The sequence below is a fragment of the Hemibagrus wyckioides genome, linkage group LG13, assembly GCF_019097595.1.
Source record: "Hemibagrus wyckioides isolate EC202008001 linkage group LG13, SWU_Hwy_1.0, whole genome shotgun sequence".
NCBI lineage: Eukaryota > Metazoa > Chordata > Actinopteri > Siluriformes > Bagridae > Hemibagrus > Hemibagrus wyckioides.
The window spans coordinates 13,008,525-13,144,568 of NC_080722.1; the positions used below are offsets into that span (position 1 = coordinate 13,008,525).

General features: G+C 40.1%; 1 protein-coding gene and 1 long non-coding RNA gene across 8 annotated transcripts; one reads left to right on the plus strand and one right to left on the minus strand.

Annotated features, from left to right (window-relative positions):
* The first annotated feature begins 24,045 nt into the window (after positions 1 to 24,045).
* bahcc1b (BAH domain and coiled-coil containing 1b) lies at positions 24,046 to 106,285 on the plus strand. Of its 7 annotated transcripts, none has more exons than XM_058406006.1 (29): positions 24,046 to 24,481; positions 32,910 to 33,228; positions 64,172 to 64,348; positions 72,539 to 72,661; positions 72,812 to 74,839; positions 75,362 to 75,476; positions 75,611 to 75,810; positions 75,910 to 76,068; positions 77,967 to 78,163; positions 79,891 to 80,239; positions 81,645 to 82,481; positions 86,007 to 86,164; positions 86,613 to 86,749; positions 87,060 to 87,167; positions 93,551 to 93,671; positions 93,895 to 94,078; positions 94,429 to 94,638; positions 95,476 to 95,637; positions 95,726 to 95,958; positions 96,439 to 96,513; positions 97,573 to 97,714; positions 98,275 to 98,392; positions 98,546 to 98,621; positions 100,657 to 100,795; positions 100,874 to 100,990; positions 101,126 to 101,272; positions 102,076 to 103,286; positions 103,398 to 103,634; positions 103,739 to 106,285. In XM_058406006.1, the coding sequence occupies exons 2-29, from the start codon at positions 33,057 to 33,059 to the stop codon at positions 103,946 to 103,948; spliced, it is 8,142 nt and encodes a 2,713-aa protein (XP_058261989.1). In that variant the 5' UTR covers positions 24,046 to 24,481; positions 32,910 to 33,056; the 3' UTR covers positions 103,949 to 106,285. The 7 variants fall into 7 exon arrangements, with proteins under 7 accessions (XP_058261989.1, XP_058261990.1, XP_058261988.1 ...); XM_058406007.1 differs by lacking the exon at positions 24,046 to 24,481 and adding an exon at positions 24,505 to 24,723; XM_058406005.1 differs by lacking the exon at positions 24,046 to 24,481 and adding an exon at positions 30,347 to 30,738.
* A 19,957-nt stretch (positions 106,286 to 126,242) lies between these two features.
* On the minus strand, positions 126,243 to 128,594 carry LOC131364121 (uncharacterized). Its single transcript, XR_009206428.1, has 3 exons — positions 128,394 to 128,594; positions 127,301 to 127,492; positions 126,243 to 126,520 (listed from the first exon to the last, which is right to left on the minus strand). It is a non-coding gene; the product is annotated as an uncharacterized LOC131364121 (long non-coding RNA).
* Between the last annotated feature and the right edge of the window lie 7,450 nt (positions 128,595 to 136,044).

Genomic DNA, 136,044 nt, shown 5'->3' on the forward strand with positions numbered 1-136,044 from the left:
GCCCAGCTGGAGCAGTGAGGTTGTGTCCGGTGTACACCAACCGGGCATTAACATAGTCTCTAAGGACAGGATTTGAGACTTGAGTTTTACAGAGTAGGTTTAAATGGAAGACAGGAAAAGTCTGGCTATTGTATACCTCTGGCCTCTGAACCAACCTGACTATTCAGCTTATTGGCTGGAGGGTCTTGTCAGTCCACACATAATCCCTGAAAATTGGAATTAGGTCCCAGCAGAACAGGAGAAAAGGGGGCAGGACTGTGGACCAGTGGGGCAGATTTCTGTGTCGGTTTGAGGGGTACTCTATCCAGGATGAAATTAGACACAGGCATCCGATTGAACTGCTGACCTCAGGGGAAGCCCCTGGTCAGTGTGGGGTCACGCAAGCACAAAGCCGAGTGCTGAACTGTGAGAGGTCAAGCATGCGTGCAACTGAATGGAAGTCTTTGTGGACTCAGGCATGCACAAAATTTCCCATGAGCCACCAAACCTCACAGACTCCCTCAGGAGCTGAAGGAAGGGGGATGAAACCTGCTGCTACCCTCAAGTGTGTGCGAGTATGTGAGCGTGCATCTGCGACCTCAGTAAGGACACACACAAACTGCCTCAGTAATCACATTTAATTACACATCAACCAGGCCTGTGAATGGGGTTTTTAATGCAGGACTTCTCCACACACAAAAAGACTGACATGCCCAGCTAAACATTGCCTACCTTTGTTCTCCTGAAATCTATTAAAGCATTCTGTCGTAACCATCAGCGTGCTAAAAGGCTTCAGATAACGCCTATTATGTTGATAATCATGAATAAAGGGAAGACAAGAGTGGTATGCCATTCAACCAAAGGTCACCACTATTTATTATGGAAGCCTGAGAGGATGTTAGGGTCAAATCAGAATCACTATTCAGAGGTTTCTAATCAGTTTCATAGTAGAAGCACTGGCCCAGCAAACATTTTGCTGGTTTATTATTATACACTATGCTGTTTACTCTTTTGTCTCATGGTTGTACTTGACAACTTATAACTGAACCTTTTGATTTAATGTTTACGCCTTAGGTTATCTATCTATCTATCTATCTATCTATCTATCTATCTATCTATCTATCTATCTATCTATCTATCTATCTATCTATCTATCTATCTATCTATTAGTTTATTGTTTATTTAAGAAAATCGGTTAAATAAGTTATTCATGAACAGTACTACTGTAAGTGATAGAGCTATCACTGAGTAAGGGTCAGACAGTTGATGCGGATTTTGCCTTCTCAAAGTCACACTTGGGCATGGCTCATATTTTTGGAATGTGTGACTAGACAGTAAATCTGCCAGGGTGACATTTACACCATTTGGTACAACTCAATCTCATGCGTCATTCATACTGTAAGAAAACCATTGACACACAAGAAGATAATTTTATATAAAAGGCATTTATTTTTGAAGCCCTTGACGTTTTAATATTGCTTGCCCTTGCCCTGAAAGGTGGGACGTAATTAAAAAATGAGCTGTGTATTCTTTCCAGATTATATATTCTAGCCATTTATCAGTTGTTTATCCGTGAGTGCACGTATGTGAGAAGCTCTATACTTGAAAGTTGCGGAGAAAGCAGAACTGTCTCGTTTCATTAAAGGGTTCTCGATGCAGACATGGCAGGCGTCTTCTCCCGACAGTCAGTTATTTTACAGGCCTCCCGCCTCTCTCCCTCCTTCCTTCCTTCTTTCATTTTGTGCTTTTACATACATCCAACCCTCCCCCACATCCTCCAACTATTGGGACTGTGGGGGCATCTCAATTAGGTCTTCATACTGAATTAGGCTTAAGTAACTCCACTCAAACCCCCATGAAGTAGAAAAACTGCCATAAATCTCTAGAGAGAAAAAAAAACTCATAAAAATGGAGGGGTGACAAGAGCTGTGCTGATGGGTTGATCTATATAGCCTCTGCTCCTCAACTTGCTACAGCTAGACCCTCCAGCCCACCATATATCAGCCACCAGGGATGCAGAGGCTCGTCAAAGGCTCAGCCTGTTACCTGCAGACAGCACAGACAGAGCCTCTGTGTTTGGTTCTACTGAGTCACTCCTATTAAAATACCTCCATACCTCCATGAAGCTTGGTGGTGTGAATGCCAACACCAGACTGATTTTTGATATACAGCTTTGGTAGTGACTTTTTGCATGACTGCATGGTAGTGAGAGAAGACTAGTGTGTCTAGGAGGTATTAGATTACTCGGAAATAAGAGGTCTTTCAAGACTTTAGGGCACAATCGTTTTTAGAAGCTAAATGTTATGATAAAATCCTTTGGATTTCAGCACAGTTTAACTAATAGTCTGTTAAACTAATACTGTATAACTCACCACTGCACATCACTAGAGTTGTTTCTCTAGTAAGTTCATCCTTTGAGGCCTGACTCTTTCAACTGCCTGTCTGGTCTTTATGGTTCCAGGAGAGAGGGGAAAGTAGTCAGAAATCTCTAGTTCACCTCGTGTCTGTATTTCAACTGAATTTCCATTGGCTGGTGTATATAGCTGTGTTATTTCCCTGTTCTGATACTGACCTGATTTTAGCCCCTAACTGTCCCCCCTTCTGTCTAAAAAGAATAGATAGAGCTCCAGAATACTTTTCCTCCTGTTCTTCTTTATCACCCAATCCCTTTTTACACAAGCCTTATAATATTTATAGCTGAATGGTCCCCACATTATGAGTTCTTTCTTCTTGGAAGGTTTCTAAGAACAGTGACATCTATTCATTGTTTTTGCCTGGATTTTAATTTTTTGAATAAAGAAGCACAGTATGGTGATTTCATATTTTATTGTTAAACTAGGCAAAATATGCATACATTACACATGAATACTGTTAGAATAATTATCAAAATATTATTAGAATTATTATACCATATAACATATCATATATCAATTTTCAAATCATTTAATATATATACAGTATATATATATGTGTGTGTGTGATTGCTTGTGTGACTATAATAGTGCGTATATATATATATATATATATATATATATTTTATAACTATTTTAATGAAAAACGAATCATCGAAAATTGATGTAAACTTTCAGCACGCAGCAGGTCGTAAACGCAACATTAGCTGCTGCTTGGGGCTCAATATATCTAACAAATTAAAAAAATGAAAAGAATAAATTATTGGAAAATTCTTGATTGTGTTTTGTTTTTGCTGAAGTAGCATGCAATTTAATATGTAGCCAGCCAGTGTTTTAAAAATATATATGCATTTGGTCTTTGGTTAATCTTTGATAGGGTTTTTTTTGTGTGTAATTAGTAGTTGTACACTAATTTTCATAGTAGCAAAACAATGAACTAGATAACATTATAATGTTATATTAATGGTAACATCATACTAAAAATTTAGAATCATTTCATTTCGCTCCAGAATATTCTGCTGCTGTTGTTTCATATCAACAATGAAAGTTGTATCAATAAAATAAAAATTAGTGAATTTTTTAGATTATTGTAGGATGATGTTGTCAGTTAATTAGTCTAAGTCCATGTTAATGACTTCTTGCAATTGCTACTGCAATCCTGACAGTGAATATAAAATGATGCATTAAATGCACTTGCTAAAATGTCTTAATGCTGAATGTGTGAATCTCCACATGCCAAGTGCTGTGAAGTATGCAAAAGCCACGGAGAAGTGATAAGTAGATAATAGATATGTAGATACTCTGTGCAAGTGTTTGTCATTTGATTTGTAATTATTATTGAGAGCATGAAAGAAAGCTGCTAGAAGTGTATTACATTTATTTGTTTTTATTTTTCTCCTCCATCTCAAGCTCACCTGATGGAGCTGTTGGGGTAAAAACTTTCATGGTGCAAGTCTTGCTTAAAGACCCCAGAAGGCTAGAGTAGTACCTTGGCTCATTTCAGAGGAACTATAATGAAAAAGTCACCCCCTCAAGTTGATTGGAAAGCCAGAATGTTTTGTCTCATCCAGTTTTCCCATGTAATATGCAATCACCTCTGTATTTGGGAGTTGAGTGCAACTTACTGGCACATAATGAAAAAAATTTATAATATATAAATGTGTATTGCAGTTTGTTGTCAATCTCTCCCAAAGTACAAATAGAATATGTTATATTTTCAGATATTGCTTTGTTGTATGGTAAACTAACTGAATTACTTACAAACAAGATATACTACTCTTAAAACCTTTATTAAAACTAGCCTTGCTGTATTCAGGACACTTTGTACTGTTCTTCTTTTTTTTCATCTGCAAACTGAACACTCTCCTACTTTACTTTCTAGATCCATTTTCTCTCTTTCGTAATATAAACCTTGGTCCACACTCTCTTTCCTTTTCTGCATAGTTTACATATCTTTCACTATAATCTTTGCCTGCACTCCATTCCCATTCACGTCAGACCAGCAGTAGAAGTGAGAAGGAATCAAAGACACATCAGGGATTTTATATTGGCCCAAATGGCCACACAGTGGTGACAGGTTAGAATCAACATCCATCCATTTTCTCTCCCAGTGCACACACACACACGCCACACACTCCCGCCTGGAATCTCAAACCCCCTCCTCATGCTCTCTCATTCTCTCACTCTCACTTTTTATTGCGCTGTTTCCTCCTCCTCTCTCGTTCTGTTGGTCCGAAATATGAGCAGAGTGCTGTAGGACAGCTGGCAGTTAGAGTTTCGGGGTTAGCCAAAGAAAAACACATTACGCTGTTCTAAACAGGAAATGTCTTTTTAAATAGCAATAAGTAAAATTCATACAAGATAACTGATTCTTAGTACCAAGCTACTTTTATATTTCCTGCTAGAAATCGATGTATATGTCCAAAAATTATACACATTTGTGGTCTTCAGTTTTTGTAATTTTTTTTTTGAGCCTAGAAATGTATTGAATGTGTCTGTATAAGTTCTGAGGTTAGTACAACCAGGTAATCAGAGTGTATTTGATTTTCACTTTGTGCTTGTGTCTTGTACGAGTGAGTGCCCTGCACATAGACATCAAGCATACACATGAAAGACTACTCTGTCCTCCCTACAGTATCTCCCCTTTGTTCTTACACTGGCCTGATCAAGGGCAGGCATTGTGGACTCCTTCAGTCTGGCCTGAACACACTTTCAAGGCAATGTTTCTCCATTACGTCTTCTCCTACACTTTCTTCTCCTCTTTCAAAAATTCACTTCTGTAATGCTTTTCTTTTCTGTGCAGGATAAGTGAAGAGAGCGAGCCGCTCTGTGTGATGTGTGTGGTTGTTGTGGGAGATGGCCTCGTAGAGTGAGCTGGGTCAGGGTAAAGAGCTTTGTGAAGGAGTGAGGCAGAGGTGGCCAGTGTGGTTACAGAATTAAACTGTCGTCCCTTTGTCATTATGTTTTCCTCCCTGCTCTGTTTTTGAAGTGTCCTGAAACAAAGCGGCTGCTCTGTGTTTCCTGTAATTGTAGTTATTTGCTTTGCTTTGTTCGGCTTGTGCCAAAGCCACATTTTTTCAGTATGGGTTTGAGCTGAAAACCATACAAAGGAGAAAGACGCCTACGGTGTGTATAAATATTTGGGTGATGGGTTAATAGTGGGTGGCCCTCTCTGTCTGTGGTGGGGTGAGAATGCTGCCAGGGGTACAGGGTTGTGCCCAGGGTCCCCTGAACCACTGACATTTACCTCCAACATTTTTATTAGCTCCAAGGAAAAAACAGTCTGAGATTCATTTTAATAAAGTGAACAAACAATACTCAAACTTTTTAGTTAGTTAATTTGGCTATAGAAAATAAAACATGTAATGTATTTATGTAAAAGAAACTTTGCGAGTGATAAGACATTCTTGTAATGAAATATAGAATTACTTTCACTGCATAGCTGTATGTTTTCACCACACGTAGGTAACCCCTCAACTCTAACCAAAACACACACACACACACACACACAGTTCTTGTATTCTTTTACCTCAAGGTAGCTAATATGCTTATATGCGGACACGATTTGAGCGTGTGAAAACATGCATAAATACCAATCCTCATATTTAAGTGTCATCATTAAAATGAACAGAACTTACACCAATATAAAAGGCAAATTTTCAATCTTTCAGATTTGTATTGAATTATATATTGCTAGTCAGATTCTGCAAGTACAACCCTGTTTTTTGCTGTAGACCCACAGTCTGAAAATGAAACAATTTTTTAATTATGATTTTGCAAAATTTAAAACAAACAGTAAACAAGAACAAAAAAGAACAACAGACAAACCTTCATATCAACAATCTGTGCAGTGTAGAAAATAAAGACTAAGAAAAGGGATTATGGCACACAAGGCCGCTGTTTCCTACAGTAAAACAATATTTTAAAAATCATTTCAGAATGCATGTTGTAGGATTTTGTTTCAGCTCCACAATTTAAAGTAACAAACATACAGTTCTTTCTGTTCTATGAACCTGAGCAGCACAGGAGCTCCCCAAAACTGCAAATCAGAATGATGTTACATGATGAAAGAACCTGCAGGCCTTTAATAAGCCACAGCATGTTCGGTGCATCTCTGCATCTCACCGCTTCAAGTTGAAGACTCTTTTACTCACTGTACCCCTGCTGTCCATAATCTACCCACTGTATCATTTAAAAAGAATGCAATTACATCCTTGAAATACAAAATATTCCTACCACATTGTTTTTAGTTTAGGAGCACGCAATATATGCATCTGATTTGAAGAACATGAATATCCAGTGAATCTGTGAGGTTATTTATCTTGTTCAAGATAAGATTGGCTGACAGAAGAGTCTTGAGATGTCAGAGATAGGGTGTAAATGCCCACTGGGCAGATGGACATGCAGCCCTTGAACATGTGGGTGTAGTTTTGTGCGACCTGACCAGCATCACCCTAGCAGCTCCACTCTAATCATGGCCTTCATGTCCTCGAGCTACACAGTGTGGTCCGCAGACATTCTGGCTACAACCGAGAAACCGCTCTTGGCCATATAAACTTCTTTTGTTTTACTGAACCGCACTAGTGACCTCCGTCTGGCCCTATGCTCACCCTGACCTCTGAGCTTCCAGCGCTGGACCAGAACAACTTAACATTCTACAGGTCTCTCTCCTCCCTAAACAGCCAAAAGCAGAGCCAAGCTTTTTGCCTGCGCCTCTCGTAGAGTTAAGGCAATCATTTCATTTCCAAGCAATAAATCTGAAGTGCTTTCGTTCTCCCTGCTCCTGGCTGGTGTGTACATGTGTGTGTGTTTGTGTGTGTACATGACTGTGAGTGTTTGTTGGTTCACCGCGTGCCGCCTGCTGCGTGCGCAAGCCACAGGTTGCGCATTTGGTTTTAATTGTGGCCATTTCAGCCCCCTGTGCAAATGGAAAGCACATGGGCACTCCTCCACCTGCCTCCAGTCAGCTACTGACAGAAAGCTTTACTGACCAAAGGAGGAAAAGTAGAACAGGACAGATACTGAATTGCATGTGCAGGTAGAGGAAGTCCCTCTGGGTGTTAGAAACCATATTAGTTTATTTCTACAATGCACAATATAACCTGTAAGGGATTAAATGGAATTTTAAAACTAGTGTTGTTTAGTGTCAGATGTTGGAAATGGAGTGTAATGCAGCTCTGTGTCTCACAGGCAGAGGGAGCAGTGAATTCTGGAGCCTCCTGTGGTTGTACGGGCCCCTCGTCAGTGAACAGTTTGGACATGTGTGTGTCTGTATGGCTTGATAAGAAACACATGCAATCTCGTCAAAGCGACTCCTCTTGTATGTTTCCCTTTGCCGAGGCGAGAACATAAACAAGCTGATTCAGATTAAAGAACACTTTGTCAAAATATTTAAACCCACACAAGCCAGGCTGAACTGAAATATCCACGGGAATATGATGACTGCTGCCCCATGAGATACCTGCCTAAATGCTCGACAAGAAAGGCACTTTGATGATGAATCTGTTTCAGTGTCTGCAGCAATTATGTGAAGAAGAAATGAGTAAGATTGCAGAAAGCTTTCTATCAGTCAAATCTTTCAGTTCAGGGAAGTCTGAGACTTGTCATTATCAGAAGATTGTTTAAATATGTGTAATATCATTGTTGCAGGGAGAAAACTTGGAAAACAGGTTGGCCCTAATTATCGCAAAGTGTTTTCAGTCCTCAGTAATACAAAGGTCTCTAGAGGTTATATAGTTGGCTTGTAAAATTAAATAAATAAATAAATAAATAAATACAAGTTGGAATGACAAGAACAACTGTATGAAGGCTTAAAGTCGTAAAACCAAACGAATGTGTGTGAACTGAGAGAATGTAAACAGAATTGTTTCTGATATTATGTGGGCTATTTGCAAATCCTCTTGTCTGATCACAGAAGACATTTTAGAATTAGTTTCTTTGCTAAATGTAGTATTTGTAATGAACTGGTCTTGAGGAAATGTGTTGTTATTGTCTGGATGAAGAAAAAATACTACATACAAAAGATCTTGTAAAACTGAATGCACAGAAGCATGGGCATATATTCAGCAACCAATGAAACAAATGTTCCCAGTTTTTAATTTGCCGTCTCCCGAGACCAACCTCTGGACAGATACTTATTGACAATTGGGGACTTGGGACAACGTTCCTTTATCATTAATAAATATATAGAAAGTGATGCCTTTTAATGTTCTTTGGGTTAATGACTTACAGATAACTTTCTAATTTTCCATGGTAGGGCCAGAACAATCTTTAATTGGATAGAAACTGTAGCAGCTGTTCGAAATCAGCTCCAAGTACTCATGATTGCCTTTATGAAGTGGTGCTTCCCTTCATACTACACAAACCAGCTGCCGTATAAAGATCATCTTCCATTTCATTTGGAGTCACTCAGCTCTGCTCGGAGCATCCCCTCACCTCCCCCCTCTCTTATTTATACCCTTCTGTTCCATTTAAGAAACCTCAACCCTTTCGAGGTCACTGCCAGCCAACCAAATGAGTTTTGAATGTTCATGTTATTTATGATTAGGTATCAATTCACAGTACAAATCCTTTGCAGATGTTTGCATCTTCCCTATATGTATGTATGCATGTGTGTCTGTGCATGTGCACCTGGTGTGTGTCTTGTGAGTGTGTCTTGTATGAATTATATATGCAGCAGGTGTTACTGTTTACTGCTAAGCTCTGCCTTTAAGTCATATAGAGACACCCCCCTTTAGACATGTACATTCAACATGTAAAGAGGGATCTAAAACCTCATACAGTTAAAAAAAAAAGTTGAATATGCCCAGTAAATAACTAGAAGATCTATTGATGCTGTAACTAAATGAAGTCCTTAGGTTTTGCATCTCAACTCAACTGCCTGCTTGCAAATGAGTTTTTTAAACAATGTGTTCAGCTAAGCTTTCAGGTTTTAGGTTTGTCAGAATGATATGAAGTCGGTCTATTTATAGTGCCCATACCATAAGTATGCCTACCAAAAGAGAAAACAAAAAGGCTGACCATGAGTGTGAATATTTTTACTGAGTATTGTTGACAAGATTCTGCAAGGTCTGGAAGCAAAAGCCCCATTATCAATTTAGTCTGGCCCGTAGCTTATTTAAGTAGTATGGAATCCAAAGCCTCCTAACCCAACAACAACCCATGTGTGTTCCTCCCTTATAGGGTCATTTGATTTCCTTTCCTTAGGTCGTTTTTAGGGTCTATATACATATACCCTGTTCATTCACACTACATCTATCATTTTAATAGTTTATTCTATCTCCTTGGTATGGGATGACCGATTTATCTTGTTGATTGTTGACCACCAGCACATTTTCTTTACTGTTTGGGAAAGTGCAGACACATATTCAGATTTGCTAACCTAGGGATGATGTTCAATAAGACTGCAATGTGCTATCAGACCAGCAGATGGAGTCTTCAAAGCTTTAGTATGTCTCATCTAACAGTACAACCTTCACACGTCTAACTTCCATACATAAACTTATGCTGGATTTTTCTTGTTTTTTTTCTCTTTGTTGTTCCAGTGACATATGACCTGTTTTTATTTCAGTTTCTCTAGACAGGAAATATTCCTTTCCATTTTTTAATTCTCGTTTTTTCAATTGAAAGGTTCAGTTACACTGCCATTTTTTTCTAACCTGATTGTGAGCAACCAGTCAGTAAATAGACCATGATCAACTACAACAGCTAAACAGACACCGCTCATGAACACATGTCCTCACATGCATATGTAACTCTGGCTGCTGTGTACGCTGAACTGCAGCGCACACTCATACACACCACCCAGTGTGTACAGGAGGTGGAGAGGGTACGGAATGAGAATGAGACGAGGCTAAACGCTGAGGGATTCAAAGGACAAGAGAGGCAGCATGCATGACCTTGCTCAGCCCCTCCCCTTCTGCTCCAACATCTGGTTTGTCCATCGTTAGTCCTGGATGTGCTCCCTCTGGCACACACCACCTTCCACATACACTTATTCAACACAGGATACTGAACACACACAAACACATACATAACTTTCCACCTAATGCCTCTTAAACATTCTGCCATGCCATCATGTAGTCCCTTTCTCTTATGGGTAAAGTAAATCAGTGATGCTAAAATTATGCATCAGCATTAAGCAGTAGAAACAACAGATAACCTTACCTGCACCCTTCCCCCTCTTAGTCGCTGTCTCCCTCCAAGAAGGACCCCAGTCCTCTCCAAAGCCCTGCCTTCCACTTGGCTGACACACCTGCCCCCCTTGATCTTTTACAGCACTTCAGAAGCAGGAGTTTTTCAACCCTTTATTTGGGATGTGTGTGACAGAGCTTAGAAGAACCTTCCATGGAAATACATTCTGCCTCCTAGTGAGCCCCCACCCTGTGAGCCTGCATCTCATAACACTAAGAAAAAATGAGGGTTTAAGGCTCATTACAATACATTTAACTGTGCTATTGTAGCTGCTAGGGGAAATTGTACTGCTTCACTCTTGTAGTCTAAACTTTAGTTATTGAGAGTACATTGATGATGGTTTTCAGTTTTGTTCTAGGATGGTGAGTTATATTGTAACTGCATATGATGTAATGCTCACGTGTGACTTTAAACAGAAATCTGTGCTATAAACACTGATGAAGGACAATGAAAGCATATAATCTAATCAGTCAGTCCAGGAAAATTCTATTAAATTATGGTTTGTGTTATCTCATAATCATCACAATATAGAATGAATCAGGACATTTTGGGTATGTTGCATGTCTACTATATTTATGAATCCAGATCTTGATCATATTTTTCATTATCTCAAAGCATATCACCAAAACCTTTCCTTCATGTTTTTGGAAAAACAAGTTCCAGGACTGCCTATCTGATTTTAAAAATTTTGAAGCCTTCTTAAGCTTTTTATCCACTTAGGTATTATGAATAATATTATTAAATTTCTTGCCATTTACTGTGGGAAAGGCATATAGTTACAGACAATTTATATTAAATTACAGGAAATAAAGAAAAAAAAACCGATATAAACAACTGGCTCATACATATAATTTATTTATTTATCCATTTATGGAAAGTGCTTCAGTGACCCAAAATACACCCCAAAGCTGTGAAGGAGAATTTTGGAGAGCGAAAAGGCAGGGCTATCTATAAGAGAATTGCCTGCTCAAGCATCTGACCTTAACCCTATTGAGCTGCTCTAAGAGGAGTCCGATCGAAAGGTAGAAGAGACAAAGATCTGTGGCATCCAGTGCCATAAACTTCTGGGATGTTCAAGAGATAGAATAGGTCATATCTTGTAAATGCTCAGTAAAACTGACTTCATTAGTAAAAAGTTAAATATTCTCACACTTCTGATAGTCTGTAAACCTAAATAGAAATGACATATTTAAAGAACCCACCTAAGGAATGTTGTATGGTGATGTTGTCCATTATCTGCACATTGGCTTCTCCACTACAACAAAACCTGTGACCCACAGGACATATATGTACACATTTGAGACAGCCTTGTGGTGTAAAAAGATTTTGAATGGCTTTAGGATTAAAACAGTGGCCATGAAATCACTTCAGATGATAACAGCATCTCCACTTGCTCTAAATGCCATATTGCTTAAGTCAAAGTGGAATGAAGTCAGGTTTGCTGTATTCTTGACTTCCCTCTTTTTTATTCATTGCATGCATATAGAGTCAATACACTGTGATACAACCCCAGGAATCATAATTACATTAGTTGGAAAAGATGTTGGGGGTAAGTGTGTGTAAAGGAGGGGGTTCATCCTATTTTGTAGAAATGCTGAAACTCCAGGAGGTCCGACAGCCAATTAAATAAGCACCAATCCAGCTCCTCCCTACCCCCACAGATCCTGCGCTCTCAAACTCTTCGTCCCACCCCTATTCAATACTCATTCCTCACTGAGAGTGTGAAAGAGCAGGAGAGAGGGAGGGAGAGCTTTTCCATGAAATCTCCTGTGTCTCTGTCTGCTAGTCATAGCCATGGGCCACTGGAGGTAGAGCAACCAGACCAAAGAGCAGAGGAAGGGGGTTGAGACTTCAGATATGCCCAGTAGCCTACATGTCAGTGGGGTATTGTCTGCTGAGAGTCCACAGAGCCCAGTTTAGCCCAGAGCCCCTCAAATCACAGGCCTGGCCATCTACCTCACCAGCTGTTAAGGAGGAGCTGATGATGGAATTTTTTTTATCACAAAAATATCAGCATGACAGGATTATTGCAATGACTTGCTAAAATATTGTAAATATTTTGTGATACATTTCTATTTTACATCTTTGTAATGTTAAAACAATTATTTTTCACCTTGCAAATGTCTTTCTACATAATCAGCCATGATCAAGAATTAATGAAGCTCCCAGGCAATCTTAATCCATGAAATCCATTACATGTGATAGTATATGTAGTGGCATGTAAATAATCACCTACAACAACAAGAAGAAAAAGCATTTTAAGAAGAGAGAAAACAATTTATTAAATGTGGATAGCTGTAATTTGTTATCATATGTAATATAACTGTAATAAGGTGTAGTTTATGAAAAGGGGAAGGGCATGTCACATTTATATATGCTCATATTTTGCAAAAATTGCTTTATTACTGTCAAAATATTTGTTGCTGGATTAAATGTAAGGGTCTGAAGTGGGAAACCAGCCCAGCATAAATTAGATATACAGATAGATCCTCCATACGGGGCCTCTGCAGTCTGAATGGCAGAGGAATGTCACAAAAGAGAAAAATAGACGCAGGGTTGCAGCAAAGACAATCACTGCATGAAATATCATTGCCTTGATTCATCACTGGTCGTCAATCAATATTGCCTTCAAATGAACCCTGAAGCAACATAGTTTGTATGTTAAAAAAAAGAAAAGAAAAGAAAAATAGATGTAAATTCTATCCTAAGTGTGTGTTAGATGAGTCCACTGCTGTTAGTGTGCAGATGTTGAACATGCCAATCTTGTCACTCATATTTGTTTTCCTCCAATATAGTTATTTAAAATTCTATACTATACGAACCTTGGTGGATTATAAAAATACTTATTCTGGACTATGATCCATAGATAAAACTTTTATATTTCGAACATAAAATACACATATATAAAATCTCTTTTGGGGTGTGTTCCCACCAGAGGCCCAGTGTTCCCGGGATAGGTTCCAGAGCCAGCATAAAGCTTGTACTGAGAATGAATAAATGTAGAAATATATAATTTATTTTTATGCTCACCATCAATTTTTGCCCTATTAATAAGGAAGCCCACATCGTACCTTAATTCTTAAGTGTAATATTTTCCAATTATATATATATATATATATATATATATATATATATATATATATATATATATATATATATATATGTATATTATATATATATATATATATATATGTGTGTGTGTGTGTGTGTGTGTGTGTGTGTGTGTGTGTGTGATTTAACCGTAATATGGACGCTTCTATTTGCCTGTGTGCGCGAGCACACACACACACAAACACGCGCGCGCAAAAGAGACGTATAGATTACCTCGAAAAAGCTCACACTACCGTACTAAATAAGTATGTCCAAACAATATACCACTACTTTTGACATATTATATTAGTATTGCAGTATGTGGTTTTGAAGCTTGCCGCTTAACTTTTGTCCAGACTGTCAATTATATAAGATTAGCACTTTCTATGAGTAAAATGTCACATGAGCACTTTGGCCGTAGGCTAAAGCTTTGAACAGCTAAATGAAGCTGACCACAAAACGTATCCATGTCCCCCCCTAGAAAAGGTAGACCGACTGCTAAACTGAACTCTGTCGAACTGGAACAGTGTTTTGTTTTTCGGTTCATCTAAATGAGCAACACTTCGGGAAAGACGGCGTCCAACAACCACAATGTTTGTCTTTAGCCTGGAAGGAATTTTTACAAATCTTGCGCAAAATAGAATCACAGCTCAGAAGGACATGGGAATGGTCTTTAAAACGGCGAGCTCTGTATGTTTCTTAAATCATTTCCAAATTTAAGGTGGTGAAATGGTTAAAAAAAAAAAACAAACACCGTAGCTGTTCACCTGAGCAATGCCATGCTGTTTGCCCTCATGTAAGAAGCATGAAAATAAAAAAAAATGTGTTTTTAAATGCAAAACGTTTTAAATACACCATTTCGCCTCATGTACCAACGTGCAATTGCCTCACACGTCTACACAGGCCACTGTTTAGAGTTTCGACAATGTCCATGTTTTCAAGTTTATTTTTGGTTTTTGGAGCTTCTCATTTCACCAGGTTATATGGGAAAAGCTTAAATGGTTTGCGCAAGACTCTAAAAATACAACACATTCTGTTTATACAAAAAATGTAGTTGTATTTAGCCACAATAACTATCACTTTGTAGCCTACTTAGGCTTGAAAAGTGGTGCCTAAATAAAGGCTCTGCGCCTATGACGGTCATATAGCTAAAAACGTCCCACATCTTTACGTTGCGTCTCCACGCGTTTCGTGTTTGGGCATGATGGAGCTTACAGCAGAGCAGGCCCTGTGCTGTGTGTTATATAGCTGCAGCAGGGGGGTGAGACACGCTTCACTCTACACGCAGCCTTCCCTGTAGAAACGGCTTAAATCATTGACGTTTAATCTTCTGTAATTATAAGAGCTTTTTATCAATTATGATAGTGTTGGACGGTTTGGACCACATTGGCTTCAGCTCTACCCACTGGCCAAGCAGTAGGCAGGAAATTGCCCTGAATTCATGACATTTTCTATGAAAGATTACTAGATCAGTTTCTATGAATTATTAGATACTGATTAAGTAGCAATGTAAAAAGCATGTACAGTAGCTAAAGGTGTGATCATTTCCGTTCTAGTTAGTTGTCATCTACATTTTCATCAATATAATGATTATGTAGACACATGAATAAAAATAAATATATACATTATAATGTATATAAACCTCATAGAATGCATATGAATGAATATCAGGTTGTAATATTTAGACAATTTAATTTTTAAAAAATGTAAACAAACACCGAATAAAAGATATTCTCTGTGTTCCCAGGTTGCATCCTAAACTAAATTTTATCCCCAGACTGAAATTTTTACGAATGGACAGCGTTCAGAACCTTTTTTTGCAGTTCATTGCGTGCCTGGAAAACAGGAACAACAGGTTGTCTCCAAATTATGTGTGAAAGTCGTGAGAAATGTCAGTAAAGTGAGGGAAAGGCTCACTTATTATAATCACTTACTAATGCAAGAAGAAGTAGAAGAAGAAAAAAAACCCACCATAAACGGTTTTTTTTAAAAAAATAAAAAGTTTAATAAAATCTTAACACAATTTGTTTCCTTATGAATACATATACGCCTTGCAAATAAATGGTTTATGCCAACCATTACAGAATTGAGTCCACATTAGGTAACATGTAATCCACATGCGTCCTTGCCCATCACTATAGTCCAACTCCTCTCAGGCTACTCTTTCAGCAGCCACGTGTATGAACTCGCCGTTTTCTCAAGATGCACTCCAAGAGTTTGGTTAAGGAAACGTTTAATTTGACAACCATGAAAGATTCTAGAAGATCAAACCGAGCTGGACTTTTATATTAAAGATGACGTGGCCTAATAATATTATTAATACGACTACTGTTGATTTACTTTGCGTTTAGTCTTTTCCTTCAGGATTATTGGTTGTGTTGTTATCGGCATGCTCATGGTCATACTGCAAAGCTCCCCCTCCTGCACTAGTCATCTTGAATTAAGTTCACACACACGATGCTGCACTGCGGCCCCGACTGTTCTGCTTAACTACACTCACAAAACTCAGTATTGTGTGTGTGTATGTGTGTGTGTGTGTGTGTGTGTGTGTGTGCCCTTTTTTTTTTCAAGAATCTGTGCAGAATGTAAAAAAACATTAACAATAATGATAACAACATTAATAACAACAATGCCCGTTATTATAATTAATATAATTATATGTATATTGTTTGTAATTGCATGTGCATTCATTATTGTTGCATTACAGAATGTGTAGCTAACTATTTTCAGATGTACATTTAGAAAACTGTCTCTACGATCCCTTACATGTTCTACAACAGTGCTTCCTATATAACATAAATAACCCATTTAGAAGAATCCTTAATAATTCAGTGAACACATAAAGAATGCAATTTTTTTTCTAAGAATGTAAACACTATAAAAGCAGTTTACATTAAATGTAACCTAGTTTATCACAAATTTTGATCTGTAATGCTGTCCTAATGGCTTACTCATACGTCGGCCTACGTTACAGAAGTCATAATGACACTGAAATTAAACAATTACACATTACTGCCTTATAAAAAAAAATCAGTTTCAACCAGACGACAGAAATCCTATTCAAAATACAGCATTATAACGTTTATGAAGACAAAGTTAGGTTTAAGTGTAATTGCTATTAATTATATATAAAAGCATTTTTAAATACATTCTAAATATTTTTTTTGTTTTAATATTATTAGATCCGTGTTAAGTTTAAAATCTTGATAAAGCCTACTGCGTTTGTACAAGCTGCTTATCTATTTATTTATTTATTTTTTAGTACTGAAAATTGTTCCTTTTGCGTCTCAAATTTAAAAAAAAGAGCAGAAGTAAGAAATAGCTCAATGAAAATCGCTTGGTTTCTTTTCTCACTGAAATGCTGCACAAGGCATCTGTAAAGCTGAATTCCTACTACAACAAACACCAATCTATCAACAAAATTACATAAATAATCACCAAACCAAAAAAAAAAAATTTCATAAAATTTGTATTTTTATTCGTATTGAAGCATGTTTGTTTAACAAACATGTCCTGTGTTGTATTCATTGAATACAGCTACATGAATGCAATAAACGCACTTCAAATCCATGTTCAGTAGGAACACATGAATTTCTGCAAATAATTTTTTCAAAACTATTACATTTCGGAATTATAGAAAATTAATTGTAAGTTTGCATTGCGATATGTCACCAATCTACTCTAAAACGTGCACGAGTCTTTAAAAATAGCATTCTATATAGATCTATTCTATACTACTATAAAGATCTGAAATTCTTTGTCGCGATTAAATAGAAAAAATCTGGTAACATTTTACATTTTATTTAAATTCCTTATAAAATGAGTTTGTGCATACTACTGAAGTCGCCTGTGTGGTTAAATACGGATTCTTGAACTAAGCGTTCTCTTCACACACACACACACACACACCTCCCGGGGCCTTAATTCGTGCTCTCTTAAATAGTGCACCGAATTAAAATCTAACACTGCGCGTGACCACACCATAAATGCAGCAGACAAATCAGGGATCTACAAATCCTATGTGATAGAATATATGGCTTCTTCTGAAATATGTAATTAATATAGCATATTGAACAAACATGCTGCTTATTCATTAAAAAAAACCCAAATGGCAATGTGTTCAGAATAGCCTGAATTGTTTGATAAATTAACTTGAATTTCATCGAAAAAACAGTGTTCCTCTAAGTGTGTCTACTAAATTTATTTTAGGCTACAACTACTGACATTATTAGGTAATTCAGGGTGATTATGATGATAATTATTATTATTATAAACAACACTATTATTATTTATTATAATAATAATAATAATAATAATAATAATAATAATAATAATAATAATAATAATAATAATAATAATACTCATGTTGTATATCAGTAAGCTTTAATTGCTGAATACATTTAAGTTTAGTTGTATCCCACCTCTTAGTAAAGCAACCTCCAACATATTCCCAGAGCAGAAAAAGTCCCAGATGAAAACACTGATTTTTAAAAAAAAATGACCGGGTCTCGTGAGTTTCGCTGTCCTCCTTTGAGAAAACGATTATTTGAAAGTCGCGCCAAATCTCCCGCGGCTGTAGTTGGCTCCTCCACAGGAGCAAGGCGTTTGGGGGAGAAAATAAAAAGAGAGAGAGAGAGAGAGAGAGACACACACAACGTGCTTTGATTTATCAGTCGCCGAAATATGCATTGGAGCCTCTTACAGAACAAGTCCAAACCGCATGTAGCAGCAAAGTGATAGACCGACATTCATTCTCGTGTTCTCGATAACAGTCTAATAAGCCATTTACTTGCCTTTCCGATCTGAAAAAAAAAACACTAGTGCTTTAGCGCCGGTAATCAACCCTCCCCCTTCTTTTGGGGGAATTAGTTTCCCCTGCAGCAGAAGCTTCCTCTTGATATATTTCCACCACGACGCACTAGAGTCCACGTTGCCTCTTCCTTCACTCGATGCCAGTCCACGCTCGTCCATTTGCTGAGGAGTTTAGTGAGGACCGTAGCGCTCCGCTGAGTCGCCATTCTCCTCCGGATTAAAGGCGAGTTAGCTTTTAGCGCGAGCTCTGCGCTCTGAACGGAACCGTGCAGGGAACCCCCTCCTCCCCCTCCCTCTTCATCTCCCCCTCCTCCTCCTCCTTCTCCTCCTCCTCCACCCCTCCGCGCTCCCGACCCCGCCGTGCTGCAGAGGGGGGAGGGGGAAACCCGTCGGACCGGCAGGAGGGAGCCCCGGGCCGACTGAACAAAAATCGGTACGAGGAATTACAACCGGTAATTGCGCAGATTTAAGGGGGAACCTGCATATTTACAAAACGCAGTCTATGTGGCTTTTGTAGCTGCATCACCAAAACACCGCTGGCGTATAATGGGATTCTTCTACTTTTTCTTTTTTCCTCTTCCTGCTTCTTCTTTCTAAAATGCTATGTCAGTACTTTCAAGTGTTTTTTTTTAATGTCATGTTTTTCTTAATGTCAAATGTTTTCTATTTGATCAGGATACCAGTGCAACACATCACGCAATGTGACAGTACATAGGACAATAGCCTTTACGCAAAGGATAGTGCACATTAAGTAGACCAAAAATCTGATAAACAAACAAATAAACAAAAAAAAAACCAGATCAAAACTGCTGGTTGTAAACTGCAGATAAATAAATAAATAATAAAGTGTAGCAGCAAGACCAGTAGTAAACATTCTGCTATATTATTTTTAATTAAATGTGAACAATCATAAATAAATAAAATCGCAGCGCTTTTATAGATTGTGAATTTTTAGATTTTATACTTGTCACATCTTTAACCTATATCCCAATGAGTGAAATTTCTGAATAGAAATGACTCTGGGGGTCTCTGGCAGGTTCAGCTCACACCTATGTAAACGCACCCAGGAGGACAACAGCTTTATTTGCAAGAGAACTAGTTTACCCCTCCTGCTCACCCTCAACCCAATGATGGATGGTCGATGTCCCTTTGTCTCGATGCAAATAGGCTTTAACTCGGAATTGAAGGCTAACTCCGCAGAGGGGTGATTACTCGACGCCCGAGTTTAGCTGCTTTTCTTCAAACCCGTCTGTCACCAACTACGACCAATGATAATGTGAGACGCATTTGGCGCAACCACACTATGTGTAAATTACTTTCACACTCCAGAGACGTAGAAACTAATCACCAGTGAGTCCACTGAATACTGCTTACCAGTTTACAACTTTTTATAACCTTTTATAACTCTAGTAAAATGATAAAAGTATATATTTAATCTTTCTTTCTTCAAACTTTTGGAATTTATAAACGTCGACATTTTATTTGGAATGATAGTAATTATACGGTGATCAAAAAAAATTAATGCCATTTTAAAATGGTTGTGTTGAATTGTGTTAATTGTCAGTTGATAACTGTGTTAATTCTACTCCTCTTGCACTGACATTTAAACTAATATGCGTTTTGATTTTTTTTTTACAAGGAAGTGTCAGAAATCCTGCAACACCTTATAAGAACCTCCTTGTGAATAAAAAAAAAATGTCAAGGATTTGGACCTAAGCAAATTATGGGAAAGTAGCTTTTGTAAATTAAGTCAACAATATTTTACTCATGATTTTACTCCTTACTCTGCTGTTCTGCTTTGTGAGGACTGATATTGCCCATTTGGTGACCTTTTGACCTGTAGATTTAGTGAATAAATGTTTGGAAGGGAACTGAGGGATAGAATGAAGAATGAAATCATCAATTTGGGCTTGCCACCGTTATGTGAATTTCTGGTGAGAAATGAGAATGGAGGAAGAGAAAAATGTGTCTGCATGTGTTTGTTCCTGTGTGTGTGTGTGTGTGTGTGTGTGTGTGTGTGTGTGTGTGTGCATGCTTGTGTACTGATGTCCTCGGGCCTCTTGCAATACTCCTACATTATGACCATGGGTACTAAAATTTTATCTCCAGTTCACATTGTCAGGTTATGGAGTAGCTTGGTGTGTGTGTGTGTGTGTGTGTATGTGAGATAGCTCTATTACCTTTTGCCTAGCCAGTGTTTGCTCTTGTAACCAGTAAAACTCAATGTCTGGGCACCTTATAAGCCTTGCCTATGAAATATCACTCATGGACTTCCTGTTCAGTGTTAAAACAGCCATCAGGATTTGGAATTAATCTAAAGGAGAGGCCACCTGTTGCAGAGAGCAGTAAGGCACAATGAAAGCCATAATTTCACCCCCACCAGGATGTATTTAATGACTTATCATGTAATGTAACCAATGCTGTCACATAAAGCATTCTTTATAAAGAATAGTAATTTTATGGTTAAGTATTGGAATTTTGCTAAATAAAAATTCTGCAATATTATGTAAAATAATACAAAATAGTTTGGATATTATCTTAAATACATTTTGGAAAGATCTATAGATCTAGATATATATATATATGCCCACTTGCTAATGGATAACTTTGAGCAAAAAAATGTGATACAGGGCAAGGCCCAGAAAGAGACAAGTCACTGTTGTCTGGCCAGATCCACCACTTGACTGAGATGCTCCCTGAGCCTTCAGCTGAGTTCTGATGCCCTGATAAACTTTCCTTTTTTTCTTCTCCCAAACAATAGCAGCTACTGCTCACATAAGCTGCCTGCCCTACCATGTGATGGCACTGCAGATGTAAGGAGGGCAGTTTTTTGCAGTTGGGGCAAAAAGCAAGTGCGTCAGAATCGGGCGGGTGGTCACAATACAGACCTTGTCTCTTGCTCCCAGCTGCTGTATTTAACAGCTGCAATAAAAAGGCTTTATTTGAAAAGTCTGGAAAAAATTGTAGCGAATGCCACTGAGCTTTTCAGAGATGTCTCTGTTTGCTTTCTTCTCTGCATTTAGCATCTAATGCTTCATGCATATGTATGTAAGCTCTGTTCCTTAGAATGAAGAACAGATGTAATTCAGACTTGTTCATTTCCGCTGACCCTTTGCTCCCTTTGATATGTCATAGCTTTTGAATTATGGTGACTAGGGACATTTCCCTCCTTGATCCAAAGACACCTAAAATACAGGGAGAAGCATTTATTATGATTATATCCTCCTGTGATTTTGCCTCTTAGTTTCAGTCCTGACATACAAAAGCAGTTGTGAAAGCAATGAACATGTTTACATCTATAGAATATTGCAGCACCACTACAGTCTTTTATATCGCCTTTGTGGCATAAGGCTCTTTGTTTGTTTGTTTAAATGAAAGATTTAGTTCTTCCACAAGAAATTGCAGGCCACCATATTTTATTCTCTTGGTGCACCTAACATGACAGGTTTTTGCATTTCTCAGCACTTTGGAACACGGAGAGGAGTGTAGCTTTCCCAGAGGTACTCTGTATGCATAGGCCTGTCTCAATCCAGAGCTCATTCCTATGACCAGGGCAGGTCTATAGTGTAGGTTTGTACCTTCTAATGTATAACTATTGCTTTTCTGGCCACCAGGTCACCTTTTAGAAGTTTTCAATTTATTTGAGTGAACATGGCTCCAGATTGAAAGCAGTGGTTCAAATCTTTCAATTTAATGTTACAAATCTTATCTAAATATCACAGTCCAAGCTTTGCTATAATGTTACCACCATGACCTGGATCATACATATACTGTATCATTTATTGTATTGGTTTGAAGGCTTGGGGTCTGTTAACTGATATGTATGTTTAATGTTTTTAAATTGCTTGTCAAACAACTGAAAATATTAATTGTTTGATAATCTACATGTTCTGTATGTCCAATTCTTGGACTTGTTTGTGAATAGTTTCAACATAGACTTTACAACTACATACATCATATACATAGGCTTGAACAGTGTGAAACCAAAGAAATGTTTGAATGGATGTATAGTTAGCCTTTTTGAGGAAAAGCGTTTTAACTTTCATTTCAGGTCTACATTCAGACACTGAGAGAGAGCACAATAAAATACTGTTAACAAATACAAAATATGGCCAAATGACTGTGGGTAAATGAGTAAATACTGTTAACAAATTAAGGAATTTCCCCCTGGGATTAATAAAGTTCTTTGAATCTTGAACAAATGCAAAACATGGCAAAGTATGGACAATTTTTTCTATTCATTTAGTTCTATTTTCTATTCTATGCATTTATTTCACCATTGCTGCTTTTAACCATACTCAGTTAAGACAATGGTCTTAATTATACTAGGGTACATGTATAACCTCTCACATTTACATGCTGTTTGGGAAACAAACATGGAATCATCAAAAACACACAATCATTAAGAATATTTGTTCCTTAATGATTGCTGTATCTTGTGGCATTACAAGCTCAACTGTGATGCCATTTATGAAGACATTTTGAAGATCGTTTTAGGTCATTGGCAATAATGAGACTGCATAAGTGCCAAAGTCTAATGCAGAAGAAGTAACACCAGGTAATACACTGTTCAACACTAATGATTTTTGAATTGTATTTGGGAGCCAAAATTGAGTAATTGAGTATATTACTATGATTATTGTACTTAATATTTTTTTTCAGCACATCACTAATTTTTGTATCTGCATGTCATTTGTATCACATGTCTCCAATTTTTTTTTAACTGTGCATGTTAGACAGCCAACTTTGCTAGTCCCTGTGTTCTGTGCACAGCTAAAAACTCACCTAAAAAAAAAAGAAAAAGACTGAGCACTTCTAATGCTCATAGGTTAAAGTCTAACACATTACACTTGAATCGCTCAGAAAAATATCTGTCATTTGCGGACTACTGTACAACGAAAAGGTCTAAATAAACCAGTAAGTAAAGTTAAACCTTGCAACGAGTGGGGGCTCATCCTGTCTTTTGAGTGAACAGGAAAGGGTTAAACTGTGACGTCATTGCCCGTGAGACGGTGACATTAAAGGAAAGGGCGGGGCTAACACTAGCTCCCGGGGTTTATGGGGGAAATGCGCCTCGCTTTCACAGCAAAAAGCTTATTTGGATTTTTAAAAAAATATATACGGTTTGTTTTCTAACCTGCCTCTAGAGATGGATATTTATTTTATTAAAAGAAGTCACTTTGTAATGGATGCATTTTTTTTTGCTCCAAGGTAAATCTGTAACTCGATAAGTAAAATCCAGTCGAAGCGAACGTGTGTTTGTGTTGTTTTTGCAAATGATTCTAACAATTATACCTGTTATTTTTGTTTCTGAGGACGTTTAAAGCAAACAAACAGCAACATCGCGTTCATTTCTGCTTTATTTTTCAAGCTTTTCAGGTGACCGATCCAAGCAACTCACATTATTTGCGTGTTTGAGTAGAATTTTTGCACGTGATTTTTTTTTTTTGGGTGGTGGTGGTGGTGGGGGGGATCTAAGTCAGTCTGATCAGTTTGAGTAAGGTGGGGGCTTTAAAAGGAGTCCACCAATATGGAGGAGCAGAAGTGAATAAATGCGTCCAAGATCTTCCCGGAGAGATTGTGAGGGGGTCGGCTTTTTTCCCCCCTCAGTAGTACCTTTTGAGGTCCTGTTCCAACATTGCGATCTTACAGAGAAAAAAAATAACAGTACAAGGTGTGACAGGGAGTTGGTTGTACGGCATGCATTAAAAAAATCAAAGAAATGTCGGAAATATGTTGAGTTGAGTTAATCTCTTAATCAATTTTCAGTTTCAGTCACTGAGCTGCTTTGTGGGAGAGGAGGACGCGTCATGCAGCAATAAATTTGTGATTATAGAGGCTTGCAGGAGCAGCAGGCTTTATTCGGCCGGATTTGCTCCGTGCACTAAACTGATCTTCATTATAACGGGAGCTCCAGACAACTCAGACCATCTTTTTAACTGGCAATTACAAGAGAGTGACCACGCAAAGGTTGTTTTTTTTTCTCGACTCGAATGGTAATTATAAAGCCAAGAACATAAACAACTTCTTTCCTAAACACTTAGGATTTTCGTCTTTGAAGGTGGTACACTAAACACGATACACCAAAGCGGGGAAACTTCAGAAGTCTTTTCATTATCAAAGGCCTGAATGTACGGAACTGGCTTGTTTTCTTCTCCTTTTTTTGCCCCACTCTGCGTAAATCAATAGCCAGTCCCCGTTCAGAATAGATTTGTTGTCCGGACTGGCGTTTTTATAGGTAGGTGTTTTCTACTCCTCAGATTTTGATTTATCGCCCTCGCCTAGGATTAGCCTGTGAAATAGGTATTTCAGAGAAGAAGAGTGCTATGTGCTTACGCGTTTATGCTATTTATACGATTGTGATATACACTATTTCTTAGCCTATTTCTTGGAGTACTTCAATATAAAAAAAAGTAATCGTTTCAGTAAAAACTTATTTAGATAAATATGTGAGTTAGATATGTGTAAATTACATTTGTTTGTTTTTTTAGCGTGTTTATTCATACGTTTGTCTTGGAAAGCATACAATGCGTATGTTTTGGATTATGTTGAAGGATGATCTTTTTCCTTTGAAATCGATTTTGGTAGCATGTATGAATGCATTTTACGCAGGATACTGTGTGCTTTTCCCACATGCCATTCTTTAAACTTAAAGGCTTGTCCCATCCGTGCCTACAAGTGACCAATACATTTTAATGTAAACAGTAATGTGGGTAAACCTGAGAGACATGCCGGCCTTATTCTGCAATTTTGGGGAAGTTTGCTTAACTTTTGCATACGTGTGGGTGTGAAATATTTCGATTTTGCAATCTTAATTAATGAATTTGATGAAGAAATGAACACCTCGTGGTCTGGAGCTCATGAAGAAGCGTGCACATAAACTTTGATTGGCTAATGCTATTTATTTTTTATATATATATTTTTTACAATGTAGGCTATTTTAAGCTTTTTGGAAGTTTTCAGGACGTTTCATGAGGTTTTTTCTTGGTTCCCAAGGTGCGTTATAGCTGTGGCTCGAAACACGTTTTAAGGTGGGATGAAAAATAACACCTAACAAAGTCGTTCACATTTCAAATAGAAACCCGTCGTTAATCTGTCACAAACCAATGCCAATGTGTTTTCATATTAGGCCTCCAAAGCCTCAAGTAGCTGATTGACAACGGCATGCAAAACCGTTGAATGCACTGCTATTCAGCTTGTAGGAATTTCTTTTATTAAAAATTGATGTATTTCAAGGCTTTACCACACAGAATGCAAGACGCCATAACGCATGGCAACATGTTCATGGTTGCTTTTGATATTTTATATACATTTTAGCGTCGTTACACGTTATTGCACATTTTAAAAGACGGATGGAAAAGAAAGCAGGAAAGGCCTCTGTGTGATTTTTATTATGGTTATAATTTTTTCTTTTTTTATAAAATTTTTTTAGTTTTTGTAGATTTTGCGTTCATCTACAAAAAGTGATGCAGTATTATTTCATATATCATTCGAATCCATGGGATCACAAAACAGACCTAATCAAAGAAGCCACTGTCCAGAAAGTCAAAACAGTGCAAAATGCAAAAGAGAGTACTAATCCGCTAGAAACAACGTAGTTAGATCGTAAATGCATCAATTATACATCGTTTTCTTAGTGGAATTTACGCGAATGTTTAAAACCCTTGGACCATTCTTGAATCTTAAACTGAGCAGGCGATGGTAATGAATGCTTATTTTAAACCATGTGGCCTGGAGCCTAATAAATCGCTTTGTGGAAGGAAAAAAACAAGGACCTCAGGACAGAATCGTGTCTCGGCTTTAAACCGAATTCTCCCCTTATCAATCAATCCATATTTTTCAGCAAATATTTTATGACAAAAAAATCTGCGTTTCAGATATAATACATTTATATATGGGTCTTGATATGTTTGTCTCCTCAGCACTCTCGATCCTGTTTGACTTGGTTTGTCTTTCATGCCAGGTTTTCTGGATGATTCCTTTATCACGCGACAGTAATGAAAAGAAGATAATGAAGAAGGTCTTCTTTAATCAAACCAACAGACTCAAATGTCCAGTGTATTCTGTTACACTTCTTTACCCCCGTTTAGTTTGACTTTTAGCTTTTTCAATAAAACAGGTCGTAATGAGGGAGGTTTGTGTCATTTATGGGAGTGAGCCCATACTTGCCTTAATTGGACACAGATGGGTTTTCCTATTGATAACCTCGCAGTGGTACCGGACTAAACACGGCGGAAACGTCATTCCCTCGAAATTATAGACGGCGATTGGACTGATTGGACTTAGTGCCCTCCCTTGTGGGCACGTATGTTTATTCAGTTAAGTCAAGTGGTGTAATATGGCAGCGCCACACATCCTAGGATTCTACTTTGTATTTAGAAAATTTAACACTTTAATGCATGCACAGTGACTGCACCATCGTGTGCACTGCATGCAGACTGCGATCTCCAGACTAGACAACTATGACAAGACTGTAGTAGTGCGCAAAATAGTGCGCAGTCAGTGCGATCCTAGTGAAACACCGCTAAATAAAAGTACATCAAATGTGTTATATGTATCCGTTTTGGCCTAAGCCACGTTTGTGAGAGTAGGTGGCGGCTGAAATAAATGTGTACACCATGACAGTGCTGTCACTGGTGGGGTGAAAGGGGCGACGATTATTAGGGCCCGCTGCACAGCTTTGCTTTATTTTATTTATTTTATTTAGGGGTTTGGGGGTGGGGCAACGCCCCTAACCGCGCACTGTCTCATCGCTGGAAAATGTTGTGATAATCACCTAATATGCCAAGTTTCTTCTACCCTGACCACACGATCACGAATGTGGACTTACATATAGCACTGGACTGGAGTGCTTTGCACGGATGAATAGCGTGGGGTTAAAAGTGGTAAGAGCAATAAAAATAACCCGGTGAGTAGGTTGCCTGTGCTAAGTTAGGGAGGGGTCACGAGGTTATAAAATTGCCTAACTTTGTCTTATTTAAGCACATTTTCCCCTTTCTTGTACGCATGATACAGGGTTAAAAGTGTTATAAAGTTAGTAATTCATTTTTGTACCATTTTGCTGAGGTTTTAAATGATTAGATGTGCAACGCTATATACATGTCTGTATGTATTGTAGCTTAAATTAAATTGTAATGAAAATGTCAATAATAATAATAATAATAATAATAATAATAATAGTACTACTACTACTACTACTACTACTACTACTAATATTAATAGGTGGTGTATACTTATTTCTAAGTTCACTGGTGTTAGATCAGAAAAAAATTTATCGAAATAAAAATACATATTATAGGCTACTTTAATTCAATTAAATTTTAATTTAACTTATACTTTAATTCATCGAACCTAAGGCTTAAATCAAACTTTCTAATGGACATGTATACGCATGCAAGCAGCATCAGATCAGGTACGACACTGGAGCGTCCTGCTTGAAATATTCTTGCCAAAGGCGGAGCGGGATGAACGGCCTGCTTCAAACCGGTTTAAAACTGCGGCCTAAAACAATAACGGGGTCTTGCTGCAGCAGTCTTGGCCCGCGCTGGTGACAAACGGCCCGTTCCGGTAGTTTGAATGTGGCCGGGAGATGGAGGGAAAGTGTCAATCAGAGACGCTCCACCGATCGTGGACAATGCTCTTCGTGGGACTGGTCTGTTTCAAGAGCAATCAGTCACTCCGCATTAATTATCCCCGCGTCCCACAGCAGGGTAGCTCGCGCTGGCACTATGAGCGTTCTCTCTCTCTCTCTCTCTCTCTCTCTCTCTCTCTCTCTCTCTCTCTCTCTCTCTCTGTGTGTGTGTGTGTTGCATGGTATCGCAGGCTAGCGCTATGCTATAGCACACCACTAAACACGAACCCCACACCCACCTTTCGGGTTACGCAAAGAAACCAATAAAGTGTGGTAAGAGGGCCTTCCGTGTCACTAAATTTAATAAATGTAGATGTATGTTTAAAGAGGTGCATCTTCATAAGTTATAGAACAGATTTTCATTGTTCCATTGATATTACATTTTTAAAAGACATTTTAATAGTCAGGGTTTTTCCTCAAACATTTATGTCACGATCATAAATTCAAGTGATCTTGTCACTGGTATGAACTCTTCCACGTTTGTATATGATGCAGAAGTTCGTCTAGATTTAGTTACATATCCACTTTGTGCTTCGTTTAATCACCTTGGGGGATTTCAGTATACATTTGTTGCCACGTAGTTGTAACGTTTAACACTGGACACGGTTTACAGTCATTAGTTAACTGTAAGTACACCTTCATTGCCATGGTTCCACAAGTTTGATGGGTTACAGTTTGCGCCAAGGCCTATAGCCTGCTCAGATCTACCGTACAAAATCACACTGCTGTTGTAGCGAAAGGTGGAAACAGCAAAGAGCTGCTCATGTGCTCCATACAATCTGCATTTACTAAATCAGTGATCAGCGTTTACTATGATGCAGTCACTACTAATATAAATGTATGCTCATGGTGACGGTAATTTACCTGTTTTGGATTTTAAGTATTTTTCTTATTTTTCAGGTGACTCGGTGATTATTAACATTTGTTTATTGCGGTCATTAATATATGTATATATTAATATATGTTCAACTTTATTCACTTTATAATTTTTACTTAATTGCATACACCTTAAATTTTAATTTAAACTGAATAGATTGTAAGTTTGCATGGACTCTTGTTAGTAACGGTGTTAGTAGGCCTACAACTGAAACTGGCAATAATAATAATAATAATAATAATAATAATAATAATAATAATATTGGCTACATCTTTTATTTTTAGACCTAGTCCTGCTAAAATTCGTGCTTACACCAAAAACCCTTGTCCTTAAACTAGCGAAATTTTCAATGTTACGTAGTCTCCAACTTACAGTGCAAGAAAACGCCCGGGTTTTTTTCTTTTCAAATAGACAATACGTTACAGTAAGATGTATTCAACAAACAATGAGGAGAAAGTCCACAGAAAACAGCTCCAACTTATTTGTTTTGAGGTCAGCTCTCTCGCTTCCACTGCTTTAGTGAACGCGTTTATTTCCGATATTATCCTTTTGGTTCAGTCATTTCCACGTAGCCTACTCGTTTTATTATGTTGTGCTGTATTAAGCTATATTAATCCGCACATCTAGACACTATATTTAATATAACGTGTAATTTCCCCCTTTTTAACGTATTCCGTTTGATTAAGTCACTCTTGACTCTCCTTTAGCTTTGGGGCCAGCTAGGTTCGCCTAGGGGAGGCCTTGAAACCGCCCCTTCTTATCTCCTTTCATCATGCAGCTTTGGGCCGCCTTGAAACCGCAAGGCCAGTAATTGCTTTTTTCAGGCAGCCCAGTGCGGACTGGCCAGCAGCCAATCAGAGCCTTGTTTACACTCTATGATTGACACCGTTCTGGCAACATGCCAGCCAATCAAACACGTTTCAGGTTGAAGCCCGAAAATTTTAACCCTTTTTATGCTTAAAACCAACAGATTTTGGTATGTACAAAGAACCTATAGACAGCTGTCATATTTTCTGTTAGGTCATTCAAATGTTTTTTTCCATGCAGGTTTGCCTGACTTATGTTACTGATCAGAATTTTTTTTTAAAACCAAACCAACTATATTGTCATCAAATTAAAAATATATCCTTGGTATAATAAAGTATGGATATTTTTGGGGTTCCCGTTTTTTTTTAAGAAGTTTAAAAAATCTTACTATTTTATAGGATTGTTAAAAATCAATTACAAAAATGCTTCTCTTTAAATTTCTTGCCTAAATAATGTGCACTTTCTTTTTTTTTAGAGCTACTCGTAGACATGCATGTGGTTACGACTGCGCTCAACTTACTGGAAAGGTTGAATGTAGCGCGCACCGTTTTGTTTCGTTGCCTGATAGCTAAAACCCCATTGGCTCAGAGCAGCAGCCAATCAGAGCCCATGTTTATCCCGCGGCGCTCTGCACGAGCTTATGGACTTGTCGATATTAAACCAATGGGTGAGACTGTCCCCCCTGGCTCCTCCCCCTGTCTCCTTGAGTGGCATGAGCGGATTCAGGAAAGAGCCTGAGCCTGCATGTACGCGAGATCGCTTCAGTAGAAGCTCTATAGTGCGGTGTATCTCCGAACTCTAACTGCACACACTGCAGTCACCAGGCTAGGATGTAACCATTTCCACATGTCGTTTTTTATTCTGCATCTGCTGTCTTTTGCCTATTTTTTTACACTATGTTTTTAACCATTTATTGTTATGCAAGGAATAACTTACCAGTAAGTAATTCGTTTATATTGTATACAGTCTATGTGTGTAATAATAAACATTTGTTTTCCAGAGCTGCTCTTACCATATTTTTTTTCTCGCAGAACATCTGGTGTTATGCAGAATTACTCAGGCTGTAATACTGACGCGCTGATGGGTGATTGAGAAATGTGTACAAGCTATTAATTTACTGCTTTAAATAGGTGCCTGTTACTAACATCAATAATAATAATAATAATAATAATAATAATAATAATAATAGTAACAGCAACAACGGGCATGTATGGATTCTTATTAACGCCTGATGCCTGCCAATTGTGTTTGCACACTCCAACGATTGAGCATGATTTATAATATCAAAGGGAACTCCGCTCCTAAATAATAAATTACTGCAAACTGACTGAATTTTAAACTGAACTGAAAGGCGATCATTTTCAGTGCTTTTCCAGCATTCCAGTCAACGTGTTTAATGTATATATCCTTATCCTTTTAAACGCATATAACCTACTGTATTCTGCCAAGTGCACAATTACCTTACAGTTGTTTTTGTACCTTATGGATGCTGCAGAAACATAGTATGCAAACTTAAATGTTCTGTCTAATCTTCCTTTCGCTAATATCTATTTTCATATTAAAGCAATACCACCAACTCAGTTATTGCCAGTGTGTAGATCAAGAGCGCGTCGTTTCAGAGGGTGCTTGTGTCTTACTGTACAACTACATTGTTTTCAATCAGATTTCACAGAGGTCTAAAAAAGGGGCAAAAGCCCAATAAACCAATGCCCCACAAAGCCATACCGGGCCATTGCTGTAGAGTTGAAGTATAACGAAATGTTAAGCCGTCATTGCAGTGACGCCAGAAATATGAATTAGTGTGCATTGTCATAGCGAAAGACTGAAGTGCGCTGCTTCACATTGAGCGTTAGAGAATTTCACTGGCAGTGCAACCTTAAAATGCTGCCTTCTAGTTTAGGCTCGCTTTATGGGAATCGCTTTAACAGGCTTTCATTAAGATATCTTGCTCGTGTACATTTTTTTGTCTTTGTCTGTGTATAAAACTGGAAACTGCTGAATTTATCATTGATGTGGATGTGTGATATATTTCCAGTCACTCGCTGTCGATGTTCAGTTTATAGGACAACTGCAAAATTGGCCCTGCGATCGCCACATGATAAACTACGAGACATGTGCATCATTTGCCTACGTTTTGAATACTTGCATGCATTTTTCATTTTAATTTAGAATGATGACGAGTGATATGCGATCAATCACATAGTCTCAGTTGCTTTTATCCGGGGTGTTGTTATAAAAGGAATTCACCACCCTATTCATTATACCAGAATGCTTTGTGTGTTTTTTTTTATGAAATGTATTCACATTCTTAAGGACACACACACACACACCATGAAAATTGATAGATATATTATTTGTTGGAGAGATGCTAGCCAACGGTGGAAATTAAACTCACTTGTATTTCTTATTCTTGATTGGATTTACGATAATACAGAACCTATTGTTGATGTGCTATCGCAGAACGTCATTTACATGTTAATACACGAGATTTGAGTGAAGTCGGGGATTTGGGGCCAAAGGTGATGATGGTGAGGCCTAATCTTTTGGCCCACACTCCCAGAAATAGTGGACAGGGCGAGAAGAGTTAATTTCACACAACCACGGGCAGAAATGTAACCTAAACTACAGCATTAACAATTACAAGGTTTCACTAATTGCGTGTCATTTAGATTTGTTGAAAACTGAAACAAAACAGGATAAAATCTTAGTCATTTGAGGACAATTGATTATATTTATAATCGTATATTCTTACTGGCGAAATATTGTAAAACTTATAACAACAACAACAACAACAATAATAATAATAATAGTACGGCATGTAGCCAGTATATTATACTGAACAATTCCGCGCTACCTTTGTGTTGTATAAACTTTTCTGGGTAAATTTGGGGGTGTGCTGCTTTTCTACCTCCTTCAGCTCTGCTAAGAAAGAAATAAAAAAAAAATTCTATGTTCACGCTTGTATCTACATTCACAGCTAGTCTATATTATTTGTTGTCTTGCAGTTGTCTTACACTGAACAATAACACGCCGTGTGGGTTTTTATTTAAACCCGTGCCGCATTTCTATTGCAATTCGGACTGAGAATTGCGTTTGTTTTGTGTTGCAGAAAATATGACTGGGATGACATAGGCTACTTTTTGGGCGTCAGATCCAACACGGTGCTGAATGCAAGGCCTAAACGAAACTCCTAACGGGATTATAGCGTCGGTTCGGCTTGCCCCCTTTGGATTTCGGATTTATCGGCTGTTTTGGAATGGAAGGCCGGGAGTTCGGCCCTCCTCCGCCGCTGCTCACAGAGCGAGGCCCGCTGGCTCACCGCGCCACCTCTCGGATCACTGCAGCCGGCCACGCAGCCGTGCAGCACCCCGCTGCCTTCCAACCCGGGAAATACTATCCCTCACACATCCCCATACCTCCACAATCAGGTACGTGTTTTCGCTGCCTTTCTTCCTGACCTGTTGAGCGTTTGTACACACTCTTGGTCTTATTGTACGTTGAATGTTTCGGCGTGCAGTCGGCACAGTCTCCGCACCTGTGAGCAGTAGGCTATAGGCTGCACATACGTGTTATTTATTGGAAAGGGAAATTACTTGGACAGTATATGCTTAGACTACAGTCCTTTTGGAAATTAGCTTACTGTGCACTGCTAAGAACTTTATGTACCAGTTCTAGACGGTATTGTAACATTTTATTGAACTAATTACTGTCTGACTTTAGCTGTATATATGTGTGTGTGTGTGTGTTTGTATGTGTGTGTGTGTATCTGGTAGACCAAGTCGCAGAGCTTAAACCTTTAGAAAGTTAGACGTCATTGTAATATTGTACTCCAGTATCTCATTTCAAAAATGCTTTATATTTTTGGACGGCAATCAAATAAAACATCTCTCTGTGTTCTCTATAGAATATAAAAAGAGTAAGAGTTTAGTATTAAGAGGAATTGTACTTTCTTTGTTTAGAGGAATGTTACTTTTTTTGTATCACACCCACGTCACCTAATAATGGCGTGTGTGTGTTGTATTTTACAGTGTCCAGGATTAGGGTCAGTCCGCGCTTGTATGCGTGTGTGTGATTTGGTAATAGAGGGTACTGTAATGCTAGAAAATCCGGTTTCTATATTGAGCGCTGATGTGACGGGGTGCGAATGGCTTGACAGTGCATGCATTAGATTTAACAAGTGGCTGTGGCGTATGACTCCGACTTCTTTGAGCACACGGCTGCATTGCATCTCGTTTTGCATACTGATGGGATAAGAAATGTGTCGCATGTGTTCACATATAAATTATGGCCACGAGTTAATTCACATCAATTATTTATCTAGTGTAATGTACAGACTTGTGCTGCACAAATACATTAGTTTTTGTTCGAAATGAGGAACGCCTTTGTGTTTGGGACTGACTACAAGCTTGCATTGGAAAACCATGTCACTGCTCCTCAAGATTTTATGCAGTGAAGCATTTTCAGATAGGCGTGATGTTTATGCCGCTACTCTCTTTAGCAAATATGCGGCACACTAAACGTATAATTAATCACAGAATCACGTTTGTGGTTTTCTTAATTTAATCCTTTTGAATTTGTTTTTAGTGACAATGAGTGGCCTTGTGGTTGAAGGCAATGCTAAACTCATAGAGGGTTTCTTCTTCGCGTAATATTTAGGAACTATTTGTTCTTCAGAGATGCGTGGTGAATGTATTTTGTCCTACGTTGTTTCTTTAATTCAACATATAAAGTAGTGTGAAAAACTTTGCAGTTACTAGTTACTGTATTGTTAACACTTTAGACTAATTTGTGAAAATTATTATTATTATTATTTTTTATTTTTTTTTTTTTAATTCTACTTTAATGTTCTAACACCAGTCATACAGCACAGGCGCACAACTCCGGGCCCGAGCTTCCAGTTCAGTTGTTGTTAGTTTTAAGACACCTGATCATTTAGTAAAATGTTTAGTAGGTGTGCGAGAGTATGAAATGTTCCTCTCTCTCAGGAATACAAAATGGACTATGAAAACATGCACGTCGTAATGGAAAGTACCTTTAACCAGTAGAAGTTTTATCTTTTTACTTCTAATGAGAGACGCACTTCTCATCGGACGTTTGTGTTGTTGGGTTTTTATATTGCATTCCTTGCGCATGTTTTTCGCCTGTATTTATTGTGCCGAACTAATTGCGTCTTGGTCACTCTAATGTGAATGTAAATACTCGACTCTAGTGATTATGCAAACATGGCTATAATTGGTTTAAGATGTTACGGAAGTGACCGTTGCAGCTACATTTCGGGTGATCCAAGAGCTTGCCTAACAATACACTATGGCAGACCTACACATATACCTTTGCACTGTGTATGTATGCACGCGCACTGAACAGGGGAAAAAGTGAGCTTTGTAAATTCATGACATGTTTTCCACTGCACCATTATCCGTCAATATTAGCCTAACGCACCTCCTTATTTTTTAATGTCTAGGCTATAACTTTAGATGTTGACCACCCAGAGGCATAAAACCAGACTTAAATCGACCAGGCCGATTTTGTTCCACAGTTCTGTTTTTTTACATGTCGGTCATTGGCACGTCCATAAGTCAGGAAGTATTCGAATAAACCTGTTATTTCCAATACAAATAATATTAATAACCATGTAATTTGACCTCTCTTAGGTATTACCCATTTTAGGAATTTTGGTTTGGAATGCGCTTCTGGGAGTTGGTTCAATATAATTTCTTTGGGAATGACAGTCTTTCGAAAATGAACACCTGAATTTGATGGATTTCACAGTGGATATCAACCCAAAAGTCTGAATTTTTACGCGTCAGGAGTAACTAAACGCGTGCGTACACACTGCAGCGCCGATTTACAGCCGACAAACCTAGGCTTTATGGTCTTTAACGGGGTTATAAGTCTACATAAAAAAAACACACTACACATAACACACACTTCTTACGCACTATATCGCAGTATGCCTGCACATAAGTGTACTATTACGTACAGTAAGTAATCAGGCGGTTTTGGACAGAAGCTCTTGTGCGCTAGGCTTTTCCTAACCTCTTCTCTCAGGCTCCTCACACACTATTTCTGTTTGCCCCGCGCAAATAACTCCGTATAATTAACTCATCCAGAGTCGTAAAATAAAAAGAACCGAACAAACTCCACGAAAGTAGGCCATCTCATTTATAAGCACTCTCGAGCAAATGTTTGTTTTACTTGTGCGTTTTTAAGTCGAGTTTTGGGCTCTGTTTTGGTTCGTTGTATGCGTTTATACTCCTGAATTTTTCGAATCCATTTTTAACACCAGTGCCACTCACTGACTTTGTTGCATCGCTACAACAGCTTGGATAACGTGCTGAACAAAAATGTTGCTGGGTAATACGTACAGGGGGATCCTGTGCTAATATTTTCTCCTTTTTCTCCCATACCCATATTTCCTCTGCTCCATTTCCTCAGCAGATGTGCGGAAAGTCTGTTCAAAGACTGACGCTAGCTCGTGTTGTACAGGTGCATTTTCTCTCACTCCCTCTCGCTTGTGTGTGTGTGTGTGTGTGTGTGCTTGTTGGGCAGACTACAACTCAGACCTCATCTCAAAGACCAGCTCTTACTTTTAAATAAATAAAACTAATAAACATATAATAATAATAAAAAAAATCGCACTGTTGACTAGATATTATAAAATATCTCTTTTTTATTACTTCAATCTTCTTCTTAAAAAAATGTTTTTGTTTACAACACCTTGACTATTATTCAGTAGACCATATTTTAAGGTCTGTGTTGTTTCCTCACATGCAATTCAGTAGGAAAAAAACTTTATTTAGAAAAAAAAACAAAAACCTAAACATTCATTCCCTATTCAGTTACTAGTGTGTATTATGTGTTATTAAAAAGAAAAGGGAAAAAACGCACATGTGGCATTATTTATCTTTACTCCCTTGCTGATTAAAGAAAAACCAAGACCATGAACTCCTGCTTTGCCAGCCATAGAGATGCATTCACCTACATTCAAGGATTGAAGATTGATGCTGTGTAATAATTAAAAATAAGCAGAACATGCTAAAAGTCACGGTCTTGCTTCGCCTTTCACTCTGTCATTTGCACTCTTTCTTTGCATTCTTCTCTCTTTTACGCGCATGCACACACACCTCCCTAGAGAGCAGAGACATGGTTGGTGGGAGGAATGCTTAAAAGACCCCGCATATTTCAGGAAATCAATGAGAAGAGCTTTCTGGGATGCTCTTTGAGGACCAGTGTGTGTGTATGTGTGTGTGTGTTTGTGTGTGAACCATAGTTCGGGAGTACTTTGGGCTGCACATAGATGCAACAAACACAGCAGTGAACTTCAAGGTTCACTCTAAATTAAGAAGCACCATCTCTCTCTCTCTCTCTCTCTCTCTCTCTCTCTCTCTCTCTCTCTCTTTACCTCACACATATCCACATGCACCCACAGCCCCGAATGTTTATTTTATTGAAGGGGGATATACTGTGACTGACATTTATGTTTGCATAGAAGAAGAGTTCTACACTGTCGAGCCCTGCTTGGCTTATTCTCCATTTCTCCATGCTCTTCCCACTGGGCCTGGATCGTATCTGAATGATCCTGCAGGTCGTCTGCTGTGTTACTGCACTCGTCCTTATGCACTCGTCCTCCTCCTCCGCTGTCCAGCAGCGCTACTCAGCCGTGCTATGTGTGATGGAGAGTGGCCTGCAGCCCTCAGGCTTTCACAAGGCTTGTAGTTTAAATTAGTGCTCTGCTCAGGCATGAGTCGGCTTAGAGCGCTCTCTCTCTCTCTCTCTCTCTCTCTCTCTCTTTTGATCTTTGATTTGTTCTTTATCTGTTGTGTAGTCTGTTGTGTCTCTCCTTTATTCAACTAAGGGGAGAGCAGCTCTAAAGAAATGTAGCTACTGTGCAAAAGTGAAACAAAATATTGTTTGTGAAAAGTCATCCCATGAGAGAGTGATTTCCTCAAGTCAATATTCATACACCCATACCGAAAGGTTCAGTATCGCTCAATACATCTTGCGTGTATGATGAATCGAAAATTTACAACAATATTTCAGAGACTAAACCAGAAATGTGTTGCAAATTTTTTTTTATTTGCTTAAAACAACAATAATAAATAATGATTGATGAAGGGAAAGAGAAAGAAACAAGAGAGGGATAGATAGAAAAAAAGAAGCAGGAAGACTGAATGTTTCCACCTGGTTGGTAATCTGGCCCAATTACCTCTGCCTGGTAGCACAGAGCCTGGTGTGTTACTTCACCACTCACAGTCGCTGCCAGCTGAGCACTGTGTGTGTGTATGTGTGTGTGTGTGCGTACACATCAAGCTGTTCCCACTCTTCTTGCAATCATATATATTTATAAGGGAACTCTTGTTTCTTTTGCCTCAAAAGCCTCTTAATTTGACAAAAAAATTGTTATATGCAATTATTCATAGTTTGTTACATTGTTATTAATAATTGTTACATTACATCATTCCAAACTTTTCTTGTGCTTATAACAATATCTGCTTTAATCTGTGTCTTGTACATGTACATTATAGATAGATAGATAGATAGATAGATAGATAGATAGATAGATAGATAGAATACAAAAATAAACAATTTTTCACCACAGACACATTTTAGTATTTTCACTTCTGATTAATTATTAATGAAATTTTCCCACAGATTTTAGTACATTATTATTTTATTAGATTATACTATTGTTTTTTATGGTTGTTGTTTAAGCTCCACAGCCCAACATATTACAGAACAGAAGAGTAACTAATACACACACACACACACACACACACAAAATTGCAAATCTGAAAGTGAAAATTGTCACCCTCTCACCTTGTGTTATATATGTGATACAAGCCCACTTACTGTGAACAAATGTGTGACACACACTTAATGCTGTGTTCGAGGTGAAGTGCAACTTGTAGTTCCCTGCCTACAACTGGTAAAATCCAACGAAACCTAAATTTCATCGTCATATCAACATGGCCGCGTGCACTGTGAACAGTGTGAATGTACTTTTAAAATGAGTATAAAGCAGTATAGGCTTTAGATCAGTTAATATACAGACAAAGAACTTGGTCTAATCTATAACATCGACCAGACTAATCACTGGTTTAAAACGTAATCATCATCATTAGTGTTATTACAAACATTAGCTGCCAGCTCGTTGTTAAACTACTTGTTATTGTCTGCAGTTGTTGCTATACTGCAATTTCAGTAAAGAATTTTGCATCAATGTTTGAAGATCACTTCTGTTATAAACAGTACCAGAAGTAGCTCAGGCCTGTAACAGTAAATGTGCGGGCATTTTTATTAGCTTCATGTGCAAAAACACCCACCATTGTGGAGATGTTTTTTTCCCCACTACAGATGTCGAACATGCAAAGGTGGAAAATGATGTTATTACAACTTGCAAAATACCACTTACAAAGTACCGTGAATGCAGTGTAGCTCTTAAACCCAGGTTTCAGTACAACAATGAGGTAGTGCATGGGGTGTTCAGAGCTCATTTATACACCTCACACACACAGACACACACACACACACACATTCCACACTCAGTACACCACCCCGTTTGCCTATCAGCTCACATTTTTACATGAAAACAGTTTTTCTCATTCATCACTGATTCCATCAATTCGCTGCCTCACCATTTGTCTTCTCCTTTTTTACGTTTTATCTTCCTGGTCATTTCTGTGATTTTTTTATGGTCAATAATTCTTCTGAGAGACTCGTATAAATGCAACACAGTTTACTGAATTGAAAAGAAAAAAAAAAAGATTTTAAAAATAAATCACCAGTTCAGAAGAGTTTTTCTGTTCTGCAGGACTGAGTAAAAGGCTGATTGATGTGTGATTTGCAGTCCTTTAATATTCTTGTTCAGGCAGGACATCCTCTTTCTGTGTGTGTGTGTGTGTGTGTGTGTGTGTGTGCACGCATTTCATTTTGACACCTCACTGATGAACTTAGCTACCATAGTCCAGTTTAAACATGACCATCTCTCTCTCTCTCTCTCTCTCTCTCTCTCTCTCTCTTGCTCTCTATTATTAATTCCAAACGCTGCTAGGCCTGTGGCCAGCTCTCTAAATCAGAAACAATTTTGGGATTTGGCTAAGAAAATAAAAGCCTTCGGAGCTGGCTTTGATGTCTGATTACAAGAGAGAAATGACATTTTAAACAGTCTGCGAAACAAAACGCTAAAAGAGTTTTTGTACTAGTGGGAAGAAAGAGAGCATGCTTGATTAGGAAGCTTGGGATGAGAGAGCTGTAGTAATGGGTTGTGTGCACCTTTCTCCATGCAAGAGAGTGAGAGGGGATTGGTGTGAGTGATACTGAGTTTCCCTTTTATGTCCTGCTTAAGAGTGCCGTGTGTGTGATTGTGTGTGTGTTTGCTGATTAGCTTGTTCGATTTTGCTAAGATTACAAGGGTAATACTTACAGTTGTTTGTGTTTTTGCTTTGTGATGACATCACGCTCAGGTGCAGACATGATGTCAGACAATGAGGCTTCCTGCCCTGTTATCCAAAACCTAACCTGTCCTACAAGATGCAACATGCACACCTAGTATCTCTTTCTCTATCTCTTTCTCTCTCTCTCTCTCTCTCTCTCTCTCTCTCTCTTGCTCACTTATTTTTAATCACATCACCATTCTGTGAATAGAGGAAGTGAAGAAAATCTAGACCTACGAGACATCATTTACAGTGTTTTCAACTTGCAAACTAATGAGTGTAAAACACATAAAGGTAGTTGTACATGTATATGAGGGTGTATAAGGAGCAGCACAGCTTCACAAGAAGGCAAGCATGTGGCATGCCACACAGGGAGACGAAAGCGCTAAACGAATGCAGAACCTTCATTAAATATACATAAGGCATGCTTCTTGAGTGTGTGTCAGTTTCGACACCCGTAAAGAAAAAAAAAGTGCAAAACAAAGATTAGCATCAGGAATTCAGTATTAATCAGTCTCATGGGACAGCCTTTCTGCCTCACCCTCTCTTACTGCCACTTGCTTTAATTTGAGAGGGACAACTGTTACTCCACTGCCGCACATCCAAATATTCTCATGTTCTGTGATTAAAACAAAACTGTTGTCAATGTTTTTCTCCTTTTGTCTCTCACCTACACTTTGATTGCTCTTTGTGTTTTCCCTCCACTTGCTTTCATTTCTCTTATTGTCTTCCTCTGACGTATTATTATTTTCTTTTAACCTTTTATTTTCTTAATCAGGAATATATTTGTAATGTCATACTGGAGTCATTTCTCTTATCTGATTGAATCTCAGTCAGGCTTGGTAGAAGAAACGATCCTGTCACATTGACGATCATGCTCTTCTTAAGTCCAACTAATAATAGCATGCAATCTATTTTATTAAACAAACAAAAAAAAGAAACATTTGCCAAACAACTGCAGTCAACTTAACCATTGTAAATGAGATTTTAAGTTAAAGGATTTTTTTATCACAGTGCAGAGGAAATGTGTCATTATATTTATTCCATGATAATCACACCGATATTTGGTTTAGGAAAGGTTGGTATATTATGGGGTAGTGTTCTTTTGTTTTTTTTTTTGCTCTGGCCACTATTTTGCCCACTCAACCTTGACCCATTCAGTGACTTTTAAATCAGTGCTTTGAAGTAGGGATCGTTGATGTGGCCCAGGTGCACTTATGAGGTTCTCAGTAATGATTGCAGTCAACACAATTAAGCTACAAACTTGTTCACTGAGCATCAGCATGGCAACATAATGACTGTGAGTTAGAGTGAACAGGAATGCAGAACTCCAGACATACAGCGCTTGTGTGTGTGTGTGTGTGTGTGTGTGTGTGTGTGTGTGTGTGTTGAGGGGTTCTGTCTGTCTTTCTGCCTGTCTGTTTGACTGTGTTGCATTTGTATGGCAAAAAGTATTATATACTGTATTGCAGAAAGGCAGTCCATATGTGGATGGCTGTAATATTTTGGATTATGCCATTTTCCCTCTTGCAGAACACATAGCAGTTACATCTGTCACAATTGTGATTATTTTAAATCACAGTAAACCATAAAAATGACAAACTAATTCAACTAGTCCCATTGTAATTTTCAATACAAAAAAACATTTTTTTTCTCATTTCTCCATCTTATTATGACACATACTCACTAGCAACTCGCTGTATATTGAAAAGACAACATTTCAGCAATCATAGCACAAAGCATAATCGTTGTACATTTTTCTAGGCCTATTTATGTTTTCAAAATGGAAATATCTTTTGCTGGTTAATTGTCTCAATTTGTACTTGTTAAGGTAAGTCAGTTTCATCTTCAATTTTAGTCTTGTTTCTGCTTCATTTTAAAACTTTAGAGTGGTGAAAGACCAGGGGGTGGGGCTGTTTATATCGCCGGGCATGGCTTTCATGCTTTCAATCACTGTTGAATTTAGTTACTGCACATTCAGCTCTAAATTTTGCATGAAGAAATAACTCATTTTCTTGTCTTTTAATGCACTATGTTTAGTACTGTTTAAAATAGGAAAAAATGTGACAGCACACCAACTTTATGGAAATACTATCATATGACTTCTCATAAGCAATGATTTTAAAGTATTGCGGTTATTGTTCCAACCCTAACCTCAGTATACTAAATTGAAGGACTTCAATGAGTCAGTGTGTGCAGGTTAGCGGAGTGGAGTCTTATTCCCTGCTGTAATCCCTCTCTGGGCCATGGGACTCCAGACTGAGAGCCATAGTGGTTTGTGCAGGATTAAACCAGGCCTCAGTGCTCAGCCTACCCAGAACACAGCTCAGAGAGAAAAGGGAAGGAGTGAAAGATTAAAAAAAATAAATAAATAAAATAAAAAAGTAAAGGAAGAGAAGAGCTTATATTGACGTAATGAGACGGGGAGTAGCCAAGGTAGAAAAGTGAGCGAAAATGAGCCAGAGGGGAAGAAGATCACAGATCCATTTAGAGCATAAGAATAATACATTTATCACTGTACTACAATCAAATGTGGTTTATTCCTGTGTAGGTGTAACCAGGCGTTATTGGAGAATGTGTGTGTGTGGAGAGTGCCAACAGCCTAGTTGAGCTTGTGCTTCTCATGCCAGGTACCCTGCTCATAAAATCAAGAAACTGAGGGAGTATAAGGCAAATCGCTGGTTTATAGCATTCCATAATATGCATCAAACATATAAAGCATTGCATTATACTGTATGTTTGGTTCATTATGCAAAATGAACCATGATATATTTAAGAGCAGACTGTTATAGCTTGCAGAGCAGTTGAGGTGGGTGTGCTGTGCATGCAGTATTTAGAAACTGTGTGTGCACGCATGCATGTGTGTGTTCATTCTCTGGGCCATGGTTTATGCACCGGCGAGAGTGCTGATGTCATGTACACACTGTCGAGATTAAAGTGCTGTACGCTCCGTCTGGGGTGTAAACAGTGACTGCACATTAAATACAGCAGAGTGAAAGAGAGAGAAGATGGGTTGAGAGGGAGACGGTGTGGGGGGGGGGACTAAGAAAGAGAGAGATGGAGGAAAGAAAGCAAGCCCTCTGATTAATGAGGAGGAATGCTGAATAGTGACACCAAGCACCCAGCTTCTTAATAGGGCCAAATAAAGCCAATGACATCAGCACTCACTCCCTGCATGTTCATTACTGAACACACTCTCTTCCACTCGATTGCTTTTCTCTCTCTCATACAGGCCACATGCAGTCTTTATATCATCTCTACATACAGCAACAAAGCTAATCGTTATGCTAATTATGAACAATATGTGATGTACATGGTTGTGTGTTTGTTATAGGCTGCATATTTCAGCTGCCTGTGTGTGTGTCAGTGTGACTGCTGTGTTGGTCTCCGCTGGTGCGTGTCATGCAACACTGGCTTCAGTCACCGGTTGTTATCAAAGGCCTCGCTGGTGTTGTTTTGTCCTGCTAGCTTTATTGCCAAGGCTTCAGTGTGGCTGCGTTGGCTCTGCCTGCCCTCTATCACGCCTGCCAGATAGGGCTTCCTCTGTGCTGAGCTTTGTTTGGGGGTCAGTAGCCTGACACACAGCTGTGGTGGACACAACACAGGGCCAGTCATGGTCTCACAGACCATCCCATCATCTCCCTTTCCCATAAACACTCACATACACAGACACACAGAGTGGCAGGGACATGGAGCCTGTCCGAGCTGATGAAAAAAGGTCGAGTGTGAGGCTTGAATGGAAGCTTTAGTCATCTCTCAGCCCCAGTGCCAGGAGCTCTGCTCTTCCCTAATGGAGCTTTAATGAAAGATGCAGGCGATATGTGACAGGGAGAGGGAGTCACTCTTCTCTTCTCTTCTCTTCTCTTCTCTTCTCTTCTCTTCTCTTCTCTTCTCTTCTCTTTGAGATTTAGGCAGTTTAATCTCTTCTATATTATTGAGATTTGGTGATTTTAATCTCTCTCCTCTTCTTTTCTCTTTCGCTTCTTTGAAAAGATAAGAGATAGCACAATGTTGTGTATGTTTCACTTTGGTCTGGAATCACTTTGTACTGCTTCTCTCTTCTTATTTTCTCCCTCTGCTGAAAAATATCTGGAAGATATTTTTACTAGAAATGGAGAGCTAGCATTCATGGTCATGGCACTATTTAATTTCCTCTTATGGTGTAATTTTACATTTTGCTCAATACCCTTCTATTCAATGTACTTAAACCCTAGCCAAATCTAACATAAATTTCAAGCTGTCATCACGTACCCATCTAAGTTGTCAAAAATAATGTTTATATTTTGCATTTAAAGTGTGGGTGTGTGTATGTGTGCACGATCAGGGCAGAGGTCATTAGCTCTTAAGAGGGGTTGGAGGAGGTGGCTGCAGGTGGTTGATTCAGTTTGCCCTTCTCTTCTTTCACACTAGCTATCTTGCAAGGGTTCAGTTCTAGCTTATTCTTACTTTTAATGAATCTTTCTTAGCCCTCAACAATACAGATGGAATGGTGTTTATTCAAAGGGAAAAAGAAATGGCCTCATTATTTAGCCACTCCCCAGCTGAGACAGGAACACAACTTGCCTCTTTTAGTATAGGTGTGTGAAATGTTTGCTAAGGGTCGGAATGGCAAACTACCAACCCAAACGTTTCCATTGAATACAAGTCATTCATAATCCTCATTTGTCTGAAATTTCACCTTATCAGAAATCTGAGAACAGCTTAGCCTTTTCACCTGCAATTATTATGAACTGGATCACTGCTTAGGAATCTGATTCGAGACCAGGCATCATGGACCTCTGCCTCTGAGTCTCTGGCTTTGATCATGCTTAAAGTTTTCTTCTTGTTTATTTCATTATATTTGACAGCATGAGGCAGGAAAATTAAGCACATCTATCTTGGGGTTCTCTTTTCATCTCCTCATGTGGTGTCCTCTCCTGTCTTATTTGTGGAAGGCACACATGAACAAATCTCTAAACAATGTGGTGGTATGAAATGTCGATATTCAGAAGGCCTTAAAATGGATGTCTGGCATTTGCATGCATTGACTGAATGTGTGTTTGTCCAATATATCAACAAGGCTGATGACTTTATTAGGAACATTGATTTGGAAGGCATATGGATAGAGGGGGAGGACTTGAACCAGGGAATGAAGGAGGAAAGTGAAGGAAATGGAATGGAAATCAAGTCTTGCTGAGCTTCATTCAGGACCTGTGCACTTTGGAACTTTGGCATGATCTTATTTTAACTCACTGACAGTTCTGAGGAAGGGCTATCAAATGGCTTATCCAATAAGATTGAGGCATAGCAGATACCTCATAGCGAACATGGCATTAATGAGAACTGTGAAATAAAACATTACAGCATCAGTGAATGTCATCTCTTTTATCATTGTGAATTATTTGCTATTTGTTATCCCCATTATGGTTTTGTGTTTTCACTAAAACATGTAAGTTCACCAGTATTACAGTTCATACTGGTCTTTGTGTAGTTTTGCTGATTGGTCTTTTTTATGTTCATTTATAATGAATACTGCTGATGTAGCTTGTGAGAACAATATAGACTGCTGTATTATTATTGGAAGGTTGTGTTGTTTATTACTTTGCTAACTTCTGTTATTAAGTAACTGTTGTTCACACACACTGGCCATTAAGCATACCTATCACCTTCATCAGTTATATGTCCATTGTTAGCATTTCCTTGCAACATACACTGCTAAGCTGAGCCTGTTATTTAGTCCGTTAATATGGTTGAATATGGTGAGTGTGGTTGATTGGTTGTGGTTGATTTTGTTTGATTTTTTTGAAAATCCTAGTCACAGTGTTTCAGGGAGGGTTTGAGAGCATGCACATTCTAACAATGCATTTAATTAGGAAAGGCAGGCTGTGTCAGGTCCAGTAGAAATGCTTGCTTGCACAGGGGTCCAACGTGATACACTTTCACAACTGGACAATAGTCTGTTCTTTAGAAATCCATAATAGTAAATATAGCCAAGAGTGGAAATATGTGGGATCTGAGCATCTTTCACAAATAGCTCTCCTAGTGGGCAGTTCTTGCCACATAACTTCTGCAACTGGGTGATAGTCCGTTATTTAGAAATGGATGCTATTAATAAGTATTAAAGTGACCTGGATTAGTGAAAAAGCTCTTGGACATTTAAAAGCAGAAAGCTAAATAATGGGGGTGTGTGAATGTGTCACATATTACAACCATAAACACATATTCATAAACCCTAACCCCTGCTATATATTTTTGTGTCACTTATGAGATTTTCCCACCAAAACTCAGAGACTTCCCTCCATCCCCCAAAAGAGCAATAATAACGGTCCCTCCAGAAATTGCCATACAGTATATGCTTCTTATTTTATACTCTGTGTGAGTGTGTGTGAGTGCATGTGTGTGTCTGTGGGTCTGTGTGCTGGTTTGTGTGTGTGTGTGTTTGTGTGTGTGTGTGTGTTTGTGTGTGAGAGAGAGGGAGACAGAGATAGACAGATAGAGTCCAGCAGATGTGGGTTTGGATCACACATCTGCTCCATACCCCTTACAAGTCTCCCGTTCTGTCTCTTCTCTCGGTCTACTCTATGAATTTGAGAAGTCTTTTCTTCGCTTCTATTTTGTCCGACACTGGTTTGGGGTTTTCTTCAGGCTTTACGCTCTCTTACACAGGCCAAATTTAGAGGCTTGGGCAAGACATTAAGTCAATCCAGACCCCTCTGCATCTGCACCATGGTTATTTTCCCTCCACAGGAAACCGGCTGTGTGGCTATAGCTAGGAGTGTGTGTGTGTGTGTGTGTGACTGAGTGCGTTCTCAAGCCCTCAGCACGCTCCGTGTCCCACCCATGTCTGGTAGAGTGCGGGCTGGTAGCTAAGTGAGGGCAATCAGAGGACAGGAAGCTACTTTAAGCTCTCGGCTACTCCTCCACTCCACTATTTCTAGAAATTTCTATTTCTCACTCTTTCCCTTATCCCCCTCTCCACTTCCCACTCTTTTCCTTACACTTCCATCTCTCATGCATTGTACTATCACTGTATCCAGATCAATAGGGTGTAGTGAAATGATCTTTCGTAGACAGGTTTGATTTGATAGAGATAGGGCAAAAGACATAAGTTTGAATACTGTGTAAAGTATAAGAATGATCTAATAATAAGAAGAAGAATTTGCAGGTCTTTACATGCTCTCTCTCTCTCTCTCTCTCTCTCTCTCTCTCTGATTCCATTGGGGAAGGTTTCCTTTTGGTCACTGAAGTTAAGGTTTGTATTGAGTTTTGGTGTAGGTATAGTATTAATTATCTGCATGAATTATTATGTAAATGGAAGGTCCTATCCAGGATAGTATGACAAACATCCATGTTTGTGTGTCCGTGTTTGTGTGTATTTGGGGGAATGAAATTTGGGCAGCGACAAAGTCATTTGTCTCTGTGATTACTCATTAATGATTAGGTCCCATCCCTTCTCTCCTTGTTTTGTTTAGTTTGTGTGTGTGTGTGTGTGAGAAGGAGTGTATTTACTTCCCCCTTGTTCATTGTGGTTAATTGCCCTCTCCTCCTCCCCCTTCTCTTGGCTTAATGAGGTGCCTGACCCCTGCACCCTCCTCCCCCATCTTAGTTGCTGCTTAATCACATGCACGCACACACACACATACACACACACACACACAACCCACACTGAACACGGCTCTTTCAGACAGTAGGGCTACCTGGCTTTCCCATGCCCTCAGGGATAGCTCGCTATCTTCCAACCTTCCATGCACTGCCCCTCTTACAGCAATCTGTTCTGAGTTTTGTGGTAAAGCAACACACTGCAATGTGACCTGCTGATCATTACTGCTCTGCTACAGCCTTATTAAAACTGTTTAAAGCTGACTCACACTCTACATGCTCAGACTGGCTGCTGTGAACCAGCAGCAGGAATGTGCCAGGCTGGCTGTGTGTGTGTGTGTGTGTGTGTACAGTAAGACTTACCTGTACACACTCCATGATTTGTTAACTAATTAAAAAGATAATAAGAGGAACATATGAGACATATATGACTGCCAGTAACAGAGAAGCACACGGCTGCAGTGCTGTTTAAAGCATAAACAAAAGTTTAATTACACTGAGCTTTAATGGGTTGGTTGTCTTGCAATACCTTTCCCATGACAGTTATTGTACATATGTATCAAATGATGATTTATCAGACCGCAGTGGGTCTTTTTTCACTGCACAAAGTATCCGAAAGCTTATCACCAGGAAATCCAGTACGAAGGTTTCAACTGTTTGGTTTTTGGTACATGTAGCAAAGAACCAGTAGCAGTGGTATAGCAGCACTATGTGTTGCTTAATGTGTGACCCCATATACACTGATATTAAACGCCTAATTCAAGTAGTTTATTTTTCAACCATTACAGACCTGATTTCTCATACTGGGTCCAAATTCACAGAGCATTTTAGTGCACTGTCACTATTACAATGATATTATGCAATGCATTTTTAGTAGTCATCGATACTGGTTGTGTTGCTTTTGTGTATAAATGTTGAAAACATTTCATCCACTTCAGGCAGTCGCTTTTACTGTCGTCATTGTGACTGTTATAGTCATCTCGCAGGTTAGTAGGGTAATTACTAGTACCCCAAGTGCTGTATGTTCCCGCCTTGGCCAGTTCTAGTCCAAAAAACGTGTTGTTTAAAATCTGTGCTCTGAGATTTAAAAAAATTTATTCCCCAAATGTGAGCACCACTATGAGAAAATTGACCTAAAAGTCATTTTAAAAATTATTTAATACAAAAACACTGTGACTTCTGATGACAAATGATTGACATGTTGTTTGTGTGTGTGTGTGTGTGTGTCTGTTGTGCTGATGGTAGATGTGGTGTTTGTGATTACCTTGGTGCGTTAACATCCATTTTACTGAATCTAATCAAACCTGCGCATGGCCCCCTGCAGCTGCCTCTGATTGGCTCCTCTCTGTTGCTTTGCCATCACAGGAAGTACAAAAAACTTTGACTTATCAGCCAGGGAACAGTGTCCTGTCTATGGATACTAGAAAAAAACTTGTGTGTCAGTGGCATTTGTTTTTTTCATTACTAAGTGACCCGTACTGTAACTATGTACCAGTGCTGTATTTGGTGACCAAGAGCACTGTTGGCTGTGTTTATAGTTTAAACAAGTGTTGTGTGAAAAATTACAATACTGTCAATGTACCTATTTTAATAAAAAGCATTAGGGTCTGTGATGTGAAATGGTCATAGGTACAGTTCAGAGAAAGAGTGTTATTAATTATTATAAAAATCAGTCAAATTAGACCTGTATAAGATCTCTGTACATTTTTGAAGACTTTAGATACACATTGCCACTTACATCCTGCACACAACTGTGTGTCTCAGCCTCTCTCTCTCTCTCTCTCTCTCTCTCTCCCTCTCTCTGTCTCTCTCTCTCTGTCTGCTCCCCTGGGGGTGGTGAGCTCCAGAGGCTGTCTTGGCTCAGCTGTCTCTCTAACCTGTCTCTGACAGACAGGAAGATTAATGAATGAAGAACTGCATGAGTTCTGTTTGACTAAGAGAGAAGGGGTGTGCACTTAGTGCAAAGTCTATTTGAACCTCCAATCTGGTGCAAGAGCCCCCTGATTGATGGCCCACACACCCCTCCTTCTTGCCCGTGATGGAATCAGACTAGTTGTGGATGCACCAGCCTCTCACTTATTGCTCAATAAATATTTTATTTATTATATTTTCTTTTTTGTGTGCGTGTGTCTGCAGAATGAGGTTATCCAATTGAAGAGCTGTAAACCAGATTTAGACTGTATATTGTCTCCTCTGTGAAGGTTCAGCAGTCATGGCTAGGTAGAGCTGTCTGCATGAGCTAAGACCATGAAGAGAGATGAATTGATTGTTAGTGAATGAGTCTCTGTGGAGAATCAGATCTCTGAATCATGAATCTCCTGAGGAGTCGGTGATGTCGTTGCTCTTTCTGCAATGACTATGGCATTTTTCTCTTTCAGGCCAGCTGTGCTGTGTGACTATGACATGTTTGTCTTTGCATGAGCGTGTGTGTGTGTGCGTGTGTTTTATTTGAGCACAGGAGCATGAGACTTGTTTATGGAGGCCCCCAGTATGACAGCTGTCTGCTTTGAAGCTCCACACGGCTCACAGGAGTGATTGATTTTATGAGCCTCCATCCCTGTGCCCGGCTAGCAGTGGCCCACCGGGATGTCCCACCTGATGTGTGTGTGTGTGTGTGTGTATGTGCGCACGCATGTATGTGTGTTCCTAAACCTAAAATAATGTCTAGCTTTTAAAGAACCTCCATATTTCATAGTAAATTGCCCATGTCTGCTGATTTATGCTACCGAGGAGAAAATTTCTAATTTGCGACTTTTTATCTGTCTCTTTCCTTTTAGATTCAGTCTATTTTTTACATCCAACTATTCTTTCTGTTCTCCCTCGCTGCTGTTTTTCTTTAATGTAATTCAGTGTGCGCGACTCTCCTGGGGAATGTACTCCCTCCTGCCTGTTCTCTGGCTCTTGCTCTCTCTTTCTTTCTCTCTTTTTCATTCACTCTGTTTTTCATCTGTTTCTCTCCTGCTCATTCTTACACTCTTCCATCTGTCTTTCTTCCATGCTTGCTTTTTTCCCTATGCTCATTCTCTTTAGCACACAGTCTGTGAGTGAAAGATAAAAAAAACGGGATTGGGAAAAGGCAATGAAAAAACTATAAGAAACCATATAAATGTTGCTGGACCAAAAAACTCTCTTTAGAGGCTTGTGTTTCTCTAAATACTCTCATGTCCACATCAGCTACTGCAATTCTTAAGAAATTGGAGCTTTTCCTCATATTTCTTTTCCATTTTTTTCTTGCTGTATTGCGTAGTCAGTTTTAATTTAGCTTAAAGGCTGTGCCAGAGAGTTAAGAGTGAAGACTTTAACCTACTGATGCGAGTGGAGACAAAGGTTTGGTGTGAGTGAGTGTGTGTGTGTTTAATAAAACATTTATTAAATGTTTTATTAGTAAGCCCTAAAATTAGTTTCTTTAAAAGACAAACTTTAAACATGTGTTCAGTCACCCCTTCCATTTTCATACCTTAACATAACACTGCTTTAAGATTGACCAATCTAATGACATTTTTACATGACTCAAGACAAAATCAACTATACAGGATTATATTACCAACTAAACTAACATAATGTAAATACTGAAGTCATTTGTTTGTCTGCTGGTCACTGCTCTGTGTTATGTCGAGTTGCTCTTCCTGATTACACTCAACTTACATCCACTCGGTCTGATGCACTGCATAATCACTTTCTTATAAGTCTTCGAAAAGCTCTCAACAAATTCGCCGGAACAATGTTTTCCTGTAATTTTCTTGCAATACATGTCAAAACCCATAGATATCAGTAGGGGGCGACACGTTGTGTGTCCCTTCAGTAGGTGGTCGGATGGCAGGAGTATGTGAAAGGGTTCAGACATGTGGTCAAAGTGTTTATTGTAAACAGATTGTAGAGCAAATACTGGCAAACATACTCACTGGCAGCCACACAGTGTCCACTGTTGACATAACTGCACTCTTATCAGAGAAAACTAATGGAGTGCAGCTCACGGTCAGCACTGAGTAAACACTGAACACACAGGAAGCCTCTGTCTGTGTGTGTATGTGAGCAAGCATGTGTGTATATATGTGTGTGAGAGAGGGAGACAGAGACAGTTACTGTGACGCACACTAATGAGGAAAATCAGACCTTTTTCTCAAATAGTGAGGCTGCCTTTATAGCTTGTTCCATCATTAACTATGTTGTGTAAGTGTAAGTGTATGTATGCATGTGTGTGTGTGTGTGTGTGTGTGTGTGTGTGCATGCATGTGTGTGTTTGGCATCAAGGGTGGCCGTGCTTAGTCAACCGCAGAGCTCAAACAGGCAGATGTACTATCAGAGATCACACACGAGCACCAGTGTGCAGGGCCTGGGTCCATAATCAGCTCAGTGCAAAACACACAGGATCTGTGCCGGTATGATAGTCTTCCTCCTCATCAGCACCACAGTCTTCCAACACTTTTTCACACACACACACACACCACACACACATGCATACTTTACTCTTGACTACTAAGCCAACACTCACCATGATTATGGTTTTGCATGTATGAATATTCTTTTAATCCACAAACCCAATCAAGTGGCCAAAAAAAATATTCCAAATGATCTCCCTGTGCTATAGTTCTTTAAATTTCACTTCCCATATTGTCAAAACAAACTAAACAACAATGTATGTTTAGTCATCAAGGTAGAAAAAATATAAATGTATCACATACTGTTCATTTTTGTTGTTTTTCCTCTGATCTTTCATCAAAATGCCCGGACATTCGGTTGTATTTTTGCGCTTAAAAAGATGCTAACCAATAATAAGTCATGTCTGTATGCAAACAAAGGTGCCAATGCTTAATCTTACTGAAAACAGAGACCTGTTTCAGCACAAACTTTGTCAAATGATGAATGAGTCTCAAATTGCGTTCTGCTGAGTGTGTAGTGCACTATGTATGCCCCACAAAGCCATTGTTATAGTGATCCCCTATATAGTGAGCATGTGTAGTGAAGAAGTAGCTAGCAATGGGATGTGGTAGCCTAGTGGTTAAGCTGTTGGACTACTGATTGGAAGGTTGTGAGTGCAAATCCCAGGTCCACCAAGCTGCCACTGCTGGGTGCCTGAGTAAGGCCCTTTACTCTCAATTACTTAGTTGTATAAAAAATGAGATAAATTGTAAGTCGCTCTGGATAAAGGTATCTGCTAAATGCCAGAAATGTAAATGTAGCAAGAAGTTAGATGGCATTTAACCCAATCTGAAGAAGGTTCTGATATTAATTTAATGGATCAGTGTAAATTGAGTAATCTAATATGGAATAATAAAAACAAATCTGAACAATTGAACTGAACATTGTAAAATTGTAATAAGCTGTAATAGGCAGAGTAATAGAGATGAAGCTGTTTTAACTTGCTGTGATGATTGTGTTTGACTAATCAAAGTTCTGTACCATTTCTCACTCCACCCATATGTGCCTGTTCGGTATTCTTGGTAACTTGGCAAGAATAGTAAAAAGAAAAGTGTAAGATTCAGCACAGGGACTTGTACAGGTTTCGTGGACAGTCGTAGTGTCTGGTAGAATAGCTTATACTATAATATTTCTCTAAATGAAGCTACAAAAATAGTCCACTTTGGTGATTTCAAACCTTTAATACCTTTTATTCTTGGCACGGTCTATTCAAATGTTAATACTGCATATTATTAATGGATTTGGTCAGCCAAAAAAAAAAAAAAAACTTATACAGATGGTGAATGAAAACTGAGAGAAATCAGAACAAAGTAAGCAAGATTCACACCTTGTTTAAGTACCCCTGTCACTTGTGTTGTTGCTTAATGTCAAAACATCTCAAAGAGCGACTGCTCTCTGACTCTTACACACACACACACACACACACACACTTCCCTTATGCTCCGTGGTCTGTGGTGCAGCATGATGCCAGGTCTCTGGGTGTTTGCAGCTTGTGTATTTGGAGGCTGGTGAAAGGTAGAACTAGAGAAAGGTGATGATCTGAACACAGAGGCCTTCAGCTCTCCTGTCAACCTCACATCCTCACACAAAGATGCACACATATGGCTCAGGGACATAAGGAAAACCTGCAAAAGACACAACAGACCAATTTTTATTGTGGTCTTCAAAGGCATTTCATATGTTGTAAAAGAGATTTTCTTACTTTTGTATTTGCTGAAATTCAACAGCAGTTCCTCTCTATTCCTGTTAGCTTGTTTTATTACAGCGGATTTATTTTTTCTTGCAAAAATGATTGTCTGTGTGTGTGTGAATGAGTGAGAGAGAGAGTAGTGGTGTAGGAAAAGAAAAGCATTTGTAGTGTCACTATAAATTGGTGTATGTGACGATAGAACACAGAAAGATATTGATTCCAGATCAGCTCAGGATTGAGAGTGCACAGTACCACTCCCCTTCATAACTAAACACTTACGGGTTGCCTTGGAGGGGTGTGTGCGTGTGTGTGTGTGTGTGTGTACCAAATCCATTGCAATCTACTCAAAATCAAATGCAATCTATTCAAGCAGCTCCAGAGCGACTCGAGACAACCTGTACAGTGTTGTGATTTTTACACCCCTTGCTTTATATAGATCGTCTTCCCCATTTTTTCTCAATAATGATTCTCTCCCATCTCTAGACTACTCTCCTGCATGAACTCTGACCTCATCAAGCACTAACTTTAGAGCCAGGCAGTTGAGTGCAGCTTGGTTTACATCCCACAGCCGCTGACGTCATGAGATCAGGTGACGTGTGTGTCTGTGTGCGCTCCCCTGTGAAGATGACCTTTGCTTGGCCAGTACAGATTGCAGGAAGTGCACCTTAATTTTCCTTCCCCTCCCTGTCGCAGCTGTGAAGGCTAGTCGGTACTATTTCACCAGATGTGCAGCAGATATCGGAACTGCATGCCATGGATGAGTGCAGTTGTGAGATAGGAGACATAACTCAAGGTTAGAGCAGACTTTGTCAGATATGCTTCAGTTAATGCTTTACCAGCAGTCACCCCCTTCCCATGTCTAGTAGTCTAGTAAGTCACATTGAAAAAGGACCACTTTGAGGTTGAAGGGGGAGTAAAAAAAAAAAAAAGATGACGAGAAGAAGATTGGGTTACAGACTGATTTCAAATCAAGGATTAACCTTTTAGACTGCATGATTATAATTGCTCCACATAAACATTTATACATACCAATCATCCCTTCTGAACCCTGTCATCTTTGTTTCATCATCCTGCCTCTAGGTTAACTTTATTACCCTTCCTTCACCTCTTTTCATACCCCTAACCAAGGCCTTTTTCCTTTCCTCCCTCTTAGTAAATTCCAGAAGTAGTGCAGGGCAGAGAGACCTGGCTAGGCCACTTCTCGGTCTTATCTCCAGAGCTCTGCATTCAATCTGGGTGTTTTCTCTCTCTGGGAGATTCCACCCAAGGTTTAAGCGCTGAGCTGAAACAGGCCTGAGCTGGACCGCGGCTGGCTCTGAGCTCTGATCTGTTTTGCATCTCTTTACACAGAGACAGCAGAATGATTGTCTACATGCTTGGGAGCGTTGTGTTGCCTTGATAAACCACAAAACAGATGTAGTTTTGTTTGATTGAAGTTGTTTTAAATGTGCTTTGAAGATGGAGGTTTGGTGTTACTACTAGACTTATCTGCCACTGCTATAACCAAAACTTGTCACACACACAAATTTAAAGTGACATTTGATGATTTTTGGACATAGACTTTGGAGCTGTTTAGCATTAAAATGAGACAGCAAAAAGGACTGGTGTTGTTTCATCCCACCATGTCACCTAAAGAAGGCCAACATATTATTCTGCACATCTGAGCCTGAGCTTTTAATTACGTAGGAGTGTAGGTAAGTTTACGCTTCTGGACTTTTTTCACCTTATGCTGACCTTGCTATGGACCAAGCCACGTCTACTCTGAGCACATCTGAGTCAGGGGTAGGAGGACATTCTGAGTAAGCTAACATTGCTGTGTGGGTTCTTTGGTACCTTTGGGGCTGCAGACTGGCCACTGGGGTGATGACATGGCTCAGGGTCAAGCTGAGGAGGCCTGGGAAACACATCTGCTTAAAGGCCTTATGGGATATGGCTCATGGATCACAGCTTTGAAATGTTGTGTATCCATTCTACAAATCACTCTGTAAATTGTCATATTTTTGTATTGGTTTCTTGTGATTTTGTTTTTTTATTTTAAGCAAACAAGCCCACAGTTGGTGACTCATTTCCAGATGATTATTGAAGGTTTTGAACAAATGTAACAGATTTCATTGAAACATTGTGTGGCATTGCTTTTGTTAGAACCTGGCAGTTGGCTTTCCAGTGGCTAGAGTGACATTATTGCTGAGCAAAAGGAACTGGTAGCAGTATAACTGGAAAGGAAGAACAGAAAGAGCAATCAGCAAAGCCAAGGATGAACATATTTCTTAAGCTGTAGTTTGCCAACATGCTGTTATGTCCAAGACGGTTATCTCTGTGCCCTTTACCACTTGACTCATCTTTTTTTCTCTCTCTTAGCCTATCTTTCCCAGTCTTCCTCAGTGCCCAGACAGTCCATGTCCTTGGTCTTGAAACATGGCGTTCTTTCAGGAGAATTTTGTCTTGTGTGCCAGATGTGTTTGTGAGACAGGGAGAGGGAGTGTGAAAGACAGCAAGACCAGGCTGACCTCTTTCTGTGTGAATCTGTGCAGCTGCTGCCTCTATGTGTGTCTGTGTGTTTATAACTGTCTGTAGGGCTCCAGGGATGCACACAGCTATATGTTAACTCTCTCTCACACACACACATGCTTTTCTGAGAAAATATTGTAGCAACAGTCGTAATCCAAAACTGACTTTCCGTTAGCAACATGAACTGTTAACTTTTAATATGGGAGGAAGCCTACAGCTACAATATGCACATGTCTGTTTTTTGTAAGGCACACATTTTGTGTTTGTATGGGAAGACAAGCTGGAAGAACAAACCACACGTAGCCAACACCCACATACAAACTCATATTAGTAAGACCAGTGGTCGACTCATCTATAACAGGAATGGGTCTCTCACTGCTTGTGTTTTCCACTCACACTGGACACTCTGTGAATTTCCGTCCATGAAATAGTGCTGTTTTCTTTACCAGGGCCTGGCCTTTCTCAGTGGGGCGGCTCTAAACCACGGTATGTGCTCCCCTTTACAATGGGTAAAATTCTCCAGCACTGCTTATTCACTCAGGATGATATAAAACATAATCTGTCAAAGAGAAGCAATGTGAGTCTAACGGTGCATTATGAGCACAGTGAATGGGGAACGGTGGTAGACTGAGCCATACTGAAAGCATACAGCATGTGTCATTCAGGTGTGTGTTAGAGCTATTGTACATGCTAAATGGGTTTCTCACCGTTTGCTACGCGTGGAACGGACAGACGGGCCAAATCTCCCACGCGGAGCGCTCTCTCAAGGCCTCGGGTAAATCCTCCCCACTGAGAGTGAAAGAGTTGGAGAGAGGGACTGTAAAAAAGGAGTGGCAGAGGGGAAGGGAGAGAGAGGAAAAAAATGAAAACAAAAATAACGTTTATGGTTCAGTCTGCCTCTGAAATAATTTTCCATATCAGTGCAACTGCATGAGCCCAGTGGGAGCAGGAATATGATTTTCTCTGTCCAGTGCCAACGGAAAATGGAATGGGAATCAAAACAAGAAGCTTGGAGCGGAGTTGCAGGATGTTGGAGCAAGAGACAGAGAGAGAGACAGCAAGATGCTTGTTTGGGGTTTTCCATCAGCATTCCTGCATTGGGACGATCTTAACAGTGTTTGCTGATCTTTTCTGGTCAAGTCACACAAACCCCATTCGGTCACACTGTTCGATGTATATTTGGTGCAAACAGGGTCCATTGAGACTTGTTATGCCTTGGCCTTTTTTCTCTGGCTTCAGCCCTAAGGGAAGAGAGACCGCAAGAGTGAGGAAACAGACAGAAAGATATGACTCCATGTTCCTTCCTGATGCCTGGTTTTGGATGGGGTCCCAATTAAGGTTATTACTATGAGCACAGCAGAATCTCATCATTCAGCTACTCATCACCAATAAAGGTGTCTCCACTCTTTACATTGCTGACATGCAGTAAAGTACAGCAGAGCAGAAAAACAGGTGCGAAAGCATGTAAAGATTTGGAATCTCATGACAATGAGCCAATTAACATGAAAACAAATGCTTGTGGCAGACAATTGAATCATTCCCTGTTTGGAACAAATGACAGCTTTGCTTGTTGCATGTAATTAGCCTAGCTGCACTGGGCTGACAGCATCCATATGTCTGCGAGTATGTGCGAGAGTGGTTGTGAGTTTAGCAAGAGCACTGGAGTGTACTAGCCACAACTGCAGCATTTTTAACAGGAGAGGAGGTGTAGCAGGTGAAAGGGAGGATGGGTGATTTAATAAGGTGGAGAGTCAAAAAGAAAGAGACAACATTTTGGCTGTTAGGTGAACATGCAGAGCTGCACTGAAAAGATGCTGAAAAGGCTGGGTTTGATGGCAATTGTCACCAGTTTGGTTTTCCACGATGTCTTTTGAAGGGTGCTAAATGCAAAACCGTGCGAAGCTGCCAACCACAAAGCTGACTCATGAACTGTGATGAAATGTGAGTAAATGGCGATACTAATGCACACGTGTGTTAAGGGGGTTAAGATTAGTTAAGGCACTTTTTAGTGCTAGGTCATGGATTGATCATTTCCTTGCTTGTGCATTGTTACAAGACAAACTTGCTTCCTGAGTATGGAGGTAGTTAGTGTGTATGAGATCACTGTCCTGTCCATGACCCCAGTCAGTAATGGCCCAGACAACAGGTTTTGTGATCCCGTAAAAGTGTGTATTGTGTCAGTGGTCAGTCTGGCTTGGTCTTTTCTCCCCCACTTGAACCGACTATGTTTGCACTCAGGATGACATGATTTGAAACTGAATAGACTTTTTCACTCAGGTGGGGGGTTGATTCACACATTTAAGAAAGGAAACTTAAAGTAGGCAATGTCAGTGGGGGAGCTGTGTGTGTGTGTGTGTGTGGTTCGTAGCTTTCTCTAAATGTTGTCTAAATGTGGAAAAACATCTTATCAATGATGGAAAATCTTCTAAAATGTTGCTGCTATGAATTATGACTTGGTCTCTTGGGAGCTTTCTCTCACATTCTGTTTCAAGTCCAGATTTGTTCGGGAAATATTTACCGAATGAAGCCCCCACCCCCTTCAATGAAAAGTGTTACATACAATAAATAAACATAAACACATCATATGTTTATCTAATGTTAATTCTTGACCTTCTACCACAGCCTGTAGTTTTCTATTTGCTTGGTAATGTCAAATTTTCTGGAAAATCGCTAATACGTTCTGGAAGCTATTGAAAATTAAATACAATATGTTTTCTAATTTGGTTATTTCTAAAGTGTGCAAAGCTACAAGTTGCTATTTCAAAGTGAATTTCTTCTGCCTGCAATTTTATGTGTTGACAGAGTAAAATGATTAATGAGTATTGCCACTTTTGCTTTGGATTACCCTAAATAGCCTTCCATGTTGGTTTAGTGTCATATGCGAATATAAACTAGTGAGGAAAAAAACAAGAAGGAAAAAAGTGCAGCTGCAAAAATATCATTTATGCTGTCTTTTTCACCAGGACATGGAGTAGAGACGCTAAACAAACAGCAAATGAGAGAAGTCAATGTTGTGTTTCCTTAAACCAATCTCCTTTTCCCCAGAAATGCTATTTATTACGGCTGTGGTGAAGAAAAAAAAATTAACCTTTTCTGTTTCTGCTTTTGGATTTGTACATGCTTTCCCTATGTAATCTGTACAACTCACATGCAGCCAAGAGTATCCCTTGAGTTATGAATATTGTGCCCTTCTTCTGCTTCGGCTTTATTGCATGATGAACCCCAGCAGTCGGATTCCTGCGTGTATACATGTTTAAGACTAGCCTGACATACTCAAGGAAACTTCCATCTTTCTTTTAAACTGCTTATGCACCCTTAGTCTTACACATTGTCCTTTCCCTAAGCAGTGGCTTAGTCTAGTAGCAATTGCATTGTCTCTTAGTGCTCAGTCTAGCAGAAATAAACATCCTCTCAGAGCGAACGGGAGAAAGATCGAGAGCAAGAGCTGTTTTAATGTACACACACGGAGTCATTTCAGCCCAAAGCTGCTCCACATGCTGATGGATGGCACTTAATTTCAGCCTCGGTTAGGCTGGCCTTAAACTCGTTGCAGTGGACACAAAACAGAGCACACTGCAAAGCCAACACTCTCTCTCTCTCTCTCCTCTCCTAACTATACGCAGGTCTCCTTCCACAGGAACATGGGATTGTCCTTTGATAGCACTGGACTTACAGCAAGCCACTGTAATTGTGTAGTGTGTGTGTGTGTGTGTGTGTGTGCGTGCGTGCATGTGTGTGTGGCATAAGCGCTTGGGGGTTCCCCACTCTGAGAATCCTCCTTTTAATTCCTTAATTGGATTAATGTCGATTTGAGAGAGGGGACGGCAACGATTAGTATGCACATGACCCGATTTCCTGAAGCAGTGGACATGTGAGATTGTCTCCTCTCTGTTGCACTTGGTGCATAAATAAACACTCTTCTGACATACAGCACAGCCTCGGCCTTCCCCGGTGCGCCCAAGCTGTGGCACGCGCTAAACTCCACACGCTAAACCTGTGGCATGATAGCTCCTCTCCTGTTCTGCTGTGAGGCTGAAGGAGCTCTTCGCCACGTCCAGATCTATCTACTCCATCTCTACTATATCGTTTGGCCTTGCCGCTTGCTTGTGTTGGCAGCTTCTACTCCATTTCTGGAGAGAGCCTCTAGACCTCCTGCTATCTCTATGTCCCACCCTCCTTTTTCCAGCTCTATCCTGCTGTTCCAGTATCAACAGTGTTTAATTTCTGCAGGTTGGTTTATTAGAGGTGGAGGAGGAGGGTGTGGGAGAGACACGGGGGGAAGGGCCTAGGTAATAATTTCAAGGAACTGCAGATGACGCTCACCGCCGGCACACCGGAGACAGGAAAATAAGAGAGAAAAAGTCAATAAAGCAAAGCAAACAAGAGGAAACGTTTCATTAAAAGGGACTTGGCGGAAGGCATAGAGAGAGGGGGGTATGTGCTACTGGAGAGCTGTGCTGGGGAGTTTGGCAGTTATGGAGGTGTTCACTGGCTGCCAGATGACAGAAAAAGACAGACAGAGGCTGAAAGCAAACCTAGGACTCGGACTTCTGTCTTGCTCTCTTTGGGTTTTCAGTATTGTAACTAGATATTGAGGTATTTACAGTGCTTCTTTCATATCTCAATCTCCCCATGTAGAGCCTGTGATACAGGTTTCTTTAAAGTTTCTGAAAGTACTGGCTATTTGTGACTCTTCTCATGCCAGGCTCAACAGTTTTAAGCTCAAATTGGTAACAGACACCTCTCATCTTTCATGACAGCGATGCCGTCTGGTCTGCTCTGAAGGGAGGACTTGTTCTGACAGCAACACTCCACCCATGTTGTAGTGTTGAGACAGTTGTATTGCTAAGGCATGCAGTAGTCTTAAAGGATGCAGGCCTCTCATTTTGGCCAGTTGTGGGCTGTAGTGGAGCCTGTGGTGGAGCTGCTGGGCTTCTGAGGCGTGGAGTTAAGAGTAGTGGCCCCTTTAGGGACATGGTTCCACTTTTTTTTTCATGATGCCCACTTGTGTGGTTTTTCTTGTATTCCCTTCAGTTTGGTTTAAATCACAGGCTGATCCCAGATCAGTGCTATGAGCCATCTTCTGGCCACACTGTAGTGGCTTGCCACTGGCATGGTGAGGAGGGAGTGGGTGTAAGGAGACGAGAGAGTCTGCTTTAGCCCTGGCTCGAACAGCCAGCCTCTCCTCAAGCCTACAATTATGCTGTTTTTCTTTTCTCTTCCTCTGTTTTTTTCTCTCCTCCAGCTGCCATGTTTCCAGCTGGAGGCTTTGGCGGTGGCCTTGCACACTGTTTATTTTGTGAGAGCACTCATTTGGTAATTTCACACCTCTAAACATCTCCTTTAACCTCCTCCTTCTCACCCTGCTTTAATGAACTTTTATCAGTTTAGGAAATGAAAACTCCCTTAGTCTCACTTCAGCACAATAACAAAGTCATTTTTCGATGGCAGAAGGAGCACAACACTTCAGACAGAGTGCTAAAACTTCCAGCCTTGAATTTATTTCCCTGACGAATACGCAAAATACTCCAAATCCTGTAAATTTAATTTATACAATCAAAGGCTGATTAAATTATTGTACACTACACCAAGTGTAAATAATTTATAACACCTTATTGCTAAATTAGATTAGATTTGGAGCTTAATAAAGCACAAATATTGGCACAGCATCTGGAGCATTTGCATAAATGTTAATTTGACTTATTTAAACATTAACAATTGTGTTCTATTTCCATGTTACTTAGAAAGGGGGAAAAAAACCATTATAAATTTAAAGTCATTTTTGTATGTTTGTTCACACCCCATTTCTCTTCCAGCTTATTATGCTTGTCTTTCATTCTTCCCCCATTCTTCCATTTCCCCTAGAGAGTATCCATTTGATCAGCCTGTCTTTTTTTGTTTGCGCAGCATATGAATGTGTTCGGAATATGAATTTGTGTGTGTGTGTGTGTGTGGAATATAAATGTACATGTGAGTATGCATGTGTGTATATGCAGTGTACAGTATATGAACTTTGTGTGAACCGTATAAATGTGTCTGATCCTGATTGTAGGCTGTTTCACTGGTGATAAATGACTATAATTGTATGTGTATATTCATGTGCTTTGCCCCAGCATCTGACTCTTTATATGCTAAATGCAGTCTGATGGGATGAGTGTATTATGTGCTGCACTCAGGATGTGAGTGTAGTTTACTTGAGTGTACAGTACGTTATTTTGAAGTGTGTGTGTGTTCAAGCAGTTTGTACCATACATATGGGGGAGTAAGCACTAAGCAGTGTTAATAATTGATGTGAATTGGACTGGGTGATAACACCACCGCATTTGGCCATTGGACTGCTAATCTGCCCCTCTCTACGGGGCTGCCACCCCCTGGGACCCTAATGCTTAAAGGAGGAGAGCACTCCAGGCCTTCGTTTTCATTCCTTCATTATCATTCTCTTTCTGCCTTCTTCTTCCTGAATTTCTTCTGTTCTTACAGTTTATTCTTCTTTCTTCCTTTGTTTTTTGGTCTTTTCTCCCCTTCCTTCCTCTTTTTCTTTGCTTGTAGAACTCATCTGCTTTTTATGTTTGGTCTTTTCCTGCTTATCAGTATCCTGTACCTCATAGTTGATGCAATCTATCTGAACTCCATGCTCTGTATATGATGATTTTATTTGTTTTTCTTGAAAAATTATTTTATTATTCGTGCTGGTAGCATGAAGGTGTGTGTATGTGAGAGAAGGGGGATGTCCTCACTCACCGCTGAGCTGTTACAGCAGAATGATCACAGCAGCTTAATCATGGGGACCACGACTTAGAGCAGACTGTGAATTGAGACTCTTGTATACTAGTGCTCTAATTCTCTATTCCATTCACTCTCCCTGCTTCTGTCTTTCTTCTCTTTCTCGTCGCCTCACCCACTCTCTTCCCTGCTTCGGTTTCTCACTTCCTTTTGCTTGTTTCTTGCTCTCTCTCTCTTTTTTTTTCTCCCTGGCATGTGCTCTTCTCCTTTACTCCTTGATCTCTCATCTCCCACTTCCTCTTTCTCACTCTGTTTCTATGGCTTTTTTCCTTTTACATTGAGAGACTGATAATCAGGTACATGGGAATGAAAATTTATCTTTAGTTAACTCAAATTCAAGATTCTAATTTGAAAGAAATGGTTTATTTTGCAATTTGAAAAAATTGTTATTTTTTATTTATAAAGCTAAGCACAAATAAACCATATTGAGTTTATATACTTATAGACTGTATTATTTTAGTATTTTATTTTAGTTTTATTTTATGATGCTTTAAATGCACCTTCATTTTTCTCAGTGCAAAAGTTAGCACTCCGATATATACTTCTGATAATTGTTGTACAAATTTGACAGCTTTACCTCTTGTAATGAGTCACTGAGAAATAAACAATTACATATAGAGTAAGTACTGTGTGATAAGTGCTACTGTGCTGACAACTAACTATTTGAAAAAGGGAGGAAGGTGTAGAGAGATGTTGGCCAGTTGTTTCCTAGGAATTAAAAACATAGTAAACAATTTATAATTCTATAAAGATTATTATCAAAGACTCTTGGTATTCTGCCTTAAGTGTTTTTCCATTCTGGTTACTGAAAGTTTACATCTGACACACCCATGAATTGCAATGAATTCTGGTAAGTTGCATGAATCAGGTGATATAAAATCTGTCCTGGCCAGTTTCAGCATCCTGTGTCATAGCACAACAGTCTCATCCTGCTTGTTTCGGCTTGTCTCTGTCCTGCAGGCACTGGGCTGATGGCGAACTCCTCTGCTTCATTCATGGGCACTTTCCTGGCCAGCAGTCTGGGCTCACCCCCATCTCACCATTCCGGACCCCCTTCCTCTCCCTCTTCTCCTCCTTATCGCAGTGGACCTCACTCCAGTGGCCACTCCCAGATCTGGTTCCCACACCCACATGAAGGTAAGTTTCCTCTGTCTCTTTCTTTCTGACTCATCTTTCCTTGTGCAGATGTAGCCAGAGGCTTCTTTTGTTGTTAGGTTTGTTTGCTATGGTGTAGTAGTGTGACAGCTGTGAGAATGCAATGTTTACACGCTCATCACACATGCACTTCCTTGTACTCTTATCAGAGTCTTGTGTAAACTGTGTATCTCAAACCTGAAACCAGTCTCACAGCATTTGACATGATCGCTGGTTAAGTCAGGATCAGAAACCGAAATACATATAACAGAAATCCTTACTGCTCCTCTGTGGTCTTTTACCCTGTGAACATGAGGAATGAGTTAACAGTGTTTTCTGTATTATGAGGGCTGCAATAGAACACGATGCTATTTGTCTTGCTTTATTTTTGTTCATGCTGTTCTCTAAGTCCATGTCCATTTTATTTCTGATGCAGGGTTTCTGAAGTCTGTTAATACATTAAAGATATCTGCAGACACTTCATAATAGCGGCACCTATTTATTTTAGGAGTATAAAGACAATTTTGTGGCAAATAGGCAATTATTTACAAATTGTTGCCAAAAGCTTTTTATTCCTAAACTTTTCAGCCACAGAACCAAGCTACTCACATTGTCTTAAACTGTAGATTATTATATTAACAGCACTTGCTAAGAAAGGAAACCAGTTTGCAAACCAGATCAATGATGCTTATAGTTTTTATTAAGATATTTTGCTTATATCAGCAATAAAACTTAAGGCTCTCCATCACTCTTATGTAAAACATGAATCACTAAATAAAATTACTGACCCCCAGGCTACATAACATGGACCCTGCTTTGCTGTTTGGTTTGCGTACGCTTTGAGAAGAGCAGTTCTGAATTTATGAGTCTGGCTTAATATGAAGAGTCTTTATGTGCTTATTGCATGCTAATGCTGTGTAATGTCATATCTTTGTGTGAGTATTTACAGCAGATGTTTGAGTGTAGTAGTAGTAGTAGTAGTGTGTGTGTGCGCGTGTGTGTGTGCTTACACTGTTTTTTGCTGTCTGATCACAATCTAGCACCCATGAACTGTTTCTATACATAGAATACGGCAACAAGGATGTGCACACGTGTGTGTGTGTGTGTGTGTGTGTGTGTCTGTGTGTGTGGTATGGTGCAGGTTAAGTGTTCTGTATCTCTGGAGCTCTTGGCAGCTGGCAGGGTGGAACAGTAATTGTTGTTGGCAGGCTGCACAGTGGGGCTTTTCTGCTGGCACCCAGAGCTACAGAGCTACTGTAACTCATTGACTGAACAAATCTTTGTGTGTGTGTATGTGTATGTGTGTGAGTGTGTGTGTGTGTGAGAGAGAGAGAGAGAGAGAGAGAGAGTGTGAATGTGAAGCAGGATAAAGTTTTAAACAGGTAAAGGTGTGCAATGTTATAGTTGGATGTAAGCAAGAGAAAAGAAATGATGGAGTGAGATGGTAAGAGATAATGCAGCCTCTTTGTGCGCTGGTTCAGTACAGTGCTCTCCTGGAGCTACAAACTAATCAATAATAACTCCACAATAACAATAATAACAACAATAATGATAATTGTAATAATAACGATAATAGAATGTGTCTGTAATGATGTAGATGCCCCTATTATGTTGATAGAGGTCATTACTGGAATCAGGCTTTAATTGCATTTAGACCCTTGGAGCAGTTGATTGGATGGCTCCATTTCCCCCGGTAACACTCCATGTCTGGTCTCTCCTGGTCTGCTGCATATTTACTCCCCCCACCCCACCCCACCCCAACCAGCAATTTGCATAAAGAGCATGTCATCAAAATGAGCCACACAATTACCCAGCTCTGCTCCCCCTCAGAGACAACTGCATTTTTACTGACAATGCAAAGACCTACCTGACCTGCAAGGACATGCTGTGTATGTGTGTGTGTGGAGGTAGGGGGGAAACAGGAGAAAGACAGGTTAAGAGCAGGAAGGCAAATAGAGAGAGACTGATTTTAATTCTGATTTGAATTTTATTTGATGCACAGGAACCCCTGTGGAGACCAGGACAGATGGAGCTGCTTTAGAGTGTTATTGTTTAAATATGTGTCTGTCTGTGTGAGTGTGTCTGGGTAGTGTACATGGATCTGATGGTTTTATGTTGTTCGGGGCTTCTGTATGGTCGTGCACATTCTGTATGGCATTAGTCGTATGTGATTATGATACTATAATATTGATACGGAGATAAATGGCTTCACAACACGGCTTTGTGTGATATCTCCAGCTTCGGTGGTATACCATTGACACTAATAAGATAATTGAAACCACGCATTGCTGGCTCTCAAGCCTAAATATTGTAATTCGTGTTAAATACTGATATGCTTTTGTCATTTGATTGTTTGTTTGTCTGCATGTATCGACTTGTATATGTCCTCAGCATTACCTTACAACTTCAGCATAATCTGAATGCTAACAGGTCTTGGTGGGTTTTAAGGGATTTCCCCAGTCTAGGCCCAGGGTGTCATGACCCTTACGGTTAAACCCACCTCCAACGGCCTACTTCCTACCTAGACAACCAGCAGTGACACACTTGGTTATGTGTGTGTATTTGTTTCAGGGCGTCTGTGTGTGCTTGCGGTTTTAGATGAATAACGTTGGGTGAGCAGCTGGCTTCCGGCGGTGTGTGTGTGTGTGTGTGTTTGTGTGCATGTGCACATATGTGCGTGTGTGTGTATGTATGTTTGTGGGTACATATGTGCGTCTGCATGCTCATGGACAGTTTCCTTTCTCTTCTGGCCCCTAAGCTCTGCTTTTGGCTGGGAACCGTTTGCGGTGGGGCAGGTGGTCTCGCCAAACGCTTTATCTCTCCTGGTCAGGTGTATGTGAGCATCATCTCATAAAAACAGACAAACTGTGAGTGTCTGAATATTAGCGTCACCAAACTGATATCGCTGATTCCAGTAACCATCAGACTGTTATACCACTGTGAAGGTGAGGAGCAACTAGTACATAGCTGCTTTTACTGTGAGTTATAATGGAGTCAGTTAGTGTTATAAAAGTACAGATGATTCTCGGGTAATATAGCTTATTTTAATGTATTGGCTTTCAATTTTGATATAATATCTTCATATTGCATAGCCCTGTATATGAATTTATACTAGTTTTGTTATAGTGTAAATGATGCATCAGAGAGGAAAAGCATGTTCATACAATTCCTCTTTACCTCATTTTCTTGTTTATGTTGCTCCTTTTTCAGTCATTTTTTTAAAAATATATTTTTTTGACATTGTTTGTTGTGGGAGCTAGAATGTGTGTGTCTGAGTTAATAGTGAACAGGACACCTGTTTTCCCATCTGGGTAAAATCTCTGACAAGAGGGCATTCTCTTTTTTGCACAAACACACACACAGACACACACACACACACACACAGAGAGAGAGAGAGAGAGAGAATACAGTATAAAGACTACTTTTTCTTTATGAGGATTAACCATGTCATAACTGTATTATTATTGTTGTGAGCACATTTGTGCTTATTGTGGTTTCATACAGCAAAATATGTCGGTCCATTATTAATTTTGCATGATTAATGTTGCATTTGAGTAAAATTAAATTAATGGTAGCTGTGTGCATCTGAATTACAGACTTACATGATGTGTGTGAGATGCTAAGAGTGAGTGTAAGAGAGCTGAGAAAGAATGTGGAAAGTCAGAGAGAGAGAGAGAGAGTGAGAGTGAGTGAGAGAGCGCTGGCTCAGAGCTGCAGAGGGGGATCAACTTTGATGTCCCAGCTGGTGGAGGAAGCAACACTTGGCACAGAGCACAGTGTGTGTGTGTGTGTGTTTGGAGAGAGCGTGAGTGAGAGAAGGAGAGTTTGTGTATTCCATAATAGATGTGAATATAATAGTGAGCTAATCGCTCACCCTAGCACATGCAGGCTCACTCAAACGCATGTTCACCTATTTGTACAAACACACACGCACTGTCCAAATGATTGTTTTTAGGGATTGAAGCCTGGAAGCCCCAATTGGCATGATGCCAGCTGGCCTAAATCCAGCATCTGGCCCACAGCCAACAACGGTCTGCTACCCTGTTCTCTCTCTCTCTCTCTCTCTCTCTCTCTCTCTCTCTCTTTTCCTCTCTCTCAAACCATTTCTCATTCTCTCGCTGTCTTTTATCTCTACTTCTCTCACTAAGGGACATTTCTCACCTTTGCTTACTCTCTCTCTCTCTCTCTCTCTCTCTCTCTCTCTCTGTCTCTCTCTCTCCCTCTCTCTGTCTCTCTGTTTTCATATTTGCCCTTTACCCCTGCTTAATCTTCTTTTCATTATTTTTCTTCGTTTCCGTGTTTCCACTACATAATTCCCTTATTATACCACTGTACATTTCTGCATTGCTGTGTTTCTTTCCTCCATTTCTTGATTAGCCTCTGCTTCCCAGCTGTAGTCATCTCCTACCCTGTTAGCCAACCTGCCTCTTCATCCTCATTATATCTTCTTTCTGCTATACTCTTATGGCTGCCTGCCTCAGTCTTTTACTTCTCCTCAGTAAGAAGGTGAGATGGGCAGGTTGTGGTGTGTCTGCCACTCCCCCTCCCATCCAGCCTCACTCTTATCTTTTCTCTACGAGTGTGTTACATCCTACTGCGTAACTTGTCCTTGTTTTATATTGGTGTAGTATACAGTATATTGCAGCATATTGTGCTCAGTGTGTAAAGTTATATTATGCTGAAATAATGATATGGTGTAATACAGGCATGTAACTCATGTGTTTGCAGTTATGTGTTATAGTGTGGCTATTTTTTTGAAGATGAAGGCTAACACATGACTCCTTAAAGACACATAAAACCAGACAGTTAAATTGTATTAAACTGCAGTTATGTGGAAAGGGCTAACTGCCCTCTTTCACATCCATGAGCTCAGAGACAGCCACAGTTGATTTGTATTGCTTTGATTGACCGGTGAGTGTAATGTCATCCCTTATCCCTAGAGAGTACGACTAGTTTTGCTTTCTTGGGCTCCTGGCCATGAAAAGACATCTGTTAATTACCTCTTACACAGTGTAAAAGTATTGTGAGCAAAATACCAAGAAATCTATGTCACTACATAACCAGTGTGCTGTGGTATATGGCACTTGGCCATCCAAATGAGTAAAAGAAATCATGGTTCATTAGACCAGGTCACCTTTTACCATTGCCCATTGGAGTGATTTTGGACACTGGACAGGGGTCAGCAAGGGCACTCTGTCCAGTCTGTGGTTACACCGCCCCATATGCAGCAAGCTGTGATGCACTGTGTTTTCTGACACCTTTCTATCATAGCCAGAGATTTATGCTACAAGAGCACTATGTTATATGCTATATAAGTTGGTGTATTTTTCTGTTAACAATATAACCATAGCTGATGAAACAATACCATGGAATTAAAAAACTCTGATTGGGCTTAAAGTTTATTCTCATATATATGTTTTGTGTACAGAACCAGGTTTAGTAGGTATCTCTAGTTTGGGAAGTATACACAAACATGGAGGCACCAGCCATTCAGGACTATACATGTTTAAGGCACCTCAGGTTAAGAAGCTCTGTATTAGATAATGATATTAAATTAAACTGCAAACACAACCTGAAATTGATAAAAATAGATTTTGTTCTAGCTTTAACTTATTATCCATGTATACAATCTGATACCTTCTCTTCCTTGAACTATACACTAATGTTCAATGCATAAATGATGTGCGAATGTGTATGTGAGTCCGTATGTGTGTAGTATGACCAGTAGAGCAGTATGTAATACTGAAGCACTCAGCACTCCCATGAGAGCACCATCAGAACGAGTAGGAGACAGTTAAACAGTGGATGGAGAGAGGAAAAGAGCAGTTATTTGTTCATTTCTTTCATAGTAAAGATGAAATGTCCACTATAAAACAAGTAGATGGGTTTATATGTCTCTTGGTGGTGATGTGGATAGTTCTGTCTCTTTTGTCCATGTCGTTCCTCTTGCTCATCACACCAAGCAGTCAGTCCTTTTGAAACCTATGCTTCAGTTGGCACTTAAGTCAGTAAGATGATGTAAGGTCAGCTTATTGTAGATATTTCACTCCTATTCAAATAACTGAACAGATAACTGCAGATTTTCCTTCTTTTTAACTAATTCTTTGGCTTGCTTTTTCTTCCTCTGTCTTCTGTGTGTGTGTGAGTGTGAAAGAGAGAGGGAAAGACAGACAGACAGAGCGTGTGTGTGTGTGTGTGTGTGTGGTCTCTGAGGGCTTCGTATGGAGTGGGCTCTTACTCCTCTCTGCTCTGTAATAGACTGTAGCGGTCTGGTGGAGGCTCACTGGGTTTTATTGCACATCATTAGAGGCTGATTGCTTTTGGACTGCCATGGAGCTCACATCTAATTGTTAGCATTTAAATTAATTGGTGGAAAGAAGAAATGATGAGGGTTTCCGCTCCTCCTTTTAAAATGTCTTAAACGGAAGGCATTACGGTATACTGGAATGTATGTACTCTTTGAACTTGATGCTTCATCTCCTTTGTAGACACACAAACTCTGCCTCTTTAAACACACACACAAACACACCTATGCAGACACGCACCTGTTTACAATTGACTGTGCTGCTGTCATCCTACTCTGGATGGTGGAAATTGAAATTCAGTGGCAGTAGGAAACAGGTGCAGCCAGAAGGCCTCATATTAACCATCTGGACTCCCCTGTGATGTCACTGTCAGCAAAACGCTCCTTGGCTGTCAATTAGTAGGAGAGGCAGAGAGGCAGAGGGGAATCTCTCTCACTCTCTATTTTGAACACACACACATACACATGCACAGACTTTTACCTCTTAGACACTATCTCACTCCAGCTCCCTCTCCTACATGACCGGCCTCTTGTTCTACAGCATGTTTTACACCCTCTCGTTTTCTCTTCATGCTTATTCCCCCCAATCTACACCCTGTCCCCCTACCCTCGCATACACACACGCACACTTTCCACCATGGGAACTGATTATGTTCCTGTGTGATTGTCTGAACCCTCCGTACATTTCTTGGGTTATGAAGATGAGCTGAGTTTAGACTTCTTATATGTAACTGTGTGTATGCATGTGGACAGAAAATTGATGTTTTTGAGGACAATGCCTGTGTGGAATGCTGAGGAGTTTACTTTAAAAACTATTCTATATTTAAATGTGAGGAGAAGTGTTCAAAATTTCTAAAATGTATTTGCATGCATTAATGTTAATATTAAAGAATTTCATTATAAACATGGAAAGCTATAAACGATGTGTAATATATAATAAGAAATGTAAATAGATGAGCAACCTGGTCACATTCCAGTTTAGTGCCTGTAGTGATCTGTATGTTTGGGCCAGTCCTTGTGTAGCTCTTTGTTGCTTGGCGTTGATCTGTGCTCAGGGTCTGCAAGTCAGCTGTCTGCTTAGTTTCAACGTGAACATTCCCTTTGTCCTGTGCTGTGGCCTCCACTATCCCAGAATACAGATCCCTGACCTTGGAGGTGCAGAGTAAAGCAAAATACTGTTTACCTTACTCTGAATCCATGGGAAGTGCACAGAACAGCTGCTTGAAGGACAAGGGTTTTTTTCCCTCTATGACTATTTGTGTATAAGAGTGTGTGGCTTGTTTAATATGCACTGAGTAAGTACAAAGAAATAAACCATAACAAGGCCAAAAAATGTGAGAAAGCAAACAACTGACAATTTAACTGTTAAAGGGTTGCACAAGTTCTGTATACAAAACATAGAAGATCAGCAGAGTAGATTTGCATTTAGAATGTTCTCACACCAAAAGCACGATCATCTGTTAAGATAAAATAACAGCAACACTACATCATTAATAATTGTTATTTTCTTAACACGACCTGTCAAACTGCTTAGCTGCTGTCCTTGATCCCTTCACACAGCAGCTGTAGCTAAAAGAGGAAATAGAAGCTGAAATCAAAACACTGTGCATATAAATTTCAAAAGAAATGTCTCATTTACAATAAGAGATGATCAGCAGCTCATGTATACTTTATGGCTTACTTATGAATGCCAAGTGAAACCCAGAATCTGCATGTTCCCATCAGGGCTGTTTGAAAGGTTCTGTCCTGCTCTAGGGCTTCATGGACCTTCATTCTGCTGCAGCAACAGCACAGCAAAAGGCCAAGTGTGTCACTCTTAGGTTTAGTTTGTCTCTCCTGACAATTCTCTCTCTCACTTTCTCTCTATTTCTCGGTTTCTCTCTTGGTAGCCCCAGGGTATTCCCGCTTTTCTGGAAGTCTGGCCCCCACCTTTCTACCCATGAGCCCCTTAGATCACCATGGAAACAGTAGTGTTCTCTACGGACAGCACCGATTCTACAACACTTCAAAAGGTGTGTGAATCTCATTCCATCTGTCTTACTACAATTAACACTAATACAAACATATGGTCAGTTCATAATTTAAAATCTTAAAAGCATGAACCCAAGATTTTTATGGTGCCTCTCATACTCTCATTCTCTCACTGTCTTTTCCTTCTTCAGATTTCTATATCAGAAGCCTCTCATCACAGCCCCACCTTCTCTCCGCCAATCACAACTTACCCGCACTGACTCGGACTGCGCCTAGCCACCCTCTGGGCTCTTGTAGCCGGGAACGGGACCCTGTGGGAGGTGGGCCCACCCAGAAAAGCTCTAAAGAGTCAGATATAGGAGAGCGGATTATAACGGTTGCAGGAAAAGACAAGGAGAAAAACAAACAGGAGGTGAAAGACCGTCAGCACCATGACCCACCTTCACCAGCTCCTCACCATCACCAACACCTCCATCCCCACCAACATTCTCAGCTCCACCCTTTAGGGCCAGAGGAAAACCCCAGACACAAAGACGACCCAAAACACCTGAGTGCCTGCCTGCTTTCCACCAAGACCCATAATGGCCCTCATACAGGGACAGCAGTCAGGGGCTCCTCCCTGCCCAGTTGTGTAGGGCCAGGGGCCTTGAGTTTAGGAACTGGTCCAAAAGGAGGTGGAGGTAATATCTGCTGCAAAGAGGTGAGTGGTGAGATGCGAATCAGTGAGCCTTCATCAGAATGCCTGCGCCATAGTGCAATGCTAGGCCATGCCCATCCAGTACCATATGCTATGCCTCCTCCCCTTGGCCTGGGCTCAGCTGTTGGAGGATCCTGGCCGCACCCAATTCACCCCCACCATCACCACCCCCATCATCCACATCCAGACCTATACTGTCCCCCTACCCCACTAACCATATCCTCTGCTCAGGATAAAAGTCTAGCTCCTGGAGCAGGCAGGGATCGCAAAGTCATAGGGCCTACATTTGTGCCCTCTGTGGGACCGCTGGGTGATAAGAGCAGTGGGCCATTTCAGCTTGGTAACCCACCATGTCAGGGTCTAAAAGGGATTGTTGATGAAGTTGGAGGAGAGGGAATAGGGAAGGCCAAAGCTTCAGAAAAGAGTAGTAATGGAGGCAGAATAGCTCCTCCTCCTGCACCTCCCCTCCCAACTCCTGGTACCTGTCATAAAAAGTCTTCACATCAGCAGGATGTCTACAGTAAAGCAGACAAGGGTCAAGACTGGTCTCTAGGCTCCCATTCACATTTACCACAGCAGGCACAGCATGGTCATGATCACCAGCCGCATTCCAATCTCCCAAACCACTCCTATAGCTCAGAGGCTGCTGAGGATTCCTCAGAGACAGATGCTTATCAACCCTCCTTGCCCCAGGGAGCCAAAGATGGCTGCCAGGCTAAAAGCAGCTCTTATGCCAGCACTCCACCTTTCCGGGACTGTTCGCACTTAGGTTCACCACATAGAATTCCATCTGAAAGCAAGCCCAATAATGAAAGTGGGTGTGTACTCCAGCGGGACAGCCAGAGGATTGCTAGGGTACACCATCACCAGCAAAACAGCAAGACTGGAATTCAAGGTCAGGATCCAGATCTGGGTCCAAGCAGCATTTTTCGAGACAGAAGAAAACAAGATGTGGATATTGCAGCACAAGTGTACACTGGGCATCAGGCAGGTTCTTCTTGGGAAGTGCGAGGGCAGCAGTCTCAACCAGACAATGAGCGACGCAAAGCATATGACCATTTTGGTACAGGAGACCAGGATCCGCATCCTCCTTTCCCTGCCCACCAGCAGCCCTCTGTAGGCCCCCATGGGCCAGAGAACAGTGCCATGAAAAACCTGATGAAGTACAGCAACCAGCAGCCTCACCTGCTCTCTCAGAAGAGCCCATTTGGGGGCCTGGGTAGCCTGAAGCAGGGAACAGTGAATGGAGAAAAGAACGACAGAAGTGAGAGAAATCGAGGGGGTGCAAGCTGTGCCCATCAGGAGGGCAAGCAAACTCTGCCTTCAAGGAGGGCCTCGTCCTCAGGGGAGAGCGAGCGCTCAGAGAGGGCAGGCCGTGATTCTGGTGAGGGGGAGGGGGAAGTGAGACAGCCCCCTGTGGGTATTGCTGTGGCAGTCGCCAGGCAGAGAGAGCCTCTGTGCCGCCCACCAGACAGGCCTGCCACCCACAGCCGCCACGGCAGAGTGCTGCCCAGCATGAAGGGTAAGCCACCAGCAGGAGGCTCAGAGTGTGTGTGTGTATGTGAATCTGTGTGCTATGCGTATGCGTGTCCATTTGAGATAACAAGACAGGCATCATTTTCCAGTTTATCAGTGATAGCTGCGAACGTTTGGAAACCACACATGTGAATAGCTGAATGTGTGATTACAGGAACGGTCTCCAATTAGTCATTTTTGGTTGTTAAATCACGTAATCAGCTATGTGCAAATTGGTCCTGACATTTCTGAAGTTTAACATGCCAGATTGGGTGTTTTAGTCATTTTAGTGCCAGTTTGAGTTTGGTTGACAAATTGTTTACTGTGCTCAGGTCAACCACACTTTATGGAAGTGTTGTCTTTCAGTGGTACTTACTTAAATACAGTTTTTGACAAGTCAATATTCCAAATATTTTGTTGCACTGTGCAAGATTGGTGTTTTACATTAGGTTTGACAGAATACCTGCTCAGTGTGTGATGACAGTGCTGGGTTGCCAGTTTGTTTTGCTGAATCATCTTTCCATGGCAGGTATTGGGCGCACTGTATATCCAGTAGAAAGGGAGTTGGAGGAGGAAAGGAAGAGTATATCTGAGGAGCAGCTGTCTCTCCCTCCGCTGGACAGAGAAAGAGATCTACTGCTCAGGTATGCTTATTCTGTTTTTTTTTTTCTTAATTAATAATTACCACAATAATTTTCCATCTCTGAAAAAAATTACGATACATTAATGCATAAGTTATTTCTCAAGTTTTTTGTTCTTATATACTTGCTGTATTCAGAGAAAACAAGGACCTAGTTGAGTTTGCCAGGATCCACCCTTCTAGCAGTTGCCATGGAGACCTGACCTCTCACCTCATCATGCCAGGCGGGAGCCAATTAGGAGCAGATCCATCTGTACATACTCACCCAGCTCATCACTGGATGCCTCGGACAGGAAGTCCCTCCCTTTGGATTGGACACTCGTATGGTATGCAATATGGTAGATTCTCTTTTCTTTCCAATATAATTCGGATATAGCTATATTAGTGTTAGTATAATAGTAGTAATGATATTTGAACTTGTTCTGGTTTGACTTCAGGTCTGAGTCATGCTGCTCTGCACCAGAACCTGCCCCCAGGCTTCTCTGCAGCCATGCCTAGCCCCCTTCAGCCTGTCCTGCCCCTTCCGCAGGACCCCTCTCCCGCCCTGGTAGTTCTACCCACTGAGCCAGCTGCCCACCCTGCCGCCCATCATCTAGGTATGCTGGCAACATCCCGACTAGTTTCATCTAATGCAGCAGTGCATTAGGATGTTTGTGGATGCTTCCTGTGGTCTTTAATTCAATAGCTATCCATACTCTTTGCGTTTAATTTGCCTTGTCAGATTGACAAGCTTTTTCAATTCATATTCTGTTATCACCGTAAAAATGATTGACAAAGCCATGCATCTTATTATCAGGTTAGAGAGAATGACAACATGTATAATTCTAAAACTTTATATGCATGTTCAATATGGAATTATGAAAATTCCTTTTTTAAAGCAGGAACTGTATAAAAATTTTAATGCAATTCATCCTAAATGGTGTGTGAGTGTATGTTTATGGGCGTGTCGTGCAAATAATGCAGTGTAAATACACGTAGAATTTACTGAACAATGTGAGGCATTGTGAAAGTACTTGCACGTCAGAATTCTGATTCATACTATGCGTAGTAAGACATGAACCCACTGTTCTTTTGTAAAAAATTATTTCACTGAATGCACATGTGGGAATTAGAGAAAGTATAAGAAAGTTTTTACAGTAAGCTTGTCTAGGCCCACGTTGTTTGCTGTGCACTTTTGAGAGCTATGTAATTGTTAAGCCCACTGCTCTGTTTTCCTTATGTTGTTTTTTTTTTTATCTTAATGTGATTTTCTCTTTACTCTCTCTATCAGTACACTTTACTGGGTAGAGCAAGCTCATGGCAGCTTCATTTAACGTTGGCCCACACCTGCTCACAGAGCTGTTTGCAGCACTTTCATTTGACCATGGCCGTTATGTGCTGTGTGCCTATGTGCTGTGCTGTAGTGATCTGCTCAGTGCTGTGTGTGCTCCTACCTCCCTTCTCAGTCTGTGAAATTTAATTAGCTCTCTGCTCTTCGGCGCAGCACTTTCCTTCAGCGCTCGGCAGGAGCTGCTTCCGAGAGTGGAAATGCACCCACTGGACCTTTCCCCAGGGAAACATTACCCCTGTCCCAGTAATCTTGCCCAACAAAGAGCCCCACCATACATTGGGGAAGGAGGGAATGGGTGGAAAGGGTAGAGGAGGGGGAAAGAACGAATAGCATCTGAAAAGCAGTTGAAGAATCATATTGTGTTGAAATATTTGTGGGCTCAATTTCAAGCTTCAGACAAAGTACACAGCTGTTGTACATCCCTCCCTATGCTGTTTTACTTCTCTCTCTCCCACCCTTAAAGGCATGTCTTATAATACACACAATAATTTGATAAATTCTGTCCTCGGATAACCTCTTGCTTCAAGCCAAATGCAGATGCATGCAATCGGAAGAACATAGATTTAGATCCATGTATTTGATAGATTGCTAGCCTAGGTGGCCTGAGTTTCAACAGTTTGTGTGCAATCTTAAAAAATGCACTGTTCATCATTTCACCATAAAGAGGTTTTGAGACCATATAAGCTCAAGTGGATGAGTGTGCCATTTGGAACTTGGTTGTCATCTTCATCTCTAGCAGCCAGTCAGGATGGCCTCATGCAAAGAGCCACATTCAGGTGACAGTTTGAGCAAGCACGGCTAAACTGTTTTGGCCTAGATTACTGTGGTAGTAGGGAACAGGCAAGTGTGGAAAGCTCACTGGTGGCCATCTTATTGAGTTAATCTGAAGAGGTAAGCCATGATTAACAGCAAAGATAAGTGAGTGGCAACATGAAGTGTTTAATCTGCCTTTGTTCTTCATAAGGTAATAAAGAGGCTTTGGGCTGTTTTCCATAGTTGGTAATAGAGTGTAAAAGAAAGCAAGCCAGTAAGATAATAAGGAAAGTGAGTAAACTGAGGGAACCTGTTCTTTCTTCCAATAAGTTTGTGCAGGGTAATGAATGCAAAAAGGTTTTTGCAGACTCACTTATCTTTCTTGCTGTCTGCCTCTGCCCCTCTCTGTAGATGTAATGGAGCATCAGGGATTATGGCCCCCAGTGTATGGGTCTCGAGGGCCTGCTTCTCATATACAGCATTCCTCAGTCTACTCCCGTCAGTTTCTACGGCAACAAGAGCTCTATATGCTGCAGCAGCATCAGCACCAGCAACACCACCGAGCAGCACAGGCAATGGAGTTGGCACACAGGCAGACCCATTCTCAGGTAACATATATATATATATATATATATATATATATATATATATATATATAAGAATGCACAAAAATGCCTTTTAGCAGCAACTCTGTAAAAGTGCATTTAGAATTGTTCTAAGAAATGGAATGTTGCAAAATAGATGGCAATTTTGTATGTACCAATATGGCTGCAGAACTCCTGAATACAGAATGGCAAAGGTTATCATACAAGATTTCAGGCTGTATTTTATTGTTTAGCAGCAAAATATGTGGAGATGAGCTAGCATACTGCAGTGATTTTATATAGGTCACATTTGCTAGTTATATAGTATACAACAGAAGTGACTTCACCCTGTGCAATATCACTTAAATGTTAAATTATTCAAAATGTGATCACCTCTCAATAATTGCATTATTCCTAATTTGGAATCAAAACCAAATACTTTAGAAAGGCTATATATTGAAAATGTAGGCCTCAAAAGTAGAAGCACAGTGCAACAAAAGTGAATACACCAGTGAACAATGATGCACAAGTCAGAAAACCTGTGATCATTAAAAAAAAAAGAGTACACCTGTGATTTTCTAATTAGTCTAATGTCATGAACAGTTATAATGACTTGGAACCATCAGAACTTTCTTAGTTTTGGACCCATGTCAGCATAATGGCTCCACATGGCAAAGAATTTCCAGAGGAACTGGTAAATTTGATTGTGTGATTTGACAAAGATGGAAAAGGACACAGGAAGATCCATGACAAACTAAAAATCAGCCAAACACAGTTGCAGCAGTAATCAGAGGGTATAGAACTAGTCATAGTCCCACTAATCAGAGCCACAGTGGCCATCCTTATACGACACAGACCATTCTACACACAATCTAGCTCTTAAATACAGATGGGCAAGTGCTTCATACTTGACAGAGGGGTTATCAGTGAAAATCAGACTTTCTGTGACTGCTCACACAGTGCAAAAGCCATTATATAATGTCAGCCTCTGTGGATGGCATCCAAGAAACTAAAACTGCAATATTAAACTTTGCTAAAAAAGAAGCCTGATGAATATTCAGAGCACATTCTTTGGTCAGGTAAGACCAAGTTAAATTTGTCCAGCATGTTTGGTGGCCAGGCCAGGACTACCACAGTGAATGCTTAGTCCTGACAATGAGTTTTGGGGAGATGACATTTATAAATAGCACCATGAATGCCTGTGGATATACCAAAATACTGGCAGGGAAGATGAATCCCTGTCTCCAGAAGATAAATAGTCTAGCATGATAATGCCCAAAAGAATCACACAAAGTTTCTAAGGAAGTAAAAAGGGACAAATACAACCTGGACAAGTATTTCATCTGACTAGAACACCTTTGGGGTATTTTAAAGAGAAATGTAAAGCAACACAACCTCTCCAGCAAAGAGCAACTAAAATAATTGCCTCTGAAGAATGGCAGAACAGCAACAGGAATTGTGCAACATAGTATACTACATGCTGAGAAGGACTGAGACTGTCATCAACTTGGACATAGGAAGTATTAAAAAAATTAAAGGTTTGAATCTTATTAATGAAAGGTATACTGACTTTTGTTGCAGGAGGTCCTACTGTGGGGCTTGTATTTTTAATATAGTAGGTCTAGGTACTTTAGTAATATTGCACATGGATGTACTAACTTCTGTTGAATACTGTAACTGTAAATAAAAAGCATAAGCTTCCATCTCTGCTGTTGGACCCCCTATGATCTTTCTGTTTTTCACATCCACAGAGGAAACCTGAGGATCCCCCTATTGACCTGGATGAAGGTTCTCCTGAGGCTCGCACCCTGAAATCAGCAAAACCCTTCTCCTACCTCTCCTCCAGTAAAAGTTGCTCTTCCTCCTCTCCAGGGGGGTGTGCTTCTCGTCTCTCACCCTGCTGTCACTCACCAGCCCCACGGCCCCATCCTAAGAGCACTCCGTGCACCCCCTGCCCCGAGCCAAGCCCAGCTGTAGCAGCACCCCGCTCTCCTGCCCTCAGCCCCCATGCTACCCCTCATCTACCCAAAGAAGCTGAGTCCCAAGACAAGAGAGGAGAGGGCCAGCCACCGCAGGACTACCCACACTCTCTGGAGCCTGGTGAGTGAAGTAACCATGATTACAGGGCCTGGTATACTTGCATTCTGTTCTGTTGTGTTCTTTACTGGCTTTATCTTCTTTCTCAAAAATTCATTGCTTGTATATGCATGCAATATCTAGCTACTTCTTTTTGTTAAGAAGTCAGTTTATGCAGGTTCAAAGGGTGAAGCATTTTTCATCCAACATTTATACTTCTAAAGGGAAATAAGAGCATGCAGATGAGAAAAAAAGGAACATTGCATTACCATTCTCAAGGTTAAGGTCTTACCATCATGCCTGGCTCCATGGCTCCAGGCCGAAAAATAGAGCGTATAAGAGATATGGAGGGGAGACTTTGGTCTGCCTCTCAAGGACAGTCAGTCTGGGGAGAAACATACAAAGCTGAAGATAAAAAAGATGGAGCCTTTGAAGAACCACATAGCTTTTTGATTACTGATGACTGACAATCAGTTTGTATTACAAAAGTAGGAGTGTTTCCTTTGCCCTTTTTCATCCATTTTGGAGTGTCATCTATTTGTTTATATATGCACGTTTAACTTATTAAGCTATATGAGAAAGAATAGATTTGAGAATATTGTAAAAGACAGTGCAAAGGAAGGGAGGCTAGGATGATAGTAGACAGGGGCTCTCTTATCCTTCAGGGGTCCTTGAGGCCTGGCTGGCGGAAGGATACAAATTCATCTGTCTACTTTGTCAGGAAGGGCGGATGGATACCATCAATAACCCAGTGCTGGGGTGACAGGGCTAGCTCTGCAATCACATCCAGACACCATGCTGTCATCAATATACCCTGCTATGCTGCAGCTCCCTTTCTCTCTCTCTCTCTCTCTCCCTCTCTCTCTCTCAGACACACACACACAAACTCACACCTACGCACACAAAAGTGTGCACTGCATAAACATACATATACGCACTGCTACTCACACAATCATTTTCACTCTCACCCCAAATGAGATGAATACACATGCTCACTCAGAGACTAAATTATATGCAAACACTCTTGTGTGCAATCTCTCACACACAAACAGTGCACACACTGCATCCATAACACCCTTGAACATAATTCAGTATTCATGGAAATTTTGATCATGCCTGCCCACCATAGTCTTTATGGTACAGGCTCCATTATGTGTGTGAGTGGTAATAGATAAATGTAACACTGTCTCTGAATGGTGCACCCTGTCAATGGAGAAGGAATGTACATCATATCCATCACCTACACACCATGCTTTAGAAGCCGAGCAATGTATTTTAACTGGTAAGGTCACACTGTAACAAATGAATGGTAAAGCTATGTGTCAGGAGGAGCTGTTCCTGTGAGTTATAATTGAAATGTTTTATATGCAAACTGAGCCGGGGATATTTTGACCAGCTAATTTTTTTCCTGTATGTGCTTTCCCCCCAGATCTTCCACCAGGCTATACTTATCCTGCCATTGCAATTGGTTACAAGGCTGGTCCATCTCCACAAGAAGTCCAGTTAGCTGAACATGCTGACCTGGAGGCAGAGCAAGCGGAACCTGCTGAGCCAGCACCACAGCCCCTCCCACTTTCCACAATGGGGGAGAAGCGTGTGTGCCAGGAAGCAGAATCCCCTACTTCAGCTGCCCAGGTGGGACCCCAAAGGGAGGGTGTCCAAGAGGTGAATAGGGTGCTGGCAGAAAAGGAAGAGTTGGATGAAGAACAGAAGAGTGTTACCTGCCCTCCTACATCTCCCTCTCCACCTGTATGTCAACACCCCTCTAAATCCCCCTGCCTGGGTGCTTCACCAGTAGAGGAAATCTCACAAATAGAACCATCTAATACCATCACCTCTGATCAGCCCAGTTTTTTGGAGGTCCAGGACCAAGCAGAGGAGGTCAAAACTCAGGAAGAAGATATTGTGAATCCTGTCTGGGATTCACCTGCTGCTTCTCAGGAGATTCATTCTGTGGAGCCAACTGAGGATGTCCAAAACTGTACTTCACCCAGTACATCTGTAGATGTGGAGGTCACTCAGGCTTCATCACCCTCCTCTCCCTGCTCTGAGCTTTCTGCTCTTGGTAACCAGTATCCTGGATCCTGCATCTGGAGTCTGGAGCTCCTGATTGCAGCAGCCCTCTGTGCCACAAGAGATGCCCAGATGGCTGCCCCAGTGGCAGTGCCTGCTTGTATAGCACCCCCTCAAAATGGCATGGCGCTTCTGAGTGAGCTTGCTGAGCTGGAGAGACGGCAGCAAGAAAAGAACAGCATGAAGAGTGCAGGTACTCAAACTAACATGCATATTTCCAATACAGTCTGCAGTCACATGCACATCAGATGACTGTTAATCCAAATCTAAAATTGATTTTGGAAGCCAGGTAGTGCAGCAACAGAGTGGCTGTGGTATTTTTTTCTTTTTCTTTTATCAGAGCAGCAAAAGCTGCCTCACACACACGCTCACCTCACTTGTACACACAATTTAATTTCTCATCAGTGCTTTGCATGCGCAGTCTTGTAGCGCTGTGATATAGGCAGCAGGGGAGGGCTACGGCTGTGTCTTTCATTTTGTTTTGCTTCTCCTCACAAGACGAGGTGTGCAAAAGGGCTTTTCAGCCCAGCCAGATTTCTGTCCTTTCTGTGAAGGAAAGATAACAAGCCCGCCCCCACCCATACCTCCAAGACGGGCACACACACAAACATGTACACAATGACCATTCCCAACTGACCATCCAGTTTGCTTCCTGATACACAAACAATACATTCACCCATACACACATGTTTAAATTTATACACATACTTTACATATACACTCACAATACTTCAAACCCTTTCTTGCCTTTTGCTGACCAAAGATCAAGTCCTCACTAGCCTTCTGGGGTTCTGTACTTCCTATGGGAGAGACAGAGTGAAGGCTTGGGGGAGGCTTTTCTTAAAAGGGATTGAGCCCATCTTAAAAGCCAGCCATAATGATATGTACCCCCCGGGCTCTGTGGATTGGACCATGTCCATTGAGTCATCCTGAGGGAGAGAGTGCTCCCCTGCCACTGCCCTTTAACCTGTTTGATCACATTTATAAAGCTCATTTTAGATGGAAAAAAGGCCCAGCTTTTCCACAGCTGCCTGTGTCTTCCCCCTGTGAAGAGTTGATGAAATGGTAAAAGCAGCTGATCTTTTCCCTCTTAGGATTGCACTGCTTTTGTTGCCTAATTAGCCTCCATTGTTGTGAGAGCTGCTTTAAAGCCTTGTTGCTTTTCCATGGAGCATTTTGCACTTCCCTGCCAAAGGATGTTTTTATTTACACTAACATTCTCTAGAAGCTAAGAAATCCCAAATGGCTTCACTACATCATAAAAACACTTTCTGCATTCATTGCATTTATTACTCAGCTGTGTGTGTGTGTGTGTGTGTGTGTGTGTATTTGGACTGTCTATTAAAAGTGACATCATTAGCTTTGTACTTTTTTGTACCAGCAAACTACTATACAAAGTCTAAATGATAATATCTGTAATGAATGATGTCACTGAGTTATTATAAAACAGGGTAATGTTTACTCATCAGTTTTAAAATAGTTTCCTTTTTTTTGCCTTGCTAGCAATTACATCCATTTCATATAGCGACATGGTGCAATATCTGTCCTGAAGTAATTTCAATAATAAATGCATTAAAAAACTGTAATAAACAGCATTTCAACAATAATAAATATGTATTATGGATTTTAGTATCCTATAATGTAGTGATCTCTAACTGTGTCTATTAAGAACAGGGACTTGATTTAATTAAATTGTTCTAATGTGTAACTGTTACTTCATCAGCTTGTACAGTATGCCTGCCTGTGAATATGTTCATGACTCTCGTACACAAATCCTGCATTACAAAACTTATCTCAGCATTTCTATTTCATACATCTCTTCTATAGCTTAGTAATTTGTGCTGTTACAATAATCTCAACCTTGTAGCTAGTTTTCCAAAACAATTTCAAAACAATCTAAATTTTTTTATTTTATTTATTATTTTTTTTAACTTAAGGGAAATTGGTGAATGGTCATCTTCCCCGATGTATTCTCATATTATGTTCAAATGAATAACGACTGGGTTTTGTGAAAGTACCAATCAAACTAAAATGATGTCTGAGGGTGTTGATCTAGTTGGACTGTACTCTCTGGGATCTTGAGTCTTTCCTTTTCCTCCACTCTGTTCCTTCAGCCAGCGAGATTGCAGGAGCTGTAGCTGGCATGGTGGTTTCAGCTTGTCTCATTAGAGCTGACTGTAGATTGATTTCAGCTTGAAAACCACTGTGCTATAACTGCCATAGTGATGTCAATCACATGGGATACTAAAGACCCCTGGGAAACCAAAGACCTCCACTGGATAGAGCAGTTCTGCTCTCTTCCCTTTTTTGTTTGCCTTTTTTTTATTTAGTTTCCTTTTCCCACTTTTCCTTTTCTCTTTTCCTTCCCTATTTTACATTTTCTTTTTATTTTTATAATTCCTATAATCTGTGTATTTTTAAAAATTAATTTTCACTTCTCTTCTCTGCTGTTCTTCCCTTTTAATTTTTTCTTTCTGACTCACTTCCTTTCATGTCAAAGCCGAAACGGTTTATCGTCACTCTAAAGAAGTTCTCCACTAGTTTTGCCAGTTTTACCTGATTCCTTCTCACCTTCTCCTCATTTTCTTTCCTTCTGTCCCCTATTTCTCCCATGCTTGTCTCCTGTACCCGCACACTCCACCCTGCCAGTGCACTATGTGTGTATTTCCCCGGGTTTTCCCCTCTGTAGAGGAAATTGGATTCTTTCCATGTCAGTAATGAGGGCATGTTTGAGAATAAATAGATGGCTCAATAAACACTTTACCTCTTATTGCCTGCCTCCCACCACCCTCTGGGCTTGCCTTCCTCTTCTCTCCCCCTTCCTGTTCCTCCTTTGCCTCTCTCTCACACTTTCTTCCTTCATTGCCCTTTCTCCTGCTCTCAAGCCTCCTCTCTCTCACTCCGCTAGAGTGTATAGACCATGATTCAGTTTTATTTTGTGTCGATATGGCATCTGTCTCTCTCTTGCTCACTCTCTCTTGCACACACACACAGGCACACGCAAAATGCACACAGAGTCTCCTCGGTGTCCCTAGGCCAGCTTGGGCTGTCATGAATATTCAAGGCTCATTTGCTGTGAGCGTGTGGCCTGCCCTAATGACTGAGATAAATGCAGAGAAATCCCCCCTTTATCTCTCTCTCTCTCTCTCTCTCTCTCTCTCTCTCTCTTGCTCTCTCTCTCTCACTTTTGTCTTTGTGTAACATGGCTCCTGGCATCTAGGCCTCATGTACAGAGATAAGCTCTCGGTTAATAGCTATCATCATCGCTCATTCAGAGACTGAAAGACACAAGGTGCTGGCAGAATACAACTTCGTACTTAGAGGCTGTTTGCTCTTTATTTTGCCCTCTGCTTTACGTATACTATGTCTCGCCCTCTCTTTTCACACTCATGTCATCACTTTTGTCTCTTTAACTCTGTTTGCATGAGACATAGTACCACCTCATCAGATCACTTGTCTAAGGGTATGTGTATGAGAATGACAGAAGATAAATGAAGCTTTGTTTTTCATTACTGTAGACAGGTTTAACTCAAGTGGACAGCGGATAATGAATGCAGATATTTCCATGTAGCTGGAGCCAGTGTCTTTCTGCACAGATCCTTCTGCCAATCTGTGAAAATAAACTTATCACACACTGATCCTCAGTATTTGTCTCATCATGTGAAGGCAGAATTGTGCAACACTTTGTTTAAAATATGATAATTGGTTATCCCTGCAGGAGAGGAGAGACTGCTCATTGACCTAGAGAGTCTGGCGACCCTTGCAGCTGCACGTGCACTAGAAGGGACTCCACTCACCACTACTGAGTCTTTCCCACCTCTACGTCGTACACTTAACCTGCGCAGGAAGTGGAAATGGACACCACAACATGAACCGGTATCACTATCCCATCTGTCCCTGAGCCATACTAAACCTGTCTTTACACATGTGTTCTTTTCACAGGTTATTATTGTTTTGACTGCTGTTGATGTCTGTTTGGTTCACTTCTAAACAAAATGCATAAGAAGTATAACAATTAATCTATTATTACTTGCTAATACATCACATTGCCTGCTTTAATGACCTATCAATGATTGTAAAAGTTTAAAATTATTTGATTTAGGAAGCTAAAGTAATTTAAAATCAAATGTCCAGAATTTCAGCTAATATGTTTATTCTTTGTTCCTCTGGTTGTGGTGAATTGATCAAATAGTTTTGTTTTTTATTTTGGTAAAACTATTGTTGGCCTGTTTTAGTCAGTTCTGCATAAGCACACAGGTACAGTCAGATTTGATGTCCAGCACAGTAGCTGATGTCATGCGGGATGTGTGGGTGGGGTTTGCAGGCATGTCCGGTGAAGAGTATAATGGAAACATTGGACAGGGAGGAGCTTGCGATGAGGGTGCAACTGGCTGAGCTGCAGCGGCGCTACAAGGAGAAACAGAAAGAGCTGACCAAGCTACAGAGAAAACATGACCACCAGTGAGTGATGGCCCACACACACACACACACACACATGGATTTACACACATAAGAACAAACATACATACCTATTCTGTACCTTATACCCATTCTTGTAAGCACTTTCCAAGCCATTCTTCCCTCTGTGCAAATACAACAGCCAAGGCCACCCAGCATGTGCAGCATCCTCCTTAAGCCATTGACAGAAGGTTAAGTCCCCTGTGCTCCCTTAAGCCCCCTCCCCTGGCCACAGCAACAATTAAGGTGGCTTAATGCTACCCACTATACACCATTAGTGTGAATTAGAGTGATTGACAGTGTGTGTTCACAGAAAAGAGGATACCTCAAGAAGCCCAGCTCGTCGAGGCCCTGGCAGACCACGGAAACGCAAGCCTACCCCAGGACCAACTGCCCCCACAGATACAGTCAAGAGGGTCAAGTGAGTTTCTTTTATTTGTTTCTCAAACTGTGCATGTGAAAGCCAGTTAGAAAGTGAGTGCAGTGAGTAGAGAGTGAGTGCCTGTAAATTAACATTTAAATTCCTTACACAGCTTTAAAAGACCTCTTTCCACTCATGTTGTATAGCATGCAGAATTAAACCTAGCAGTGGTTCATATCTTTTGTGTGTATAACTGTAAAGAGTTGACGCAGTAAACACAGTCGCCAGGCACAGTCCCTACTATCCCTCATTGTGTGTAAGTAAATGGGGCTGGTATCGGTTTAAACGAGGCAGACTAAGTACTTAATCAGTGCAAAGAGCCCTTCATTAATCATATTTACAACTTCCATTGATTATCTACAAGTGTTGCGACTCCTTCTAACCCTTGACGCACCAACAATATTAATTTGATAAAACGAGGCATCCAAATGCCGGCACAAAGTCAGAGCAAGAAGTTATCACTGTGATGAATGTGCATCACCTCCTGAGATGCCCTTCTGTTTATGCCAGGCAGACATTTTGATAAACTCGGTCAAACCTGTTTACCCTACCTGATTAAGAAAACTCCTGTTTTATTATGGACCAGGCTGATTATTGGAGCACTAATGAGAACAAGAGCTGGAGCTTAATTACACATGCTTTACCCACTCCACATTTGGCCATGGCATTAATAATGTCGTCCACCAAATAAAACAAATGATAACTTCATGCCACTGGAATTTATCAGAGTTCTAAAGACCTTTTTGAAGAGCCTGTAGGGGAGAGGAAAGCCTCAGAGCACTGACTTTCTGTTAATGGTTTATGTGTGTTTATGCAATGTTCCTGTCATAACCATACAAACAACACATGTTTATATATTATTCATGTGCTTATGCATTGTTCATGTGGTAATGGCTAACACTACCCTGAAAAAAGGTTCACTGAACTTATGCAATTCAAAAGGTTCTATATTAATGAATTGAGTTACATTAATACAATTTGTTTTTGCATATCCAACATGACTTGATCATGTATTGTCAAATCCCTGAAAAAATGAAGCCCTCCTCTCTCCCTCCAAAACCAATTTGTCCAAAATCAAACCCAGATGTCAGTGGAATTGTGAGGCAGCTAGTGGGAAAAAAAACTAAATAAGTAAATAAATAAATAATCTTAAGGGCATGGTGGCATAGTGTGTTAGCCTTGTACATTGGGATTTGAGGGTTCAATTCCTGCCTTCTGCTCAGTGTGTGTGGTGTTTGCATGTTCTCTCTGTATTTTGGGGGGTTTCTCTGTACTCTGTTTTCATTCTCTGTTTCAAAGACAAGTTTTGTAGGCTGATTGGTATCTCTTAATTGTATATGGTTTGTAAGTGTATGTCTGTTTGAGCCATGTGATGTGTTGGCACCCCATCCAGGGTGTCCTCCACCCTGTGCCCAGAATCCCTGGAGTCTGGGTTCCCTGTGCCCGTGGATGGTCTCTTAAATCTGAAGAACTCATATTCTCTTTTTTAAGTGTAGATTATGCAATGAATGTCAGCTTTATTTGATTTTTATCTTCTTCTTTTTGTTTCCCTGTGTTTCTTGCTCTGGAGTGGAATGTTGTGTTGCCTGTTGTCAGAGGCTTATATGAGGTCAAAGGTCAATATAAGACATTAGTAGCAAACAGGTTCTCGTGGCATTGGACGTGAGACACTTAAGGGTGTTATTTGACTTATTATGAGCATTATGAGCATGTCATCCCCTGCATTACTCCAGACATACACACACACACACACACAGACACACACACCAAAAGCTCAATAGGTAGCTCCTGGTGTTGCTTCTTTTATAACCCTTGAGGTCAGACCCAATAACCAGGCAGCCTGTAGGCCAAATGTGGTCCTTTATGATATTTAAATTGTTTCACTAGAGTTTAATTATAGTAGATAATTGTAATTCGTTATAAAAAAATACAAAGTGAAAATATACATTCAGCATAACATTCATGGTGTATTTGTGAAACATGATGTTTAATTTTCTGAGGTATTCAAATCAAAATTAGTAGAAGGCAGCGATATTTCTTTTCTTATGGTCTCAGCAAGTGAAGCCTGGTGTTATACACACTCTCAAACATGTAACCTTTCAAGGTTGTCTAATCAAAAATAAGTTGATGTTTTTTTTAAATTAGGTTTTAAATGGCAAAATCATTTTTATTAAAATATTTAAATATATTCCATTTTACCCCATACTGCCATTAGGTGTATAGGATGTTTTAGGACCATGTCGTGTCCCCACAGTAAACAAATGGAAAGTTTTCTTTTCCACTGTATGAGCTGCAGGCTGGATGACATTATACACCACCTCTATGGTTTTCAGAGATTGGGTGCTTTACAAACCATTTGCATGTGAGAACCAATGTGTGTATTAATGTGTGAAACCCAGGTTCTTCAGTCCTACAGATCCTACTATAATGTTATACTGAGAATCCGAAGCAGAGCTAGATGAAACTTCAGGAACTTGATTATCCCACCATAGAGACGAATGAAACAAACAAAAAACACAGCCCACTCTCCTACAGCTTCTACTATGCTATTATCCTCTCATTGTCTTGCTCTCACTCACTCACTCACTCTGTCCATGATGTCTCTCTCCATTTCTTCCTTACTTGCTCTCCTCCTTGCTCTCTAATCAATCCCCTCCTCTGAATCTCATTACTATGTAATCCTGACCTCTCTTAGGAGAAGGGGCTTTGTAATTAGGGGGCTGTGAATTCTCTGGCAGTGTGTCTCAGACACCCACCCCCTCTCTCTATACACGCACACACAAATGCACACACGCTCTACGCTCCCACCCGCTTGGCTGCTAACAGGAGGAATGTGACACAGGGTTGACACAAGAGCTGGGAGGGTCGTTGTGGGTCAGGAGGTTAGAAGGTCGCCATCGGGTAGCGACAGGCTGAGAAAGGGGGAGGGTCGTATCTGTCAGCTTTGCTCGCACACTGGGCTTTAATAGGCAGCCCCTCCATGGCACTCAGTGAGCCCAAACAATCAGTCTCCAAAGCTCGCTCCGGAGCTGGTGTCAGGTTACGCTTGAGTTTCCACAGTGACCCGCTCCCTTGTGGCACCAGGGGAAGTTTTGATGCTTGGCGCTATATTCAAATGCAGCAGACACAGAATACAGATGCACTTTGTGTCAGGCAGAATGCTCCTATGTCTTTTTTCCTGTAGATAAGGAAAAGGCCTTTCTGTAGCCCCTAATGGCCACTGTGAAAGTGCATATAGAACCTGTGGTGCAGTCATTGCAGATTTTAGAGTTTTACTGCCTTGAAAACATTCAGGTACTTTGTAACATGAGAACTGACAATACAAATGTAACATTGTCATGCCTGTAAGATGCCCTGAAATTGAAAACTGAAATTGAGCCTGTCTTCTATCCTGAGACACATGTGACTGTCTTGCATAAAGAACAGTAACCAAGTTAGAGGGCAACAAAGAGATGTTTTCAGGTAGGAAGTTAAGAGATGTTCTATTTCAGTGCTCTGTTCCTTGTTCCTTTGCTATTTAAAATGTGTTAATAGTAAACAATTATTTATTATTTAGCCTGTAGGTCCATACAGGCTAAAGATAATGCAACATGGCTGTATGGGATTACAGGTCTGTGTGTTCGAGGGGTGCTTGGGTACCAGGGTTGGGTATCAGGACTAGATGGTTGCATCTATACTGAGTGAGGTGGCAGGTCGATAGAGGTTAGTGTCTATCGATCCGGAGCTGCAATTCAGATTGGCCAACAGACTCCCTCAGGACTGTACTCCCACCCCCACTTCTGCTCTCTTTCCCTCTACTTTCCTCTCTGTCTCATTATCTCTTTCCACCATCTCTCTCTATTTCACTTACTCTTCTCTTGTTTCCATTCTACTTGTATGCTAGAATCGTTTTCTCTCACAGATCACAATTTCACTTTTGCTTTTGTACCTTTTTCTGTGCTCTTTTCAAAAGGGAGAAGGGCTGTATATATGTACAGCAAAGCATAGTCTGTCTGTTTCGATACCACAGAAGAGCTACAAAGAGCACAAATTGCTGAAAAGTTCATGAGGATATGATAGATTACCTGGGGAAGAGATGGCATCGGGATGCATTATGGAATGATGGCAAGCAAGCAGGGGTAGTGGGATGCTCTGGGCAATGTTTAATCTGCCTAAACATTGCTGCACACCAAGGACACCCTTTTACTACAACATACCCCTTATGGCATGGCGTCTTTCAGCAGGGAAATGCTCCCTGCCACACTGCAAAAGTTTTTCAGGAATAGTTTGAGGAAGAGTTCAGGGTGTTGACTTGGCCTGCAATCTGACTGAGCATCTGTGGGATTGGGCAAACCTGTCCTATCCATTGAAACCCCACCTCACAACATGCAGTACAGGACTTTAAGAACCTGCTGCTAACATATTTGTGGCAGATACCACAGCACACCTTTAGAGGTCTTGTGGATTTGACGTGTCAGAGCCATTTTTGTGGCACAATGGGGACCTACCTATGTTAGACAGACAGTTTTAATGTTATGGCTGATATGCACATTTGGCTGTGTTTAGGTGTTTTTACATAAATAGAAGGAGAGGTAATAAATAAACTAAAACATATGTTTTTCATTTTGCCCTTTCTAAAAGAGAATTTTCCTTAATTTGATAAATACCCCAGATAAATAATTGTCTGCTATTAACACAAAATAGCAGAGAAAGAATTTCTTGCATGCAGTATAAGCTTCCTTGCTGAGTTTTTGTGTTGTGTTCCATGCTTTACCTCCCCTCATCCCCCCATCTGTCCTGGCCCTGTATCTCCTGGCACTCACTGCAGGCAGCCCTCCCTACCCCCTCCACCTTTATGGATCCTCCTGGCAGAGGTTCTTTGTAGCAGGGCTTGGGCTTGGGGGCTGTGGGTACAGAGAACACTGATGCCATCTGACAGCACTGGCCAGAGTAAAGGGCAGGCAGCCAGTGTTAACAGCTGAGTGGAAGGGAGAAGCACAGCACAACTGACACAGTGCTTTTTCAGACCTTGTGTATGTTAGTGAACATGATGCGCTTGGCATGTTTTTAAATGAGGCTGTCTGTGTTTCTGTGTGTATGTACACATATGTGCTTTCTTTCTGAATAGTACTCCCCTGAGATCTTATAGCCAGGTTCTGATGACTTTTTTTGCTACACAATGGCTTCCAAAGTTAGGGAAAACTTATTAAACTGCTGCACAATGTAACACCATAGCCGTAGAGGGCTAACTGACTTTTCTATATACAATATATATATATATATATATATATATATATATATATATATATATATATATATATATATATATATATATATATATAGCTTATGATTAGGCAGTTATGATTGGCTGGGATTGCTGTGACTGACATGAGAGAGAGAGTAATGTCACCCTTCCCACCTAGAGAGCCAGGCCAATTACGCGGTCTTGGACAGATGGCTATGGCATTGCCAGGATTGAAGCACACAATTGCTCAGACAGTTGTGCTTCTTAGGAGCCCTACAAAATGCCTCTTCATGCCCTTACACATAGTCCACAATCTTCCACTAATAGGCTGCTGAGTGAATATCATAGCGAATTCCTGGCGAAGTGTGTAGGGTCTAGCAAACTGCCACAGTTTGTCTGTTTTGTCACCATACCAGCAGCAACTAAGACATGGAAGCATGGCATCCACCAACCACATGCCACTGCAGCCTCTGACACTTACCTGCCAGTCATTGCGATGTGAGTGACAGGCTGCCTGACAGCGGCCCCAGCCCTCAGAGCAGTAACTAAGACAGGCCTGTGGTGGCTTTGAAGTGGCTGTCTGCTACTAAGGGGGGGAAAACAGTCACACACCGCAAAACGAGAGCCCAGCCATGGGCCGCATGGCGTGTGTGCAAGCTCAACCCAATTTCAGTTTAATAGGTCTGTTAGATGGCTGCCAGCCATACGCACACTCACTCATTCTCACTAGCCCTCCCGAAGGCCACTGAATTGTGCTCCTTTGTATGGGAAGAGATGCATTGATATGGTAATAAGAGGAAGGGGGGTTGTATTAATGTAACACTGGAATCCATAGCCTTAAAACCATTGGTGCTAAAGGCAAAATAGTAAGAAAATAGGCAGAGAGAGAAACAAGAGGGGAAAAGAACAAACAAAATTATGAGTGGGAGTTTCCTTAACTAGTGCTTTGCTCAGATATTTCTCGGTCTGCCGTCAGATCCCAGTTTTTCAAGCATGCGGCAGGGAAAGAGGCCCCTGCCTCTCCATTCATCAAAGGCTGAAAAGAGGGTTATTAGAAAGCCACGAAGAGGGAAGGCAAGCCCTGTGCTCTCCTCTGATCTCTCCTTTTCATCCCTTGCTCCCCACTCCTCTTATGAATTCTCTCTGTTGTGATGGACAGGTTGGTGGGAGCAGCGTCAGGCCTGATGGTTGCAGAGGAAGAGCTGGTTGGGGGCGGGGACAAGCACACAAAAAGGAAGAAGACGGCCAATAGTACCTACGACCACGTCGGTGGCTCACAGGTGAGTGGCCAAGAATGAGTAGAAGCGGCAGTTACATTCCTCTTGTCGATGGAAGTAAATGTGAACTGGGGAGGAAAAGGCAATAAAATTCATATTTCTATCAATATTGATGAGGAAAAAGCTTATATAATAGTTGCAAAGGCAGATATAACTCCTAATTCACATTTTTATTTTTCTGTCCTCTTCTCATTTTCTCAACTCTTGGTTCTTTTCACAAACTAAGGTCCCCTGCAGGCAGAGAGGCAGACCAAGACTGCTGAGCTCCAAGATGGCCCAGCTTAAGCAGAAGGCCAACACCAAGCGTGGATCTAGACTAGAAAGCATATTTTGTCACAGAGAGAAGCCTGCTTCGGGCTCTACTGCAGAGCAGACGCACAGAAACATGTCTGGATGTCAAAGTGAAACAGGTATACTCACAGCTGTTCAACAATCTTCCCAGCAATCCAAACTCAGTCATGTTTATGCAATTCTGGAGTGGCATTGTAAAGATTTATTATATTATATTATATTATATTATATTATATTATATTATATTATATTATATTATATTATATTATATTATATTATATTATATTATATTATATCATATCATATCATATTATATTATATCATATCATATCATATCATATTATATTATTAGTTTTTTATTGCCATGAAGTTAGTTCTTTATTTAAGTGAAATAATTTATATATCGATAAAGGCTCACTGATTGATTAGTCCTGGTTTTTGAAGAGTTTTTTGTGCTACTGTCCAACAGGGAGCACTGACACAACAGTGCATGAGAATATAGATGGCCAGAGGATAATGATTCGTAGAGGACGCAGGGCAAAGGTCAGCCATGGCCATGCTTCCTCTCCCCTGCAGACTCGAACCCAGCAGATGATGCCCAACAAGTCCTTAACCAACAGCAAGCGGGAGGTGACAGGGAAGGACAGCTCCTCCATGGACAGCGAGTTGTCCGAGCCAGGTGAGTTATGATCTGTCCACAGAGGGAATGAGATGTATCCTGCCATGTCGAACACCACACCTTCGACATCCCCGCTCATCTGTCACACTGTTAAAAATATTAACGACTTCTAGTATATCCAAATCCTGGGCTACCATGCTAGCTGGCCTTGCACTGCTATTAGAATGTCACACCGGGAGGAAAAAGGGGGAGAGTTGAAATGCCCTTCCTGTGCTCCAATCCATGTTTTAATCAGCACTTATAAGAGATAGTGGTCTATAAATGAACAAACTGCCAATGAAGCCAAAGCAGTAATAAATATTAATGTGAGCTAAGCCCATGGTTCAACTGAGCCTTGTTGGTAGCACTCTGTTAATTACCATGAAAGTTATTCTTTTCACATTTCACAGGCATGTGAGAGTGTTGACGAGTGCCCTGTAAGTGACAAGTGTGTCGACACTGTGTTGACACTCGACACTGTTACCACTGTGCCATCTCTGCTCCATGTGAGACACGCTGTCCCCAGTGGGCAACTGCCAATAGATATCTGTGACTCTGGAGCGTGTATATATGAGCACACACACACACACGTCTGAGAGGGGACAGTTAGTTGCTGGTGGACAGTAAACGCCTAGCAGCAAACCTGTCAGTGACTTGGCCTTAGTGACTACAGTTCTTGCAAACACTGACAACTACAGCCACATTTGGCTCCCATGATTTGAACTTTGCTAAGTATCAAACAAATCATACAGAGAGAACTGTCATTGCAGTGCTTTTATACTAATTGCTTCTGATATCCTCTGAGTATTGAAGCCCAGTCAGGATGTCAGTCCATTAAATCGATCCTTTATCCCACAGAAGAGGAAGATGATGGCATCTATGACATCGAAGAAGTGCCAGAGGACATCAAAAGTCTATCTTCTAAATCGCAGATGTCTGGAGCGTGCACTCCCTCCTCTTCGATTGTAAAACTAGCTGCTGGTCAGAATACCAAGAGCAAGAAAGAGAGACAAGGATTTGGTAAGTTTTACATTCTTCCAGGTGAAGTCTGCAATAAATAAAAATACCTGTTCATATCTATTCTCACTTTCTATCCACTGCACTTTAGGGTCTTTCACTGCCTTGCTTGCTAAAGGGGAAGTGAAGCACAGGAAAAGGGCCCCCTGTAGGCCATCACTGCTCAGTGAAGACAGGAATTGCCTACTGGTGGAGAAGAGACAAAATGCACTCAGGTGGAGAGGAGTTTCACAAGAGAGCAGCTTACATCGTAATAAGGTTCTCAAATGCATCCCCAATCCATTGGAAAGGACAGCTGGGAAGGATTCTGTAGTCCTTGGAAAGGTAGGTAGTGAGTATTTCTGAAATAATCAGAGGTTTTATGCAACCAAGGACCAATAGAGCTTTTTAAACGTTGACATACTTTTGTCCTGAATTTAGATATTCTTAATCATAGAAGACTCAGACTTTAAGTTAGGCTTGCTCACTTTGATTTATACATTCCCGCTAATGGTGCTTCAGGTGTAATTGCCTTCCCTTCTTTCTTGTCATCTTCATATGACAAGGTTTTGTATTTTAATTCAAAAGCTATATTCAAGTAAAATGTTTCCATGTCTGATGTCACTAACTCTTCTGTAGTAACTGTTTATCAAGAAAACACAAACAATACAAACAGTGATATGTCCTAGTGCAGTTATACTAAATATTCGCACTCTTGGAACGTGACTCTTCCACTGAAAATAGTGGCCTAGAACTAAATGTTGTAAAAATATCTTTATACTCAACCAGTGTTAATGTGCTGCTCTTTTTTTTTGATTGTTTCAGAAGAGAAGTTGCTTGCTGGAAACTGTTACATCGCAGATTGAAGACAACTGGAACAAAAAGTTGAAAATCAAACAGGTGACACTGCTCTCAGTACTTACTTTCAGTACTTTCAATTTTCGAGTTTAGAAGCAACATCATCTTATAACAAGTGGAGGAGCAGCATCACAAGGCATTTGTTGTTATCCTGTTACCATGGCAGTTTAGATCTAACTTACTGGCCTCATGGTACCCATAAAAAAACTCATCGTGCTGAGAGGGATTATGTAACCTTGTATCGTTTGAACCATCAGAAGCTCTCATAAATCTCCTCACAATAAAGATAAGATGGATTCAGCCTGCTATTTCACAGGCTGAATAATGCATTGTTTAAATAAACCAGCCAATAGTTTTGAGAAGGCTGTCACCCTCAGTGTCTATGAGGACATTGTCAAGGTGTTGCAGAAGCATTCAGACTACCCAATCAGCATGTGTGTGGAGGGAAATTCCTGCTTCAAGCAAGTGAATAAAGAACAAAAACATGAACCTACGCACAATTCCTCATCAATGCTTTGCCCTGAAGGCATAGCAATAAAATCTTCTGCAATACTGAAACTGCTGTCACTATAATATATGGTGGACTTTTAAGTAATGTTATGAGACACAAAATGTACACAAGAATAAACCTGTCAGGAGTGCTGATAATGGTGCAATAATTTCTGCATGAATAAGTCTTTATTTGTGCATGAGTACATCTGTATTAAGAATCCTAAATCATATAGTGCTTTTCCACTGGACAGTGATCCCAGAACTAGCTGTACCCATGGTTTCTCATCACATTATGGTACCCATTAACGTACTCTACTGGCTGTGGCCTGGTGACCGTTGATTATTTATTAAAAAAAAAAAATAATGTGGGACCTTGACAGGACAATTAGCCAAAAAATTTAGCATGGATTCTTAGCTACAGTCTTTAGGCAGTGTAAATAATAACAGATTTATTTAAATCAGGGACAGGTTACTGTACCATTACACTGTACCCCTATAATCTGTAAGGCTACTAGAAGTATACTCTTTGAATAAAGAATAATAATGCATATATTTGTGAGTGTGAGTGATGTGTCCTCTGGGCTTCACACTCTGGCTTGTGACTCTTAGGAGGCCAAAAGGCGAGGCATGAGGCAGCTGCTGGAGAGCTTTGCTGCAGAAGAGGGATTCCGCATGGATGATGACAGCAGCTTCTCTGAAGGAGAGGAGGAGGAGCTGGACGAAGAGGAGCAACACAAGAATACAGTGCCAGGTATGTAAGCTCATAAGCCCAGTTGTGTGGTCTTTCGTAACACTTGGGAACCTGATACTGCTCTCAAGCATTAAGCATTGTACCCAAAAAGACATGCAAACACTTTTACTAAAGGAATATAAGTAGGAAATATTTTCACTAACAGTCACTAACAGATCATGAATTCACAGCTGTAATATTCACTTTTGCAAGTCTTTCCAACAACAGTCTTTAATGCCTCTCACACTGGTCACATCTTTTAAATGCAGTTGTAAATGAATAGATTTTATAGAGAAAAACTCGTGTTGTTCTCTAGACAGTAATCTTACAAGATCTTGGTTCCAGACCAAAAACATTTTGAGGCTATATAACACTGGAAATACACTCCAGATATGGCACCAGAACCTTGTTAGTGGAAAAGGAATAACAGTGCTCACTGCAAAACTTTTAATGCCAGCTATAGTTGTTCCATTTATTCAGCCCCTAAGAGACACTTATACTTGTCCACTCGGCCACCAAACACTTAAACACATTAATGTTATGACTCATATGCTTTTGCCTCTGTGCTGTGTTGTGTCCAGCTCCGCCTAACTGTGTCCTGACCAAAGAAGCTCTGCGAGATGGGCTGAAAGTGCTGATCTCCAAGGAGGATGAGCTGCTGTATGCTGCCTATGTGCACACGCTGGATTTACCTGACATGTAAGGCTCTTAGCTCATGTAGACTTGTTGAATCAGCGTTGTAAAATCAGTGGATGAAATGTGGATAAATGTATGTGGTGATGAATAAACAGTGTAATTTTCTGTGAAGTAGCCTTACTCTGTCTTTTTTCCTCCTAATCCTCTGTATCACAGTTACAGCATTGTCATTGAAGGGGAGAGAGGAAACAGGCCAAGGATCTACTCTCTGGAACAGTTGCTTCAGGAAGCAGTAAGACTCCTTTAAACACTGGTCTCAGACTGTGTACACTTAAGCTGCACTTTTTGCAAAACATTTGATGTGCCAGACCTGATGCGCAGACTCATTAAAGACCAACACGTGCAGCCACGTGTGTGTGTTAAAGAAGTTTGAATCAGAACATCTGTTTGTGTGTGCATAACCGTGTAATTTCTTATGATTGGTATATATGATTGGTACAAATCTGACTTAAGGCGTTTTACATATGTGCATTTTATTGCAAATTTTTTATCTCATTGCACACAAATTCCTCAGCTGAGAAAAAATTCTAACATCTGGTTGGAATAGGTGGGAGATACAGTATGTAGTGAGGTGTGTGTGTGTGTGTGTTCTTGCATAGAGGATCCAGTATTTTTCAGGAAGAGCCTAGTTCATGGCTTTGCACAGCAATCATTTTGTTGCTCCAGGTTACAGATGTAATTCAGACCAGCAGTTCAGTATGTCCCTCCATATAGTGTTACAGGTGCATAGTGCAGATGACTGTTCCTGGTTAGTTCTGCTCTACCCTCCAGGGTCACTTACAGATGGACTTGTTTTACTGCTTTTATTGTTTATTTATCTACTTATATGTTTGAACATATTTAGGGTTGAATGGTGGGTTATGCTTACATGCATGTGCCAATGGAAAGAGGGAAGCTGATTAACCAACAATTCTTTCTTGGCACACATTCATTTGAATGCATTAGATGGCTCCTTTCATTCATCCTGTTCTGTCTCAATTTTTTTGTAATGGATAAAAATTCTGTCTTACTGCCTGAGCAAGCTTTTGACATGAGGGACAGTCTATTGTGAACCTCCCTCCCAGCCCCCCAGCCACTCTCAGTGACATAGACAGAATCAAATTTGCAATTCTCAAATGTAAAATATCAAATGCACAAAATGCCTAAATATATCACTTCATGACACAGTCCACAAACCATTACAATGCATAATTTTTTTTTTGTTATAAAAAAGAGAGAAAGCAGAAACAAAGAACAAAAGCCTATGTAAAAATTGGCATTTTTGTCTCCATATATTTTATATCCGTGATTCTTCAGGAGCCACAAGGCTCACAAGCTGTATTTTCATGGTGAATGCTTTGATGCTTCCCTTAGTGCTCTTCCCCTGCAGCTTGCCCTACCTGCGAGCTTGCTATTGTTCTCATCAGCAACCTGATCAGTCTGGTGTGTGTGTGTGTGTCAGCATTATTGCCACTAGAAGAATGACTGCTGCTAGACACACACACACAGACAGACACACACACACATACACACACACACTTAATTTTGCCCTCCATAGTACTTCTTGGTGATCACTTAATATTATAGACAGACATGCAAACTATTAACATATGCAAATTTGATTAACATCTCAGCAAGATAGATAGATAGATAGATAGATAGATAGATAGATAGATAGATAGATAGATAGATAGATAGACAGACAGACAGACAACACCTTTATTCAGCATCCTTTCGTATTCTCATAGTTTTCAGTTTCTTATCATGCATTTGCTCTTCCAGAATACTACCTGCAAATCTGGCCCAGTATTAAATCCTCTGCCTGCTTGCTCTGTCAATGGCCCCTCACCACAGCAACCATATTTGTGCCAAGCCTGATAGAGCGCTCAGTGCCAGGACAGGCTGTGTAGTAGGAGGGAAGTTGGCAATTTCACAATAAAGTCATCGATTTGGGCTCCTTTATTTAATTGTTCTCAAGCAGGCGTCTATTCATTGATGCTGATTTCCTGTCTTTTGATATCAAGTTTGGAGTGAAAAAGTGTCCAGTGGAACAAAATCACAAAGCAAGCTGTTAGTATACAGACTTGCCCATGGGCAGGTTCAGAGGGCTGTGTTGCAGCGTGTGTTTGAAATGTTTTTGGGTTTATTTTGGTGCCATGGTTTAAACTGAAATACTGAAAAACTGAAATGCTTTTTTCCTATTCCTAACACCTTCTTTATCCACCTTCTTATTCTTTTTACTTTTATCGCTAGTGTTATCTGATATGCATACTTTATATGTTTGTCAGGTTTTAGATGTGCAACTGGAGACAGTGGATGCACTTACTGATGGAACAAGAGTGTGTGCATACTGGAGTGAGCGCTCAAGATGCCTGTATCCTGGATATGTCCGGAGAGGTCAGAGAAGAACTCTCTCCATTTTCCTTGGCAAGCATTTCTATTTATTTTGTTAGAGCTGATTGTCTTCACTTACTGAAAATTAAACATGGATCATGTCATGTACAGGTGGCCCAGGAGATGAGCAGAAAGAAGGTTCTGTCATGGTGGAGTTTGATGATGGAGATCGCGGCTGGATTTCCCTCCCCAACATTCGCCTTCTTCCACCTGGCTACCAAATATATTGTAAGTGTCCAGTATGTCATGATTGAAGGATGAATTAGTATGAATTAATAGGAAAACCATTGTGCAAATGAAAAGACATGCATTTGGATGAAAATGTGTAACTGTAACTAATGTTATATGATCCATGAACTTCAGGTGCAGAGCCTTCCCCAGCTCTCCTGGCTTCTCCAACTCGCCGCAGACGGAAAAGCTCCACTCAAGAGAAGAGCTCTCAGCAGATTGATGTTTCCTCAGAATGGCATGGCAACACAGAGCCAGAAAAAACAAGCAAGGCCAAGCCAGGTAAATGACCACAATTGTAGTGTATATCACTGAAAGGTCTGAAAGGTCTATTTATACTTCAGGTGCAGTATATTTTAGTACAAAATTTTGTGTAGATGGTCAACATCAAATCTAACTATAAACCATTAAAATGTATGACATTTCATACATTAAGAAATCAAACATAGTAATAACTGCTGTGAGATAAGCAGAATATGAGCATACAACAGTTATATGAAAATAATGGATGTTCTGCCATGTGCTCTTTCTTATTTAAACATCATTGTCTTTTTCATTTTGTATTAAACCTATTTATTTGACTAACTACACTCTACATTTTCCTTTTGCTTAGTAATCATTTATTTGTCTGTTAGTATCATTCTGTATGCATAAAGATCTCTTTTTAACATTTTTTTTCTGTGTCTTGGTTTACAAAAATTAAATCACTTGATGTTTAGTTAACAAAAGAAATGAGCTTGCACTAACAGAGCAAGTAGCTCTGTGTGAAATGGATGGAGGAGCCTGAGGGCTTGGTTATAGCAGAACGTTTACAGAAATGCCTTAGGACTAACAGAAAAAAGCTGAAATATGTCTGCCCAACTATCTGTATCTCAGCAGATCTTATCTGCAAAAGCACGACAATAGAACAGATCAGGTTTACTTCCATTTGAAGTTCTCAGACATATTAATTTCACACTGTTGTGCTTGTGTCTGTGAAAAAAATTGTTTGTCAAAAGAATTTAGCCAATAGAAATAGGTCAAAGCATGCTTAATTAATTTAAGATTTTAATGTTTTGTTATGTTTTTTTCTGTATTCTTTACAGGGAGGCCCAAATCAGTCAGTTTATCAACAAAAACTGGTATGACTGAGAATGTAACTGGGAGTGCCCCCTCTCTTCTTGCCTGGCCGTCTGTCACCATGTCTAGAAAGAGACCATCTCTGGATTTGTTCCAGTTCAATGGCCTGTCTAGGAAAACTCCAAAAGAGAAGGAGACAGACATGTTCCCCTTGCTTGGCTCCACTATGGGTACACCAGCTAAGGGTATCTTTAGCACCTCCTTCGAAGTGGATTCGTTTAGCAGCATTGCTAATGGTTTTACAACCTTTGGTAATCAACAGCCACCATCTGGGTTACAAATTGGTCAAAAGAGCACCTCAAATATTCGAGGGAGAAAGACCGGAGACAGGAAAGAGTACCTCATCAAATTAGACCATGAAGGAGTAACCTCTCCGAAGACAAAAAATGGAAAAGCACTTATGCTTCTTGGAAATGGGGAGTTTGAATCTAGAGGGGGGAGGATGGAGAAGGGCTCGGGGACCAAAAATGCAGGCGATCTGAACTCTCATATAGACTGCTCCCAGTCAATGTTACTGATGAAGGATGCCAAGAGAAGCAGTAACCACCTCCTCAAGGGTTCCTCTGACATGCGGAAACTTTCTCAGGGTCTAGGGCTTGGCGAATATCCAGATTATGTGTTGAACTGCCACAGTGATTGTCTCAGCTCCTACTCAGACATGGATGAAGATGAAGAAGATGAAGAAGATGCTAGAAGGGCAGCGATGCGCAACCCTAGGCGCTTTCTCTCTCATCTGTCCATCTCCTCCTCTTCCTCAGGTTCTTCAAGCTCATCAAGTTCAGGCTCACTGTCCAGTTCTAGTGCCTGCTCCTCTGACAATGATTCATCCTACACTTCAGATGAAGAGGAAGCATCTCAACTTCTCCTGCAGGGTTGCCTGTCCTCCCATCATGCAGTGCTTCAACAACAGCAGCAGCAACATCCAGAGCCAACAACTGCCCCACCACAACACTCCTTTATTGCCAAAGCCATGGGTGTGACCAGCCCAAAAGCTTTGGTCAGCAATGGTACAGGCAAGCATCAACGGAGAAAGGATATTCCTAGTAACTCCCTGTCTACAGCACAAACCAAAACTTCCAAGGACTGTCCCAAAAAGCAAAAGACAGTCAGTCCACCCAACTCATCTGGATTTGTGTCAGCACGTCAGCTGTGGAGGTGGTCTGGAAACCCCACTCAGGTAAGTTTCATATAGTAATTGTTCTGATGTAATGGAGTGTGGACAATTTTCAGACTTCAGACTTTTCCTCATGCATCAAGTTCCTAATTTAATGTTGTCTGTTTTCTTCAGAGGCGAGGTCTAAAAGGAAAGGCACGGAAACTCTTCTACAAGGCCATTGTCCGGGGTAAAGACATAATCAGAGTGGGTGACTGTGCAGTATTTCTGTCTTCTGGCCGTCCTCACCTTCCTTATATTGGCCGTATCGAGAGCCTGTGGGAATCTTGGGCCAGCAATATGGTCGTGAAGGTGAAATGGTTTTACCATCCTGAAGAGACTAAACTGGGCAAAAGACACCGGGATGGCAAGGTACTCTCTTTCCTTCAATAAGATTAAATAACCTGGTTTATTTAATTCTCTTCCATTTGTGCTAGTAAATAGAGAGTCTAACTGTACTTTGTCTGCTTTCTCAGCATGCCCTTTATCAGTCTTGCCATGAGGATGAAAATGATGTCCAGACCATCTCCCATAAATGTCTGGTGGTTAGCCGAGGTGAATATGAGCACCTCAGCCGCCTGAGGAAGCCCAACAACAACAGTCAGGACCTCTACTACCTGGCTGGAACATATGACCCCACTAGTGGGCAGTTGGTCACAGCTGAAGGAGTATCAATAATCTGCTAGCGTTCTGTCATATGGATGTACTACTGAAGAAATTTTTCCTCCTTGAGGGAGGATACCTAAAGGGCTGACAATCGATTTTTACTGTGTTCAGAATGGTCTCAGATTAAAGCCCCCTAATTGGACACTAAACTAGTGCTCCATGGAATAAAGAAAAGGAAGATGAGCTCTTTACTGATCTACTTTGTAGCTGCGCCTCACCCGTCTTCAGTGAGTGACAACTGGGGCTGACAACTTCACAAACTCAACGGCCAAGGAAAGAGGTTTTAGTTCTCAGAGAAAATGATGAGGCACTGGACATATTCTAAGCAAGATTATATTAATTTATATTAACCGTGTTAAGGTAAATATTTCAGTTTTACTCTTCTGGAAACCCTAAACAGAGCTGGGTTCACTTTAGACTGATCATCCTTATTAGATCAATTTCATCAGGACATTTTTTTTTAACTCAGTTGGACCAAAACTATTGCATGGTGTGTGTGTGTGTGTGTGTGTGTGTGTGTGTACAGAGTATGGCCACAAACAGAAGGAAATGGGTGTCATGCCGTAGACTTAAAACTATTCATGGCATTACACTTCAAGAGTGCCACTGTCTTTGGTGTACAGCCCATTCTAATGACGCCTTCTGGGCATCCAGGGATTTTCCAGGAATCGTTTTTTTGCCCAGTCAACTGAAAATGAAAATAATTTTAAGTTAAATTTCTGAATTAAGTTTTCTTTGACAATTTATTTTCAATCAAGCCATACACTTCAGTACCTCTTACTTACTGTACCTTTTATTCAGGTGTATAGTTGTACAATTGTTTTTATTTTATGTGTGTAAATATATAAATATATATAAAAAAGTATTACTGTAAATATAATATAAAGGAAGAGAGAACTATATTCCTCTTTATTGCGCTTGATTGTGTTATTTTTTTAATGAAACAACTGTTAGGTTTGATTGGGATTTTTTTTTGTTTTTTGTTATTTTTTGCTTTGGAGTGATGTGTGATCCACAGATCACCACCTCAGCACTGTACATGACTTGTTCTCTTTAAAACAGGTCATGATATGTTAGTTTATACAGTATACTGCATAAGCGTGGCTGAACAGTCCACTGGGTGACTAATGCGGAACGGGCCATCTGTGTCCACATCATTGTTATCTTTTCCACATTTGTTTTTGCTTTTTCATTTAGAGCCTCATCACAGAATTCATTTGTGTATTGCATTGCCCTCTGTGTGGGTTATGAGTAGAACAAATGCAACAAAAGCCTTTGTGGCACTTTTGCACTTCAGACATGCAAGATAATGTGTTGCCAATGCATCCATGTTTTGCCAGATCCAAACAGTGTGTCAGTAAAAATTTATTGTACTAGTATATAGATAGCTAATGTAAGAAATCTGGCCTCCCAAGCAAGAAACCAAAGCACCTCTAAGGGTTATTTTACAGATTGCAATAAATGAATGAAGTCTGTGTAAATAGATTATAAGGTATGGGAGCCCTGCAATTTCATTGGCTGGTGAACTTTAGATAAATTGACAATGTTCAGACTCTGTGGTACAGTTACTGTTTTGTTTGCTTTAATATGACCGAAACAGCTTTTTGTTTCTGCAAGGTTTTACTAATGTTGCTGGTAAGGGTTTAGTGTTGGTAACAGCATTGCTGTGAGGTTGGATGATGCAGCACACCAGCGGGCACTTCAGACACTCGAAGGCTTCTGAAGGCCTGTGTCACATGATCATGAAGGGACAATCAGAACCTGTTTGAGGGGGTGGTTTAAAATTGATCAAATCTCAATGTTGCCTCTCGTCACTTTTTATTCCTACTTTGCCAAAAATTTGCATTTTAATTTCTTTTCTCCATTGTCTGTCATATATTTTTGCCTGATATGCAAGCCTGTAAAGACTGTTCAATGTAGATTTGAGGAAAGGACAGAAATGCCTTCCAGTCCTTAAGACTAACTTTTTAACAACTTTGTTGCTGTTACACTGCAGAAGCAAAAGCTTTAAAAAATCATATGTGAAAATCCATGTAATGTCACTTTTTGGGTCTATAAAAAAAAAGAAAACAAGTTATTTTCATAACTAAACACTGGATTCACTGCAGAATATCATGACACTGGCATCAGCAGTGTGGCAAAAAGTTGCTTAAGCCTCAGAAAAAAAGTGGAATCATTTTACAACCTAACTTTGAGACCCACTGAGAATTATTATTATTATTTTTTTTTTTTTTTGGGGGGTTGATGTACTTTTTGACATTGTGGGGAATATAACATTGTGGGGATATTTGCATTGTTTAGGCAAGTTATTTATCTTAATTTTAATGCATTTGTGTTGCCTTTAATTAAAAAAAGATGTCAAAATTATTGCCTTGGTATGTATTGATTCACTTTGTTATAGCGAGTTGTTGATCCTTCTTTGTTCCTATGATTCCCATGCAAAAGGAAATGACATGTATACTCAAAGCACTGTTAAGCAGGTAAAACATGTAGATCATTAGTATGAAGAGTACTGTTAAAATGTATACTGTTATAGCGAGAGCGCAGCAGTTACTACAGCCGGTTTGTTAAGGCCATAACGATATAGCTTGTGTAAGTGCGTGCATCCATGTCTGTTTGAGAGACAGAAGGGACATAGATGCAAAAATAAAAATAAGAAACAGAATGCACTGCTGCTAGAAACAGCAGCACATGAGAGTATCCCTGCAGGCACTGCAGGTGGCATAAATGTTTGAATTTTTGAACGGAATAGACCCATTAAGGAAGTAATGTAATCATATCATGTTCTTCCACCCACTGCAGGAGCACATGGGAATGAGGACTGTGTGTGTGGAGGAAAGTTGATATACTCCCCACTGAGATGGCAGTGCACCAACAATGTGAAAAGATTCAAACATTTAGTTAAATACATCCCGTGTGAGATTTACAACCATTATTATTTCCCTTTTGGGGAGAGGAATTTTTTTTTTTTTAAATCACAATAGCTAAAATTGAGCATCCTTTTTTCTTTTTCATTTTTTTTTTTTTTTTTCAAATTTTATATAATTGTGTGTTATATTTTGTATATTTTGTGGCAGGTAAAATAACTGTTTTTTTTTTTTATGAATGCTAAAGAATGAGGTAAATGTATCATGCAATCCTAGTGAAGATGATAAGGTAATAGTTGAGCATTTTCCACTATCTACATGTCTGACTTGAGAGAAATGATAGGGAGGATGAATGCAAAATGAAGGGCCACCCAAAATTCTTATTTGCATGTCACAGTTTGCTTACCTAGAATGACAAAAAATAATCTTGCTCTCATAGTGAGTCAGATAACCCAGATGAAGCGTGTGAAGTCTGGGGTGCTATGCTGTGCCATAGAGAGATCCAGCATTTCCACTTCACCCTGACATGAGCAGTGGAAAGTAAAACCGCCCTGAAGACCCACAGATAATCGGCTCATGTCAATTCTATAAGGGTCTGGAAGAGTGAAGACTGAAGGTGTGAACTTGTGAGAAGGAGTCAGATTCTCACTTGTGTGTGAGTGTGTATGCTCGCCTTGGAGAAAACTGAATTTTAAGGTTTGGTTTACTGAATCAGGATGAAGATTATCTACAGGCGTTCAATGAGCCCTCGTTTCCTGCATATGGGGTGAGGTTATCCTGGAAGAGCCCACTGCCATCAGGATAGAAATATTTCATCACAGGATAATGATAATCGTTCAGAAGAAATTCATATAGATTTGCAGTAACCCTGCCAAGCAACAGGAAAAATGAACCCAAACCATACCAGCAAAATGTCAGCCACCAATTTTTCCTTTAATTTGTCAACATTTTGTATACCATGGTTTACATGAAACCTTTTCCACCTAATAATCATTTTACTATGTATTCCAAATTCTTTTCGGTGAGACTTTATACCTACCTGGGATCTTTTGGATGCTGTGATTATAAATTATTACATTTTATTTGAGATATTTTGGAAGATTTGTGAAAGGCTTACATCAAAACCTAGGAGTTTTATATAGTATATGAGATAGAAGAGGGCTTATTTATTATTATGGGTAAACAAAATTGTTCTTAGGGTATGGTTTTTAATTTTCAAATCATCTTAAAGCTTGGAAATGCTTTTACATTAAAGCTTTGAGATGTCTTATAAAATATTAGTCTACCATCTTACCTTTTGGGAGGTATACTTAGCATATCTGATTTATATAGGTAATGTTTTTCAACTGAAGCTGTAATTAAATGCACATTAACAACTTGACTTAATTAATAAGCACATACAGTCAGTCAGGTGAATTGAAAGTGTTAATCGATACCTCCTATACCGCCATGTCACTCATGCTAGAAGCTCATTTATCAGCTAAACCAGTAATCATGAATATCTACCAATAATGATAATTAAGGTTTCTTCTCTGCTCTTTTATACAGTCTTGAAACATAAAAAAGTAATCACACAATTTTATATAAGCCTTTTATAAATCCTCTGTATTGTTTTATAAATAGTTTATATATACAAATATGTTTTAAATTATTTTAATTTTTTTTTACATTGAGAGTATCAAAATCAGTAGAAAAAGACTTTGAATACTATTATTACATTTATTTAAAGAGAAAACTGATTAGATATATGCAGTTAATAATGAGTACTCTTCAGTACTACTGTAGCTTTTTCATTACTTTTTATTGAAATATTTCCCTTAATAATTTATAAACAAGAATATATAATGCCAAATTGAACCCTATTCTGAAAATTGTTGTTAATTGCAGTATAATGCAAAATTTAGAATAAATTAAAACATAGTGGAACTGGATTTCATTCTGTGACTGGAAAGTTAAGAAATTGAAATCTTCTTAAAGCTCCAGCAAATAAATATGTTTTTATTAATTTTCCTAATATCCTGAGTTGAATTATGATTAAGAAATAAATGAATGTTTCCGTAGAGTTGCCTACATGCTTTAAGAATCCCTGCCCTGACACTAAATATACAATAAAAATGTTTTTATGTTTTAATATATATATGTACTTTGCTTCTTGCTCACATTTTAATGTTTTTAAACCAGCTTTGATGTACTAGATACTTTTTGGTATGAGATATGAAATATTGTATATTACATATACTGTGTGTTAATGATAGGAGTTTGTTTATGTGTATGGGTGTATGTATGTGTGAGATTGTTAGCCTTTTACTGATGAGTAATTCATGTAACTCTACTGCTCACTCTTCATCCCTGTATTGTAGTTGAGAACCAAGCATGTCACTTGCACAGTGTGCTGTTGTGAGTGAAGATGAATAACATAAGCTCATAAATGGCATGCCCTCTGCGTGACCCTGTCTGGCCTGCATGGTGAGCGGCTGTCTCAGGGCAGAGGGAGTGGCTGAGGGAGATGCGCAAGTAGGAGGGTGGGGGTGCTGAATGAGGGGCTGCTGTTGAGTTAAGAAAAGCGTGCATACTGCTCTGATGGTATTGGTTTAAAGGGCTGAGAGCCCATCCATCATATGCTTATAAGCAGCTGACAGATCCCCAGCTTGCCTATGTGCTGTGTGTGAGTGAGTGTGTCTGTAAGGCCAAAGGACACAGGAAAACCTAGTATAGGAGGGGCAAAAGAGAGCATATGAGGCCTTAAGTAGTACAATAAGCAATATGTGTATATATGCGTGCCTTTATTTATGTAGACCATTGCATTTTGACGCAAAGACAAAACATGTAACAAGTTAGACAGTGTGAGAGAAAAAGGAGGGATATAGAGAATACACAGGGGGACAAAGACTGCTTTCCCTTTCTTTTCTATCAGTATAGACCTGCATCTCATCCCATGGTCCTCAACAACCCTTTCAGAGGAAAAGGCCCTCAGGTGGGCCGTAATGGCCTATTCCATGTCTGCACATTTCAAACAGCATTGCTTAATTTCAGCACTGCTCAAGTGTAACCATTCAAACAATGGGACAAATATGTTATTAATGTTCCACAGCCCTGCCCCTGTCCCCCTTCCTTTTTTATTCCCCTCTCTTCCTTCCTCTCTCCCACTCTCTCCACATGGCTCTGGCCTTAATGATAACCAGAAGAAATTCTTCATTATCTGAAGAAATACAGATAATGATAAAACAGGAAAAAGATTCCATGCTGAGAAAATAAATTAGATTTATGGCTGCAATTATGCTGCAAGCTCCCTATAATCAGAACATTTGAAAATTGAAAATGTTCAAGGATTATGAAATTGAACACAATCATATGTAATACACACAGACATATAAACATTTGAATAGCTCCAATGAATCTTTGATTGAAATGAGATTTTAAAAAAAAAGAAAAAAAAAAAAGTATTTTACTTTCCAATATAATCTCAAAGAGGACTTTTCATCTGTCATTTTCTTTCTAATGAATGAAAAGGGTTATTTATCTTAAATAATTATAAGGTATTACATTTTGATATGTACAGCTTAGTGTATCACGGTTTTTGTTTTGCTTTGCTTTGCATGTGACCTTTATAAATGCTCACATCTGCTTTCTCACCCGTTTTCGTCCCAGACCTTCAATCGTATTGAATGTATGATGGAAAAATGAGCTGATCTCTTCTTAACAAAAAGGAAGCAACAGTTTCTTTCCTGTGGAAATACACAGGCCTGCAGTGTTTCCTTGATGTACAACAGTTCCTGCTGACCAGGCTTGAATATTAACACAACACAAAATAAACAGGGATTTAGGTGTAAATGAAAATAGAATCAACAGCAGCAGTGCATTTGTTTGAGTCAAGAAAAGGAAACTGTCTCTCTTTGAGATTCATTCAACAGTTATTGAAACAATCCGATGTTTAATCTGAAAATAGTTATGTAAAGAAGTACAACATGTGCAATAACTGAAACAAACTTTTATTTTTTCATCCAAAGCCTCACCTCAAATATACCTGCATGCATCTTGCTGGAGCTCTAGCCTTGTGTCCTGATTGTCCGAATGTTTATGGTACATAACATTTGTCTTTTTTCCCCTGTTTACAGAGGCCATAGGAACACCACAGACACTGGAGTTCCTTCTCTTGGCAGAGATTTTATTAAAGCTTGTCAGAATGCAAGGTGAAATTCATCAAATTTTACAAAATCACATCAAAAATCACATCAAAACAAACCAGAAATTCTTGTTTACTCACGATTATTCTGTACTGAATAAAACAGTGTTTGGGTTTTTTCCAACGAATGTCAAACTGGGCCATTTTTTCAGGGTGAATGGGTTTATCGCCAAATGGCCATAAGAGTAGCTGAATCATATGCTACATTTGTTAAGTGTGTCAATGGCAGTAAAAGGGAGTGTGTGCGCTCTAAATACTGTGGTAATGTAATGTCTTTTGGTGGATAACCAGAGGTTATAAATTATTATTTTCTTTACACTTTTGTAATTTAAGTATTGATTCAATATTATCACTTATCGAGAAATTCCTTAATTGTCACCTATGTTATGTTTGTGACAAAGCTTTAATGTAAATGCAATATGTTGTTAATCCAATTCTGTGGCATATACACGGAATCCAAAAGTTTCAATGCCATCTAAAGTATCTAAAGATCATGTTGTACTGCATATGCAATGTATCTTCAAAGGAACTTGGCATGTTACTTTTCCTTTCCTTGTATTTCCCTCACTCCTTCTCTTGTAAGGGAGAAAGAAAAAAAAAACAAGATTCCCTGTTCTATGAGTCACATGTGTGAATGAATGGCTGTCAGCTGTTCATACATGCCGGACACAGTGATCTAGACCAGCTCCGAGGCTGAGGCGAGGGAGGGGCTCGAGGGCATGGAAGCTTTCCAGCTCACCCCATACATCCATCCTCAACCCAATCTCCTCGGGCCTGCTGCGTATGCTGCATATCCATCCTCAGCACATTCACACCAGTATGCAGAACAGAATAACCTGCGTGCTGCTGCAGTATTATATTGCACACTGTAGCATTAATGTCTTCTTCTGTAGCATGCTATGCACTTGTGTTTTCTCTTCATTTCTTACATTTAACATTGTTTCTTAGGATTTCTTTCTTTGGGTTTTTTTTTTCTGTTTGTCAAGGTTTTTCTGATCACCTAAGGAACAAGAACAAAATGCTGAACTCTGTCTCTGGCACTACAAATGATGCAGTGTGCAGATTGGACAGGTTTGAGAAGAAAAAAAATGAAAAATTCTAAAATACGGTAATACAAGAGCAGGACATTGTCAGAAAGCCACTGTAGACAGTCTGTTGGGGATATATTTGATCTACACCTTGTAAATCCTGTTGCTGTGGAATGTGTTGGTACTAAGTAAAAAAAGGGAAAGTACAGTAAGTACAGTTTTCTGTGTGTGTGTGCATGTGTGTGTGTGTGTGTGTGTATGTGTGTGTCTCCAAGGCAGAGTGGGATATCTGGCAGGACCACCACTGTAACTTTTTTCATTAACTTATTAACTTTTTCCTGCTGATTTTTACAACATGCAAATTAAAAATCTTTATACCAACCTTATTTGTAATTTTATTCTCATACTGCTAAACACTAAAGTAAAATAAAATATCCTGTGGAATACAGCAAATCTTAATAGGATACCTGAATAACCCATTAATTCATTAGTGGTTGTCTTTCATCATTAACCATAAATAGCTTTATGAATTGTAATTGGAATCCCCAGTAATTTTCATGAAATCGATTCTTTCCAGACGAGTTATTTCCATTTATAGTCCCACACTGCTGGGAGGACATGTATGTGATTGTATATTAGTATGTATTTTTGCCTTCTGCCCATGGTTCTCACCTGCATAACATCCATCAGGAATTTGAAACCTGTCTCTTCTCTAAACTAGACACCTCTTAGAGTAATCACCCCGCCTTCACTAAAATTATTTCCCTCTTTTCACAACTGCAAGCAGTGTACATGTAAAAATATCCTGTATAACATGTGGATACTCAGTACATGTTAAAAGCATGTTGGGATGATGGTCCAGGCAGCAGGGACCCTCATGTTGGGTTGTAAATTAGCCATGCAGCAGTGGAAGAACTGGCACAGTGGGCCAGAAACAGCCCAGCCATGGCATGGAGATCCCACTCACACACATCCAGCCAAACATCACACTGTACGGCCTGTCAGACAAGCCAACTATGCAAATTGACTCATGCTCCTAGGCAGGGGGTCACAAGCCCAGGAAGCCTGTGCAGGGATCAGAGATAGAAGGACTGTGTGTAGATGGAGCGCATCGGGGAGTCCCTTTTTGTGTCAATGGCACAAAGAGGCCATGAAGAAACATGTTATTATGTGTCGTTCATGCAGTACCTACATATATCTATACTTTGTAATTGATCAATAATGTAGACTATATTTTATTTAAAAATGTGTCATTCTCACACAGGTCTCTTTGCCTTTATCCCTTGCTCTGTTCCAGATTGATCATCTCCTTCACCATTTCTTCCATGAAACATTTCATTCATTATCACCTACAGTTATACACCTTCTTCACATCCAAGGTGTATACCAATATTGTGCCCATTATTCCCAGGATAGGCTCCAAACCCCACCATGACCTGCTCACTGAAGATGAATGAGTAAGTAGTAGTATATATTTATCTCTAGTTTTTATTTATGTATAAAAGCATAGTCTCAAATTCTATACTGACATACTTCTTTGTGTATACACAAATGTGTTTAACACCAAACCATTGTGTACAGTTCATGACACAGACAATGGTTGATATTTGTCAAACAAATGATGCATTGAATAATGGTCTCTATTTACACTAACCTGACCCATGCACCACAGAATAGAAAAGACAACAGACCATTAAGTCTTGAATTTCACTAATAAAAATATGCTCCAATACAAAAAAAAAGCTTTTATATGTTGTGCTATGAGAGGTACAACCCCTTTAAGAAATTGAGAACTCTTGAGGAACCGCCACTATACCCTTAACATTACAATCAGTCCTTAATTAATACATTTATAAAATGGTTAAAGCAATCACTTGCAATATTTAACATTGCTAGACCTATAATAATCATATATTGTAATTTTAAAAATACTGCCATGCACTATATCTTCTTTATTTGTGATTTTATTTACATTTTTCAGGCCCCAAACAAGGTCTATCCCCATTATGTAAACTGTTCAGCTTGGGAGCCTTTCAGTTATTGACAGAGAGGTGTTATTAGAGGTGTTTGTTATTTTGGAGGAATGAAGAAGGTTCGTGTTTCCAATGCGAAAATAGTTCTTCTGTCAGGCAGAAGAGGGTTCTAAAAATTACAAACCGCTCCTTTAACTCCTCCTATCCAAACACTGTTTTCATTTTGAACTCAGATGAGTTGCTTAGCCAGGTCTGTGTCAGTCATCTCTATCTCCCTCCATCTCACCAGCACTGCTCTCATGTTTGCTGCTGGGAAACTCCATTAGATGAGACACAGGGGGAAGGTATATGTGTATTATGTCTGTCTGATAATGCAAGAATAACCGCAAGACCTACCTGAACTCATCCATCTCACTATTTATATTTGGGAGAAATGTAAACTAAATAATGAAAGGAAACAGAGCACTCTCCTCCCTTAGTGTAGGTCTCTGTGTGTTTTCAGGGAATAGGGGTGAGAGTGACTATGAACCAGAATTCAGTGCTTTGGAACGATATTGTTCACATGCGTGGAGTTCTTGGATCCTTCCTTGTTACATGTGTGTGGCCTGCAGTGAGATAATGTCCTGTGAGTATAGGAGGTGTGTGACGTAGAGAGTGTGTGAGGGGAAAGATGTCTTTTTACTTCATCCATCATAGTGCCTGTCTGAAGGCTGCAGCCTCTGCAATGGCCTCCTCTGTTTGCACACAGGTGATTCATCACAGGACTAAAACACAGTTTCTCTTGGCACAGCACAGCCCTGCGCGTCCACCTTTGGCCTGTTACAGCCCCCCTGCACCCACTGCGTTAAGAGCCTTCCCCCTTTACCATACAGCTACAGCCAGAGAGAGAGAAAAGAAGAAGAAACCAACATTCAGTCATGTTATTCTGTTTCTTCCCATGTGAGGCAGTTGCAGTCAGGAGGGTGGAAAAAAAATAAAAATGATACTCTAGTAAGCCACTCAGTGGGGAGCTGAAACAAATCCTGACATCACAAGTGTGGCTACTTTCCCTGCTGCCTTCTGAGTCTCGCCTCCTGTTCCCTCGACTGTCATTCTTCTTCTCACCTTCACCCTTTTCTCACTCTCCTTCTTCAATTGGGTTAAATTGGGGTTAAGAAGGTGGGGGAGCCCTAATTCTTTAATAGATGCCATGTAAGAATGTACAAACAGTACCACTGGGTGTTCCCAATGTTGATATTATGGAACTGGAGAAAAAGAAAGATGAACCAAGTGTGTTTTATGGGTGTATACACATCATATAACAATAGTTTAGAATTCTGAAATGAAAATATTTCTCTGTAAACTCTGTGAAACTACATTAAATAGTCATCAGTATTATCACCATCATGCCAGCCAGTGATTTACATTACTATCAAATTAAAATGTTGGAGGTCAGCTTTGCTTTCGATTCACATAAACTAAAGGAGGAAAAGCTCAGCTCCATTCCCTCAAATTGCACTAACCCAATTTTTCTGATGCGATACAGATATCAGAGCCACATGATAATATAATATTGATCTTAATTAATGTAATGTAATACTGATCTTGATAAATGCCAGCTCCTGCCCACTAGTCAACCCTCCTTTATTACAAGATGACTACCAACCAGAGAGGGTGATGGCTACCACGTGCCTCATCGAAGCCTCATGAAGCTGGCCAACTGCAGCTTTTTGAATTGTTGCTTATGCTACGTCACAGGGCAGTATAACACGCTCTTTTCTGTTGTGCTGCTCAGAAGCATGAGCATTTTTAAACTCTACATGGAAGGAGCTGATTGTATTTTAATGTTTTGTACAGAATTTCATTTTTTCATTTTCAGTGTTATATATTTGCTACTTTTGTGCAGCATGTCTGTTTTGCTGGCAGTTATTTAAGCAATATTAAATGAGCAAGAGCACAGTTATACAATCAGCATGATAACTGTAAAATGTAATACTGTATGTACATATGTATCAGACATTTTCTCAAATATTAGTCTGACATCTTCACAGTAATCAAGTCCATTTCTGATACCAGGTTATGTGAAGCATAACAGACACGATGGCAACATGGTTTAAGACAGGTTGTAAGTCAATATCACACATTTACAGTATTTAAATGTCAAATCTGATACAATATCAATCTGGAGCTTAGGCCAGCGTCATGCCTCCTACCAATACTCATTGTCAGACTGGTGCTAATTGGCTCTCTTATACATTCAGAATGTCCCTGTTTCTGTGCATGCAATATGAGTGTGAGTGTGTGCATACTGAGGGATGGGCTTCCTCCCTTCAGCTTTATTTGAGAGTCCAGACGGAAGATGGTTTCAATGATAGGTGGCTGCAACCCCTGTGGATTTATCACACATGAATACTAGATCTCTCTCACACACTGTGCTCATGCAATACTAACTGCCCACTATTGCCCAGGGGATGGTCAGGTTTGCAGCTCAGTTAACACATCTCAGCCACATAGCCGGCTTTGTCTCGCCCACCAACTAAAAATATATTTACTGTAAACTTAGAATGGAAGATGACTCCCATAAAAAAGCCACAGACAATACATGCAACATCAGAGCATTGGCACCTTTCTGGCATTTTTTTTAATTTAGAAATAAACAAAAACAAATTAACTAACAAAAATTATTATTATTATTATTATTATTATTATTATTATTATTATTATTATTATTATTATTATTATTATTACTACTACTACTACTACTAATAATAATAATAATAATGCATCAAACATCTTCAGTTACATAATGTAATACTTGCTATGTTCTAGCTTTATTTGTGTAAATGGATGTGAAGTGGAAAAAGCTCTTTGGTCTAATTATAATACTGCATTTGAATTAATTTGCACAGAATACATGTGCATGTTTGTATTAGTGTTTCAACACGCACTCTGGGTCTCTTCCTCCTTTCTTCATGCCATTAACATCCTTTCAAGTGAGTAGTAGAGAAAAACACAAATTGCAAGAATGAAGGACAGAGAGAAGGAAAGAGACTTATAGAAGGAACACGAAGTGTGTCTGCGCTCAGCATGTGTGTGTGAGGTGTGTGTATGTGTGTGCCTCTGGCATTAGAGCCGCCCGTGCTGAGCTCGTCTGGTGGTGGTTGATCTTTGTAACCACTCGCACATGTTGGCACAGGATGGCACAGCAGTTCCCGCCTGCCCAGCCCGCCACCCAGCCCACCAGTGCCAGGCTGACGCTCTGGGAGGCCGAGGGCTCCACTTTCCTCAGCGTGTCTTGCGACCACAGACAAATTGGCCCACAGTAGCTTTCCCAGGAATCTGCCTCATCAAAGAGAAAAGTCCATACGCCTGCCTACACTAGACTGCCAATGCAAAAGCCTTCCACATAACTGCCTCAGACATACAGTATACAACGCAAATTGAGTAGGACGCTTGTAGCTACAAGGCTTTGAAGTGTCTTGTTTTTCATGCCATACTTATTATTATATGGTTAAGTGACTACAGCAGTGTATAATAAAAGAGTAATGAGAGAGTGGTCAGAACAGTAATATATCGGATTATTATGAAAAATTTGCAATCGCAAGAAAGGCCAGATCAAAGGTTTTGGGCATCTGTGTGTGCTGTTGCTGCTTCTGGCTGTAAGCATTAATCTGAGGCTGATGAGTGATTGTTCTTTTGCAACAGAGCAGAGTAAAGGAGTTTCCAGTCAGTAATACGTTGATTTACTCACTGCCTAGACCCATCAGTGCCACTCACAAGTCTGCCACATTTGGGATGTGTTTTTGTATGCTCTCTGTTTATATGGCTACTAATCCACAATGTGGGTCTATAACTCTGCGTCTACTGGTTTATCCACTGCTCCTTTTCCATATCTGCAGTCTTCAGAAAACCACTCCTCAGAGACACCCTTCACTGAAGTTCAAAAGAGAACAAAAAAAAAGTGTATGGAAACAGATGACAGATATGCAGATCTTCTAGGCTGGACTGCAGGAGTGATGAGAATGTGCATGGAGAGTTGTTTTGGAATGTTATGATTCACACAGCAAAGAATGAATAATTTCTTTCTCTCCTCTCTTCTGTCTCCTTTTGTCCTTAATTTATAGTCCAGAAATTTATAACGATGGGTAACACCAATACAAAACCAGAAGAATATGGCAGTGAGCATTTGGGGGATTTCTGGACCATGCATCTCAAAATCTCCAAATAATACACTCTCTCTCTCTCTCTCTCTCTCTCTCTCTCTCTCTCTCTCGACTAAAGTGCTTAACTTTCCCTGTCAACTCGCAGAATTCCTACTGTGAAACTCCTACTGTCTGAACTCCACATTCAGCAACATCAAATCAACATATCTGCACACAGTATCACAAGTAAACAAATTTGCACCATGAAATGAGTAATGCTGTATGTCTAGTATTTGCTCTACATCAATAAGCATAACATATAATGTTAATAAATTCCATAACACTAACTATTCAGATTCAGCTGTTTTGAGCAGGAAAATATATACCACTCATCACACATAACTGACTAGCTTCTTGTCAACAAAACATGGTGGTTTCCATGTTTTTTTGGTGTTTTTCATCATCATTCCAATCTTCGTCTTCCCACTATCGAAGAAAGTTGACTGCAGCAATAAACTTACTGCCTGAGTGCTTCACACACTTCATCAAACAGACTGATGTCTGGTCCTTGATGTTAGGTTAGGAAGAGCTCAGGGTTGACACCACTTTCTAAGCTTTTGCACTGTAGTTGGGGCCCAGAAGCACTTTTCAAACACTGTATGATGTGTGCAAATCCTAATCCTAATTCTTTCTCCCAGAGGAATGCACACATGCAGTCCCAGTCTGCAGATATGTGGAGACCGTTTGCTAAAACAACAGCACAACTTTCAGCATAGCCTCCAGTGAGGAACGTGGCAGGAGCATCAGCTGCGTTAAAACAATCCTCAGCTCTCTTTAACCCACCATACACTTCTGTCACATGGGGGATGGGCTGTATGTGTGTTTGTATTTGTGTGTGTGTGTGTGTGTGTGTGTGTGTATTAGTGTCTGTCTGTCTTGCTGAGTCAGGAGAGAGACAGGATGCTTAGAAAAGCCCCCAGCCATTCTGCTCCATTCTCTTTCTCTGCTGCTGGCAGACACTCACCCTGGGCAGGTAATCCATCAAAACTGCTATGACAGAAGACAGTGTGAGGTTGTGTGTGGGTGAAAGAGAACGAGTAAAAAGAAGAAAATGAGTGTGAGAAAAAGAGATAGAGAGAAGGAGAATAATAAAGTGTGCATAGAGAGAGCGAGAAAGCAGGGGAATGTGTGTGGGGGGGGTTGTATTGTGTGAGAGTGTGTATGTACACATTTGTCTCAATTAAAGATGGGCACAGTTAAACTGAAAACAAAATTACATCATTAAATGTTTATTTTATTGATAATTACATGCTTATTTAATTTACGTGTAAAAAGCGAGATAGAAAATAGTGTTTACCTTTAGATCTGTATTGTAAATGCTATTAAAATAAAAAGTACCAGATAACGTCGCATGGCATGGTAGAATAACAGATGTATGATATCACATTATGTTGTTATTTCAATTGTTCATTGAGTGACTTGTTGTAATTAGGTAAGCATTATGAAATTGGTTTAAATTCCTCATACACTTAGTGCAGACTATTGATTTATCAAACATTATTGTCATGAAATTGTTAGAAAACCAACCAGAAAATACACTAGGGCTGTGCTGCAATTTGTTTCAATTTATTATATTCATTAAAACAATAGTCTGCAGTTTTGGATATAACCTAGCTGTATACTACTACAGTAGTAATCAAACTGTAGTGTTTGATTATGTTCCCATCAAAACCATAGACATCTGCTGAAAGCCAAGTGCAGGGTAAAAAAATAACCCATGGCTTGCAGTTCCTTCTTATTTGCTACTGTTATTAGTGTTTACTATTAGCACTAGCATTGAATGGGAAATTATGTCAACATCTCTAGAAAATGCCTACCATTACACATAGATCTACCCAGTGGGAAACAAACTAGCTAATGGAAAATGGCTGCAAACAGGCCATGTTGGCAGTAATGAATATGTGGGCCACCCTACTTTCTCAGTGTGTTGCATTTTTAGAGCTTTCTCTGTACTAGCTTAGCTAGCATCTATTTGTGGTAATGCAGCAAGTCAAATGGGCAAAGCTCAGTAAAGTTATGGAGCTAAACATAAATGTTTTATGTTTAATTACTTTTTAAATGCTCGTACAGCAGATTTCACAGGTTCTAGGGCTACCATAGAAATTCCACAAAGTATAGCTAGCCAAAACAAAAACTGCTGTTGCTAGGAATAACCAACAACAAACATGAGAAAAAAAGCCTGTAGCATATCACTGTACTGACATATGCTATTTGCTAGCAGATGTCACCTAATGCCAGAATGCCAGGACTGAAACTGGGATCCTGGACTTAGGAGGCAGCAATGTTTTATATATGTGTGTGTGTGTGTGTGTTTGTGTGGCCACATCTTGGTGTGTAAACTCTCTGTCCTTTCATCCCTATGAATCATGAATCATTCCCAGTCCCAGTGAATCACTCTGTGTGATCATGTGCCCAACAAAAGATTTTACATTTAATGATAAAATCTGTACATACACACACACATACACACACACACATACACACACACACACACACATACACACACACACACACACACGCACTACTGCTCCTGGAAGCACATCTCTACATGCAGCGGTTATGATGGTGGCATTCTAATGCACAGGAGAAACCACTGCACACCTCCCCCACCCCCAACATGTCTTTCATTAAAGTCCCACGCAGCAGTGGCCATCACAGTGAGCAGTTTCCATGGTAACCCCCTACCCTCCCACCCCCACCCCCCAGCAAACACTGGTGATGGAGGAAACACTTGCAGGGGTCTCGTCATCCCGGACACTCCTGCAAGAAGCACAATCAGAGGTACGATGACTGCATGTCGGGGATTTCTACCCTGTGCTCTGACTGATTTGTCACACAGAATCATTCTGGATCATGCTCTTACCTTCTCTAACCTCTAGCCTATTATCATCTTATTTACCATTACACCTCATCACACCATTTTTGTTTGTGGTCTGTAGTCTCTAGAATAATATTTTATTATATTATATTGACATTATTTTCTCTATTCTCTTTTTTTTTTTTATTCATTTGTTTTATACCAGTATTTCACTGGAGAGCACCTGGTTGGCAGGATATCTGTTTCATGACACTGTAATGCATTATTTTTAAATACACAGGGAAAAAACATAAATTATAATATGTATATTTTATAATTCATTTTATATATCAGTTTTTCTTTAGAAATCTTTTAACTTTTTTAACAAAAAAAAAAACAACTGAAAAGGAACCAAACTTTTGACATTCAGGAACACTTACAAGACAAATACAAGTTAATTTACATTACATCCCTGAACCTTAAACATTTTTCCCTTTGTTATCTATATTTATATTGTTGTTTGAGAGGTTATGTAGCTTTCGTTAATTACCTTTAACGGCTTCTTCTTTCTATTTAGTGAACAAAATTGTTCACTAGAATACACTAAACTTTATTTTTCTACAGTATATTTTAACATGCTTGCAGCCACACTAATAATTAACACAATAATGATTAATGATGTGCTGAACGGAGCAAATGGCTTTGTACTTAATATAATTAAGTTGTACAAAAACAGCATTAGCTTCACTTTAATCGTGTTAAGCGTGCTCAGCCATGTTAAAATAGAACTAGTTCAAATATACTCAGATATAATTTAAATGTATCTTCTATGGATTTTCACAGACATGTATTTATAAAAAGTACAATATAATGTAGTTTTATTAAAAGTGTATCAAAGTATAATTGCTACTGTTTAGGATGAATATACTGTGTTTTAGCATATTGTAAGAATTGTAGTGCATTTGTTGTAAAGGATTTCATTCATTCTTATACATTTACTTTCAAAAGTATGCAAAGCATATTCCCTTTTACAGGTTAAAGTAAAACATTTTCACCAGAACTTTTATCTGAGAATTTGTAACTATTTGCACTGGTAATTTGTTCTCCCTCTGGTTATATCCACTCATCCAATGACACAAGAAATGATCATGACCAGACCTGGGCCAAAGTGATCCAAAGTGAATACAGTAAATCTGCTGTCAATAAAGTTAGAACTCTTTCCTCCCCAAAAGGCAACATTCTATGTAGTCACAGCTATCCACATAAGCCTTTTCTGTTTCTGTGAGCCTTAGTTATTACAAGAGCAGGAGTGGCCGTCATTTGATGGAAAGCTGATGTATCATATCTCTCACGCAAATATTTTCTAATGGTTGATGAGTCACTTCCTGTATGCAGGTTAGGTTCTGCTCCTGTCATTTGTGGAGAAGATAGCTTTTTTTGCACAATTGTGGCTAATAAAGCAAATGGTTAAAATGTGATTTCCACAGAACATTTTAGACAAAGCCATTTGTTCATGTTCTGATTTCAACTCGCCAAATCTCCACACTAAAACATGTTGCTGCAATTGACAGGGGAGAGATTTGGACACTGGGGATAATTCAGTTGCACTAAAATCACTTAATAGTCTATCCATCCCTTGGGAGTTGCAAAACCAGAGCCTACACCAGAACACTGCTTGAAATGCTATTAATGCTGTGTTTCTAATAAAAGCCAAACAGATAAACAAGTTGAAAAAGAAAAAAAAAACTACTAGTGAAACAACATGTCATTTTGATGTTTATGCCGAGATTTTGTCATCGCATGTGCAACGCCTGTGCAAGTCCTGTATTTTTTTTGGCCAGCCAGTCCACTCTGTGTGTGTGTGTCTGTGTGTGTGTGTGTGTGTGTGTGTTTTTCCAACTGTGCTGGTCATGGTCACACCTAACATTTATTCTCTCCTCTCCTGTCACTCTTTTTCACCCTTTTCACTATCCCTGAGGTACAGTTCCTCTTTTGCTCGCCTTTCGAAAGCATGTGGAACATGTCACTGTGCTTTTATAATGGGAGTGTGTTAGGCTGTCAATCAAGCACTCCCAGGGGGGTGTAAATGAGACCCCCCACCAGCTGCTGATCCCTCACACTGTTACTGACGAGCCAAGCCCGCTGCAGCACGGCATTCTGCCAAGCTCTTAAACATGTCTAAATCAAACACTTCCTTCACTAAGTCAGTGTTTATGCAGACCTGCTTTTAAAATATCACATTTTCTTGGAGAAGAGTAGCGATGGGCTCAGACGCGTGCTCAGCCGGAGCTACTCTGATGATATTCTATCGTGAGTCATGTCATTCAGTTTGCTAGCTTTATATGGCACTCAGTAGAGTGAAGAATGGCAGACTGTGAGAAAAACCCAGGCATATGTGGTCAAGTGTCATTTGTTCCATAAGAGGTTACTGCTTTCATGGCATATTATCCTATGAAACATGATTTTTTTATTTGTAAATGTGATGTGGAATCAATGTCATGAAAAAGTGACTAAATCTAATTGCGAAAAAATTCAAACCGCAGGCCATTTTAGAGATTTCATTTAGGGTTTTTTCTGCATGTAGCATTGATTGATTCAAGGTGCCATCCAGTGGAGGTTGGACAGCTGGTCACCTAGCAATGGGTGTGTTTGGATGACTGAGAGGCATAGTGCCGCTGTATATAAAGATAGATTGCTGCAATGTCATTAATGGAACTTATATGACTTGCCCTGCCTGTGGGGTATTTTGTGTGTGTGTGTGTGTGTGTGTGTCTGTGCATGCGCATGTGTGTCGGGGAGTCGGGGAGTGTGGAGCTGAGGGAGTTGAGGTGTTGGTGACATGGGGGAAGGAATGGGAAGAAAGAGGGCTAGATATTGAGTGGGTGAGATAGCAAAAACAACAGATCTGTATGAAGGAGGGGGATGAAATCCAGCAAGGGGGGTGAACAAGAGAAAGAGGGGAAGGAGTGAGACAGAACCCCAGAGAGAGTGGTAGGGTGGAGTGTTGAAAAAATGGAGAGAATGGCGAGAGGAGGTGAGAGGGGGTGATGATAGTGGAGGAGATGCCTCGGGGAGGCACAGTCAGAAAGCTGGTGTGGTGGAAGCATAAACACTCTTTGTCTGTGTTCTCCTCAGGCACTACAATAAGCACAGACAGAGAAAGAGAGCGAGAGAGAGTGAGTGAGAGGACAGAGAGAGGGAGAAATACAGACAAACAAGAGAGGAAGAGGTAGTCACAGAGATAGAGCCTGAGATTAAACATGAGACAGAGGGAGAAGGGGACAGATATACGATAGGGTATGAGGGTGCAAAGAAAAAGAGATATTCATAGACAGATGGCAAAGATGCATAAAAGAGAGGGTGGAGATTTAGGGAAAGATATCGTGAAACTGCAAGAGAGGGTGGATGAGATGGAGTGGACTGCTGCAACCAGTTTTTGTCACTAAAAGCTCCCTGCTACTCCAGTTCCTCTTCAACCTACCAACCCCCTAAGCAAACCCCCCCAAACACACACAAACACACACACAGAGAGAGAGAGAGTCTGAGAAAACAGACTTTACACTAAACCAAAGCACAGGTGTGTCAGGGGGCCTGAGGCGGCACTCACACAGTCACACTAAACCTGTTTGCTGCTGCTCTGTCATCACACACTCCAGCCATCACTGCTTACTGCATTACACAGGAACCTGCATGACCCTCATCAATCCCAAGCAGACTTTGCATTCATAAGTGCCACTAGCTCCTTGATCATAGATGCTAATGTCTCAATATTAAACAGTGTGAGTACCTGAGAAAGTGAAACCCCTGTGCAAAGGTGAAGATTTATTTATTTTTCTGTCCTGGATGTGTGCCTGGTATCAGTCTTGTTTCATGAAGATGTCTTCAAACTCAAGTAATCACAATCCATTGCACAAAATGACAATATTAGATGAACAGTAAAGACGTGACATCAAGGACACAAGAACCATTTTTTAAGGAATAAAATATGATGGGATGTGCTGTTGTAGGTTGATTACATTTTGAATTTATGACTGACGAGTCTGCTTTTTAACCATTTATAGTTACATTTAATGTTGTTTAATATCCTCAATAACTTTGATTATTACTCTTGATATAGTAACTGTAAATAGTCAATCTCTCATCGGCTTCCCTTTCTGTCACTCTCTTGATGTTAAAGACGTAGAAAGCATGTTTATGAGCTGGTCATGTTACTGAGAAACCACAAAGCTCACACTTCTCTGTCCTGAAGACTCTCCTGTGTGTAAATTTGACATGAAAAAGTATTTAAATATTTTCTTTGTGGAAGATCCCCAAACACAAATAATGATTATTTAAGCAAATTATATATATATTGTTTAAGGAATCAGTCTTATGCTATAATGGGGTTTTGTAAAAGCTTGAAGCTATTATGGTATGCAGGTGAGTAATGAGGAAGTATGATTTAACTGCCATTTTCAGATCATTATTTTGTGGTTGTTATAAATATGTGCCAAACAACCATTCTGTTTTGGTACTAGCGTAGTGTTCATGGTTATTCAAAAGGTGAGCTGCAAAATACTGTACTGGGTTCCTCTGGTATAGACATGTTGTGTGCATGTGTGTGTATGTGTGTGTGTGTGTAGGTATGTTGTATGTAATTTCACTATTTACTGGTATTTCCTGTAATTAAGTTTGAGAAGTTGTTCAACTGAGCTACTAAGGTAATGCTATATGTGTCTGTAACACTGAAATTTATGGTGTTTTTTCTTCTGTGACACAGACTGTATAGTGAACAAGTATATTATTATTGCAAAGACAAAAACTGGCTAAATTGAAGTCTGCCTTTTTGTTCGCATTTACACAAAGAATTGGAGCTAGTCAAGGTGGGGCAGTGTGTAGGCTTAATGATTCAACATAAAAAATATCTGGTTATAAAAGTAATATATAGATATTTCTTATTGATAGATAGATAGATAGATAGATAGATAGATAGATAGATAGATAGACAGACAGACAGACAGACAGACAGACAGACAGACAGACAGATAGATAGACAGAAATTCTTGAAAGAATTTCCAGAAGAAAAATACTGCATGTAATATAATGGAAAACATGCTGGTAATCTGATTGAAAATAACAAAAAGATTATGAAACAGTTATGTATAGAATATGGCACATTAGTTGAATTAATGAGTGTTAAAAATACAATGAAATGATTTAGCAGAAAAAATAGAGAAAATAAGTTCATTAAAAATCAGTTAATTACAGTTTATTGCAAACATAAAATAATTTTACAGGTAAAAGAAAACAATTCACACTTTACTAGCTTTGGAATTTGTACCACACATTTAGAATGACCCAAATACAGTGTATAATTTGAACAATTTGATCAAAAATTGAAACATATTTGAAAACCTTGCTGGAGACACAGAAATCGACTCCCTGAGTGATATCTTCAGATAAGAGCCTTTGCCGATGCTTTGTCACTGAGTGTTTTTTAATGAATACCTACCATCAGGGCTGTGATGTGGCATTAATGGCATAGGGTGTCTTATGAAGTGGGCCTCTGTTAATTAAGAAACACCTGCAATGAAAAGCATAGAGAGAAAGTTTCCAACCATACTGGGTGCTCTTTTTGAAGCCTGCTTCAAACTGATTGTCTGAGCTATTATTTGTTTCAGCATTTTGATTTCACTCTTCATGAAGTAGGCTTTTTATCCCCTTCCCTCTTTTTTAGCATGATGGCGTGCTGTGAGTTGTAATGAGTTTGATCAAGATGTGTCCAATCTAGTGCTAGTACTAATCTTTCTTAGCCATCTTCAACGGGTCGGCCACCAGGTGCGGTGTCAGAACAACTTGACCTTCCTCTAACGACCCGTTTAAGATGTAATTATAACACCAACTGTCCACCCTGCCACTTGTTTCCCCCATGCTGAAGCTTTGTTTTGTTAGCTGTTGATGTCTGGATTGTTGTGCATTCTCCAACTGATGCAAACCGTTCAGCACTTTTTAGATTAATGGTAAAGGAAATTGCTGGACCATTACACCTGTATGGAGATGGAGTGTGTGATGTGGGCTGCCTGATCTGATAGTTTATCTGTCTTTTGAGAATCATCACTGCAGCAATTAAGGTGCTCGTGGTGGGGGCAGAAGGACCCAACTTATCTTCATATCACACACAGGACCAGCATCAACCAGGTCACTTTCATGCAAAATCTCCATCATCCTGTCTGGTGGTCTAAACACCAACCAGTATGTCTTATACTTGTGAACAGCTAAACACACACTGGAACATAAAAACATATGGACTAACTTTCATCAAAGGCAAGTTATCTACAGGCAAACACAAGATAAAGCCACAAACCTTACTGTCAAGCGTAGAGAATGCCATGGTTGTGTGCCAGGAAGCTTCAGGTGGGCAATGCTTCATTCTTTAAATTGATGATCAGGGCTTCTTTGATAAACACTGACTTGATTAACAATTCCATTTAAAAACTGGATAATTACAACAGGCCTGGAGGGCTGGTAATCCTGGAGGTGGGGGACAAAAGAGAAGCTGGATAAAAGAGAAAGAAAGACACACAGTGTACATTTATTTATTTGGCAGTTGTTTTTATAGGACATAATCCAAGCATACAGGTGAGCAGTTGATGGAGAAGAACCTTGCCCAAGGGCCCATCAAGGGCTCTCTGGCAGTCACAAGCTTTGGATCACAAGCTCAGAGCCACTGAACACTGAAATGAATGCATCAGAGGGTCTTTATGAGAGGGATACCTAAGAAATGGTAGTGCAGCACCAGTAAATGACATTATTTATTCAACATTTATTTCAAAAGTTTCCTCGCTTTTGTTCTTTTAGTTATCACAACAATAAGTAAAATTTCAGTTACTGAGCCACTGCCATGATTTGTATACACTTATAACAGATCTAGATGAAAGTTATTATTCCCAGTAAAATAAGCAACGAAGTCGATTAGTTCTGCACATATGCAAAAGCCCATGAGCAGCTTATCTCTTTGTTAAGTTGAATACCACAGGGGCATGACTATTAAAAACAGAGAAGAAGAAGAAAAGGGGCTTTCACATTGCTCTTGCTTCAGCAGAGGCAGTTTAGCCTAGAGCAGAAAGATGATATGCACATGAGGCCATAAAAGGTCTGTGTCTGCTCTTACTGTGTGGAGTGTGTTGGGCACATAGTGATTGATTTGCATGATGTATTACATTCCTAAAAGTGGAACATGTTGAGCTCTGTAGCACAGCAAGAGAGTCAGAGAGTAGGTTGAATTGTATGGCTATTAAGACATTCATAAAAAGTGTCGTATGATCAAGATCTTACACTAGCACTACTAAGTCTTGTGAGCGAATGAAAGTGTTGGCTTTCCAAAACAATTCATTTTAGCAACATGAAATGCACCCTGATTTAGCAATTGCACTGAAACATCATGAGCAGATACTCACCAATGCGTGACACCTCCTACCACAACTACATCAAGCACAGTAAACCTTAAGTCATCTTCATCCAGGGTGAGCTTTTCTGTGGTTTTGCACAGCCTGCAGCATCACTGTATAATTAAAAACAGGACCAAATAATCAGAGGAATGACTCTGTTGAAAAGCTAATTGATCTCACACACAAACAGAATTAAGTTAAAAGCTTTTGGTGTTTATCTGGTGGTCTGTTATCGCCAAGGCTGAGTTGGAGCCGGGCAGTCCTGCCCTTCCAGAGGGAGAGGAGGGGAAACAACGTTCAAGGCCTGGGAAAGAAAAACAATGAGAGACACAGAGAGAGAAACAGAGAGAGAGAGAGAGAATTGTCCCATTATAATCGTTTAATCAGGAGCTTGAACGAAGGTCCATCTGTTCTGTGTAGCATCTTATTGCATTCTTAACACCTTCCTCCTTCTTCTTCTGCAATGTCCATGTTGCTGGTCTGATTCATCATGAAATAGACTCTCAGGTGTGGGTGTTTTTAAACAGGACCATTCTGGTTTTAAACAGGACAGGCTGTGGCATAACTGTTCCATTACCTCTCTATACAAGATGGTCAGATAATCATTTGTGCCGCTGAGAGCCGAACCCAACCCTGGAGCAAATTCAATCTGCACACAGCCAAATATGCCAAACAACATCCTCTGTGACCATGCAGCTAATTGGCAAGAGAGGGAGGGGGGAAATAGGGAAGACTCGGTAAAAGCGGTAAATGCCAGTTGCAAATCAGCGTCCATAACGACATCAGGAACAGCAAGACAGACAAAAGCATTATCTTTTCACCCATTTGTGAAGGCACATTACCACAGCTTTACTGCTGTGTGTTCTGTTGTAAAACTAGATATAAAATAGAACCTAGTAGTGCCATGCAGTATCATGGTGGGTGTATTTCAGCAGAGCACTTCATGTTTTTCGCATAATTGTTGAAATGCAATCAAGAAACTCTAGATATCTTGTTGCCATAACCATTCATTTGTCATTTATATACACCATGCAGTTTTATATGGAAACATAAATAGATTTTTGGAGAGTGAGACATTAAAGAAGGCAGTACTGACTGAGCCCACTATCAGCCCAGAATGGGACCAGCTCTCCCCAGCAACTAGTACCTGTTATTGGCAAGAAATTTATGGGACAGCTTCTTTCTCACTCTTAACCATGAAAGATGCTCACTTCCATTAGGAAAAAGGGCACTCAGAGCTGTATATTTCTCCCCTGTCATAACTGGCTGAGAAGAAAAGAGAGCGACCCAGAGAGCATGATGCCATGCAAAGCAGATTTCTGTTTGATCCACAGCACACTGAACTCTCACACTTTATCTCTCTATTAGTATAAGATAAACTTCAGTATGACCAGGAGTGCTTACTACTTGCTGATTCCTACTATTTACAACCTATGTTACAACCTATTAATGTCCATCTCTGCCCTGGAGCATATATGCTGATAATGATGTCATGAATTTTATAATTTTATAGGTCATAGACCTGACCTACAGACAAGTGTTGAGACCTCGTAGGTCCAGGGTTCCCTGGTTTGATCCAGAGCGTGTGGTACTGTCTATGTGGTGTTTTGCATGACCAGGTTGGAGTAGCAACAGTAAATTATTCTTAGGTGTGAATGGGTGTGTGTGTGCACTTCGTTCTGCAATGGACCAGTGTCCAGAGGTTGGATTTCTGTATTATACAGTCTAGTTGTAAACAAGAATTGGAATGTTTCTTGTTTAGATATCTGACAGGGAAGCTGACCTTGTTCTCACACCTACCACCTAGTCTAGTCTTCTCCCTACAAGCCACACTATTAATGCAGCTATTGATATTTTTTTTGCCTAAGCTTTACAAGGTAATGTCCTCCGATTCTTAATATTGTTTGTAAGCAGTATTTCACTAAATGTTCCAATTAACAATACAAAATTATTCAATTAAGCAATTTTCTTCTTTCATAAAATTTAAATTGTAATATTCTACTATATTACACTTTGTCCAGTTATGTACCTTAAATGTGAAGCATCCTGTTCTGCAAAGCCAGCCAGGATACAATGCTGTAATAAAGTAGCATAGGGCATAATGAGCCAACCGGCAGTGACAATTAAGACCAAACAAAAATAAAAATAGTGGCTCTGTTGCCATGGCATTAAAAACAAGTGACATTTACAGACCTGTATTTAATCACCAGCTCACACTGTTTGCCAGGTACCCCATTACACCATGTAATAAATCTTTTATAGCATGAAGTGCATACGTTTGTGTGTGTGTGTGTGTGTGTGTGTGAAAGAGTGAAAGTATCACATTGATGAATGTACACAGGCATTGAATAAATACACATAAGCCAGTGAAAGTAAGAGAAGGATCTATTTACACAAGGATCAACAAGTGTCTTGATGGCCTGTTCAAAGAAGTATAAATACGGTGGATAGAACCTTAGATAAACCAAAATAAGATTTAGTACTGTAAAGCACTAGCATGCGAATAACTGGTCTGCCTTCTGTAACCAACGCAAATTTCTACCAAAGAGAGTTCTCAGGCAAGTGCAGGCATACCTCACATACTAATGTTTCACAGAATGTGCTTCACCTATAACATCTAATTCATCATGTCAGACATTGTCTGTTCCTTAGCTATTCATTTTGGTTTGTGACATTTCTTCAAACATGCAAAATATACTTAACTTGTGCTTAAGTATAGGTTTTTTTTAAAAAGTGCATAATTTTGTTGTCATCCCATCCCACCTCCTCATCGTTGTCTGATTAATTCTCTGCAGTCCACTCATACAGTCTACCCCTGGCTAAAGCAGACATATCAAGCAGACGGTTGCTGCCAGGTGGCACTTAGACCTCTCTGTGCATGGATATACTGTATATCTACTGCATAATGAGCATGGACAGGTACGTAGATCCCCAAGGCAGGGAAACAGACGGAGGGCTGAGAGCTGGGGAAGCTTGTGATTTAGGTGTGTTGTTGTTGAAGGCATGCTTGTCTTGTCATTATCTCAAGCTGCTGTAGTGGAACAAGCCAATGCTACATGTAGGAGTAAGCCATACAATGGACTGTGCCTTTTTCGAGTGGCATGTAATCTACTGCTTTAGCATGATGTGAAACTGTGCTTAACCTGTTCACAATCCTGTTATGAGGATCTTTCACTGATGAAAAAAAAAAAGGAATGACTGATGAGATTCCTCAACCCACTCTTACTCTGCTTGCCTTTCTGAGGAGCCTTGACTTTGATACATTATCAACTACAGGAGAATGATTCTCCACATATCAGCTTACAGTCATGCCGATGGAAGCTGAGCCAAATTCTGAGCAAGTCAGCTCTTGCAATATGTGTCGTAAAGGGATATCAATCACATAGAGGGGATGGTGAAAGATCCAGGCTCTTGTTATTGTTTCCATTGTTGGGAAATACCTGTTTTTCATGTTCTGATGACCGTTTTCCTCATTCAGAGCAAAAGCCGTGACTTCCTGCCATCTGGGTAAGCAAGTTTTATTGTTTCTGCTGGAAAACAAGTGCTCTAATTATAGCTGCAAGTCAACTCTGTTCTACATTACAAATAATTTTATCATTTCTTAGTCGAGTCTTTTGAGAGTCAGAGACAGTGGATTAAGGGTGTTTTAGGGTAAAAGATAAAAGTAGAAAGTCAGAGGAGGATAGAACATTTTAGGTAGGGTGGAGGTGATCAGGACAAATCATTATGGGGTACTTTCAGAGCAAACCTGTGTGATAAATGATGACAATGTGTAGCTTTCATTATCAGTGACCCCTGTTCAATCAATGCTGGGGGAAAAGAGCCACGGTCGAGAGCATAAAGCTATGAAACAAAGTCGGGTCTCATCATCACTCAAGCTCCACAGCTCCTCCCTGACAATCCCAATAATGACCTTTCTGTTGCGCAAAATTTTTGCAACTTTAATGACTCTGTACATTCTTAAATGTCCCATGCAAACACACTCACCCAGGCTCATTGATGAGATGTGAACAACCTCAGGCCAGATCTGGACCTCTGCCCTCAGGACACAAAGGTACCATCAGACATGCAGTCAAAGCAGGCTCCATGGCAACACATTGCCATGACTACCCAGTGACTGATTGTCTGAACTGGCAGGGGCTGGCCTTGTTGAAATTTTCTACCCAGAGAAGAATATCATTCAAGCTTTCATATCCCTGCCAGTCTGATCAATGGCATAGCCAACCCCTTATAAATTACACATACAGAATATTAGAAACTGTTGGATTTGGGTTTCAAAGTTTTTTCAAACAGTCTTGTTCAGGCTTCTCTCATTGTCCCAGACCAACCCAGAGCCCATCTTGCAAATTTATTTGCACAATTTGCACAGCTGAAGTCATATGGAAAGTTACAAAGGTTAAGAGTAGGGTTGGGACAAGGTTAGTGTTTGTACAGTGCCTGTGAAATTGAATCAAATTCAACCACATCACTCTGGCTCATTCAAATTTGTACAAATTTCTCATGAGATCAGATTGCCCAGACAGTGCAAGTGCTCATAAAGAGATGTCTCTTACACTGTCGCTTGCTTTATAAATGGCCTCTGCGTTGTACTTGGGTGCTTGTGAAATGTGGAATGCTAATCAAGGAGTGGCGAACAGCAGGAGAAAGGGATGAGTGTGAAAGGAGGGGTGGATGGGATGCTCGGTCCATCTCATTTGTTCTTACCAGCCTCAGAAAGGCAGCCAATTAAACCAGATTGTGTGAACATTCACATTTTGATGGTAAAATTGTAAATGCACTGTTTGCGGGTGGTAGTACCTAATAACAGTCTCTGTGCTACCAGGGGTGTGCATGCTATCAATGTCATTTAGGGCTAGAGTACAGGCATGCCAAAGCCAGATGTGAGATTCTCTGTGTGAGGATACACATGGGGGGAGGAGATGTGTGGGCTGGTGTGTGGTGGGCAGGTTGATAGATTAAGAGGTGCACCACCCTCTGGAGCAGGTATCATCATTCAGCATGGCAGCTATTGTGTGAGTGTTATAGGGCTACCTGCTGAGGATTAGTGGTGGTAGCACACCTGTTCTGAGTTCCCATGGCCCATATTAAAAAACAAAATGAAAAAGAACAAAAATATGAATTTAGAACAAATGCATAAAATTGAATAAGAAAAACAGCATCACAACAGATCACCCACACAAATCATGTTTTTTTTAATAAAATATAATGGCTGCTAAGACTGTATTGTACCATTAAACAGCACAGACTAGCCTACGGTAAATGTCTAAGGGTGTTAGGAGGGGGAAAAAAGAAAGAGAAAGATAGAACTCTCTCAACCCCTCTCAATCTTTCAGCAGAGCTGTGAAACAGATGCTGGGAGAAGCATTAACAAAAGAGAGCGAAGCACTTCTGACCGTGAGCCCCTTTGCTTGGCAAGTCCTGAAGGTAATAATGGTTAGCAACCTGAAAAATGTTCTTATCTGAAAAAAGCTCCAGACAGTAATAAATGAAATAATTGTACTAAACACATTAATCCATGTCAGCAGGCCCCGGGGGAGGGTCTGTGTGAGCGTTAGAGGTAGTGAATGGCACTAACCTGCCAACAAAAAGAGTCTCTCTTTTACACACACACACACACACACTTTCTCTCTCTCTCTCTCTCTCTCTCTCTTTCTTTCTCTCTGTCCCACTCACACCCACTCACTCTCTCTCTTCTGCAAACAGTGTATTTTTTTGCCCTGCCTTTCGGGAGGGACAGCTCGTTATTAATCTTACTGGCTTGCTTAGCTTCAGGCATCACAGCAGGGCAGCATCTGGGAGAGAGAGAGAGAGAGAGAAAGGGAGAGATGGAGAGAGAGAGGAATATATAGAGAGAAGGTCTATAGATGAGTGTGTCTGAGTCAGGACATGGATAATGCCTCTGCGATTTGTGAGTGCATGTGAGGCAAACTAAGACAAAGCATGTGTATACGTGTGGTTGGTCACGTTTGTGAGTAAATTACAAAAATGTGTGTGATATCATCACTCAACAAAGTACACACAAAGAGTGATTGAGAAAGAGGGGCAGAGAGAATGACAGCAAGAAAAATCACCCTATAAACTAATTAACTCATTAACTCATGTCACAGAATGCAAAGGCACACTTCAGCTGGCCAGGCATTAATGACAGAAGAAGCAGGGAGGGGACAGGATCACAACAGCAACCACTTTGGTAATCATCAGCAGAAGACAAAATGTGTGCTTCCACAGCATGGCAAGCGTGTGGTCAGTCTTGGATCCAGACATTATGAGAGTGCAGCGATGACAACTGGATCCTACACAATTTCACTTTGGAGCAGATTGTAGTGCAGTAGTTTAATGGGTTGTAGTAGTGTGACCTTTGTGTGCACTTCATTAGATGGAAAAAACAGATTTTTTTTTTTGCATTCTAAACCTCCTTTCCTGACCCCCAGCCTAAAAGAGGATGGAGATGAATTCAGATTTTAGCACCGGTAAGCCCTGGTGTAAAGGAAATAAGGTCTATGTATTTGGTGGGAAACTCAGATTGGAAAAGATCTGTCCAGCAGCAATGATGTGAATGAACCTGAAGCCTGAACACTCAACGTCCTAGAGCAGATGACCATCAGCGTGCAGAGCATAAGAGTTGGTCAAATTTAGGCCAGTAGACACATTACATGGGTGGACGGATGGGATCAGAACTATTTTTATAACAACAAACCTAAATTGTATGTTAGATCATGGTGGAGTCTGAACACACACACAGGGGCTGTCCAATGGTGTGTGATTGACTTCGGACGGCGTTTTTTTTTTTTTTTTTTTTGCGAGCCTTGCGTATTGTAATGGCGAAGTAACGTGCGCGTGTGTGACGTCCGTACAAATTTATGGTGATTTCACATATCACTGTGTGGTGATACAGTGCAAGTGTGTGCGAGAGAGAGAGAGAGAGAGAGAGAGAGAGATGGCAGGAGAAGAGATGAATCAAATGAAATATGAAATACCACACACGCGCGATGCTGCAAGACACAGGCAAAGGCGGAGAAAATGTGGAGTTAAATATCATATCAAATAATCATGTTTTTAAAAGAAATCATATTAAGGTTGTTAAGAGGTGCGGTACAAAATGTCAGAGCCGTGTTAGTTTCACGTGCTGTCTCGTAGATGCGAAGCGACGAGCCGACAGCGCGCTCGCTCGCTCACACACACACACACACACACACACACACAAACTTACTCTCTCTCTCTCTCACTCACTCAGGGGTATTTCCTTCCACAGAGAACAAGGTAGGGGCGGGCACGAGTCCGAGACGTTTAGCCAATCTTATCACGCGAGGAGGAGCTTATTGATGCCTCGGCAGCCAGTAGGAGCTCCGCAACGAGCTCACGCCCCACGTGGGACAGAAATCCTGTACGTATGAACGGACATGCATTGAGTCCACTCTAACCAATCATGGAGGAACCAAGTGTTAATCTCAACACGGATTGGTCGGCGATTTCTTGTGGTTCTCTATTCATCTTAATGTGCTCGACTTTTAACCCATTCCTCCCTAACAGTTGGATTTGGCCGATTTCACTTTTTAACATATTATGGTCCATCATTTTGCAACGTACCTGTAATATATTTATTTAATACACTTTCATAGTGTTAAAGTATCATTGGATCACCCTAATATTATCATCTCAA

Coding starts and splice junctions, on each gene's coding strand:
- bahcc1b (XM_058406006.1), top strand. CDS start 33,057: ATGGAAGGCCGGGAGTTCGGCCCTCCTCCGCCGCTGCTCACAGAGCGA. Junction 74,840..75,361: donor AGTGCTGCCCAGCATGAAGG/GTAAGCCACCAG, acceptor TTTCCATGGCAG/GTATTGGGCGCACTGTATAT. Junction 86,750..87,059: donor CAGAGAAAACATGACCACCA/GTGAGTGATGGC, acceptor GTGTGTTCACAG/AAAAGAGGATACCTCAAGAA.